The sequence below is a fragment of the Chamaea fasciata genome, unplaced genomic scaffold (assembly GCF_029207755.1).
Source record: "Chamaea fasciata isolate MVZ Bird 193981 ecotype frontalis unplaced genomic scaffold, bChaFas1.0.hap1 SCAF_4, whole genome shotgun sequence".
Lineage (NCBI taxonomy): Eukaryota > Metazoa > Chordata > Aves > Passeriformes > Sylviidae > Chamaea > Chamaea fasciata.
In genome coordinates this window covers 25450112-25594290 of record NW_027094089.1, presented here as the reverse complement: position 1 = coordinate 25594290, position 144179 = coordinate 25450112, and the positions used below count along the sequence as shown (strand labels likewise).

The 144179-nt window shown below is 37.6% G+C and overlaps 1 long non-coding RNA gene across 1 annotated transcript; it reads right to left on the bottom strand.

Moving 5' to 3' along the window:
- Window positions 1–59966: 59966 nt before the first annotated feature.
- LOC136288845 (uncharacterized) lies at window positions 59967–62893 on the bottom strand. The gene is made up of 3 exons (XR_010720601.1): window positions 62814–62893; window positions 62312–62465; window positions 59967–60137 (listed from the first exon to the last, which is right to left on the bottom strand). It is a non-coding gene; the product is annotated as an uncharacterized lncRNA (long non-coding RNA).
- Between the last annotated feature and the right edge of the window lie 81286 nt (window positions 62894–144179).

Here is a 144179-nt window from a genome sequence, read left to right as displayed (position 1 = left end):
TGTAGGAAAGCTTACTTTATTAGGCCAGGGAAATCAGACAGCATTTTGAGATTACTGTACCTCTCATTCATTTAGGGTATGTCATGAGTTCTTCAGCATTCCCATGGGCAAGATGTGCAGACAGACAAAAGTCGCTTCCTTCTTAAGTTCCAATTTTTCTGACATCACTGATAAGAAACATCTTTGAATAAATTCTAAAATCTAGGGCAGATCCTTTTTAGTCCTTCTTTCCACTGAGCAGCCAGAGGAAGAGCTGTGGGCCCATCAGAACGTGCAAGTGGGGAAAACTGAGTACTTGCAAGAGCAATTAAGTGCATGTACAATTATAAATGTGTCTAAAACATAAGACTAGTTTTGCTTTCTTATACTCCCCAGACATTTCAGAGTAAAAGTGTCTCACTCAGTTTGTAACATAACTATTTTTAAATATAATAGTGCAACCTCAGCTACACAGAAAATTGGTTTCTTTCCACTGGCAAGAGACAGAAAGATGAACCTAACATTCAAACATTTGTTTCAAGTGTTTGTCTTAAAGACGGTCATTTAGGAGATAAAAACGTTTAAATTCAGTACTTAGCAGAAATTCCAAACAAACGATGGTCCAAGATCTTGCCACTGTCAACAGCACTTCCAGGGGTGCCTGAAAGAGCTAAAAGAAAAAAAAAAATTCATCTCCCCAGCTGGTAAACCTGGGGTTTCAGCTTTTCAGCTGAGGCTGAGACAGTGCTGCCAAAGACCCACGTGTGACAGAGGGCTCCTGGGGCAGTTGGGCCTTTTGCTTGAAGTAGGAAGGACAAATTGAGGCTATCCTGTCCTAGATATCAGTCTGTTCCAGAACACAGGAAAAATAAGAGTCCAAGGCATGGCTTTTTCACTGCCACAGAGTCTAAACAAGCATCTCTTCACTTGTGTCAACAGAACAAAAATGCCGGACCACATCCCCATCTGGATTACATTTGAAAATTTCTATAAATCAGTGTAAAGATCCTGAATATAATCCAGAACCTTATACACCATCCCCATAATTATACTATTCCAAATATTTTTAAAAAATAAAATTCAGATAGCAAATTCTGACTGTTTCCTGTTAGAAAAAACAGTTACAGTTGCAATAATTCAGGTTAAATGCTAAGTTCTTCAAAAACCTTGTCCGCAACAGACATTTAAAAGAAAAAATTCTATATCACATAAAGAATTTTAGATTATGTGACTTATCAGCTGTATGCATAATAGGATAAACTGTTTCCTTTATTATATATTCATCATTAAAAACATTTTTTCTGTATTTATCTTTTTGCTTTTCCTCCATTTGAAAGGATAAAAATGTAACACAAGAAAAAATCAGCTTTTGGGAACAGCATAGACCTCCCAAGGTATGTATTTTATTCAGAATGTTTTATTGGGGGAAAATATAATGGTAAGAGAAGTTCTAAGAATATCAATGTTGCTTTCAGTGTGACTATAATTGTGCAAATTAATTCAAATATTTCTATATCACAAATAAATATTCTGCTACTTACAAAAATTTAAAAAACCTGATAACAACATTAATGAAATCAGTAAGCACAGGAAACAATAAATTTATTAGGGTATTTCCCAGAGAAACAAGGAGTGTTGGTTTAGTTTTCACTGAAGAATGTAGCTTTGTCTTACAAAAAAAGATTCTCCCACCCAAGGAAAGGATGTCATATGCTTAAGAACAGACATGACATCAAAACTGACTGGAAATTTATTTTCCCACATGTGGAGGAACTGTTCTATTTAGGTTATTGAAAGAGTGAACAGAAGAAGCAAGGCAAAGATATATCTGGTATATTTTTTCACGTTGTACATGTAAATTAAAAATGGGAGAACTAATTTGCAAATGCTTGTAAGCCATATTGCTGTACAGTTTTAAATTGTGTCTGGAAATGAAGCAGTCTGTATGAGTAAAAATTAATAATTTAGTTCACTTCAAAAGCAGATCTCAGTGCTATGTCTGTAGTATTATTTCCAGTTTCCTAACAGTTTCATTATTTTCAAGAGAAAAGGACATCTATTTCACTCATGGCCTTTCTCTCAAGCTGCAAATCAGGTTCTAGCCAAATTCAGCTGTAGGTATGAGCAAGTAAATAAATGAATATAACATTTTGGGTTTTGAGCTGATAGATTTTCTGCAACCTCTACACTCCTGGAAAGATGACTGCAACTAACCTTTATAAACAAGAGACTTCCTTCTCACAGTTCATGCACAGATATTGTTTTATGTTAGCCTTTTCCAGCTGCCTCTATGTAGTGAGTAGCTGCTCTTAACACTTGCTGGAAGTATTCTGGGAGACTGCCAATACCTTCATGCATTTTGAGGGCAGGTTTGCTGAGTGGTGATCACAACTTCCCTGAAATAAGCTTTCCTGTTGGCTGAGCAGTAGAAATGCTACCATTCTAAATGCTGGGCAGCTACATTAATGATTATTTTGCCTTTTCTTATGTTCAGGAGTGGACAATGCTGGATCTTATCTTAAATACTTGCAAATATTATTCCTGACCAGGCTGAGCTTGGAGATCTAATTTAAAATGCCCATCTTCAGGATTCTGTTAAGACACATAAGCTGTTTTCCAGGCTAATCATTTAAGAGATGGCCCATTCATTTATGCCAGAGGCAATTGGTGACACTCATCAGCTCAGGATGCCAGGCTTGGGCAGTTGGCAACACTCCTGACACAACAGCTAAGCATTAGCTGACTTGGGACCTGTGCAAAATGGCCAGGGTTAAGAGATGGCACAACTAGATTAAGGGAAAGACATTCTGCTGAGCTCCTCAGTTCCTTGAATCATTTGATCCTGCTGTAATCTCTGCCTGCAAGAAAGCTGAGCAACAACAGTTGCAGAGCTGGTAAATAGTAGAAGATAGGAAGCAGCAGCAGCTAATGTCCGAGTGTGCAGGCAGCCCAATGCATGCAAAAGGATGGATTAGGCATTTTTTTCTATAGAAGAGTACACTTGGCACCTATCGGTCCTCAAGAGAGCTGAAATGGGATGCCAGCATCATCCTGCAAGCAAGGCATGTGATGGACATGTAGAGTAGGCCCTTCTGCACCCCTGGAGAGAGCCCACAACTGCAGAAGGCCCAGCTTGTGTCTGGGATAGAAGACTGGGTTGCTTCTCCATGGGATGAGCTGAAGAAGACAGACCTAGAGGGGTGTGGCTCAGATCAAGTGGAGACCATTTTTGAATCCTAAGAATTGCTCAAGTTACCAGCTGATAACTGAGCACCACACAGCCACTTAGTCACTTGCTCACCAGTGGGGTAGAGAAGAGAGTAAAAGTGAGAAAACTCATGGGTTTGAGTTTATCATGAGATACAGATAGTTAAATAGGGAAAGAAAAAGTCACACATGGATGCAAAGCAAGGAATTCATTCCCCACTTACCATCAGGATGCAGGTGTTCAGCCATCTCCCAGAACTCAGGGCTCCATCAGGCATAAGGACAACTTGGGAAGACAGATGCCATCACTCCAAATATTCTCCTTCCCTTCCTGCTTCTTCCCCCAGATTTTTATACTGACTGTGATGCCAAATGAGATTAAATATCCCTAATGTCTGTTATCCTGGCTGTGCCCTGATGTCTGTTATCCTGGCTGTGCCCTGTCCCAGGTTCCCATGCAGTCCCAGACTTCTTGCTTCAGGCCCTGACACTGTGTGAGCACTGCTCAGCAGTAACTAAAACATCCCTGTGTTATCAACACCATTTCTAGCACAAATCCAAAACACAGCCCTGTACCAGCTACTGTGAAGAGACTTAACTTTACCGCAGTCAAACCATCACACATGTCCAAAGCAATGAAGAGCTCTGATAGACTTTCCAAAGCAAAAACCAGTGCCTTGTGACTCTCCTTTTCCTTTTTGGTCATAGAACCTGTTCCCAGTATACCATGACCAAGGACCAGCACATACTCCAAGCAACACAGCTTTACTGAAGCTATACACAATCCATTTGAAAGAAATTCACAGCCAGCTCTATCACATTCAGCCACTGATTTAGCATTTGTGACTGAAAATAGCTTTTCAGGAGAGTAGGTTTTGGTTTTTAATTAAAGCAGATTGAAGAAAACACACATTTCCTGGGCATTTCAAAAGCAACTTCATAGAATCACACAAAAGAGTTACTTTTGTGAACACTGGCACCAGTCCTTACTTCTTGGTTTCACTGCTGGGAGAGAAACTCCCAGAGAACCTAAACTTGTTCCAAGAGTAATGCAGAAAATATCTTTAACAACAGACTTGTAAATCAGGATGTTAAAGGTTAGCTTCTGTGTATGGTTTCACATTTAAAGCCAAGTAGGCTGAAGACTACTCACAAAAATGAACTGACTGTCCACCCACATATTCCACCAGGCTTCCACGAAGAGGCTACCTGTCCATGAACACCAGAGTGCAGAGCTGGAGGTAACACGTTCTGCCAACTGACCTGGAACAGTTTCCAAAGGCCTCTGCCTCTCACACCAGCAGAGCATCAGCTGTGCCACAAGTGACCAGAGCTCCGTTCCTCCAAGCCTGAGCCCAGCATAAAGACTTGGTAGCAGAGATGACTGCAAGGCCAGCTGCTGGGGGTGTCAGATGGCTTTCAGTGCTCAAAGCAGGGCCTGAGGTTTGGCCTTGAGGAGCATTGGTGAAGAGTTGAGGAAACTGTTGGGAAAATACATTACAAGTAGCTGTCAGCTTTGCAAAATAATTAACTCATCCCTTACATTTCTAAATACTGTGGGAAGGAAGAAACATGTATTTAACTTTTAAAAGCTTTTCAGTCTTCTGTATTTCAGGCACATAGCATCTTCTAGTGAAGTGCAGGCATGTTTCTGCAAACATTTATAAATGATCATACAAATGACTCACATTTCTTAGTCGTCTTTCAAAGACTTCTAAAGATTGATGGTTAGAAAATCTGCAGCAAAATTCCCAGCTTCTTACCAGTGCATTAAATGTTCAGTTTGAATATTTTTATATGGATATATTAATTGCATTTTCTGAAAAGCACAAAAAAAAAGGTCAGCCATCAAACAGCTCTGGTAACTAAGACAGCTTTCACTTTCACTAGTTCTACTTTATAGTTAGTCAGCTATTTCAGCTCACCAGCACAGGGATGCTTGGCCTTCTCTTGCCTTCACCAGGGCTTCAGTGACCTGACAATCACACAGTCATTCTCTGCAAGGAATGATTCAGGAATGCATTTACACTCACCATCAACAGTATATAATATAGTCACTGAGACAAATTTTCCATGTGTGTTTTAAATAATATTTAAATGAGTTATTTATGGATTACCTTATTTGAAAGGTTCCAGAGACTTTCAGGAAAGAGAATGCTGTGGGTTGGGAATTAAGATTCAAGAGATATATCATTTATGCTTTTGCAAGAGGCTTAGAAATATAAAACCAAGATTTTGAATCTCTTCTAGAGCTATTAAAGAAAAAAGAAATAATCTCACACACAAATTAAATTTAGAACAGAACTAGAATAATTTAAATGGAGATATGAAAACAATGTTTTCAGTATTTGCAGGAGTGTGACCTAAAAAGGACAAACTTTTCCCATTTCTTAATTCTGTTTAGCAGATCTTTCAGAATAATAAATTTGGATGATTATCATGGACACTTTATGAACAGTTGCACATGTGGCTAATGGGGACGGAAAGAAGGAAGCTGGCTATCTAAATACATTCACTCACATGCTAATGTTAGTGTAACTATATCTAAACCTAAAAGCCTAATGCTAAGTCAATGTGAAAATGTTAAAAAGCCATTCTCCAACAGAAAAAACACACAAACACACCCAATCCCAAAACAAATCCCAAAATACCATCCACCAAATAAGAGAAAGGCAAAGTTGCTATAAATCCAACACATGAAATAGCAATTTGTGATATTTGGTGGAATTTAGTAGGTGAGGTCACTGAAAGTCTCCATCTTACCGATAATTATTTTTTAAAGGCAACATACAGTCTCATTGATTTAATGTGCTTATAGCTTCAGGAAGACTGTCTTAAAAGTTTCTACCTTTTCAGATGCATATCATTCCTATCAAAAGTGTCCATAGTACAGAGAAGATTACTGTAAATTACCCTGTACATTCTTACTTTTCCAGATTTTGAATGCTATTTCTGAGGGGACTACACAATGTAAGCATTGATTAACAATGTCATTTTACCTACCACAGAGGCTAAGCATGGATAAGACTACTTGAAAGGAGGAGTAAAGAACACCAGAACAAGCTGACATCACATGTAACAACCTAAATTTTAAGCATCAAACTTTTGTCCAGATGTTAGGAAATGTGGTTAAAACTTTCTGAGGACATATGGTGTAGTAAATTTTAATAAAGCAAATATATAAGCATTTGCAGCTACGATGTAAAATCAAGAAGCAGCAATTTTTTGAATTTTCATCACCATTTTTTTGCTTGGTAGGAAATAAGTGGCTTTCTTATTGGGTGAGGTAGGTGAAATACTGGAATTGTATGTAAGTAGGGGATATGATATTCCAAAAGGTCATATTGTGTTCAGGTTCTGGTTGTCTCTACTTGCAGTCAAAGATCATTGAGGCTTCTTCTTTTGAGGGATGGTTTTAAAATCCTTAGGACTGCAGGTCCAAGAAGCTGGATGAAGAGGTTTCATCTTTCTAAGAGGTGTGAAAATTGCTGTAAAACTTTTGTTCCAGGCTGTACAGAGTAAGTGGGTTGTCCAGTTAGCACTAAGCAAAGATTATCCTAGGTATTTAGTAAAGTCACATCTTTAATATTTTCCTGCTGGTTGGTTGGTTTGTATGGCACCCTCCATAGCATGGAAGCTACCTTGAAACCTCTCAGGAGATATTTTGCCTTTCTCAAACTTCAAACAGTGAGTATTGATTACATCCATACTGGGTTCTAGTGCTCAAAACATGACACTGCAATGTTTACATCTGCAGATTTTAATCTCTTTTTTTGCTCTGGCCCATGACAGTATCTTTGAAAGGCACCCAGGTGGTTCCAGCAATTTTTATTCTTCATATTTTATCATTAGACATCTCAAAATCCTTTGTGCTGTCCACTTCTTTCAATTTTAGATATAGGATATTCTCAAATTATGTAAAACATTAAAAATAAGAGACACAATCTTTCCACATCACTTGGGTCACATATATAAAACATAAAACACATTCTCAATAGTCATATTCCATTTAAAAACAGCAAACAGTTCCTACATTGTAATTCTAACATCAAGGAGAAATCTTATTTACAATCACAAATGATCTCTAAAGTTCCAATTTTATAAAATCACAAAATGGTGACTAATTGGGCAAAATAAAGATTCTTAACATAGCCTGAGCCAATTTGAAACTTCTGTGACGACTGGGCCACTATTCTTCCAAAGTCTTGTTTGTTTTTGGTTGCTAGAGTAAAATATATGTGTCAATAAATAGCCAGATGGATATCAGTGATGAACTGATAATATCAGACCCCATAGCAGTTGACCTTCTCTAAAGGTGTCATGTAGCTATTAAACAGCCTGAGGGAAGGAACAAAATCACTAGTCTGTTGCAAGGTGCAACTCTGTGTGTGGATTCAACATTGTTTATTACCATTTCTTACTTTCTAGCTTTCAAATATAATTTGAGCAACTGCAGATCATTTCTAGAAATGCAAGCATTCCTTAGCCTTAATCCTTAACAATATAAAATATTTTTTTTATGGCCAAAGGCATCCAAATTAAATATTGATTGAGAGAGCCTCTGCTTCATTATTTGTCTAAGTCAGGTAAGATATCACGTGAGAGAAAGATTATTAGCTAAGAATATCAGAGGTTCATGACTAAAAATATGTTTAATGAGTAGACAAATGCGTTATCAGGATTCTCATTCAAAGTAATAGGGACTGAAGAACCTTGCAGATTTGTACCATACAGTAATTTTTAATTGCTGCAGCTTATTCCTAGTACACCAAAAAACTCAACTAGGAGTCTATTTTATATAACAATGCTTGATTTTTTTTTCCTTCTCTTTGTATTATTGTTGAGAATGGTTTTATTGTTTCAGGTGTATTTAAATGCTTCCTGTGTTAAATGTTCCTGTTTAATTTGGATATATTACACATTTTGGTCAATAAATATAAACTTCCTTAGTAATACACACTGTTTCATTAGACACGGTGTCTCCCACAGCTTCATCAGTAATTTCTTGCATTTGCTATTAAATACTTGATAAAACACAGCTTGCAATCACTGTTTAAGAAATTACAAGGACGAGAGACACTAGTTTTGGTTAACCAACGTTGGGTTACAATGAGTTAACTGGGATCATTGTTTCTGGGGCTGTTCATATCCCCAGACTTTTCACAGCCCTGGCAGAGGCTGACTCTGTAATAAGTCTCACGTTACACGTGGATTAGATTTGTAGAAATCCTGTAACTCAATAGGTACCTGCCTATTCTCTGCTGGCGTCAGGCTGCCTGCGCTACTTTGCTCTGTAGACATACCTGGCATTCCACCCGTGCCTCCTCGCTGGCTAAGTGGGCTGGAGCCTGCCTACCAAAACATTGGGGTATTGTTGGGAAGGGGAGACCCCCTTGACAGACGAGCGAAGTGTGAAGTTAGACTTGCAATGCCTTATTACCTTCCTATGAAGTATACACGCCGCTCCTCTAAACTCCCTTTATGCCGCGGCAGTGTGGGAAACGGGATCTGCAGAAGCGTTCGGGAGCAGCAAGGGGGTGGAGATGTGCTGTAGACAAGGACAAAGCCAGCCCTAAGACCTTCCGCCTAGTCACCACCACAATGTTTGTTTACGCTCACTGAGGAAAAAAACCAAAAACATATTTGTCAGTGCATCAAGGATGTGAAATAGCTTGATTTCTGGGAATTGTGCCAGGTATTATAAACCATTTTATTTTAACACTCCATACCATTTGCTTAGCAATTAGTGAGAATTAGGATTTTCAAAACATTTGAATTAGATTACAACACCCCTTTGCAGCGTTTAGGACTTTTAAACTGAAACAGCTATCTCACTAATGAAAACTAAATCATGTGATGTTTAAATAACAAAAGGATAATTCTCAGTTGGTCACTAAGAGTTTATGGTTTGTATCCTGCAAGTCTTTAAATCAATTACAGTGAAGTTCACAATAAAGCTTATAAAAATATTATCAGAACAGAAGATCAGCCAACTTACTAACTTTTCGTTGGGTTTTTTACATATTTGATGGTGAGGTGTGTTTTTTGGTTTTTGGGGTTTTTTGTGGTTTTTGTTGTTGTTGTTGGGGTTTTGGGGTTTTGGGGTTTTTGGTTGGTTTTTTTGGTGGTTTGTTTTTTTGTTTTTGTGGTTTAGGTTTTTTTTTTTTTTTTGGGTGTGAAATTTGAGATCCATAACAACTCTTTCCTCCTCTTTCAGCAGGTCATCATCTCATCCTGGAAGATAATGACAAGACTCCTAGCGACTTCATGCAGATGTGTATGTGATTCTAACCTAATAATAACATTTAACTTTAAATGTTAATAAAATGTATGGCTTATATTAATATCAAAGTGCCCTATTTTTTAAAAAAGAAGAAAAATTTTTGAAAAGGATTGCTATCACAGAGGGTATGGTAGCAATTTATGCACAGAAGTATCTTCTTCAGGGTTTTGGCAAATGCTTATATTTATGTCTTGAAGCTCACAGCTAGAACTTCCGAGTTTAGTGAGATTTTACCTCAGTCATCAGAGAGAATGGTGGAAAGATTTTGGGGGACATTGTTTTGTTTCCTAACGAGCTCCCAAGTATCTTAATTAAGCATTCAAGATGACTGCAGGCTTGTCCTTTCCAAATGCTGCAGTGGAGGTAACTTCTTGCCATCCACCTAGATCCTCCTGTCTTGCCAAGTGTCAGTGAACTGCAATGATTCTGCCTGAGTGATGTGCCCAAACAGCCTCCATGGGACGCAATGACTCTGCAGGAAAAGGGTTTGCAAGGAGTAGCTGCTAGCATCAGACTATCCAAGTGTGTTGCCTGTGCAAATTTTTATCTATGTCCTCTCAGTGCATTTCATTCCCCCCATTCATTTCGAAAAGGAAACCCTTTTGGCTTCACAGTAGAATTTTTTATTTTGTATTTTTACATTTTATATTATTTTATATTATTATTTAAAATGATTGTAAGCCCTGTACCACGTCGACAAGTTATTATCTTAGTAAGGTTAGGTTCAAAGTGAGTTTACCTATGGGATTTTGAAACACATCTTTAGAAATAATGGGAATTATTTGTAATACAAATTAATGTTTATCTCTTAAAATAATTGTATCTCTTATTGCTCACTGTTCACCCAGGAAATCAAACTATAGCATAAAGGCAACATTCAAAAGAAAATAATAACCTTCAGTACCTTTTGTTTCTCTTTTCTTTTTAATTGAGTGCACTATGCCAGAAATAGAGAGAGATCTGGGTGATTTTCTCTCCCCCCCCCCCCCCCCCCCCCGATTTCTGCTGAATCCAAAATATTTCTGTTTTCATGTTCCTTTTATTACAGGGTATAACTTCCTTGTGCTATAACGCATTTAAGACTAGTTGAAGTTGTTGGGGAGTAACGAAATTAAGAAAGCCTGGTTCCTACCGTTTGTCCAACAAACCCCTCCAGTTGCATCCCCAAACCACAGGAGCTCCTTTCTCCCCCCCAGTCCCCCTCGCCTTCACCCACAGGGTACAGCTGGTTCCCCAGCCCTGTTCTGGCTGATCAGTCAGCCAGCACTGCTGTGACATTTGGCAAACAGCCTGCTGCCAAGCACGGGCTGCCCCTCGCTACAAGCGCTGATTGGGATCTTTCCTCTGTTTACATCCATTTTCATGAAATTTACGGACACATATTTTTCTGCTACTCCTGCCTTCTGAATTTTCTTGAATATAGTCACTAACAAAGAAAAAATGTATTATAAGAGGGCAACCAGGAGGCAAACGACACAGCTGTATAAATCAGGTTTCCGAAATCGAACTGAAAACCACATATGTGGTAATGAAGGTCAGGCAGTGGTCTCAGTCTGAACAGTTAACATGAGGGTGTCCAAAAAACGAACAGCTTAAGGAGTTTTTCTTTCTTGTTAGTTCAGTGGCACAATTTTCATGCCAGTTTCCTGCCAAGCAAATTGCAGAGGGCTTGTACAACTGAAAGTGCTTGAGTCTGAGTCTCTGGTGACAAGCTTGCTGCAGCTCCAATCAGGGCTTTATAGCTTCCTAAAAAAAATAACAATGCTGCCAATTGTAACAAATGTGAAGTGTCTTTTTGACATGAAACCACTGCCTATTAAAATGAGCCAAAAATATGACAGTTTCACAGAAGACTCTTTTTTATCAGCTGAACACTTCTCAGCACATCACTTGGGTCAAATTCAAATGTAAAATCATGGTACCTGAAGGAAACAAACTGTCAAGAGTCTTCTATAATACTCACTGAGTCCTCTTCTTTTAAACAAGGCTAGTACTTATGTAGTTTTCTTGACAGTAAAATATAAAGAATCCCAACAATGGCAGGGAATGCAGGATGAAAAGTCCCTTTTTCCATTGCAATATTTCTGCTGAAAAAGCTTTGTTATGGTTTATGAATTCCTTTAAATAAAAGAAGTCTATGAGCAGTATTTTGAATGAAATATTTTTTCAAGGTTGAATGCTAGCTCTAGCCCCACTCAAATAGGAGAAATTACTTCCCAGTGGTATGCCAAATTACTTGTTAACTGTTTCAGCAGCAGGATGCGATGATTCCTTATACTAGGTTTGTTGTAGCTTTGTTAGACACTTTCATGCCTCTAGTTTCTGAAATCTACATTATTGGAAGCAGTTTTCTGTTACTGAATTCAGTTCAAAAGCCAACAATTCAACTAAATTAGTACAGCTGAGTATGTTTTTCAAGCCTAGAGGTACAATTTCCAGATATTCAGTGTTTATTAAGTGTTTGGGTAAAAATAGTTAAAAATAAATATACACGTGAAATTAATTTTTGCCTAGATAACACCTTTGGAAGACTATTATTGAAACTAAGTAGGTAAATTAAAGTGACTTCAGGTTCTGAGTTTCCACAGAAATTGCACAAGAGAATCTAATTCTAGCCATGAATGCTCTAAATTCTGCACTTTTAATGGGTCCTTGTGCATAGGTTGAATTAAACTGCATTAGGTTAGTAACAATAATCTGAAGAGTCCTGTTTAAAAATGTTACAGGTGACTTAATTTCTACAGAAACCTATCTCTTTTTTGATTATCTGGTTTTGTACCTTTACATTACTGGCAATCTGTATGAGCAGCTTGGAGCCACAGTGGTGCCAAGTCTAATGGGACTGAAATTACAGTTCATTAGCTACACATCAGAAATCTCCACCAGAGTCTCATCCTGCATCTTCTTCTCACTTTTAAAGCCCAACTTTATGTTACAAGGTTTACAGTTTGACTTTTCCGGGGGAACTCTAGAGCCACATTTTGGCAGCCTGGGTTGTCTCACTTCTTTGAGACAGGAAAAAAATAGAGCAAATTAGAGCTGATCACCACTCCTTCATTGTGAGCTGCTGCCTCTCAGTCAGTACTGTTATCAGGGAACTGAAGGAAGGATGAAGGAGGGAAAATCCACTCCCCACCCCCCACCCCTTCCACCCTCCCCCCGTCTCCTACCTCTGTTTCCTGAATTCCAGAATCCTTTAAATGAAAAAGAGTCTGACTCAAAATAAGTTATTCTTTAGCTTATGTTTCAACATAGCTTTAGTCTTCGCTCTTTCACAGCAAATGCAACAGATATTGTCAGATTCCATGTTCAGACAAAAAGAAAGTGGTAGCTAGAATTTTTTAAAAATTATTATCTATTAATCACAGTTTACATGACAGGAAAAAATCATTCCCACCCCCTTATTGGAAGACTGAGCACAACCTTTTCTCCTTTTTGAAATTAAATATAAGAGAACCAAGGAAAAACGTGCAAGTGAATCAGGGAAAAAACAATACCGTTTTCCTTAACAGTAACAGTGAGGGTTAGCAGAAGTTTGCAGAGAAAGCCTTTCAGAGAACAGTGATGAGTAAAAACTTCTTTGAAAGATCTGCAATATTACCATGCTTGGGGTCTTTCATGCAAACATTGTCCCACTGAAACTGCATAGACAGCTGTCCTTTCATGTTCTACTACATGTCTTTGACCCTAACATCATGGTTTATTAGCCTAAATTGACATGTTAAATTCAAGAGCTAAACACAACTCTATTGAGTCTGGAGCAATCACTTTATCACAGTTCTTATTTCATTTAGCTTTTGTGGGAGGAAAGAAAGTATTCACATTTTCTAAAAGTTTGAGTTAGTTCATTAGGATGGACAGAGTAACAATTAGGAGAGAGATGAGTGTTGTTAACCACTGAAAGTACCTTTATTTTTAATGGTGAAGCATAGGGTCAGACTGTGAGGTGCAAATATGTGGCATCTTGATTGTTTTTTTCTTTAATCTTCACCCCACCTGTCTTTCAGATTAAGGAACAAATGGAAGATATCAATGACCAAGATGTACAATTCATGTTAAAACCATGACAAAAGCCACTCAATAGTGCAGGTAAATTTATTGATACCTTGCTTTATCCTCTCATATAGATAGTTCTTCAATTACTTATTCTAAGTCTTGATTTTTTTTTCCCTCCATGGAGAATCATTACCTCTAGAGACATCTTAGGGACTCTGTACAGCAGTGCCATCTTTGCTATCAAGTCAGCACTTTCCATTTCCACATCTCTTCAGACAGAATGTCCTGTTTCCTGTGCCTTCTATTTTCTGAAATGGACATGGCATAACACTCTATTACTGATGAATATTTTATTAATAAAATGGAGCTAAAAATGTATTTGTGCTACTCTAGGGCCAAAGAACTATCTCCATTTGTGATTTTATTGTATTGCTGTAACCTCTGGAAGACGTAAGCAGGATTAAAACTTCACCGTTGGCAAAGAACACTGAGATTGTCAGAGTTATTTTCTTCCCCAGGAGCATTAAAAAGATAACCAGGAGAACAGATATGCATAAAGGGTCTTTGTGGCATTACTGGAAAAAAACTTTAAATATGTATAAATAGATAGACAGACAGACATGTGTTCACATTTCCATTTGGATTTTCAGCAATGATTTAGAAAAGAATGGGGAATAACATGAGCAAAGCAGGAAAACCATGAAGAAAAAAAACATAAAAGGGATCATGTTTTAACTCGTTCAAAATTTTATTAGTTTATTACATTATAAACTATTTGCCCTAGACATACTTTATATAATCTCTCATTTAATGTTTTGTGACAGCTTTAATACAACAAAATTAGATATGCTGCTGCAATAGTCCTGACAGCTACCTGGTTTCCATGCATTAACATCATTGGCTTCTTGCCCAATACAAATAAACTTGAAAGGCTTGAGAGCACATCCAGTGAAATCAAGCAGCCTAAAACAAAAAGGCTCAGCACTGCAGAATAAAATATCATATCATATATATATATCATATACATATATATATCCCTTGAAACAAAGACATTTAAAGTCCACCTGCATGGAGGAGTTGGTAATGAAAATTGTAGACAACAATTAGAACTCACACAAACATTTTCTAGTTTTATTATGGAATCGTATTTGCACATCATATTCTACCCTGAGAAGAAGTGCATGTAGCCTTCAAGTCTTACTGTCTCCTGTACTGGAGGATGGACCTCTGAGAGCTGTAGCTGCACTAGTCAAGCAGGAAAGCTACTACTAACAGTTTCACTTGTTGTCAGAGGTTGATGTCTTTTCTTTGATCTGAGTGTTGTGCTTTCATAACTGAGTCCATATAACTGGAAATGAGATGAAGTATTGAAAAGATTTTCCAGTAAAAATTTAGGACGTATTTGATTAATGTTTTGTAGTGACAATGTGAGTCTATATAGAGAAAAGGTTATTAGAAGCTGGAACACTTTAACTTGTTAGAAAAAATATAAAAAGAAAGTAGAAACTAATGTTCAGCTAGCCTCATGTGGGAATACATTCCCTGTCTTCATTTTTCTTCTCCATTAATTAATGAGTATGAAGGATGCATATTCCAGTAGAGTAATCCTCTTTGCCTCTTGAAGCTTTCCTGAAACAATGGAAGGTCTGGCACTAATTGAAAAGCTATGGATCCTGATGGAATGCAACTTCTCTTTAACCTGTTTACTGACTCTGTGGAAAGGGCATAGAGTGCCAATATTGCTAACAGTTTGGAATTTCTGGTCTATAACTTCAACCCATTACCTCTCTTGTTTTTTATCTTTATGGAACCACAAGGCTTTTACAGCATAGAAAAAAAAAAAAAAAAAAAAAAAAAAAAAAAAAAAAAAAAATAAAGGCAATATGCTCCAAACAGGTGGTACTGGCACTAGGAAAAATTGCCTACCCTTTCAAAAATTTTCGCAATTATTCTGATGAAATGGTGATGAAGGGCACTGATCTGAGGTTGGATCATAAAGAACTTCAAGAACAGAGATTCCCATAAGCTGTTTTGTTTTTTCATCAATTTCAAAGTATGTTTATTAATCTTGCCTTCTTTAGTATAAGGATGTAACCTCAGCTACTGGAGAGATAAAATTATAAAATATGTTACCTTGCCCCTTCTCCAAACAAAGCAGTCCTCTATGTCTTTTACTCCCTTGGGTGTTCACATGAGTGAACAAACCAAATGTGGCAGATGTTATTCACATTCCTAATTGCACAACTGGAAGCTGATCTCATTCTATAACAATGTATACAGAGCATTCAAGAAGAATCTGAAGAAAAAAATAAGTGCTCATCAAATAATGTTGCACCAGTTGAGAATTCTTTGATCCCCAAAGCAAGTTGCAGTAGCATCTGGAAAGAAATCTCTCCATTAAAGAGTTTTAGGCTACATCATTCTCTGTTCTTTCCTTCCCTAATGCTTAAAAAGTGCAAAGAGATTCCATTTAGCCAGGAATTATTACTATCCGCTGCTTGAAAATGCCTTGCTACTTGAGTAAGAGCTACATATATGGTTTGTGTTTTATATCAATATCGTATTGCCCTAATGCATCATGTTAAAATGAGATTCTGCTTCCTCAGCTGCTTAAGTGCTTTGCTTCTTTTAATCTAGCAGTTTATATAATATGTTTTCCCTTACATCGGCATATCTGCGTGAGTTCTTTGGTTTATTACAGAGCAGGTTGGGCTGTGTACTCTAGTGGCTCATTTTGGCTTTAAAATTGATGTGTTTTATAGAGGCATGAATAAAGATTTTGCATTTGATTGAATAAATCTCAGAAAGAGTCCAATTCAGGAAACAATATAAGAGCCCAAATCCCATTCAGTTCAGAAAAACTTAAGTACTTTTCTAAAAGGAGTACAGCAAATTGTAGCATGGGTTTAAACCTAAGCACAGTATTAACTGCTTAAAAAAATCTACCTGTTGCTTCAATTTTCTCAAGGGATGTAGCAAATTTTTCAGAGAGAGAAAAAGCTCATTACATGGAATTTTTATTTTTAGAAAGAGATGAAATGCATGAAGTCAGCAAGAACAGTGAGAGATCAGTATTTGCAGAGTATAGGAACATCGGGCCAATTACAGAAAATGGACTTCCATTACTTGGAAATGTTTCTTCCATGCAAAATACTGTTAGTTTGGGTTTGTACACCATTGATTTCCAGAAAACTGAGATTTTGGGTCAGTCAAGATATCTCAGCACAAGCTCAGTTGCGTATTCTCCATTCTCAACCATTACAGTCATGCATAGGTTGTACTTCTTTTTCATAGTCCTTTAACTCAGTAAAATGAAGTTATGAGGAATAGTTTCTCAGTCCATGGAAAAAGGACAACCTACCAATCATTTTCTATGGGGAAAATGTGTGTCTCTCTCCAGTTAACATAAAATAATTGATGTGCAGGAAGCTAAAAATACTCAGGTTTGTGCCCATGCTCTGCCTTTTCAGACAGATATGAAATGTTCTCTTCTCTCTACAGAAAATTGGCCCTGAGTTCATCTTAGCTTTTGTTTTCTCTAAAGTGCTTAATTTTTACTGTGTCAGAACTTTTATCATATCTCATAAATGCATTATGATTGCAATCTCCTTCAGGTAGGAACAGGGCAAAAATGCAAAAACACTCTTACTGTATGTTTCCCATCTTCCAGCCTGTAGTATGAGTTACACCAATGTAAAACCCTGCCCCAACACCCATGCAAAGTCCTTCAACAGTATCTTGAGTTTTTGCTGACTTCTACTCATGTGCATTTATGTGTATACATATACATACTTATATAACAGATACACATATATGTAGTGACTATATACATACGTGTATGTATACATATATGTGTACAGTGTCAGTAAATGACCTTAAATGTTCAATTCAGTGACTTAACTCAGGTTTCTAGTCTCATTTGGAATTCTTGGCATGTTCTGCCTGGTATCCAGGTGCCATTCCATAAGAGCATTTTCTCCACTATGTGCTGTGTCAGATATCCCACTTTCTGCAGACATCTCTGATGCCCTAAATAATTGAATGGCCCTGGCTTCTATGTTTCTGATGCTCACTCTCACCCCAAATGCAATCACAGAGGGGATGTATGTGCTCTATCCCTTCTATCTATTGACTTTCTTCTTCCCTGCTCTATGCAGCTGATGAACAATTAGCCCCCGTCACATGTGACTACACAACTCACTCAGGCTGAAGATCCCAATCTCTCATACCTCTGTCTGGGCCAAAAATCACACCAGTTACTAACTAATGTAACCACAATAAAATGTACAACTTTGAGATAAGGAACAAAAAGATATGCTTAATAAAAAACTATTTTAAAAGCATCAAATAAGGTCCCCAGCTGTCAAAAGGACAACCAAAAGTAGAGAGGATGTATAAGTGGAGTTTCAAAAAGAAATCTGACATGGCTATACAAATTTGGCCTGTGTAGGCTAGAGAGTATTTTAGGCCAGAATCAGTGGGATGTAGAAGCAAGATTGTCCAGAGGGAAAACTGGTCATGAGGAGGGTAAATTAAAAAGGTCTGTGAACTGCAGAAATAGAATATATAATATTTTTTCTTGCAAACTGAATTTTTCCAGCATAAAATATTCTAAAGGTGTCAATCATATATGAGTGAGGGGAACTGAGTGTAGGCACCAAATGAAAGGTGCTGACTTAGAATGCAAACTTTGGATCCCACTTAATTATGTGTGTAATTTACACACTATACTATATTTGGGCATCTATAGACAACATTCATTAGTACACATACACACACACAAATATATATATTAGACCACAGGTATTCTGAAATTATTTTTACATTTAGTCTGTAAGTTTTTCTGTAGTAGAACAGACCTGTATTCTGCTTCAGCCTGAACTCTGACGCTGCTTATGAATTAGTATACGACACAGAGCAAGAAACTCTTCTCCTCACAGCATTCCCACCAACATTATTGCTATCTTTAGCATTATTGTTAGAGAGTATTTTGCACACAATGACACAGCTTGAACCTTGACATTTTTTGGTCTTCTACTTTTCTTCTTTTCCATTTCCTCTTACAAGTAATTCAAGATTGATTTTGAGCAGAGAAAATAACTTAAACACTGAATTTTTATCTTTCTCCACCCCTCCCTTCCACATCTACACTTATTATTGTGGAAAAAACAAGAATAAAACCTTAAACAAACAAACAACGACAGGAAAAAAAAACCCAACAAAAACCCTCAAAACTGAAAAAAAATCAACAAAAAGCATGCCAGCAAATATAAACAATATTCATAGAATAAATTTTTGAATAATTGAAAAAAGGTACCCTGTGACATGATTTAACCATTCTCCTGTACCAGTCCCTAATGTCTAACCTGAATCTTCTCTTTGTGCTTAAAACTGGTATACGTTTCCCTATGTTCTATTTTTCCTGTAGCTGTTTCATATTCTCTGACTGATGTAACTACTTACAGCACAGATTTGTCTCAGGCACCTAAATTATGAATCCCAGTGACTATTTTAAATGAGAAAGTGTCCTGATGCTCAGCTTCTTTGAATGTCCCTTATTGTCATGCTGTCCAGAGCACAGAGACTGACAAAAAGGAAAATAAATCACTCTTGTTACTAAACCTTTGCATTCTAATTAAGCACTTCTTACTGAACATCCATCTTTTGCCTCACACCTGGTCACTAGATGTTTTAAGAGTTTTGCATCAAGAGAAATCCAGTCTGCCCTGCCAGATGTCAGGGCAAGGCCATTTCTGCAGAGATTGCTCCTGTATCTCACAGTCCCCTTCCTCTGCCTGGCAGATGGTTCAGTCATGGGGGTGACAAGGGTGATTTCCCAGTCTGGAAAACTTTTTTTCATTCTCTTCAGTTTCCTGAGGGCAAAAGGCTAAAACAATGGTGAGGTCTTAGTCACTTTAATTGAATTTCATCTGTCTTGAGAAGGTCTTACATTTCTAAGAGATAATTTAAATCTATAATTCTGATGATAAAATTAAATCTATAATTCTGGTTGTCCTTGGCCCATATGCCTAGAAAAACCCTACAAAAGAGCCAGTTTAAAAAAATATAAAAATGCATAATAGAAGTATTAATTAAGACATTGTAGCCCTGACTTCATGTGAAATATTTATGTAGACAAGGGGTGGAATGGACCTATTTTCTTCCAGCTCAGAAAAGAGTAAGTAGTTGCAGTATGCTGGGTGGACTTCTGTTCTCCTTTTTGATCATTGTAGTAAATTCCTGGGGCAATAAACCTCAAGCTATATGGAGAAAGGTCTGTGGTCAAATATGACATAGTCTGTGATATTATAGAGAGCTGGATCATCTGGATTGGTGATTAGAATAAATCCATACTGTTTTCACAAAAAAAAAAAAAATCATATTGAATGAAGTAGACATGATCAAATTATACTCAAACAAATTACCTGAGACACAAATTTTGGTGCAAAAAACCCTACAGACTTTTGGATGGAATAATTTATTCCTCTGAGACAAAGTAATTGCATTGTAAATGCTTGGAATAAAAGAGATAAGAAAGGCAGGTAATAGGAGAAGAGATGTTAAAAGTCATGGATCTGTTGGAGCAAATTCAGAGGACAATTACAAAAATCATCAGAGGACTGGAACATCTTTCCTATGGGTGCAGGCTGAGAGTTGGTTTTGTTCAGCCTGGAGGAGAGAAGGCTCTGGGGAGACTTTATTGCAGACTTTCAATACTTGAAGGAGGTTTATAAGAAATACGGGGATGGAGCTATTAGTGCGGCCTCTAGAGACAAAACAAGGGGAAATTATTTTAAACTAAAAGAGGGCAGATTCCACCCAGATATAAAAAATAATTTTTTAAATGAAGATGGTGGTGAAACACGAGAACAGGTTGCCCAGAGAAGCTGTAGATGCTTCGTCTGTGGAAAAATTCAAGATCAAGGTGGACAAGGCTCTGAGCAACTAGGTGGAAGGTGTCCCTCCCAACTAGAAGGGAGTTGGACTACGTGACCTTTAATGATTGCTTCAAACTCGAAACCTTCCATAATTCTACTCTGGGATTCTGGGTTTTACCTGCATGCCTTCTATCCTCCTACAGCAGCAGCTTAGTTACAAACATAAATGCCTGGCCTTCTGGTGCTGATCTATGTTTTTCATGGTGTAAGCAGAATATATGTAACAGGGTGTGTCTCTGCTTGTTGCATTGGGAGGCTGAGAATGTATCTACAAACTGCCCCTGAAAAGACAGATGAGCTCCCCACACGTATGATGATCCACTTTCTTGTTGATGCTAATCTTACAGAAGGAATCTGAGGATACATCTTGGGTAAACCTAGTAATTCTTCTGTGTAACTGCAGAGCTTGTGTTGACAAAACAACACAAAAATTATTGCGAGCAGAACTGCAAACTGACTCTTTCTGATGGGGCTTAGTATCACTAATTCAGTTAGGGTACACAATGCAGGATGAGTTGTATACGCTTTTCTTTCTGTTTGTCTGTGTATGAAATGGGTAGCAACAACATAGAGCCACCCATCCCTGCCTCTATGCAAACAGCAGGATGGAAGAATGCTTCCCAGTTCCCAGTTCTGGGCTTTCAACATGTCCCCATTCTTTGCATGGACAATGCCTGATGAGTTCTATTCCTTTCTTCTACTGCTGCAAGTCATCATGTTCAAGCCATAAGGGATCCCAGCCAGGGTCCCCACAAGGACAAACCAAACCTGAGGAACTCAGACTGTAAACTGCAACATTAGAGGGTAGCTGCCTGCAAGCATAGACAAAGTTCAGCTAAACTTTACAGAGTGATCAGAGCTATGTAAATAGTAGCTTTCTGCACTGCATAATTTCAATTCCTTTTCTTTTTTGCTTTTGTTAATTCAATCTTTAAACTTTAAACTCTGTGGGGCTTTAATGTTTATTTGGCAAAAAATGAAAAAATAGTTACTTTATTTTCCCTCATTCTGCTTCCAAATTAAAATTAAAACCAGAAGTTATTAATTTTGAAAATCTTGAAGCAAAATGGATATGAAATTTCTCTCTTTCTTGTTCTTGCCTCTACGGGGTCTTTTTTCGCAAAGAATTTCCCTTTAAATTTGTGAAAAGTCCACTGAATCAGGAAACATTAATATTTATTTGAGATGACTGAAGAATACCACTTTGCAAATACGAAATAGCATGTGCAATACTAAATGAATAAGCTACCTGTTCCCTGCTGAAAACAGGCATTGCTGGTGTGAGATCATGCTCCCCCAGGAAGATGTGACTGAAATCTCTGAAGCCCATGAGTCTCCTACCTGGACACTGTGCTCATGCTTTCCAGTTCATGGGATGCAACTGCCTTGTTTCAGATACCTGAGATACTAAAAACAGCTCAGTAACTATGACTAATAACCACAAAGAGCTGATGCCTGAAGTTCAGAGCAAGCCTGTAACCTGGAACATAAGTGTGTTTTAGGGAATGTCATTTAACTGCATGAAATGGACCCAAGTTTGAGAAGATAAGCCTGCTAGAGACAAGTCCAGGAAAAACACAGCATGAGTGTTTGTATATATGCAACATAATGAAACCCCAATTTATATTCCAAAATAACTTTTTTTTTGCTTGCTCCATTAATTGTTCTAATAATCTAAAGTAAATGGTCAAGAATTAAGGGAAGACATTTATGGTCTCATGTTTATAATGGATCCTGTAAATCCAGCATTATCTCCATATTTTTCTAAATGTTTATGTACAAATGATTTTCATTCCAGTAACTTCATCATGCATGAATAAAAATATATGCTTAGTTATCAAAAGATAATTAGGTGAGACGTGTATGTTTTGTCATAATTAATATTCTGTCAATAGGCTAGATAAGAAAGCTCCAAGGGTTAATGCTTTCCTGCTCTGTATCTAACATTGCCAGTGAATTTCTCTAGCTCACTCCATTAATCCAGTCAGCACAATGGATCAGGTTAGAGATGTGTCTCAATAAATCACTCTCAAGTGCTGGGGGTAGGAGTACCTAATTAATCAGCACTGTCATTATGTTTGACTTGTAGCTGCCTTACTGTGTATGGGATGAGGATTCAGTGTATTTAACCTGCACACACTCTTAAACAGATCACCAGTAGTGATGTAAATTTTAACCCTTGTATGGAAAAAAAAACAACCCATGATTCTATAAACGGCAGATGAAATGTTTCTTATTAATAAACTAATCTGCAGGTAATTTATTCTCCTCCCCACATGCCCATACCCCCTTCTTTCCCTAGGGGCCACTAACATCCTGCAGCATTTTATCTCGTTTAACACCAAACTTCTGAAGTTAAACGCAACACTAGAGTTCATCACAATCCCCAGCTGTACCTGATAGCCTTCCCGCTCCCGCTCCCCCATCCATCTCCTCTCCTGTTATTCCCACTGTCCTTTGGTTTTAGACTATTTGTCCCCAGAGGAAGATCCACAGTCCACCCTCACTGCCCTTATGTACAAGAGGCCTGTTGCCTCACTTGCACCAGCAGCCACCACTCTCTATCCCCTCTTACTCCTTAGATTCTTTATTTCACAGGCATGCCTGTGAGCTAAACACATCCTCCCTGGGTCACTCTATTCACTCTCCTCCAGGTTTAGACACCACCTTGTTACCAAAGAAAGATTTTTTTTATTCTATTTTTTTCAAGTTTTGAACTGCAGTGTAGTATTGTTTTTCCAAGTGGAAATTTTTATATATTCCCAATCAAAATATTTGTTCTGATAAGACTCCTTCCTTTCTGAATATGTTGATCTTGACACTTGCCCTTTTTTTCCAGCATTCGGTGCATATTCACCAATGCAATAACGCGTTGGTTTTGCGTTATTTTAAGGTCCAGGTGGTTGCTGCCTCACTTGCCAAAGCGGAAAGAGATTTCCAGAGGCATCAGTTCATCCTGTCCAGAAGAAACATTAGCAGTGGTGTGGTGCAGACCTCAGGGTAAATTCCTGTCCATGTGAATTCTGCTCTACACTGGCACACAAGGCACAGCACGAGGAGCATAGGGCCATAAGAGGAAGACAGTAGAGAAAATGCTGTTTCTGCTGGCCCCTGGCAGCCTGCAGGAGAAGGATGATGGGAATTCAATTAGCCTGTGGTAATAAGGAAACTGAGAAGATGGTCCCTAAAGTAGAAACGGGCTAGGGCATAAAGAAATGCAATAAGAAAACACACACTTGTATCAGTGTTTTAAATTTTGTCCAAACGTGCACTGAGAAAGTCACAAGCAGATCTGTGAATTTACCTCTGCTTACAACACGGAGTTCTTGGATTATTTAATTCTGATGTAAGGAGACAATTCCTGTGGACTTCAGAAGGAATCCATGTGTGAAACCAGCCTAAATTTTTATCCATTTTCTAGACTATAAAAAAAATAAAATCTGCTTTCAAAACACCTACAACTAACAATATTATTTTTAAAGGGATTTATTTTGTATATTTGGCTACATTACCACCTACTTCTGATGTGATGATAAACAGTATTAACTACATCTTATACTAACTCAGTACTTAATATCTTGTCATTGTTGAGATGGAAACACTTATATGACAAAAAAATATAAAACATTCTGAAAGTACAGACCTTAATTTTTTTATACTAGATACAGCAAAATTATACTATGTGACATTAACATTTTTCTGTCTCAGTTTCCCTCTCCTTTAAGAAAAGATGTGTAATCGTTTCACTCTAAGGTGATTTTGAACAATTATTCATTAATGTCTGTGGATACTTCCTGCCAAAGTCTGATCATTGAAGAGATACCTAAGAGGGAATTCCTGCTCTGAACTAGCTGTATGACGAACACTAAATGGCACAATGTGCTGGGTGGTGGGGATAATTCTGACACTACAAACAGGGCCTCCTGCCCATAGCTTGTCTTTTGTGGAAACTGTTTCTTCAATGAACACTGGTATCACACATAAGCTTGTGTTCAGATTGCAGAACTGCTTTAGTTTTTTCCATTTCCTAAGTTTTTAACACTGGATGCAATCACCATAATCTATAGTGTAAGTGGGAAGGGACAAACACGAAGTAATATTGGCATATTATTCATCACTTATTTATAATACGTTTCATGCCACATCAGCTACAACAACCTCCCTACCACACTGCAACAAATGCATCAGCCAGATGTGGGCCACCCTCCAGAGCCCAAGGCCCTGATCCAGCCTCAGCCTCCACCCTCTCTTCCCCATGCTCTGGCAGCAGGGTGCAGGGATGGAGTGCCACCACAGATTGCACAGGCAGAGGGGCAAACCCCAGGAGCAACAGAAGGGCCAGAGCTTCTGGAGGAGCTCACAGGCTCTGTGCAGTAGCTTAGGCTACTGACACTGATGATATTGTGACAATTAGTGGAGTGAGATTAGAACAGAGATGAGGAGAAGATTCATCTGTTACACTATCCATCATCTGTGTGTTGCCCCAGGCAACGTGAGCAAGCTGCTGTTTTCAGAGGAGCTGCCATTTATATGGACCAGCTTCAGCCTTCCCATGGGGCAAAACCACTTCAGTAACTTTTTCCAGTAGGGCTTGGAAAAAAAATTTTTTTTTGCTTTTTTGTGCAGGTAGATCAGCATTCCAGTTGTTAGAGTTTCACTTTCATACAGACGTTCATTTCATATAAATTAGTGTTAACTGTGATAAATTCAAAGTGTCAATTAAAACAAACAAATAATCAAAAATGTTTAATTCCTAACATACTTCAAGCACAAAGACAGTAAACAGTCAAAAAGAAGCTCATCTGTTTCTCCACTCTAATGTCACTTTCATAACACAACCTTTGGTTTTACATTTGGGGTTTTTTTCAGTGAATAGTTGCATCACTTTTTAAATATGTAACAGAGGTATCATTTTACCTCTTAGTCTGGAAGAAGTCTCATTCTCTTATATTTCAGCCTTATATCATCATGAGCCACCAGTTCCCATTTTAATGCCTATGTACAGTTCTTCAGAAAAAAGTAACAGACTTCGTTCATTGCAGATGATATTTATAGATAAATCACTTATTGCATGCACACATATGCGGAATGCCGGGTACAGAGCTCATGTCACGTGTTTTTACATCATTACTGTAGGAGAGTGTTAGTTTCAGGTTCAGTAGGAAATCTCCTTTTTAGTATTAGTTCCCCGTAATACTCAAGAACCAGAACCAGAAACGAGGAGTATTTTCTTTGAATTATTGCCTTCCCTACAGACTTTATTTATAGCTGTGATTCAAAACATAGTCATTGGTTGTAAATATATTGTTCATGAGAGTTGAAATAATGCACACACTTTGCTGAACTAGATCCTTCTAGCAAAGACTGTACATACACATCTCATTTTATACTCCCAATTCTCATTTCCCAGAAAAAATTCCTGATCATTCTTTTCTCCTGATGACTTTTTATGCTTATAGTCCCTTCTGTCTTTGCTTCAGAAGATCTCTCACCCATTCGTAGCATCTAGCTGAGGTCAGTTGCTTCCTGTACATTCTCTTTACCTTTGCACTAACAAATATAAGCAGGTTCATGTGTATTCCAGGAAAAAAAAAAAAAAAATTAAAAAAAAAAAAAAAAAAATTCAACCACTATTTCAGATCCCAGTTTTTCCTGTGCAATCTTTGTGGAAGAGAGTAGAACTTCATTTTTGTTAGTCTGTACGTGGATCTGTCACTAATTTGTAAATGAGTTTTAACTAGAGAGTCAGTTGACGTGTGACTGTAACATGAATTATTCTTCAATAGATTTGCATACCTGGATTGCAGAAGTTTTAAAAATCTCATTTTCACAGTTTGTGTAAGGCTTTTCAGTTCATTCACTAAATACTAGCTTGAGAGGTTATCAGCCACCACCTCCACTGTGCAATGTCTGGTATCACTGCAGAATTCACTTACTAATTCACTTAGATTAGATAGCATTAAAATTGTGGGTTTAGCAGAGGGAACTGTGTTTTAAAGGCAAAAACATGCAGCTTAACTTGAATATAGCTGACTGGCAGAAGATTGGTGTAAGCTAAGGGATCAGTATGTCTTCTAATAAAATACTACCACCAAAAGACAAACAGAAAAGGCACTTTCTGACAAGGCCAGGTAATTTTCTTTCTTACGATATGGTAAATCTCAAGGAACTCCAATACAATTAAATACCTTAGACTTACACTACCCATTACTATTTCTTTCCTAGTTCTAGATGTCACATCTGCCCTATAAACAGTTCTCCTAATCATCTTCCACTTTAAGTTCACCAAGAGAGAAAGAGAAATCTTGCATAAACTTTTCTGCTATAATAAAATCATACAGCCTGCTGAGTTGGAAGGCACCCATCAAGATCATTGAGTGCAACTCCCGGCATACACAAGAAACAGGAGTCACACCATGTGCCTGAGAGGATTGTCCAAATCCTTCCTGAACTTTGCCAGGCTTGGAGCTGTGACCACTTCTCTGGGGAGCCTGTTCCAGTGCCCAAACATCCCCTGGGTGAAGAAGTTTTTTGTAATATCCAACCTAAGTCTCCACTGACACAGCTTCAGGGTATTTGACACAGCTTCACCCTTGGGTGCTGTAAGTGGTCAACACAGAGCAGAGATCAGTGCCTGCCCCTCCTCTTCATCCCACAAGGAAGTTGTGACTGCAGTAAGGTGTCCCCTCAGTCTCCTACTGGCTGAACAGAACAAGTGCCCTCAGCTGCTCTCATAAGGCTTCCCCTCAAGGCCCTCCACAATCCTCATGGCCCTCCTTTGGACACTCCCTAATAGCTTCATTTCTCTCTTACACTGTGGCACCCAAAGCTGTCCCCAGCCCTGGAGTTGAGACTGCCCCAGCCCAGAGCAGAGCAGGACAATCCCCTCCCTCGCCTGACTGGCTGTGCTGTCCCTGATGCCCCCAGGACACGCTTGGCCCTCCTGGCTGCCAGGGCACTGCTGGCTCATGTTCAGCTTGCCATGGCCCAGGACCCCAGGGCCCTTTCCACGGCACTGCTCTCCAGCCTCTCATTCCCCAGCCTGTACATCCAGGGCTGCCCCAACCCAGGTGCAGGATCTGACACTTTCCCTCGTTAAAGTTCATATGGTTGGTGATTGCCCATCTGTCTAGTTTATTGAGGTCTCTCTGCAGGGATTCTCTGCTCTTGAGGGATTTGACAGCTCCTCCCAATTCAGTGTCTAATCACACCAAGAAAAGGCAATATCTGAGCTAAATACCCACTGATTTTCAATCCTGAAAAACTGGTGCCCATAGAAAGGAAAGCTGTCAGGCAATAGGAAACAGAGGCAACATTCTCAGTTCCATGCTCAATAAAATGTCAAAATTGTATATATTTTCTAAATTTTATTTTTGATTTAATAACTGTAGAAAAGGGAATCTGTTCTAGGAGCATTTATCTAATTCATGTCTTTTGGCGTATATTATTTTTACCTGATATAATCCTTAAGAAAAGCATTTAAATGGGTGTTTGTCACCTTGGTGTCTTCTGCCACCAGTTAAATGATCCAAAGTCAAACTCATAACTCAGTGAATGTTAAAGAACATCTGTTAAAATGTTTCACATTATTTGACACACACTAAATAAAAAAAATCCAAACTTTTTTTTACATTATTTCTATTCAAACTAAAGAACTTTCAAAATGCCATGAAGATAGACATTAGGATAACAAGTTGCTAGTTAATTCAAACAATGCACATTAGGTCATGGAGACTGACTGACCTGAAAGCTATTACACTGAGAAAAAGAAACAAGATGCTTCCCAGATACCAAACTCAATGGTATTTATTCCACCTACTTATTATGTGTGAGGAGGTTCATTCCATATGCATATCAAATCTGGTTTTAGAGCCACAATAAGGTTAACCTAGAAGATGCCACAGAATTTACTTTAGTTGGGATCATTGTTATGTTCCAAAATATGTTATCATAATGTAGATATAAAGTGTTAGTCCAAACACCAGAAAGATATGCAAGCATTTTTTCACTTGTGAAAACACAAACTAAGATGGGAGAAAGGGTATAAAACTTTTAAAATTTTATCTGTAATACAAAGAAAAGTTACCAAAGCTTGGCAGCTTGGAAGTTCAAATTCAGTTCTGTTGCAACAGCTGGGCAACAAGAGAAATTTCCTTCCTTCCTTCCTTCCTTCCTTCCTTCCTTCCTTCCTTCCTTCCTTCCTTCCTTCCTTCCTTCCTTCCTTCCTTCCTTCCTTCCTTCCTTCCTTCCTTCCTTCCTTCCTTCCTTCCTTCCTTCCTTCCTTCCTTCCTTCCTTCCTTCCTTCCTTCCTTCCTTCCTTCCTTCCTTCCTTCCTTCCTTCCTTCCTTCCTTCCTTCCTTTCCTTCCTTTCCTTCCTTCCTTCCTCTCTCACTCTTTCATTCTTGCTCTCTCTTCCTTTCTCTTTCTCTCTTTACTTCTTTCTCCTTTCCATCCTAACAAGAATAATTTGATTGTTAACATTACATAACTGATGTATTTGAGTCCTAAATACACATAGCAAACTCACAACCACATTCTAACCAAAAACCAGTTTAAACCCATGAAATACTGCAGCTCAGTAATAAGACACAGAGGGAATGCCTTTCGTTCCAGCTTTATTTTTTATACTCTTTACAGCTGTTCCACTTATAAACAAGAAATTCAGTACATAAACAGAGACTAAACATAATAGAATGACAAATTAGTTCTCTCAGGACTGATGATGTTTATTTTTCTTATTAATTTTTATTAGTGTTGAATATTGCATGTTTAATCCACACTGAAAGAACTATGTAAAGTGGCTGGCCTCAACCATTTATCTGGCAAAAATTGTTCAACATATAGAGCCCACAGAAAACCTTAATTTGCTAATAATTCTCAGTGAAAAGGCGAGGAAAAGAAGAGATGCAAGTCCAGCTTTAATTTATTGAATTGCGTCTGGAACAAAACTCTTTCATATTCAAGCTAATTGCGGGGAAAACAGTCTATTTCAGTCTTTAAAATCTGGTGTCTTCATTTTCCAAATATTTATTTGTACTGCACATGAGAGGCTTTATGAAATAAAGTGTTCTAAAAGCTGTAGGAGACATTCAGGCTGAACAGTAGTTTACTCATAATTTACAGACTTGTAGTACTTAATATATAATGCAATAATCTATGCTGTGCCATTTGTCATTTGGACTAGGCCACAGATTATTGCTTAGGGCAGTGCATCTGTGCACAGATCAGGCAGGAAATGGCCTAAAATCTTGAACAGCTGAGCATGATGTCTCAGTGTAGTTGCAAAATTCAACCTCTGCTCCAGAGGTCACTGCATGCTTCAGTCATGACAGCCCAAATTGTTAAGCATGTGACTAATATGCATACAGAACACAGGCTGCCTAGTGTCTGCTGCAAGCTTGATGGCTGGTTAGTGGCTAGTCTTAATCTTATGTGACAATCCTGTGTAGGAAGTGCCGGGTGGGTGACTAAATGGAGCATATTGATGTCCCACTGGGTGTAGCCCCTGTTGTTTTGACAAATTCTCCTTAGCATTTATCAATCAGGCCTACAATGGGGAGTGTGCTGAATATCTAATTCAGACATGCTAGTCAGGACTAATAGAGCAAGATAGCATGTTATTCAATTTGTACTTGTTAGTGATGTCCCACTGTCACTGGGCAATTTACCTTCACACTTCACAAATGAAAAGAGAAATTTGCTGGGCTTCAAACACTTACATGAGTTACAAGCAAAATTTTAATTAGCATGTCATTACAGCAATAATTTATTGCTTCTTTCTAGTGTCCTAGCACCCAGATTGCACTTTTCCTTTTTTTTTTTCTCCCTTTAAGGAAAAATGTGCTTTAAAATTTATGGGGCAGAGACTTGAAATAAAAATACAAACCAACCCTGCAGCAATTGAAAAAGTGCATGGTAAGACACATATGAAAAAGCATTATTTTTTTAAACCTAAAAGGGATTTATACATTTATCACTTAAAGGAGCCTTTTGAGCTCTCCCCTTACCAAGTATTAAGGGATTCCATAAATTGTGTCATTTAAAACTCTTATTTTAATTAATTTATAACTACTTGAAAGAGGAAATTTTGTGTATTTCTAAATGAAGTATAAAGAAAGTTGGGAAAAGACAAGAAAGGATGTGTGTCATGTAGAAAATAGCAAATCAAACCCATATTTTTATTATATCTAAATAAATATCAGTAGTGAATTTTCAGTGAACACTCATGCCAGTAACTAAATAAAACCTAATTTTGGTAAATAAAGGATTTTGTAAATAGAGGTAAACTCATTCTATAGTTGAAGTCAATGAAAAGAACAGATTAGTCTCTAGAAGTGTTCGGGAAGTTCAGAGCATCTTATATTGCCATTGAAGTTGAAAAGGGCCTGGTCTGCATTTTGAAAAGCTAGTTCCTGTAGCCTTTGATGGCATTTTATTTATTTGTATCTCTTGGTTCACATACTTATTTTTCTAAATTACAATCCACAATTGATAGAACACAAAGATGCTCGGTGCTTTAAGAGAATTAGAGGACAAAATGCAAGCAATCTGCATGAAGCAGAGGGGAGTTCAGGGACACTTTAAATTCCTCAGACAAAAAGCAGTGTGAATTAGGGTGGATGCCATGCTCAATTTTGCAGGATGCAGGGCAGCTCTTCAAATGCCATCTCACTGCCTCTGTGGCACATTGCTCAGAATCACAGACACAATCTCATGAGTTATCTCAAAGCAGATTCTCTAATAAACTGATGAATAAGCAATCAAAAGAAATGTGAGCAAACAGATCACATTGGGAGGTTTCTAGAGATGGCTGCACATGATAAGACACTCTTCCAGATTCTCAGTGAAGCAAAATTAATTTAGTCCCAGGACATCAGTGATGTCAGATATTAAAGGGGATTTTCTTATTATTGTTTTATACAAGCACACTATGGAAATAAATATGCAAACAGAATATTGATTAAGAAGGGCTTGCAAAATCAAGACTACTGTTTGGTATGTAGGAACACATTAGAGGAAAGTTAATGAATAGGAGAGTTTAAATAGCCCAGGAAATGTAAATTTCTGCTGCTAGAGGTTATGGTTTTTCATTGCTTTTAACACCCTGAAAGAAAACAGTCTGATTTCACAAAGAGCTCATAAAATTTAAGGGGAACTTTTGCCTTGAGTTATTTCTGTCAGTGACAATTCTTTTCCCCTTTGGCAGGTCCTTTCAGAGTACCAATATATTTTGGCGTCAGTTTTGGTCTCATTTAAATTGGCTCAAAGGCAAAATTCTGCTGTAGAGTCTGACTGAAACTCATGTGGAAACAGTGGAACTTGACTTACAGATGCTACTCATGGATCAAAATCCCATGGCTCCAGGGGAAGCAGAATGCTGCAGATGGCAGAGATACCAAGCCATTGGTCATGGCTGCTTGAGCATGAGATGACTCCTACAAGCACCTCCTGGACTCCTGTAGCAGCAATGAAATGCCAGGAAAGACCTTGCAAAACAGACAAAAGCCTGACTATTTTATTTCCATGCCCTAGTGCTGATTCTGCGTCAGCTGAGAGGGGAACAAAGGCAGGCAGACTGTGAAGTGTTGTATCGATATCCTCAACATGGGGCAATTTAAGGCCTTGAGAACCCACCAGTAAATTATAACCATGACCACAGCAAAAACTGGGGTGGCTACCACTTTTTGATACTTTGATAGCTCTTCCCTCACTGGCAAGGGGTTTTTTCTTATCTCTTGACATATCCGGACATTTCAGAATGCAAATACTATACGCAATTTATATGCAGAGGTAGTCAAAAAATGCAGGTTTTCTCAGGTTTTCTTGGGCAATTTTCCTTTTTTAAATTTTTTTTTCTACTTACTGTATAACTCACAAAGAAAGGAAAACTGTCGATATGCTTATAACCTTATTTTCTATTGTCTTTCCTCTGTCTGCCTCTGTTCCCACTCCCAGTGTGTCTGTGCCCGTTGTCCACAGAGTGAGTACTCTGCTTCTCTGGTCTTCATGTGTTTCCCAAAGATTTACTGCTCTAGAAGACTCCCAGACACAACCCTTGCCAGGATGATATTTATTATTATTAGGTAGTAATTTATATATTTTAGAAGTCAGCATTTTTTCTGTACTATTCCATTGTTCTTCCTTTTTTATTTTTTTTTTTTTAATAGTGGAACACCAAGCCCTAATCCAAGCATTTAACTATATGATTACTCTTAAGCATATTCTCTTTTCCTATGCATTTTGTTAAAGTGTCCTCCTCCTTATTCAGAAACATTTGCACAATTCCAATATATTTTGTGGCTTTTCATTCAAATCTGCATATAGGTTGCTATAAGCACAATTTTCCCTGCAAGTAGTGAGGGAAAGTAGGTTGTCTCTACCTATGCTACCAGGGTTCTGAAAATTATTTCCAATTGTAATAGATAGCTGTAGATCTCAATAGAGGAAAGATAGTTTCTTCAGAAAGAATCTTTTCACTGAATGGAGTGCTAAGAACTCTGTTTAAGGGAGAGTACACTGTCAAGGGCTTAAATACGCAAAATGCAGTACTTTGGATCCTAGTGTTGTGCATTTGATGAGATGATATTTAAAGCATTAATCACAGAACAAATTAAACCAGTGACCTCACCAGTGATTCAGCACTGTTTAGTGATAATTTTCTAGTATCTGAAAACATTTCCTGGAACTGTTTAATTTACTGAAATTGCTGCCCTCTTCCTACACTAGGTACTTGATATTGTTCTTAGCAGTGCACAAAATCTAGAAGAAAAGCAACTCAAAACAATTTGCCCTGTCATGTAAGTTAAGAGCAAAGGTTCTGATACAGGATAAGACGTAACACAAAAGAAGTCATGGGCAACAAGAGGGGAAGACTGTAATTCTACTGACAATGTTATTCATGAAGGTAAAGCCAGTCATTATGAGTCACTTTCTTAATATGCAGTGTTTCTTCTGATGGATTATATATTACTTTAATAGCATCCACCTTCAGCATTTCTTAAGAAATTTAGTCTAATTCCTTTAATGGCTTTCCACAACAGCAATGTGAATGGTCATCTAGTAGTTTTGAAAGAAGTTTATTTAGCTTGTTAAATAAATTAAATCAATATCCAAAAATTGGGAACCCTGCACTTTCCTTAAACTCCATTTTATTTATGATATAATTAGAAGACTGTAGATTTTTCCTCATCATCATTAGACATACTTATACTCCACATTCAGATCTTCATCTGAATTAACTACTACCCAGAGCAATGGACTTCTTGTTACTCACCAAAAACTTTCAGACTTGCTCATTTTTTCCAAGTGAAGATGTGCATCTTTAACATACCAGTTTATGGATACCATGCAGGTATATTGCATTAAGGCACATTCGAGACCTAGAACAGTAAAACAGAAGAAAAAAAAGGCCAAAATACGTAGCAAGATTTGGGAGAAACATTTATGAAATATTTTATTACAGCTCTAGGTAACCCTTCATTTTTTTCTACCATGTATATTTTTCATAGAAAAACCTTAATTTGAAACTGGAGGACATTATTATGAAATTAAATATTAAAACTCTTGGTGTTCTAACAGAACATATAACAACAAGATGTACATAAATATGAGGGGTTTTAATCTTCATAAAATCATTCAGAAGCTGGCTTTCATTTCATTAGTTTTCACATGTTCTTGATAGTCTCCTCTCTTTTTCTAAACATTTGATTGAGTTTAACTAATAGATGAGCTAAAAATGTGGAAGGATTCACCAAAACTGGGATCTATCTAACTAAGAAATAACATTAAATTGAATTCAAGGCACTAGGCAATGAAAAAAACAAAAACAAAAACAAACAAAACAAAACAAAGAAAAAAACCAGCAAACCAAACCAAATCAAATCAGAAAAAAAAACCTATTGACTTACTTTTTCTTGGTTTTCCCATTGAATGTTTTTCCCTCTACCCAGATGAAAAAACATTCATTTTAGCTTCAGGTTAAATCCAACTCTGTAAAAAACTGCTGTCTTTATGACTTCTCAGTTTCTCTACATGACATCTTAATATCTCAATACTTCCCACACTAAAAGCATTTCTTTATACTGGGCTTAACTTCTTCAAACCCAGATACTTCTACTGTCTAAAAAAAAAAAAAAATGGAAAAAAGAAAAAGAAAACAAGCAAGAGAAATTGAGGTATTCTGACAATTCCTAAACTGACAAGTTTAGTCACTGAAAATAAAAACAAATTTCTCAATATTAAACTAAGGATATGTACCCTGGTCCAGAAAGATGAACCCAGACAAAATATTTCTGCTAGGAAACATGTTGAAAAGAGCTAACAGCAACTTTTCTTATTACTTCCTCTATAGCACCATCATTAGATTATCTACTTCATATGTTTGTCGTTTCAAATGTGCAAGTATTCATATGAAAAGCAGTCAGAGTCACTCCAGATTAATAAGGACCATCTCTGTGTTCTGTGATGACTTCAGACTGCCCAGTGTAGTGACGGTCTGTTTGCATTTAATCAGGGAGTTCTGGGTGCCCTCAGGGATGCCGTGTTCAATACCTTCCTGCCTGTTCTTGTGTACACTCCTTCTACCTCTTCTTTTTCCTCTTCTTTCTTTAGTCCTAAGTGCCTACCTGCAAAGAGAGGACTTTTGGATACCGCAGCTGCTGTGGCTGATTTCCTCAGCAGAAGAACAAGTGAGTATTAGGCAACAAGAGCAGTAAGAACCTCCAACAAGAAAATACCAGAAAGCATGTATCTTACCATTTGCATAGAATGCCTTTCCAAAGTCTTGTCTCACAGACTTCCTGAGCCACTAGTACTGGTTTTGTGTTTAAAAATTTATTTATTTATTTATTTATATGATTTTCCAATAGCTTCACTCTTTAATTGGCTTTTAAAGAGAAGACATATCTTTTTCTGCATGTCTCATTCTCAGTTAATATTGAGTCTGGTCAGAGATATAGAGGATATCAGAAAAAGCTTTTATAGGTATTAGGATCAGGGGAAAGACAATGGAAAATGCTACCCACTCCAGAAGGAAACCAGAGACCTGGTAACCCCACAGACTTACAAAGAAAAGGCTGAGGTTCTCAATAGCTTCAGTGCCTCAGACAGCAAGTACTCCAGCCATGTCACACAAGTCGAGAAAGGCAAAAGCAGAATGAGGATCTCATTCCCACTAAGCCCACTGTAGGAGATAATCAGGGCCAAGGTGGTCTAAGGAACCTCCATGTTCACAAGTCCATGGGAACTGATAAGGTTCATGTGTGGATCCTGAAGGAGCTGGCAAATGAAGCTACTATCCACTCTCCATATTTTTAAAATCATGGCAGTCTGGTGAAGTCCTTCGTGACCACAAAAAGAGAAATACAGACCCCATTCTTAAAAAATGGGATGCAAAAGACTGAAGGAACTACAGACTAGTCAGTCTCTCCCCCGTGCCAGGAAAGGTCATGGAGCGGGTTCTCCTGGAAACTATGCTAAGGCACATGGAAAAACAAAGATGTGATTGGGTGACAACCAAAATGGCTTTATTAAGGGCAAAGCATGTCTGGCAAATTTGGTGGTCTTCTATGACAGGGTTACAGCTTCGGCAGAATTCATGAGTAAATTTTCACTTCATTACTTAGTGGGGTTGAGAAACAACCACCTCTACTTTATAAGAGAAGGAAGGCATGATGGAGGAAAAGGGATTTATGCCCTCTTTCAGCTGCTTATCTTCTCAAAAGAAAGGAGAGAAAAGCTCATTGTCGATACCAAGAGAGTAAGAAATCATTCTAAATTCACCTTTAGAGAGATTTTATTTAGGTACAACTTCACTTTATGCAAAAGATAAAGATAAAAAAGATAAAAAGGTTTCCACATGGAAGCGAACTTTCTCAATAGTTCTGGACTCTTGTTTTTTCACTTTATTATTTTATGACTTTTCCCAATAAACTTTCCTATGATGTGTGAAAAAAGGAGCTTTCTAGCACCCTATGATGCCAGGGAATCATATCTCAGACTGCACATGATTTCATAGTACCACAACAGTGGAAGTTCCAGATGCCACATTATTTAGGGATTTTCACCAACACTGTGCTTTACAAAGGCACTTCCAGGCAAATCAAATATCATAGGAAACTAAACTGAAACAATCAAAATGTGAAAAAGAAGGAAGTGAATGTCAGGGTAGAAGGATAATTGAGAGATTACACTAGAATAATTTGCATTTTAAAGTGGACTGAGTTGTGCTGTAGACTAGATAAGATTCATATGTAAGTCTTATTTGAATTAAATCAATTGGCACATCCTTACATCTAAGTAAATAAGCACAAGTAATTACTGTGAGTGTTTAGGGATTGGGAATATAATAGAAGCTTTTTGCATTAGTCCATCCTTCATATCTATCTGTGATTTTTGACATAAGGTGTATTGTAATTGTTTGCAATTTTTTAGAAAGTAAGCATTTGTGAGATTTAGCAGTTCACTGTGATCAAGAACATGTGATTTTTATGTGAAAAAATTATACTCATATACATGAATTGTCTGGTTCAGAGGTAGTGCTGGGAATTATATGCATAAATGCCTGTAATAACCAAATCAGTCACCTATAATTTGAGAAATGATATAGTAGAATGGAAACGAGGCGGGAAGTTATCAGCACAGTCCTTCTTTTTCACTGACTTCCTTGAAGACCTGGGTTAAAAACTCAAGTATTGATATTTGAATAATGTTAAATTGCTCTCTGTACAGTCTGATTACCGAGCTTATCTTATATGATTTAAGAATTTATAAAGTAAATGAATACATTTTCTTCATGGGGAGGCCAAAATCGGAATCTGAAAGTTTCATGGCAGTCACCATTGGAGAGGAAGCATTAACTTCATTCTAATGCTGAGACCCATGTGAGCCTTCACCCATGTAAAATTAGATATTAAATACTTGGCTGTAGCTCTTTCCCAGTAATTATCTCTTCATGCTTTGTGAAAAACTAACTCCAGCTCTTCCTTCAGGAGCTCTTTTCTATAATAAAAGTTATATTATTGGATGAAGAACTAAAAATACTGTTATGCAGTCTCTGTCTGTGGTATTCTCATGCGACTAGGAGATCCCAAGTGAAACTGAATGGGTGGTATTTTCCAGACTATTTATCCCTCTTCCTAACTAACTCAGATAAGCTTTTCAGCAATCTTCTCAAGGTCTTCCTCAAATCTTCGAGACTAATGAGAGAAAATTACCAAAACAACAATCCATTTGTGGAAAATGTTAGTCAGAAAAGTATCAGATTCAAGATATAAATTGTTCACAGTCATGACAAGCTCTTTTAATGACTGTAGGGAAGATATTATGAAGGTCTTTCATGGTCAGGTTGTTTCAGTGCTGAGGCTGATACATCAGCAACTGATACCTATTTGCCATGCAGACTAGTGAGTAACTTGGCACTACTGCCCTTTCTCTGACTTTTGTTCTGTGGAAAAAGGAGAGGGAAGAGATATCAATGAATATTTATCCCAGTCTAACAAAGATATGTTTATCTATTACTGTGATGGAATCCACACACACTTGAGCAAAGATAGGATTTTATAACTGATTTCACACCACCAGTGTTTGAAGTAAAAGGTATTATAAAAAGGTAAAAGATACATTTCACTGTAGCACATTATATTTTTATTGATTTCAGCTTCCAGCAAAAACTAATTGAGTCTTTATAAATCAAAATTTTAAAAAAGCTCAATCTCCCTTCTGCCTGTTCTGTGCTTCTTGGAACCGTATTGCCAATGTGATTTCAATTTGCATTTGTGTCTCTGTATGCAGAAAGCTTGGTCCTTTGCAGCTGCTTCCCTGAGACACAGATTTTTATGCATTTGAATCTGTTTTAAATGTCTTTAAGGACATGGTTGATGTCTTGTTGAAAAGCTAGAAATGATACTTTCTTAAATGTTTGGTCAGAATTGTGGAACAGTGACTGAAGGCAAAGGAGATGATTTCATCACACTGAACTTCAGGACCATCACACTTATGTAACTCGAGATCAAAAGACATCTTGTTATCTCAATTTCATAATTCATACAAATTTACTAAATAGTAGCAACAGCTTGCTGTATAATTTTAAAAACACTTTTTTTTTTGAAAATTTGCAGTTCACTCACATATTGATCATGAATTCAGGGGCTATACTGCAACATAAGCAAAGTTGAAATATATTCAAGCTTACTGCTATTGAGAGGTCACTTGATGTACAATTTTAAAAAAAAAGCGAAAAAAAAAACCAACCACAAAAACCCAAACCAAACCAAAACCAAACAAAACAAAGCAAAACAAAAACAACACCAAAAAAACCCCCCCAAAAAACCCCACCTTCTAAAGAAAGGACAGCAATATCCAGGCCTTCATGGTTTGTAATTTTAAAACTATTAAATACATTTACTTATTTTTCCTCTCTTTACTCATCTCTCTATTTGTTTCTTGTTTAAAATATGTCTGGGATGTCTGCCTGACCTTCTTTCAAAATTAAATGTGTGGGTATATCTTTGATTTTAAAATTGTAGACAACTTCTTTTGTTTTGCTACTTTAGTATTAATCGAAATACTTTTTTGTGTTTTTCTTGAAGTGTAGCCTGTACATCTGCAGTGCAAATGTGAATGATGAAATAAAGGCAATTTTCTTCTAGTGCATGCCTTTTCCTAAAAAAAATCCCCAAACAAAACAAAACAAACCCCTCCCCCATAAAAAAACCCACCCAACTCTATACAAGATACAAGACAAATGACACAAAAGTGAAAGGGCACTGATACAAACTGGATAGGCTTACAACATAATTGAATTAAGTCCTGTGTGCCACATATGATCACAAAGCAGGGCCATGTCTTGAGCACTCTGAATGTAGGGAGGCTGCCAGTCAATAAAAAGACCCTTTAAACTGTTTAAATGCATCATGAGCATGTGCAGAACACTCCTAGCTAACAGGTGGCTGAATAAAACTCAGCTGGTGTTGCACAGGGCTATAGCATTGACCTTCTTTAGGATAATTTCAGCCCTCTTAAAAAAAAAAACAAAACAAAAAAACCCCCCAAAAAACCAAAACAAAACAAAAAAAACAACTGCTACTGTACTTGGTGTAGTAGAAACAATTTAAGGATGAATAATTTCTTTTAGCCCCTTGAGGCACCGGTGGCTCGCTCCCGCTCTCTGCTCTCTCTCCCTTTCTGTGTCTCTCAAGTGAATTAACATAAAGGAACAGTGACAACAGCAAGCTGAAAAGCGTAGCTGGTGGGAGGATTAAGTATATCATTGAAAGGAATTATGTTGTAAATGACTGGGAGGGGTAGGGGCTTCTGTTCCTTGGTCCCATCTGGTCTTTAAAGAATACCTTGTTGTAATTACCCCCAGATGGCTTTGTGCTACACTGGGTCTGGACAGCCAGGTGCCACTGTACCCTGCTGGGTGTGATATTCATTGCTACATGCAGTGACAAAAATGGACTTCATTGCAACCTAATTTCTTCCAGGGTATTACACAAATATGGAATGAATGTAGCCTATCAAACAAGAGCTTAGTGTGCCAGGAGCTGAAACTGTCAAATGTAAGACAAGACTGTCTCGTTGTTTCACTTTTAACAATTGTCTGGAAATGTGGAAATATCAACAATTTACAGTGTTTGTCTGCTAATAAATATATATTATATCATGTTATCTATTTTTCCAGAAGCTGAAATGCTCAAATTACCCTAAGGCAATTGCTGGAAATGGTAGAATAACAAACGCCTCTTACAAAGTCAATTTTTCGACAAGATTTGCTGTAGGCTAAGTTTGGGCCCAATCCTGGAAGACGTCGGTACAGAAAATTCTCTTCACTCCCAGCCTCAGGCCTGTGCTTCTATCCCAGATGAAAAATTTTCTGCTTTCTTTCATCTCTTTTTATTGACATTGCTTCCTTTACCTCATGTAGTAATTCCAGGCAATTTTACTTCCAAAATCATACCAGTGTTATATTTTCAAGTCCTCCAAGAAAAAGAGGTTACAAAGCTGTTTTAAAAGAATCATTATTACTAAACAAAACAATGCCTTTTGCCACAAAACTGGAAACAGAAGACAAGTTGGAGGAAAAATACAAACACAGGATTCAAAATCATGTCTTGCTGTGGAACAATTAACTGTACTTCTTTCCTCACTGAAAATGCACGAAGATGCCACAAAGAGTAAACCTCTTCCCAGCTCATCTGCTTTCCTGCTTTGCCACACACCTGCCCACATCCCCCATGTCTGTACAAGTCCATGTATGCAGCTTCTTCATCATGTTTTGTTTGGCTCATGCACAATTCCCTATTCTCCAGCTACACTGCCAGTGGCATCGCTGAATGACCAAGGTGTGGAATGGCTCTCCCAGCAATGCTTGGTCACTACAATGCCAATAATAGCACCAGCTTTTTTTTTCTGAGGTCTGAAGGGAATGAAATGGTGATTGCCTGCTTCTTTCGTCTCTATTTAGCCTAACAATGCCAAGATTGTCCGTCCCCAGCCTTTCCACCATGTTGCATAATCAGAGGAGATATAACTCTGTGGCAGCTGGTTTCCTACCACAAGTTACATCCATGCTCAATAGATATTAGTAACTTGTGAAAAAGATGCTCTTTACATCTTTAATCTACCTGTGAAAATGTGTAAACAGAATTGTGACTGAGTCACTAGGCTGCTTCATTACTTTCATCTGATTAGTAATGTAATTCTGAGAGAAGTGCCTGGTTGGTTTTTGTTCTGACTCTTTTATTCTGTCCCGACAATGCACATTTTAAAACAGTAATATTTTCTGAGAAGAAAAAGGAGTCTTAAAGTACAGAAAAATCAAACTTTCAAAACATAATGACATAGTAGTTTGGGACCTTTAAAATTGTGTCCAATTAAAACCTATATCAAAATATAACTACTTTATTTTCAATCACCAGCTAAATTTTCAAGTCTGGGAATTCTTAGCAGATAATTATGGTCTCCCATTTTTGTAATTCAACCTTCTTCTTTTTCTACAGGGAACCATTGATTTTAGTAATTGCTAGTTACTCAGACATCAAATCAGTCATATCAAAAATAAAATTTCTCTGCAAGGTAAAATAGAATTTTCACCCATTCTCTGTGACTTGGACAATGTAATTTTATGAAATATCCCTGATCAGCTCTTATTCACCTTTTCCAGGAACTTGAAACTCATCTATAAAGCCTCCATGTCATCTTCCATCACCGTTAAGGATACTTTCAAAAGAAATAAAAGTGTTGTCCCAGAAACAAGTGCATTAGTCAATCCAATTGTTTACTATGAAAAATGATGGGACAAATTTTGACATTTGAGACAAGGTCAGACTTACACTTAGTACTGTGTAGTGGCAAGCTTCAACATGTTAATCAAGAGAGTAAGACACTTTCTCTGTTTCTCAGTCCCTCCCTCCCCATCTCTCTTTCTTCTACTTCTTTTTGTTTGCAAATATATTTATATAACTGAGGGAGAATACCCCATATATTAGGCAACTATGATTACAATATTGTAGTGGTTTAGATTAGGGTTTCTTGGCCAACACACTATTTATGTGGTGGTTACAGTGTTCACTGAATTTTGTTTGCCAGCTAAGAGATAGGATTTTGGAAGAAAAAGGCAAAACAGGCTTAACTTAAACATAAAACAGATAGGTTTTATTAACCTACACTAATGAAAAAGACAAACAGAAATTGAGACATTTAAACACCTTCCCCCCCCACCTCAAACTGTTTACTTTCCCACTCAACACAGAGAGACAACTATGATTTTTAGTCACTTACTACTACTTAAACACAATTTTGCATCACTATGGGAGAGTAACTTCTCTAGAGTTTATGGAGAACACACCAGAAAAGGTCTGGCGGCTCTTAATGTTACAAATCTGCAACTGCCTGGAATTTTTTCAGATTCTGTACAATCCTACCTATATAACAGTTTCCCAAGATACTTATGGGCCTCCACATGTTTGGGGTATCATTTTAAGAATGCTTTTTTAGTATAAAACAAGGATTCTCTTCTTCTATCTCTAAAAACGTCTCTAACTCAAAAGAAATAGAGACCTCCTTTTAGCCCAGGAGCCGGGGCATCACTTCCTCCCTGGAATCATCTTCAACTCAAAAGCTGAGACCTCCTTATTTTTTATCCCAGGAGCCAGGGACATACTCTATTCAAATAGATCTCATTTATACCAGTACACACAACCCTTTGACTAGAACTTGCATTCCCCCAAACAGCATTATGATATTACAAGAAATAGTCTATTTCTCCATAATTCACACCTAGAGAAGTCCAGTCAGAAATGCTCTCTTCTTCTATGCCTTCTTCCAATAATCTGTATCAGTGCTTTTTGACTTTGTCTCAATGCTGTTTCTCTACATTTCAAATCACTCTGTCTTCCATGGAGGAGGGAAAGGCTTAATGTCTTTGCCCAGAGTCTTTTCTTCCTCCTCTCCAACTGACTCCCGGAACTTCAAGGTCGCACGTGATTGGGATTGGGGGGGGGGGGGTGTCATACTCAGGCACGTTGACGGACGACCCTCCTCCACCCCTGGTCAAATCCCTAAAGCAACTCGAACTTGCATCAGCTCCCTGGAGCTCCGGAGAAAGATTCTCAAGATTTTCTCCTCCTTCGGACTAGAGGCTCTGCAGCCAAGCCAAAAACACGGCCGCCTCGGCCCCTGGCGCAGGGCCAGCGCTGCCGGTCTGCAGTCCGTCTCCTCTCCCCATGGGAGGAGCCGGGGGAGAGAGAGAACACTGCCAGCCCAGGCAGCTCGCCCATTGCCAGCGCCCACCCCCCACGCTCCCGAGGCCGGGCCTGGCCCCGGGGGCCTAGCACCAGCTTCTGACTTACGAAGGCATGTTAGCTCCTTGACAACCGGAAAAGGAAAAAGGGCCGAGTTACCTGAGACCTTTGATTTAAGTCTGGGCTCTCCAGAGGCATAGCCAACACTCCTATTTGTCAGCTAAGTTGTCAATCTATGCTATAACTTCCTTAGGAAAACAAAGGGAAAAAACCCCACACCCTTTACATTCAAGTTAAACCACCACAAATATCCACTCTGCTAAAATTGTAAAAGTTATAGTTTGTATGTTTTTCAAAAGCTAAGGCAAATCTAAGAAATTTATTAAAGTCAGTTTATTTTTGTAGAAGAAAGTGATACATGCCTTAATGAAAATGAGCTACATAAGAGTCTGACGTAGTTTTGAAAATTAATTTTAGTCCACATAAACTTCACTATGTGCATGATTTCCAATACATGAATATAACTTAACTACATTGAAATGAGAAAAATTATCAGTTCTGGATTCGAGAGTGTTATTATATAATAGGAGTTACTAATTGGAAAAATGAAGCTCCCAAATCCTCTGTTCTGCCATCAATGAGACCCATCCAAAAAGAAGAACTATCTGAAGTTTGCATATGAAATACAAGGTCCAGTTTGAACTTAAGCTTTGCTTTGTCACCGCTGCCACCTCCATATTTCAAGTGTCTCCCATAAAAACAAAAACCTTGACAAGACTCCATCAAACTGCAAACCTCTCAGTTTCTGCCTTCAAACCTACTTCTCTTGGTGAAGAAATCTGATGAAATATTACTGCTTCATGTCCCACTGTAGAAACTGTGTGCAAGTGAAGAAAAAAAAGAACACTCCCAGTGCATTATTAAAAGTATTTCGCCTGTCCACCTTCTTCACATATGGGGGGGTTTTGGACTGGGAAGATCTGGTAGAAAAACTCGTTGCTCCGCTGGCTTGTATTTTGTGAAATTAATTATAAATAAAGAAATTAAAGAAATATTGGCAGTAAAATTTTCATGTGTATGATTTAATGACATCTGTCAACCTAACTATTAAGCTTCACTTAGTATTAGTCTTAAGTGATTATGTATTTGTAAGCAAAGTTTACAGACTATGATTAATGATTATTTTCTGACTGTAGAACATTAATGCAGTCCCTCAAGTAGGTATGTTCATCCAGGAGACTGAATGTTTACAGGCAAAGTAGGATCACAGAGCACAGGAGATGACATATTTATTGATGAATGCACTGTTTTGTCAATAACGCTGAAGTGAAGCTGTGTCATATTGAACCATTTAACCAGAAAGATCTTGTGTGGTGAGTTTGCAGAATTTGCAGTCTTGTTTTTGTTTCATTTTGTTTTGTGGTGTTTCATATTTGAGAAAACAAAAATTATTCTGAAGGTAGACAGTAGTGATAATTCTTGTTGAGCATTTATCAATCTTCTGGGTGTTTCTGCTAACCAGGTTCTGATCCTGATTTACAATCTACCATTACAGAATGCACACTCAGAGTTAGTATGGCTTTAGTGTTGGGTATTACCTTTCACATTGCATGGAGGCTCTGCATGCACCCAAGTAGAAACAGAGCATGACAATAACTTGTCACTTACTAATAATGTGTCATTTTCTGAAAACAGACAAGCAAGACATTCTTGTCACCCCTCTGCATTTTGGACAAGACTGAAATTCCTGAGAAACCTCTTTGGTTTAGGCCCAAATGGAGAAATTAAAGCAGCCCAGGTGAAAACACATGAGCAAAGACATGATAATGAGGAAGAAAAAAGCATGTAGCGCTCAGAACTGTATGTAGCGCTCAGAACTGTATATGAACACATATATATTTATACACTTATACACAGAGAAGAACTGTGAGTCACATGAGAATGCAGTGCCACGATTTTGGCTGAAAATATTTGTAATCTCTTAATTCACTGACATTGTATGGAAGAAGCTCTCTTTCTTTGCTGAGTTGTATGGCTTCTGAAAAGTATCTTTCTCTAATTGTGAGAGTTTTAGGGTAAACCAATATTTATTGGAAATAATTTTTTTGTAACAAGGCCTGATCTTAGTTCTTGTATTGGTTATCTTGAGTCACAGTGCAGCATTGACATGAAGTTTTAAGAGCAACAGCAGAAATGGAAAACCACCTCTGACAAAACAGCATGGCCTTAATAAGAAAAATATGATGCATTTTCAAGCTGGTGAGTAGAGTGCAAATTTTCAGTATTTGCTAAGCTGAAAGCCTTATTATTTCATGGTTGGAATTTACAGGTAATCAAAAATGGCTACATCCTAATGTCGGGGATCTTCCACTCAAATTTCAGCTTTCAAACAGTCTTAAAATCAAGCCAGACCTCAAACCTCTAAAAGCTGAGCCTTCTTCTGCACATTGACATATCTTTTTAATTACTATTAGCCTGAATCCCTAGACTTTACAGAGATTTATGACACTTTATGGTATGGAGTCTTACAGTGTGCTGTAGCTACCACAGGCAGAGTATGAGCCACAGCAGGAAACATGCAGGTGGGTGTAGAGCTCTGCTGACCCTGCCATGAAAACAGCATTTGCCAGTGTTACAGTGCTTTTAAGGTGGCCATAGGGATGTGGCACAGGTTGTTGTCACCAGCTGTCTGTTTGTAGAGAGACAAGCAAGAGCTAGGCTTGGTCTGGGATGGTGAGTGTGGGAGCTGGGCTGAGGCTGGAGAGAGGGTAAGGATGTGAGCAGCAGTGGGTTGTGGGATGTGGAACAGAGAGGGTGAAAGGGTGACCTGGCAGTGAGACTCCTGGGAAGGCGGGGGGTGGCAAACACTGGCAGTTGCCTTCACTTCTGCACAGCCACCAGTCACTGCCTCCAGTCAGCATCAACCCTTGGTCTTGTAGTTGTATGCTGTGCATTTGAGACAGCGTCTAACTCTAAATTCAGGTGACCCTTCTTGTAGATTTCAGTGACAAGACAGCCCCGCTCTGATGACATTGGGACGATGTGTTTTTATGCTGTGACTTTCATATTTTCTTTATATTTTCCTTTTTTGATAAAAACATCTAAATTTTCACTTATGTGGTAGAAATGCTATGATCCAATATTACAACTAATGTGCTATAAAAACTTATATTTTGTTGTATTAGCCCCCTCTTGAAAGTTATGTACTAAATTAACAATATTTTTTTAATGTAATATTTCCCTCCAGGCCTCAGTTCTAAAGTGATCAGCATAAGTGTTTACTCTGCCTCTTTGAACTTTGACTACAAATCAAAGGTGGCAGGTGGATGGGAAGTTAAATTCTAAACTCTTCTGGAGTACATGATGAGGGTTGCAACTACAAAAGCAATTTTCTTCAGGGAGTAAGAGAAAAACCTTATTGTTTGCAGATATAATGAGTACTCAATGCAACTCTTAATGTATTTCTTCAGTTGGTAGATTATTCAGTAAAAATCTTGTAAGGAATGAGGTAGTTCTTCATTTTCTACTTCTCAGTTATTTGCAGTTACATAGTGAACAATATAGTTCTAAGGCAGCATCTTGAAAATGGAGCATATTACAATAGATATTGTGTAGAAATCTACAGCCACAGTATCAGGTACGTCATGACAGTCACCCCTTTCTTTAACATCTAAACTAAACAATACATTTTTATAAGCTAAATTATGCTTTATGTAAAGAATAAATAATTTGGAAGGCCCAGACAAATCATGAAAATGTAATTGTGACCAAGACAATACTGTTATTGTTAACAGAAATTTGAGTCAATAATATTATTTTCTTCATATGTGAAAACTGATTTTATTTTTGAAGAAAACACTGAAAGACAAGACAAAAAATGAAGTGCCCACTATACAGAATTTTCTAATAAAGAAGAAAAAGAAATATTTTTGGGGCATGCAGGCTTACATACTCCTACATTAGCATTTACACAATTCTGCAATTCAAATTTCAATTTCTGTGAAATTATTTATTTCATCTCCATGTTGCGGAGATACTGGTCACAATTGATTTCCCTGTTGTGGCCTACATTCCACTATATGTCCAGTCATGGAAAAAAAAAAAAAAAAAAAAAGGAGAATGTTTTAAAGAGCAATAGAAAAAAAAGGTTTTCTATTTTTTTTTTCACATACTGATACCCCACCTATCTACCTTGCTATTTGATTAGTCCTTTAGATAACACAATTCTCTTAGGCTATAAATACCAATATGTTGAAACAAATCTTCAATTTAAGGTTTGCAAAGGTAGAGTAGATAAGGTACAGCTAAAACCATATAAATTAATTTTCAATAATTTATCCTCAAGTACTCTAACTGAGGAGTTTGTGTGGACCTATGCAAGGGCAGGGCACAGACATAAACAGAATCTTGTAGATAGATGGCAATTCCAATCTATTTATGGCCACAGTCAGAACAGGTCTTCACTCAAACCTCTTCTCAGAACTCTACAATTCGAAGGATGAGCGGATATTATTCCCTGGCATTTCATTCTTCTCTAATTTTTTATTTTATTTCACCTCATACTTAATCCTTCAAATGCAAAACCCTAATAACTTGTCAGTGTAGCAAAATTGCGAATTATATTGAGAATGGGTGGCAAAGCATGTTGCCCATCTAGTCTGTAATCAAATATGTCCCTAGGTCTAATCAGCAAGAGGACCGACAATGCTTGTGCACATCTTTACATGATATTCTCAGTGTCAGCTGAACCAAGGAAAAGACTATGTGGAGATTCACTCCTCTGAGGCCTGCTGCAGTATTGATTCTTTATTAAGGTACTTGGTAGCAAAAAGAAATTCAGCATGATTATTCAAACATGCTCCTGAAAACACTATGAAACACCATTTGCTTGACAATACCTTCTCAGGCAAATTTTAATGCACACTTCAGAAAATAGTTCAGAAATAATTTTGAGGCAGACAATTGACTAAAGAGTCAAAAAAGTCATATCCTTGTTGAACAGCACTACAAAGCATTTTGAAAATTTCTTATTCAGCTTCTCCTTGGATATTGATTATTTTCTATCTAACAGGAAAGAAAGAAAATGCAATTACAGCAGCACTGTTCATGCTGCTACTGCACATAGAGGTCTATCAGGTTTTCCAGTATTAACCCCTATTGTCACCGGCTTCTAAAATCAGCAGTAGTCTGGCACCCATGAACTCAGCTCTACTTCAGTGTCTGAATCTTGACAAAGACTATATATTTATAACACTTGGGGCCATATTCTCTTCACAAATATCCTCCTATAAATCTGAACTCATATCATAGTACCTGAGTACAATCTTTAACATTCTACTTTCTACCATCCTATAGGAATGATCCTGTTAAAAAATAATGCATGAAATTGTCATTTCTAGTCTCCTAATATAGACTTATTAACTGGAGATTTCAGGGAGGAAGAGTGTTAAAATGCCCCCCTTATTATAATTATGATTGATTATGTTTATACCCATTAGGGTAAACATAATGCACTTCAAAAATGTCTTGATAATTATCATGTCTGTAAGTACATCAGAGGAGTTTTCATGATTCAAAAAAATTGATAGGCATTTTCGTACTGCATCATCACATAGAAAAGGGCTGAGTTCTCTAAATCCTCATTTCTTTATCTGCCAGATAATTGCTCAAATGACAGTGAGGGGCTAGCTCTTGTGCTGAGGCACTGGTGATATATGGAGTGGATGGAACATTAGCAACATATGGTATGGTTTCAGAGGAGGTGTATTTAGTTTCATTTTTCTAATTAGGAAATTATATTTTGAGGTCTAGAAACTCCCATTTTAGATAATATTACACTCTTAGGTAAACTGCCTAGAGAAAGCCATTTCAATGTTACGTGTGACAAAGCTGAACTGACTGTTGGATTCCTTATTCAGTTGTCTACAGTTATCTATCTATTCCTTATTCAGTTATCTATCTGTTTTTTTCTGACCATGAAAGTCAAAAGTTATAGTCAAATTATCGTCAAGAATTCTGACTAAGAATCTTTTCTGAGTGTGAAAAGTTAAATTTTAAATTAGCTTAGTGCTACTTAAAAAGTAGAGGATCAAGATACCCCCCATCCCTTTGAATAAGGATCTAAACCTGGAGGATAACACTTTAAAAGTTACTTAGTTTTGTTTTAGTTTTTATTTAAGTGCACAGAAAATTAAACTGACCTTCATAAGAGTTTAAGAGGCTCTTCACTTAGTAGTTTTTAGGGCTTTGAAAAGGAAATCAGTGGAAGAAAACACATTCTGCTATACCATAATATTAGACAACATACTTCAGGTTTTCCTGTCCTGCCTCAGTTAAATATCAGAAATAATGAGAAATGAATCCTAATAACAGGTTGACTATTTTGAGACTTTAAAAATGGGTTTATGTAGTATTTTTAGATTAGATTCCAGAAAATTATCTTGGAAACTTTCTGAGGATCAGTCATGATTACAGAAAAACATAGAGGCGGGACTGAAATGAAGAGCAGATTTAAGAGTCATTAGTTTGGAAAAATGTCCGTGCACACTTCAGAAATGGCACCTCTGCTGAAAACAGTCCTACAATACATCATTGCACTACAAACTGAAAAAGAAAAGCAACTCACAGACAACTTCTGAGAGCTAATGCAGCCAGATGTTTCAGTCTAATTTTGTTGAATTAAGGAAAGAAAAAGCAGACTTTATGACAGCCATTAATAAAATCTATTGCCATAGAAATGAATCACAAGTGAGATTTGAAATACCACCTATTTTCAAATTACATATGTATTATTCAAAGCATTTAAAGCATATTAAGTGACCTATAAGGCCCTATTTTTTTCTTTCCTGCCCTCTCAGGTACAGGTCTGAAATTAGCATCAGAGGGCTCATTTTAAAGTAATACACATGATAATACTCCTTTCACTCATATTAATGCCACTATGAAAAGGATTCAGTTAAGAGTGGGTTAACCACAGTTAGTGGGTTAAAGTGTACAGAGAATGGGCTAAAGTGTACTGAACCAAGTTTATTGAGAGAGACGTGACAGTGCTGTGTCTTGTGGAGTACTGTGTTGTGGAGGGATGTTGCTGTCTCTCTAGGTGATAGAGGAGTCGGTGACAAAATGGGGTAGTGACCCACTCAGAGATGTCCAACATATGCTGGCACAGATGCTACCAGACGTCTCCCACAGGGAAGGAGACAGGGAGTGATTATTGAATATTAGGGAAATTTGTACCAGAGAGGATTAAAGCTTCTTTCTTTTCTTTTCCTGTTTTGGGGGAGGGGATGAGGAAGGAGAGGGATCATTTCACTGCCCTGCTCTAGTGAAGAACAAAAGATAAGCAGCTGAAGTTCAACTTCATGAGCTGCCCCCCTCTTGATATATGTAAAGCCACATGTTCAAGCAACAGTAGATTAACGTAGAGATCTTTCATCTCTGGAGATAAGAGTTTAAATCTAGGTCAGATCCCATTCTGAGATGAAATATAAAAATGCCCATGCTATTTCTTGCTTCTAAAAGAGAATAAAATAATTCTCTGGCAGATTTTGTATTTTATTTGGAAATTAGTTGGCTTCAGCAGTTTTAAAGCTCATGTAGATGTTAAATGAATATATTATTAGTGAATTTGTTGGGCATCTGTTTTTTTTTTTGTTGCCCCTATTAATTGGGTGCATATAGCAAGTTCAGCATTCAGATACACACAGACCTCTAAAAGAACAAAGAAACAATGGGCCAAATTTTTGACTGAGTGAAATTGCCCATAGGGGAATCGCTGATAGCTCAGAGCAGAACCAAGTATATGTGTAAATAATTAATAAAAACCCACATGTGCTAGTTTTTTGATGCGTTGCATTTTGATGCATTGTGGAGTACATACACCAGGATTCACAGAATACGTGACTGAACTTATTAGAGTGAAGTAGAATATAATGCAACTTTCTGCATCAAAGCTGCTCATTGGTTAAAATTATTGAAATGAATAAAAATGTCTGAATAATAAATATTATCGCTACATACTGAGCTATGAATTTTACCAAAGTAGAAGCAAACTTGACAGTCTTTCTTTTTACTGGTTTATCTTTCTGACTATGATATTTCCTAGTAATGTTTGTGCACACAAATGAAGTTTTTCCAAATACAATTCAGTATTTCATGGAACTTTCCATTTTCCCTTGTAGTTTGTGGCCTTTAAGAGAAATGGACATAGATATGAACGTAGGCAAGAAGGTGCAAGGCTAAACCTTTCTATCTGCCTCATGTATCCAGAAGACAAGCACCTGCTTAGTGGAAAGGAAGAGTGCTGGCAGCTGTACTTTCCCCATTAAGTTTTTGAAAACTTCTTTCCCAAGAGAGCAAGGAGTGAACAGATATCTACAGGGAGATTTCATTTTCAGAGATGTAATTTCAAAACTGATGTTGAAGAAAGTGTTTGCCTACAGAAATTCTACCTAAAAGTTGCACACCGGTGTTTGGATTTATAATTGACATTCATGCACTCAATTCCTATATGATAGCAAATCTTCCTGAGGTGTCCAACAATCTCATGACTGAGAACTGCTTGGCATGCAGACATTATTTTTTCCAAGAAAATAATTTTTAAGAAAGAATTTTTTATAAGAAGGGTGGACTAAAGTATGCTAACTATCTCACTAGCTCACATCTCTCCATGCTTTATCTTTCAGACAATTATTTTGCTTATGCATTCCTCTCAAGTGTTAATTTCCATGAAGATGTGTTTTTCTGAAAAGAGACTTCAGGATTGGGACCAATAGAGTTGTTTAAAATACCAAATCTAGACCTCATCTACATGTCATGTTTTGTCTGTGTATGGTCTATGGCATTAGCTGTATGTGCTATTGTTATAGATCCTAAAAATAAATTTTTCAAGTGTTTCTTAGGGAGGAAAATATTGTTTCATTTTATCCCTGAACACCTTTGTCTTGATAAGCAACAAACTCTGGCATCAGAACATAAGGTCAATGTAAGTTTGTAAAAATTATTTTTGGGCCTACACACAGGATTACTGTACTTACAGTCATGCATGTCTCACAAGCATGACACCAACGAAAAAAATCTTTGGACATACTAACAGGTTTCTTGCCTTTTTTTCTTATTTTTTTTTTCCTACTTTAGAAGTGTCACCTTCTTACTCTAGTGTACTTCAATTGCCCCAGCTATAGCAGTCTTCACCATGTGACTGCTCTTCTTCTGAATCTCTGATCAAGCTCTTTGGTGTTTTCAGACAGCAAATAGATACCAGGCACAAAGACATTGCCATAGAAAAAAAATTTTGAATACAATTCAGACTAACAGTTTCCCTGTTAGTTTCCTGATGAAATATTTTGAGGGAAAGTACTGTGATAAATTTTAAGTTCTGTGAAAAAATGAAGTGGATTTTAGCTAAAATTTTAATGTCTTCTGTGCAAAGTATTCCCAATAATGATTAATATGCTTCTGGAGGTATTTATGGCACTTCAAACATAATTTTGTTCCTAGAAGTTTAACGAACGAGGATTAGACTTTTTGCACCTTAGTTCAGAAATCTGGATGGATAAATCATTTTTGCGTGACTAAGGGAAGTAATACTGGCTGCCTAATTGTACATTAAAGTCAAAAACACTTGAATAAAAGGAATGGGGCTCTGCCTGAAGACAGTAGCTAAAACTCAGGAGTACATATATTCATTTTCTTAAAGCAAGCTTTCAAAAATGAGCTTCTTTATAGTCCTAGTTTTATTTATATCATTCCAGGTTTTATAACATTTTCTCTGGTAGGAGGGAATGTAATAACGCAAGACTAATTCAATGAGATAAGTTGATGGGGGTTGTGAGATGGTTTGGCACACAGCATAAAAATGGATGTAAGAAAATATGCAGCTAAATCAGTGCCAGAAAATTATGCCATCTGAAGAGTGAAAGCCACATAGTCAGCTACATAGCAGTATGACTTTGATATAACCCTAAAGGCAGTTCTACACCCGCAAGCAGTCAGCACTGAACACAGCCACATTGCTGGCAGTGACTCCACACAAAGGACTAGCCACAGGCCATGATGCCATTGCAGGAAGAATATATATTTCAACATTTGACATCTTGCTCTAACAGCTGCCAAGTTTAGCTCTAGCTATTGACCTGATTGCTCAAGGACAGAGAGGAAGAAGAAAAGAAGCAATATAGGCAAGTGATAGGCAGAGATTTAAAGATCAGAATCATACGTGTAGATATATGAACAGACACACTGCCCACAGGCATGGAAGATCATCTTCTGGGAAATAAAAACTGTATAATTATATAAACAAATACAATGACATTTAAAGATATTTAACATAGTGGAGATGAATGAAAGAAAATTAAAAATTTGGAAAGTACTTGGTCATTTGTTGTATTCTACAAGTTTTCAATGTTGCATGCTTAAAAATACTATCGAAAGAGATTCTGTATTAGAAAAATTTCAAAGGGGAAAATCATGCTCACACGGCTGATGAGAAGTTTGCACCATTTCACCGCCAAAATCTGTTCAGTTTGAAAGGTAAAGAATTAAAAGCTGTTAATTTCCAGTGGGCTTCCCACATCTTACAATCAGAATCTCTGATTTATCATAACCTTCACTGATACTGTCCCTGTTCACAACTTTCTTTTTCCTCCTCTTCTGCTGTTGTGCTCAGCAATGAAATCTCCATGGCAAGGACAGTCATCTACTCCAGGGCAGATTTATCAGGAAAGCTAATGGGGTTGTCATGTCCCCTTAAATACCCATTAACGCTTCCTCCTGTGATGCATATCACATGTCACAACAAAAGCCTAACCGAACAGGTCCCCTTTGCCACTGCCAGACCACTGAAGCAAAATGCAATTTGTTTATTTTTTGGGTCAAGTTGTTAATGAAACTATTCATATTTCTTTGAGAGTAAACACAAGAATTTTATTTGCTATTTATTTGTAAAACCAATTATCAGAATGGGCTACCACTCCTGTCCTAAAATTGTGTTTAAGGGCACAGAGAAGAAAAGACTCATATATTTGTTATTTCCTTTTAAAAAGAAACAAGGCTCTGTAGCTCCCCAGTGATAGATGCTCTAGTGCTTTGTGGTCTACAGCTGAACTGTAGAGCTAAGAAGGTGTTATAAATGGAAACTGTGAATGCTTTAGATGAAAGATAAAGACTAAAGCTTTTAATTCCCTGTTCTTGATACTATCCCTGTCCAAATTATGCTGGTATTTTTCCCAATAACAGAAACATGTAATTATTTTTCTAATACAATAGTTCAATTTTAGTTCTAAAACTGAAAAGGAGAAAGGTTTAGGAAACTATGTTAATATTATACACTTCAAAATACTCTTAAAAGTGTAGGGTTTTTTCCTTCAATATTTCCTTGAAAGCCCTTTTGAAAATATATATGTATTCTGAAAAATGTATTTTTTCCTTTTGCACTTAAGAGGTGAATTTATGCATTTGGCTCTACATTTTAAAGGGGTTTTTACGATTATTTGAACTGTGAAAAGTGGTAGGTAGAAATCTGTGTTCATGTGTCCCAATACCTTGTGCAATTCTTATGAGTTCTGTGTGTTCTGGCATATTACTTCATGAAAAGTAATTACTGACTTTCCAGATGAGTCACACTTTGACAGCTACTTTAAAAGTGCATTCTCTCCAATTTGGGTAAAGCAAACGGGCAAACAATGAATAACATAGGAAATGTACAAATAGCTATAGCAATTCAGCATCACAAGTCACTTGTGAAATCTGCAATATGTGAGGAGATTAGTAAGCAAATATAAGAACAATTCAGTACAAAAGGCAGCCTGAAGTTTCAAAGGTAGCATGCAAGAAATGTTGATTTGTTTATTTTCCCTGAAACCTGTCTCAAGGTTATTTATTTTTATATTTATTTGTTTGTTTGCTTATTTATTTATTTATTTATTGCATCTTTTGAGGGCATGAAAACAAATCTTTGATTTCTTTCTCTCTTATGATTCTTTAAGATATAATGAACATGAAGCCTGTTGCATTTTTTTTCACATGTTGATGGGAGAGGAGGGTGCAGACAGGGTTTGCCAGAAATTGAGAGAAAGATTTTGTGAAGGGAGAATGTTTTTTTTTTTTCATTTCATCCGTTAAATAATATTTAATTTGACCAGACAGGCTTACCTGAAATCTTCTTCTTTACATTCATCTTCAGTTTTGCAATTTTCTTCCAACACTTTGTTCACAGAAGGATTTTTATTGATGTCCCCTTCAAGTGCTATTACCCATGAGAGGAGCCTGATGGGCTGCTTGGCACAGGTACAGTACAAACTAGTGCAAATTCAGCCAGCCAAATGGCATGGGATTTATTCAGTGTAGGACAAATATTGCATGTTGACTCCAGACATTTCTTGGTGGAGCTCAACCATTTCTCTAGAATGGTAGAGATTTTCTCATTTTATTATAGGGTAGACCAATAATGTCAGAAATATAGTCTTGCAACCAATATCCAAGCTGGTCTGATGCAATAAGGTAATGACAAGGATGCAACTGAAGCATAAGTGAAAAAAACAGCCAAGAGTCCTTGAGTAAACTAAGGAAATCACCACTGTTTCCTTTCCTTACTATATGTCATTCTATTCCATCTTTTCATTGTACCTAAATCTCGCACCCAGTGATTGGCAGAAGGGACTAAACACTATCTTTTTTAAGATGCTTTGACCGTACATCTTCCTGCTTTCATCTGTCCAGCCCGAGGCTTTCATCTGCATGCTCTGGTGAAGCACACTGGGTCTACTGTCAATTAGAAAATTAGATTTTGCCATCCTCCTAGACAGACACATAATTCACCAGAGTTTAGTGCTTCTGCCATGTGGATTCCTGCCAGCTGAGGAGCTGGTTCTAGAGGTACAACAAGAGGTACACCAGTTCTTGAGTGTTTGTTTTTTAAATATTGGATTATGTTTACTTGTTTCTATTGGTAGAGGCCAACATCTCACTGGCTACACACCGTGTCAATTGGTTGAGATTCTTGGATTAGAATAAAACAAGCATCATAATTCATTTACTGAAGCTGTAGGAAAAACTCTTGCAAGTGAGAGATTTAAGCTGGAGTGATTTCTCTTCTTCTTTTGGAGGCATGTTGCTGAAGGTAAACTGTGATATGCTTAGAAGAGGTAAATGGGAGTGCAATATAAACATACAGATAGGCAATTGTAGTAATATACAGTAGATGAGGCAAACAGTAAGCACAAAGAATGAACATACATGTATGGGTGAGTGGCACACCATATTGCATTTATCTGTATCTGAAATAAAATATTTCACTTTTCCTGCATTGAATCCTTCTATCTTTACTTTGATGAAGCACTCTCTGAGGTCAATTACTATTCTAAAAGAAGAAAAGCTCCAAAATATTGTCTATGTTTGCTTGGCAGAAGTTAAAAATTTGTGTTCATGTGGTAGGTTTAGTCAATGCATAGTGGGCTGATTCTGATTTCAAGCAAACACAAATTGAAACTAACTGTCCTGAAATGAGTGGAGCTGCTGAGCAGTGAAACTCCTGTTAAATAACAGTAAAACATACAGATGAATTTTTAACCAGGCAGATTTCCTCTTTTTTTTACTCTGAAGCACAGAAGAATAGACACTGAGAGCCACCCAGGAAGTAATATGTGAAATGGAAAAGACTAGGATCAGTTGAGTTATAGGAGCAGAAGTTGATATCTATGCCATTAAACATATCTGTGCCTAAGAATACTCACAGGCACAGGAATCCAGCAGTACCTGTGCCAGCAATGTGTTGCAAAGGTCCCTCTTTTGGCCAGTGGCAACAAGGCCAACAGTCCCCTGATACAGAAAAAAATGGCCTCACAACTTTCCCAGAGGACAGTTTGGATGTTGCCTTTCTAGTCTGATGAACAGGAGTATTGAACCTTTGATTTGCTATTCCACATCAACTGGAATTATTTTCAGAAAAAAGTTTCTGGATGTTTTTAAGCTAATAGTGTTGCTCTATCCTTCTTTGTTGAACATATCTAGCTACTGTATTTTATGCCTTTAAGAAGAATTTCAGACATTTTTAAAAAAGAAGGACTAGGCATTAATCATTTTTACACACACCACATAGGAAATATTTACCACAAACAGAAGCCCTTAACATAATCTTTAAAACAATGAAATTTAGTAAAGACGTTGCCTCTTCCTCCAGAGCCTAATGTTGTCTCTTTGAATTACTGCTTTCTTTTGCTCCTAAAATTTGTTGGAAAATGCAAGACTGGTGCTCCTTTTGCACCTAGATGACTTGATTTGCTAGAAAGAACTCACACCTCTGCATCTCAAAAAGAGAGAACCAAATGGGAGTCACAGGGATTTCTGGCTTAGTCTTCTGGATGATTGCATATTTAGTCCCACCTCACAGGCAGAAGACATGACACTGTCCTGTCTGAAGGAGGAAGCAGAGTTTGGAATGATATAATTTGCCAGAGACAGAGCTAATTTTTTTTTTTTTTTTTTACTGGTGTAAATTCATATCTTAAAAAAAAAAATCGAGGCTTTAGTGCTCTGGAGGAGGGTGAGCTCAGGAGGATGCACAAGCATAGGACAAATATCAGGCAATATCCTGGTAGCCATATAGTTTTAGGAGACTAGCAGTGCAGGTTAGCACCAGTTACAGTGAGAGATAGTACAGTTAGAAATAATAATGGAAGAATTTGGAACAACAAACCTGGAAATCAGGATAGCACCAATTCCCCTGAGAGCATAACCCACTGGAGGCAAATTTTAAGGAAGACAGTTAACCAGTGTGCAAAGGAGAGGTGGTAGCCAGTCCCTTATCAGCTTTATTCAATGAAGTGTGTGCTAGAGTGTGTGGCTAGAAGGAAGTGACGCCAGGGAAAAACCCTCCTCCTTTTTCTATTTTACTTCCCTTCTTCCGGCTCCTTGCAGCCGCCAGTACCAAACCTGTCATGTGGTGAGTCTGAGAGTGAGCTGCAGTCACATCAGCAAACCAAGAATATTAAAAATAATTACTAATTTTCACCAATAGGGGTTTTATTTAAGACACATACTAGTCATCTAGCATTTTATATACCAAACTGGAGGATTATTATATTTGTTTTAGTTGACTGTCAAAAGGGGAAGAGAAGAAACACCCTAAATGCATGAAAGAGGTTTCCATTGGCAAGATGCATCCATTTCTGCTCCTGATATGAAGTTATGCTGCAGCGTATTAACCTAAACTCTTTCAATATAATTGTCAAGCACTGCAGGCTTTTTATCGTAGAAGGAAGAATACTAATAGATGTCAGAGAAGGGCTGTACATAGCAACAGTCTTCTGTCTTCATGTCTTGGAGTTGTAATGCAACTCATTGCTCTGCAAACATGGGCTTCATAAAGATTGTATGCATATGGATACTGTGATAAGATTTAGGGTAGTTCTTGCTTCATACAAATTTGTATTATATTTACCTTGGGACAGAGTTCTCTGTCTCAGTGAAATGTGACATGTTTCCCAATGTTCTCTCAGTGGGGATCAGAGTTGGTAAAAAAGGTAAAAGTTTTTATGGGCCACTGGTGTCGCACCCAGTGTGTCACCCTCTGCTTTGTGGGCTTTGCAGAAGGGGGTTGGGTCTGATAATCTTGGGCTAGATAAAACTGCTATAGGAATTGGAACAGCTAGTGTAATTTTGCCTCTGTTATCAGGCTGAGTTGTCTGAAGTAGCCTGAATTTCTTACACAATATGCTTTATCCCTTGTGTTTATACAGTATTTCTATTTGAGAGAACAAGGTTTATGTGTTGAAAAATGCTGGAGTGCGGCAGAGGTCAAATGTACGTACTGTACAGCAAACACCACAAGTAATTTGTGCACTTGTATTTTTGGAAAATGTTTCTTTGTGAGTTACAGTAAAGTGCTTTCTGAAGCTGGGAATGTCTCAATTTTTATTGACTTAAGTTTGCTTTCAGCTTGAAAACTTAAAATTCAAAGATTAGGTTTAGAAAGTGAGTTCGAGTAGTTGTTTTCAGGTTTGTTAGTATGAGAAAGAAGATATGGAATATCTGAGTCTTTATTTTTTATTAAAGAGAAAACATCATACATTCAGAACAAAAAGAAATCATGTAAAATACAAGAATTAGGCCTTATTATGACATAATTATATCTTTAAAACTATGAAAAGGGAAAGCTATAGTGCCTACATGTACCTGGATATAGTAATATATAAGTATCAGTTATGAGATAAATAGTTGTCATCCTCATTCATGTATGTTTCCTAAGGGCTGAAATGTAAATCTGTTACATAGATTCTTCCAGAATAAAAGAAATTATGTTGATAAAGGTGTAAACTTTAAAGGTGTAAATTTAAAATTACAGTGACTCTGAAATCAATAATTCTTGCAGAGGTAGAGAAATATAGACAGAAATATTCTTTACAAATGCAATTCAATTAAGCCTGTAGTTCCTCTATGAATACATAATGATTTTGAACAAGTATAATTCCTGCAGATAAACTTTCAGGTACAGATTAAGCTGCTCTTTATAATTTTTTTTATAACAATGCCACATACAGAAATGTATTTTTCTTTGTTTAGTATGATAAATATCAGCATAAATTCATTTAAATTTCACAGCATAAACCCTTAGAAATTAAGTAAATGTGACTACAGTACTTGGATGTAAAATACTTGGATGCTGCTGCAAGATTCTTCATACCAAGAAATAGAACTAAGACATACATTTTTAATATGCTGAGCAATTTCATCTTTTTTAAAAGAAAGAATAAACAGATGTAACACAGCATTCATGGCTAGAGCAGTGTTTAATTCTACACTCTGATGTTGGACTCATGTAGGGATTTCAGCAGTTTGAAGGACAAATTCACACAAGAAAATCTCTGTTCCTCTGATCCAGCTGTATTGTAATTTTACATTGGTATTCTTGCATTTCTGCATGTTTAGATTTTTCCTCTCCTGTCCAAGGATGACTTTCCTAACATTATGTTTTTAAATCTGACAAGGTCATACAAGCTAAAAAAAAAAGAAGAAGAAGAAGGGTCATCAAAAGGGGAAAAATAACAGAACTACAGTGAAATGGCTCTCTGTTGGCCTTTGTATCGATTCAGAGTGTGTCAAAAGGGTCTTTTGTCGTGCCCCTACCACCGCATACTAATTTGCTAGATCAAGTCTGTCAGAATATCGACTGGAAGTAAAGAACTACAGTGGCAGCTTTTGTGTTTCATACAGCAGGGAGCCTGTGTGTGAAACAGGATTATCAGAGGGTCATGAAGAGAGTCAAGGGATGTCCATCACTTCCCTTCTGGTAATGTAATGGGGCGGGTGCCTGGATGTGATTAAGATGTAGGACACAGGAGGCATAGCAGTGAACAAATCAGACACACACACACACATGCAAATCAGGTTGGCTGCTGTTAACCACATATTTTTAATGAAAAATCCAGAGACAGACCAAATAAAGATCTAAATAGCTGCATTCTGATTAAATATCAAACCATTTATTCAATGTCAGATGCCTGCTTCCTTGTGTCTCTGTGTAGAAAATGTACAACACATACAAGAAAGTGTTTAATTCTTTTTTTTTTCTTTTCTTTTCTTTTTTTTTTTTTTTAATTTTCTTTTCACTGCGATGCTCCAATCTACAAGTATTTTTCCTACCCTTTTTTTTTTTTTCTTTCCAATGTTGTATATAGCATTCCTGGATGATTACAGCAAACATCCAGGGGACATACAAAGATAAAATGGTGCTTTGTGCTATGGCTATGCTTGTATGCCACATTCAGACAGGATGCTCATCACTCTGCTGTGGGTTTAGCCTTGACTTAGATGTCATTGTCATTCTAATATAACATGAGCAAAATATCTTTCTAGAAATCAAGAAAAAAATAGAAGTATTTGTAGTGCCTGAACAATACGTAGGCTTGGTAAGTGCCTCTTTTTAAAATTGTGGCAGGGAATGTCTGCTTCCTGGAGATTCAGGCTGCATCTCTGTAGCTTATGTGAGAGCTGTAAGGAGCTTTCTGGCACACACTGACATGATTTGAAATCCCTGTCATCTGTACAATCCATTTTTCCTGAGCTTTTTTTCCTAATCTTTAATCCTTTATTTCTGAAAATTTGGCACTAAGTAGGAAAACAATATAAGATGCCAAAACAACAATGGCTTTTACTTATGTGCTTTTTAAGGCCTGATCCAAACCTCATGGACCAGGGGAGGAATCTGGACAAGGATTTTGCAGCAGTCTATATATTCCTTAGACCAGCAATAGCTGTCTCAGTCAGCTTATCTATGAAACACCAAAACTTGGAAAAGTCTTAAATCTATTTCTTGTTCCCCTATTTACTGCCAGGCAAGACTAAGGCAGTGTCAAGAGTTCCATTGAGGAAACAATTTTTTTTCCTCTTTTTCTTTTCCTCTCCCTTTCCCTTTTCCTTTTTCAAGGAGCAAGAAAAGTTTGTAAGTTTTTATAAGGGAAATGTTGCTCTGGATGCATAGATAGTATTCTGTTTCTTTTGAAGGCAAAGCAAAGTTCTTGTGGACTGTAATGTAAGTAAAGTAGCACCCTGTTTTGCATGTAACTATTTCATCTCCTCTAAAAATGGGATAATTTCCTGAAAGCTGTACAAATGGTATCCTCCTCAGAGTCGAAAAGGTTTCTCAAAGGTAGCCAAACACTGCTCTGCCTGAGTTGGCTAGTAAAACATGTCTAAAGTAAGGTCTTGTGGGTGTAGGCATACCTAGAAATAATGATTTTGATTTGGTATTTCTTACTGCAGTTAAGAACCAGTGGGCAGACACTAAGTAGCAACTGCACACAGAGGAAAGGGAATTGCACAAGTCCATAAATAGTGGGCTTTAATTTGTTTTCAATGTCTTTATTGACTAAGGTTGGTGCTGTGCAATATTCATTGCAATAGGAGCTCATGGCAGGATGAAGGAATACTTATTAGAAAATACTTTTTCTGGGCATATCTCGGGTGGAAGCAACTCCTGTCATAGTTATCAACTTCGTGGAACTTCAAGGACAGAAGCATGTCATAAAGCATGAATACATGAAAGGAAGAGGTGAGCCCTGGGGGCTTGTCTGACAGGAAAGTCTGACTCATTTTTTTCAAGATATGTCATGTGCCCATGCTCTGCCACTGGAAACTATCCTTATTCCTGCTGACCAATATTTTCCACTTACCCATTGACCAGGAGTTTTAAGGTTTAGTTCAGAGTCAGAGATCAAGCCTGAAGAAGGCAGAATGGCAAGAGGAATATTATTCTGAAAAATACAACTTTGCCATGGGTTTTTTCTAAATCTCAGAACTTCTTTTCAGGGACTGAAACACACGATCCTGAAATGACAAAATGAACAGAAATTAACAGAGGCTGCATATTTAAAAAATACTCTCTAGGTGCTTTAAGAAGGGAGAGCTACAGAAAATATGTAAGACATATTTTTATTTCTAGTTCCTCATGACAAATGGCAGTGTAACTATAATATGAGGGTTATAAGACAATTGTGCAGAGGAAACATCACACAGTGTCTTCTTAATACTCTTCCAAGTCTCCAAAGATATATGTCACATCCAAGGGGGACCAGAAAGTGAAAACCAGTAGGATTTCTTATCAGAATGACACAACTTTCAAGTAGTTCTGTGGAAATCGTGGTAAGTGTGGAAGTGGAAAGTACTAGTACTTACAGCAGTGTTTATCTGAGAAGGTGTAGCAATTCTTAGAAGCCTGATGACTTTCATCTTTTGAGGGTAGAGAAGATGTCAGGGTGGGAAAGGATCATGACACATTACTGACTGCCAAGGATGTCTGATATGAAGGTCAAGAAGTGACCTGATGCAATTGCATGCTTGGTATTGTGTCCTTCTGTGTCACCCAGTGAAATCTGAAATGCAAGCCAAATATATCTGAAAAGCAAAAGAAATATCTTTTTACAAAATGAGGAAGTGCAGTACAAACACATAACCAAGAAAAAAAATTCTTTACAGTGTCAAATTCTTCTTTATTTACAATGTCTTAATTTTTGTCATATTACAATACAATTTTTTCCTTCTATCTTTTTGCAATCTCTTAAGACTCAGAATCAAAAGCTGGAAAAACCATAACACTGAGTGTGAAATTTCACAATAATTTTTTACTCTTAAGACTGTCCACCCTACCTAAGCCCTGGACTGGAGCCTATCCCATGTCACCAAAGATAGTTACAAAATACCCACAAGGAAAAAGTGCCCTGCACTAATAGTCAGGATTTTTTCCCTTTGTCTGCACCCAGCACTGCAGAATGCCGGCAAAAAGTTAAAAATAAACCTAGACAGTGCTCAGAGAGATGGTACAATGTGACCCATCTGCCTGATCAATGGTTACTGGAAGTGATATGCCTTAGAACTGAGCCTGCAGCATAGTTTTCTTTTTTACCACACAACCATCCCTACACATGTTCATTTAGGCTTAAAGCAAAGGAGCTAACTTCTGTTTACTGGCTGAACTCCAAGGCAAATAATTGTGTTCTGCTTACTTAAAAGTCCCCATTACTTCTACATGTACATGATATCTAACAATTTCCTATTGCTACATAACATATGTTTTTAGGCAATTTTTACTCACTTCTACAGGTTTCTTTACTTCTATATGTGTTCATATATAGACACATATTTATATTCCAAAGGGCACACTTGTTAAGCAATCCTCACTTATCCTTTACATATTTCACAAGTGTCTTAGGATTCTGACAAATGTCTTTTAATTGTATTCATATACTTATTCTATTTTATTTCAGTCATTACAGAACAAGATGCAAACAGTTTTAATGGTACTTGATAATTCTTCTTCTACCCCTTTCATAGTTTTGGACACCAAAGTTTCTGCATGCTAGTAAAAGAGAACACTAGTTGCATTTTGGTTTACTTTTCCTTGGCAAATTCTGACTGATGTATAAGTATTTGGTAAACTGAAAGAGAGAAAATTAAAGTCCTTATTTTTGGGTAATTTCTGAATCAATGCAAAGTTCTCCCATGACAGGGAAGGGACTGCAGAAGTTTAGTTCCTTAATCTGATTCGTAAAGTGTTAATAACATGTTTCAATTCTCCACTTCATCAAGAATCTTTAATGGGAATGTGAAGTGCCCCCACTCTTGGAAGGACTAGAACTTTTGGGCAGTTATCTCTGCCTCAAGAAGAACAACAGAGACTTGCCAACAACAGATGACTACTCAGAGCTCATAATAAACTGCTCTGAATGGACCATAATTTGAGGTCTTTGAAGATTTTAAGGTGAAACAGATCAGAACAATCTGCTTTTCTTAAATTCTAAAGCCCTTGACCTGTGACAAAATGATGAACAAATCCTTTTAGTTTTCCTCAGGGTAAAGTCAATGATTTTTTATGTTGACATATAAAGTAAAGCATCTTAATGTCTTAACCTAAGTATATTTAAACACTGTTTGTAATACATCTAATTATCTAAATAAGATAAAGTATTTTCACAGAACTTTTAGTTCCTCTGAACTTTATTGCTTCTCTTCCAGATTAGTCAAGAGGAAATGGTATCAGAGAACAGGAGATGGCCACAGTGCTGTGCTTTGAGTCCATATATTCACATTGTGCCTGCTTGGATATCCACAGGGACATATTTTGGGACCTGAATGAACTGTGATGATTTGAAGACCAGCATTTGGACCACATAATTGTCACCACAAATTTCTATTTTAGATCAGCACACAGTAGTCTAAATGTAATAGAAGACCCTTACTTCAGATGAGGGATGGACTGGTATATTGTTGAGCAATCCAGCAATAACAGAACATGGCAATGTCACGCACAGCCCAGAGAAGGGTAACAAGGCTGTTGAAGGGTCCAGACCACAAGCCTTATGATTTGCAGGTGATGGAACTGGGAATGTTTAAACACCATAAAATGAGGCTGAGGGGGAACTTACTGCTCTCTGAAACTGTCAGAAAGGCTGTAGTAAGATAAGGGGTCACTCTCTTCTCCCATGTAACAAGAAACAGGACAAAAGAAAACAGCCTCAAGTTTTGCCAAGGGAGGTGTAGATTAGATATAGGAAAAATGTCTTCACTGAGAAAGGGGTCAAACAATGGAACAGGTTGCTCAGGGAAGTGGTCAAATCACCATACCTGTAAATACCTGTAAATACTTGGCGGTATTTAAAAGACTTGTAGATGTGGCACTAGGAACATGGTTAATGGTGAACACAGCAGTGCTGGTTTAGTATTTGGCCATTTGGACTCAATTATCTCAGGGAACTTTTTCAGCCTTAATGACTTGATGCAATGGTTATTGCTGCCACAGTGCAAAAAGACTGAATAGCACAAATATACTGGTAGATGTGTAATAGGTAATACAAAGTTACTGTGGTTATATTGAGCTCTTTGCTACTATATTGTAACTGTATGTTTTCTTTGAAATACACATGCTCTGCACCCTTTCCTGTTACTTTAACTTCTGACTTTCTTTTGATAGAGTTGGATCTAGGCTACTGAGGAAAGGGGTACATGCTTATGACTAGATTCTCAGATCTGTCATAGATCTCTATTTAGTACTAAGAGTAGTAATAGTAGCTGTGTTTCTAGAGGCATCAGCTGTACCACAAGAAGCAGTACTAGTATAACATTACAGAGGGCAAACAAAACCAATGAATTGTGTGATTGCAGAACATAAAACTACTTCTTGGTCCACTTATATTCTAGGACAGGAGATAAGGAGGCAGCAAAGTTAATAACCTAGACTGCTAACCTAGCCCAGAGTCCAGTACTGTGATCTGCAGTTGCGTACAGAAAAGTAATTTAAGGTCCTCTGTGCTGGGAGTCATGCAGCTGAACTTCACAAAGTGTTGCCTCTGTAGCCTCTAAAAGCCACAGGTGAGAAGATGTTGCAGAGGGATACTGGCCTCAGAGGGGAGCTACAAAAAAATGAAGTAATTCCTTAGAAGCAGTCAGAAGAGTCAGAAGAGTCAGAAGGAGACCGAATCTTAAATCCCACTACTCTCCAGGATTTAGTCCCCCTAACTATGAAATTCAACCTCACAATCTGTTTTATCTCACAGGCTCAAGACTGGTGAGGACAGTTTAAAGGTATGAGGGGCATGCGTCTATTCCTTTATTTCTTTATTCCTTGTAGAGATTGGACCCTTCCTACATCACCCTTGCAAACAAACAAACAAAAACCCAAAGAAAGAAAAGAAGGGTCATTCCACTCTTGATAACTATTATTTAAGTAACCTACAGCTCAGAAAGTCCTTCTCCGCAGCCCAAACAAATTAAAACTCACATCATCCACTTCCTGGTTTGAGGGTGCTGGAACCATTAACTAACCCTGATAAAATTCTTGGAAGAAAAATACTCACCAAGTGACATGCTGAAGTACTCTTGGAACCCCAAAATGCTACTTCTCTGTTACCCATTGGAAACAACCATCAATAATCAAGAAGTGCTCTTAATGGCTTTCATAGACTACAGTCTTTCAGCAATACTTCAATAAATGTTAAAATTGCTTCAAGCAATGTTTCAATAAATTTTAATAATCATCTCACTTTGCTTACAAGCATCCATATAACACCTACAAGTACACACAATTGGCTACTGAATTATTTTCAATTTCCACATTTTCCATTATTCCAATTATTTTCAATACTCATCTACACACCTGTTTATCTCTTCATTCATCCATCCATCCTTGCTTTGATATAGGTGGCATTACTATAGCACTCAAAGACTTTTCAGACCTTTCTGTGGATTTTCTAGCCAGTATTCAGAACAGGCAAGCAGTCTTATCGACATTTTACAGTGTCACAGAAGTTGCATAAGTGACTGAAGAAGAAAATTCTCTTATCCAAATTGTAATGGAAATCTATTGTAGAAAACAGTTTCTTCCACTTATTTAATGTATTATTCCAAAACTGGTGATAAAAAATTTCCTTAGATCTCTTTTTTGATCCTTGTGGACTTTTATTTTTCAAGCTAGTTAGTGGTCAGGCCTACCATGACCATTGCTTTCTGATATCACATTCACAGGCATCCTGAATCAACACCTCTTCCTTGTTCTAAATTAGAAACTTGGAAAGAATTCCTCTGGAGGCATTTATTCCAGGACAATCTGGTTTCTGCTTTGAAAAATTCTATTATGGGTCACTTCTGTTTCTGTTCTGACTGAAAATGTCTGAATTCTTTAAACAGTTTTTATAACGAAAGTCAAATTTCACTTCAAGTAGTAATGTCACCTGATGTCAACTTTTATTTGTCTGCTCTTCTGTATAACTCTGCTTTGAAACATTCTCCTTAATTAACAATGTAATCCTTTGTTCTGAGATGATTTGTATCTTCTTGAAACATCAAAATTACTTCTTCCTACAATGATAGTGTTTTAGATACTTTTCTATCCTTATGATTTTTATGTCAAGTCTACTAGTTAATTGACACAATTTTTAAATCTGTCACCTTGGATTTTCCCTCTCCAAATACCTTCAGTGAAGCTGCAATGGCTCTACCATTACACTCCAGACCTTCTGCATCTCCCTTAAGTTTATAAGATGAAAAGAGCTGTCAAATTACATTACTCCCACATCCAATCTCTCACTTCACTTGCCTGGATGACCATAATAACTACATCATAGAAGTAATCCTTGCACTTCTGGACTTTGATAACTGGGGAGGCTTATTCACTTTCTGCTCAGGTGCAATCTTTGTCATGTACAATAACAAGCTAGAGATGAACTATAGCAGAATGAGAAAAATACTAAGAACATCAGCTGAGACTGTTCTTGTGCAGAAACTAACACTTCTACTAAAACACTGAGAAGATCAAGACATCTCTTAAGACAGAGTCTTCATTTACAAGTCCAAATTTAGTCTTCACCAACTAGACAAGCTCTCATTTTCTCTTTCTCTTAGGACAATTTCACTAACAACCAAACAAATGCTACATTGTATGGAAGGAAATAAATATGAATCCAAGACAGAAACAGTTATTAATCTCCAGAAACAGATTTTTTTTCTAGTGAAAAATGTTTAGATTACACTCCCTTAAAAATTATGGCCTATTTTTATTATTGATTTGGTCTGAAACTTAGTTTCCAGTCCAATTAGTTCAAGATTTTGGCACAAGTAGTTATATTTTTTGAATATGTCTTGGTAATATAACAGTTGGATTTATTAACAGTTTTATGATAACATGTAGAGAAAAGTAAGAAAAATAATAAAGATTATTTATTCTTTAAAAATATTAGAAAATGAGAAAAAATTCAGAAAAACCTAGCAATTTTGGGGAGGCAGGATGCTGATACTATGGTTTCAAAGTCAGGACTAAGCAGTCTTAAATAGTATTATTTTTTGTGTGTGGGCACTGTTTACCTCACAATATCTGAATCATATATAACATGAATTTTGGGACCAGAATTAAGCAAACAGCAAACTTATACCTTTTTAAGATTAAAGTTCTCAGATTTCCAGTTTTAAAAGGTCAACTGAATTTCAAACATTTCTGTCAAGAAAAGTTTGTGTAAGCTAGGCAACAAAATATGCATGAATGAAAGGAGTGATACTTGCTAAAGATACAAAAATACCATGCATGAAAAACAGTTGCACATAATAAAAGATAAACACTACTTTTTCCACATCTCCTAAAAAAAAAATCTTTAAACAATTGTATGTATAGGAAAACTAAGAACAAGAGAACCTTTTTATATTTGCAAAGCTGTAGCATCAAGAAATACAGTGAACAATATGCCCTGTGATAGTGAGCCTTTTAGAGAGAGAAAAACTACAGCCCAGTAAATTTGGCAGTAGCTTGATATTTTATGAAATTTACATTGGAACATCCTGGCACAAATATATCCCGAGTAGTCTGGCAAAAATCTGCTAGCACAACCTGAGATAGTTTAAGTTTGTGCGCTATTTTCAAGTTCATGAAACCATACAAGTTTTTTATTAAGTACGGGATCTGGTCCAGTAAAAAAAAAATAAAAAATTAAGCATTAACTATCATGAATTATAAGAAATAAGCCTCTTTAAAATGAAAAAGACCATGGAAATTAACAAAGGAAAGAAACCAAGGTTTTGAAAGAGGATGTAAAAGGCAAATCATCCTTTGCTCTAAGGAACACAGTGGTTTATGTGACTTCTTTTCCACTGAAGCAGCAGTAAATTGAAGGAATCGCGTGTTCTTATTTTTTCACATTATAAGAAATAAGCTAGTGATCCAGTTCATCATTCTATATTGTGGATATTTAAAAAAAAAAAAAAACGACAATGCCTCAATTCTCAAAGTTTTTTGTTCAAATATTCTAAAGCTTTTTTAAAGACCAAGCCGCTGATGGGCTTTGTGATTTCTAGGCTATTATTTGTCAATGAGAGCGCAGTAGTAAAGTGTACACATGCACACACAAAATCATATATACCCACAGTCTGGGGTTGTTTTTTTCTTTTCAGAAAATGGTAAAAATACATATTTTAATCCATCAAAATTCAACCATCCTCAATTGTAAGTGAACATCTGCTTTCATCTGGGAAACATTTTAAACTTCTTGACAGTTAAAAGAACTATAATCCCTAGAGACAAACGTTTTTCTTTTCAGAGAAAATTCGTATCATGGATGGCATTATGGTAGGAAGCTGCAGTATGCTGTATGCAGCTGTAAGTGAATACACAGCATAGTTATCTCCATAGTTTCATTGGAACTTCAGCATTTGAGTCAATAGGAAAAAAAAGCTGAAAATTAATTAAAAATGTCAGTTGGGTGTCTATAGAGTCTCTAGTCAGATTATTAGCAGTATTTCTTAAACTATAAAAGAGTAAAGTCAACTCCTTTTTTTAGTGGATTTTCATGTTATAATCCTTGTTTAATAATGAAGTCAGCTTTCCCGGCTACGACAGGTTAGATAAGATCAACTTATCAGTGCAACTTACAAAACCAGGAAGATGTAAAATATTCTACCTAGGTTTTCAGCCGCTCTAAAAACTGTGGTTTTTAATCTGTAGATTGCAATATACTCTTAGTATATCACTTGAGTTACATTTTGTATTGTATTTTGAGCAGAAACAGGATATAAGGTGTGGGTTCACTCTTGCTCAGGCACCAGGACCATGATCTTTTGTTCTTTCCAAGAACACAGTAAGTGTTCACCACAATTCTAGGAACCAGGAGCTCTCTCTGCCTCTGTCAACAAGTCCCAGCTCATCTTTAATGTTGTCTTCAAATTATGTTTTCCTTTTGTTCTATAATACTGGAGTTCAAACTGCAGTGAAATTCTGTTGCCACAATACAGAGTGAAAATATTTTAATAATTTTTCACGTGCTGCGAGGTAGGATGTAAGCACAACAGCACTGAGTTAAATAAATGGCATTGCTTCATCGGCCTAAGTGATCACTAGCAAAAGAAGGATTAAAGTAATACAATAATGAGGTTTCTTTGTATAAGTTCCTATAGACAAGATCCTTAGTGGATGAGTTGCTGAACCTTTTCAAAGGTGTTCAGTACCTCCATTTTTTATTGAATTTAATAAGAAGAGGGCTTGTTCAAATTCTACCAGTGTCTCATGTATCTTATGAATAGTGCTAGCATATATGAGGATTATTGAATTGCAATTAATTTAATTTATCTAAAATGTGTGGTAAATCAGGGTAGTTATCTCCACAAGGCAAAAAAAAAAAATTAAAAAGTTCTCTGGAACAGGTATATAAAAATGTTGCATGTCGAATATCTCCATGCCTTATTATCTTTATTAGTAATTATTATCCTTGGTAACAATGATCACCCTTGAAATAGTCTCTGTATGTGTAAGTATATTGGTGAGTGACCAAATTCAAATGAAATATGAGTCATACAAATCTGCTGAGGTGCTGTGATATTGTTGACAAAAGGATCCTAGTAAAGATGTTGAGACTTTGACATTAAACACTTACCAAACAGCTCTTGCAGTTTAGGATGCCACTTCCTCCAGCTTATCTGTCATGTGCCTTCCAGGAATTACTCCACACCACAGCTGCCAAAATGGGACCTGAGCACTTTAGTGCAATGTCTACCAGGCTGGACCTGACAGTCATAATAGTTAGTTAAACCAAGAAGCAACTGAGAACTGTCAACACATTTCATTTTATTAAATGATTTTGTTGTTGAGTACATGATAATTAGCTACTGGTTCCTTTCGATATCTGAATTATAAGGTAACAAATTTCATCTCACAACTTGGATGACTAAGAAAGTACGGGTTGAGAGTTATCAGTTGAGTTCCACTTAAAACTGTCTTGAGTTGCTGGGTTATGTTAGATGCTTTTCTCACAGCCCTAGACAGTCAAAGTTTTTTACCTTACCTGAAATATAGAAACATATTTGGCAAGTTAGCAACTACAGTTAATGATTCTGCATTGGCAGTATGATGAATTTTCCAGTTTTGTCAGAATTCTTTACTTTTCTTCCTGCCTTCTTAAGTGTTTCAAACAATCCCCTTGGTGTCACAGAGAATATTTCTCCTGGGTTTTCTGTTCTTCCATTGCCATATGTCCATAACAAATTGTTTTACATGGGCAATTGCATCTTACAAAGCAAGAATGTACAAGAACAGTTTTAAAGCAGATAATTACCTGAATTTCCTGCAATTTCTCCTCCTTCTTTCAACGCCTATTTTTTTTACTTGTTCATGTGAATGAAAAATTCAGAAATTATTCTTCATATAATTGTTTCTAACTTTGGCTTGTCATTATAACATTATATTCTATAATTTATTTTAAAGATTAAATTTCTGCTAGTTTCTGCAATTTTCTCCTTGAAGTATACACACAAATAATTCTCATTAAGGGAAAAATGCAAATGTCAGAATGAGAGAAATGTCTCTCTCCTCATACGTTTTTTCTGACATGAATTGCAGGAAATACAGTTTACTGTGTTTTGCAAAACTCAAGGCTGCATACTGGGCATAGCTATTAATGAAAGACAGTTACAGTGCAGACTGAGTGGCAAGACCATGATAAGTGTAAGCGTAGATACCAGACAAATGCAAGAAGGTTGTATTTGCAGCTTGTTAGTCTTGACTATCAAGAGTTTTGTGAATGAAATTAGCCTGCTTCACTCTCTGCATCATTGTAAAAACATGTGCAAGAGAGCCCAGGTTTCATGTGTGGCAGATCATTTGGTGTCTGTCTGAACTACAGTTCCCTTCTTTGCCATCTTGCTGACTCGCCCCAAGCAGCATCAGGAAGCTGGAGGATAAGGAAAGGTGCCTGCTGAGCCAGCTCAACATGCACACATACCTGCACCCTCAGCAGGAATAAATAAAAAATTGCATCAAATTAAAAACAGTCCTAGAAAAAGACATCAAAATTATCCAGAACTAGCCAAATAAGCAGCATGTTCCCCATAGCTGTAGAACAGTCTTGTACACTTATTTTTTCTAATGGAGAGTGTTCATCTTCCACACAAGTAGTAAGTGATCAAAAAGCTCCATTAATCATAGACATGTTTCTGCCAAGTACTCCACCTTTCATTCATTCTTGCCTTTAGTTCAGTGCTTTATCAAAACCATCCATCACAGGAGTAATATTCTTGAAAATAATATTTACCATATATATTATAATGTAATTTTTTTTCTTCTTTTTTAAAAACAGAAGATATGTCTTTTTTAAAAACAGAAGATATGCCCACCAGAAACTATTTGAAATCTCTGGACATTATCCTCTATTCATAATTCTCTCAATCTGGCCACTGCTGTGAAAGATAATGAAAAGTATTTTTATAAATACGTCAACAATCCAAGCAGGGCGAAGGAAAATCTCCATCCTTTAGTGGATGTAGTGGGGAACTTCATCACTAAGGATGAGGAACAGACTGAGGTACTTGATGCCTTCGTTTCCTCAGTCTTTAACAGAAAGATTGATGATCATCTGGGAAACCAGCCCCCTAAAGTCTTTGACAGGGATGGGGAGCAGAACAGACCCCTGTAACCCAGGAGGAAGCAGTCAGTGACCTGCTGTTCCACTCAGACACCCACAAGTCAGTGGGACCAGATGGGATTCACCCAAGGGTACTGAGGAAACTGGCAGAAGAGTTTGCCGAGGCTCTCTTTATCTTTTGTCATCAGTCCAATCTAACTAGGGAGGTTGTCAATGACATACCCACCCAGAAGAAGGGACTGAAAGAGGATCTGGGGAGCTACAGGTCTGTCAGCCTGACCTCAGTGCCAAAGAATATTATGGAAAAGATCATCTTGAGCATGATTGCAAAGCACACACAGGACAACCAAAGGATCAGGCAAAGCCACTACAGGCTGAGGAAAGGCAAGTTCTGTCTGACCAACCTAATCTCCTTTTATGACCAGATGACCCATCTGGTGGATGAGAGGAGGACCCTGGATGTCATCTACTTGCACTTCTCTAAAGCTTCTGATGCTGTTTCTCATATCATTCATCTGGAAAAAATGGCAGCCCAAGGCTTGGACAGATGCACTTTTTGCTGGGCAAAAGAGCTGCCTGGACGGCAGTGCCCAGAGAGTGATGGTGAACAGTGCCACGTCTAGCTGGGGCCAGGCACCAGTGGGGCTCGGCAGGGCTCAGTGTTGGGAGCAGTCATGTTTAACATCTTTATTGATGATCTGGATGACGGCATCAAGGGCATCCTCATTCAGTTTGCAAATGACACTAAATTAGGTGGGAGTGTTGGTCTACTGGAAGGCAGGAATGCTCTGCAGAGGGATCTGGACAGGCTGGATCATGGGCTGAGGCCAATGGTGTGAGGTTCAACAAGGCCCTGTGCTGGGTCCTGTCCTTGCATCACAGCAGCCCCAGGCAGGGCCACAGGCTGGGACAGAGTGGCTGGAAAGGACCTGGGGGTGCTGGTGACAGTGACTGAACATGAGCCAGGGTGTGCCCAGGTGGCCAAGAAGGCCAATGGCATCCTGGCCTGGATCAGCAATGGTGTGGCCAGCAGGAGCAGGGCAGGGATTGTCCCCCTGTGCTGGGCACTGGTGAGGCCTCCTGTCAAATCCTGTGTCCAGTTTCAGGTTCTTCACTTGAAGAAAGACACTGAGGTGCTGGAGCAAGCCCAGAGAAGGACAAGGGAGCTGGTGGAGGGTCTGGAACACCAGTCCTGTGAGGAGCAGCTGAGGGAGCTGTGGTTGTTTAGGCCGGAGAAAAGGAGTCTCAGGGGAGAACCTTATCGCTCCCTACAACTGCCTGCACAACAGGATGTGGCCATGTGAGGGTTGGCACCTCATCTCTCAGGTTGCATCTCTCTCTCTAGGACAAAGGGAATTGGCCTCAAGGTGTGCCAGAGGAGATTCAGGTTGACATCAGGAAGAATTTCTTCACGGAAAGGGTTGTCAGACATTGGAACAGACTGTCCAGGAAATGATGGAATAACCATCTCTGGAGTTGTTTAAGAAACTTGTGGCAGTTACTGCCATGATCTGGTTGACATGGTAATGATTGGCCAAAAGTTGGAGTCAATAATCTCAGAGGTCTTTTCCAAACTAAATGATTCTGTGATCTTCTGGTTCTGTGATTCTTCCCACTTCCCTAGATTACTCAAGTGTAACAATGCCTATAAAAAAAAAGTACCTGTCCTGTTCATGTAAAATTATCCAATGTTTTTTCCACTCAATTAAGATCATTTCTGTATGTTATATGTAGTGATATTTGTAATTTTGTCTCTTGAACTGAAATGGCACATCTGATAAAAAAGAGATGATCTATGGATTGAAATATGGATTTACCACCTGCAGCCCAGTTTCCAATTGGATAACAGAAACCACAGGGGAATACGTTTAGCACTATACTTCTCCATCTCATTCCATAAGTCATGATTTGACACTACACCAAACAAGACCACAGTATTCTACACTTCACCGTACTCCATCAGACCACACTAGAACACACTACATGGCACAATATATCACTTTGCTTCACTAACACCACCCTGTGCTACACCAGACCATACTATGCTACACCATACTGCACTACAGCATGCTAGACTATGCTACAAAGCCCTTGACTTTTCCTCACTAACTTGTTTTGCCAAAACTACGTGGTCCAGTGGCTGCACAAGGCAGTGGTAACAATATCTGCGTTTGCATGGCACATGGAGTACTCCATCACGCACTGATCTCCCAGCCATAGCAGTACCCCAGCACTGGCGGACTCCAGCAGGTCACACAGCCAAGCTGCACTACGCAGTGTGGGCTAGCTGATAGCCTTACAATCTCCAGATGCAAAGTAGCATACTCAGTATATAGTGATGCACCCAGTCCTTATAGTTAGACAAGCTATAGTAGTTCTTGTTTTGTTTTTAGGTAGACAGATGATAGATAGATAGATAGATAGATAGATAGATAGATAGATAGATAGATAGACAGAAAGATAGATAGATAGATAGATAGATAGATAGATAGATAGATAGATAGATAGATAGATAGATATTTAATCTAGTTCTGCCTTGACACCAGGAAAAGCCATAAGATGCAAAGGTCTCATAGCACTGCTTATTGCTTACTTACTTTAATGTTACCTATACAGCATCTCAGACTCAACTGAACAGGAACCAGCTGTGCTGGAGCATAGTGATAACTTGGCCCTCAGTAGTTCCCTGTGGAGCACTGAGCCATTGATGTACTCCCAATCAATTCCTACACAGTCACAGTTCAGTGAGCTATTTAAAGAAAAAGATGACTGTGTAAAGCAAGAGGGATAATCAAAGGGAGGAATATATTGAGAAATAAAGAACTAAAAGTAAGGCAAAACCTTAAGTACTGGATATAGACCTGGCACAGAGAAGAGAGGAAAGAAGAGGAAAGGAAGAAAAAGGTATGAAAGATACAAATCTCTGTAGTGGAACTCCTCAGACAAATGAGAGAGAGATTCACATAAGCATCACTATTTGGTATTTCTAATGTTTTTAATGTGGAAAAGCACTTAAATTCTTTCTCTTCCTATGCACACGAGCAAAACTTAAATCACTGGGATAAGCCAAGTGCTCAGGAAAACCATTCAAAAAATATACAATATGTTTCTGTGATTAAAATAATATATAGCTAATCTTTTCAGTGAGAATTTCTGCTTTTAACTTAATGACTATATATATGTAGGGTGGTGATGATTGAGTTTAAATAACTCAGTCAGTCAAATGAAACACAACATGCCAGGGATATTCAGATAGAATATTAATAAAATCTCTGTTAATTGTTCCTATTTCTTAACTGTAAGAATTAATTTCTTGTCCTTGGACTATTTTTATAATATTTCTTAAGCATATATTTTTACAGAAACAAATATAACAATTTTGAAAACATATATATCAGTAGAATTTTTTCTATTCTCTTAATACCATTTCCATGGATAATTAAAAAGGCAAAACAATGCTTTTTTGATCAAAAGTCAGTGACTGAAAATAAAAATTTATATTTAAAATAAAAATGGAAATAATTTTAAATTTTCCTCACATAAACTAAAATTTATTTTCTTTTAGTAAAATTATTCATGGGATAAGTTTGTGGTCTTCTTTGCATCCCCCCCGATACTGTCACTTGCAAATGTTTGATTTAACTAGCTGCAATATTAGAAATCCAAGCAGTCTAGAAACTTCCTCTAAGTAAGCCAGTGAAGAGTTGCTTTCAGGAGCTGCTCTTACACATCACAGTTAAATTCTAGCTCCCCAGTTCCAAAATGTAATCACACAAAATATATACTTTTTTTGACACACACAAAAAAAAAAAAAAAAAAAAAAAAGCACAAAGAGTTGAAGATGGAAAGGAAAAAAAAAATCAGGGTTGTAGTTGAACTGAACATATCTTAAATATCCAAACATTTTTGAACTGCTTCCTAAAACGTCCAAATGGTAACACCCACAAGCCACAGCCTTTTAAAAACATTTGGGTTTCAGTTTGAAGAGGTTCTGATCGCAGTGCTTCAAAAAAAAAAAAAAAAAAGAGGCAAGATAATGGCCCCTAATACTGCTGTTTATGAGAAAAAAAAACATTCTCTTCCAGAAAAATGTAGTTTAACAGAATCCATTCTATATACGTTAAAATAGAGCCAAAGTTCAATTTAAAGTGCTGTTGCACACTTTAACAAAGCTCTTGACTTCAGAATTTTTTCTCAGCTGGGCTTACAAATCCTGTATCTGTTGACCTTCAGAACAGGGTACAAGACCATTTATTCTCTCAGCTTTTTGCTTTTGTGAATGTCTGAACAAGGTGAGGAAAGAGGAAAGAAGAATTGTCTTGGGAAGTCACTGGAATTTAAGCCAGATGATGTGGACAAGAAAATTTATCTGAAATGGCTGGAGAAAGACAGATAAACAGAGTGCAGTTAGTCAAATGCAATTAGCAAGACTACAATTTTTTTCTGCTTCTCACCGGTACATAACAAGCACAAAAACCCAATAGTATCTTTATTTGAAAGAAACAAATTTCCATTTCTGATACAATTGGGATTTATAGTCTTCAGCTTCTGTAACTGATTTGAATTGCTGCTCATGAAGTGAAATAATTGTAATACATTTGGTAAAACATTAACCATTACAAATTGATTGACCCAGTATCTTGCTAATACAGACAAAACACCATGACTGAAGCTTTCAGTAAAAGTATCAATTAGGATTTCCTAGCTTAAGTCGACTCCTGCAAAACCTCAGGAGAATATTCTTTACCTAATATTATAGGGCTACATCATAATAATGATTCTGATTTTTAATTATCTTTAAACTAAGTAATTAATACCACAATATTACTTCTAGAATACTGGAGTCATATGTAAAGTCAAGGACAATTTTCTGACAGGCTTTTGCTTGACTGTGGCTACTGTTTGAAAGCATCACAGACTTCTATATTGTGTTCAACTATGTCAAGTAGTAGTTAAAAATATTTTAAACTGCTTTTGTATCTATTAAAATAGAATTTAAAATGGAATATTATGCATCAGAATATTGTCTGATATGAAGACTGACTGAGAAATATTTTATTGTCTTAAATTACAACAGCATTTTCACATCTGTCATTTGACTCTAGCTGTTTCGTGTGATTCTTCCTGAAGGCTTTGATTTGTGATTCAAAATAAAATCAAGCTTCTTATGCAGCACATATTTCAAAAAACCCGTTTCTTGTTACCCTTTGGTTTTCAGAAGATATTGTGAGTTGTCACAGCTAGAACTTCACATATTTAAACTCCATTTTAAAATGCAGACATGTCTTACACATGCTTGACCTATAAGGGAACAGCAGTAGAAATTGTTCCAAGGCAGTGCCATGTCTTGAGAAAGTACAAACAATTAAGTAAGAAAAAGAGAAGTAATATGAATTAGTAGTATTGCGGTTCTTTCATTGACATCATAAATGGCTCCTCTGAATGTTTTGGTGTTGTTTTGACATAGAAATCTTGCTACACATTGTCACACTTTTCTATTTGCAGTTGTTTTGTGTAGTATCCTCTGTGTGCCACATCATGGTAAAAGGTTGGTTGACATTATAAAAGCTAAAATTTTATATCATCTCTTGTGCCTACTTGTCCATTATCCATTAGGACCTGACCATACACATACTTGACAGTATGAATGATCTGTCTTTTCTTTGAGAATGTTTCACATACGTAAATTCAAGTGACTGAGGACTGAAAGCTGAGCTTGTATTAATGAAGAAAAGAAAAAAATGTTTCAAATTTTTTTAATCATCTAAATGATCTAAGTAAATTGTGTCTCATTTGTGGTGTAAATTAGCTTTTAATCTGAAAACATTTCTACATGAGGAATTCATTTTCTTACCTACATGTTGTATGTAACAACACCATTCTTCTGAATTTTTGAAGAGGCAATGATAATTTGTCAAAGTCTTGGTATTCATTTTCCTTAAAACATTAAAACTTTGGAGGCAGATTTACCAGGGAATTAAGTGGATGATTACATGCAAATTTGTACGTTTTCCTACAAAAACTGATACTTTCATGGATGCACATCCCCTGTTTAGAGCAGTACTAGATTACTGCCTGATACTTCACTGTTTATGGTGATGGAGAGCGGTTTATGTAGCCTAATGGATTTCCAAATATTAGTAAAGCAATTGCCGTGGAGACGCACAAACTTTTCTTGAAAAGAGCCGTCTGGAGGTCCAGACTCCTTTGTGGAGTAGGACTGCAATAATTTTCTCCATATGAATCTCAAAAAAACTTGAGATTCTTCATTATTTTCTGAAATATTATTCTTCATTATTCTAAGGAGACTTCATTATTTTCCTAGGTAGATTTCTTAGTGAAAAATCCACCATTGCTCATTCTTCTTACTGTTTTCCTCTAGAAGAAGAGCTTGGTTCTGTCACTGAGAACTTTTTGAGTAACAGTAAAATGCTATTAGCTGTCTCCTCAGTCTTCTCTTCACCAGACTATCAAGTCCAGTGACCTAAACCCCTTCCTCTACAGGCCTTTAGCTACACTGACTGCTCTCTGCTGGATTTTTTCCATTTTTCAAAACACTTCTTGAACCAGTAGTCCCAAAAGTGGACTCATTATTCCAGGAATGGCCTCACTGATAGTGAACACAGACCAACACCTGCCTTCATTCTGATACCTACACTCCTCCTAATAAAGTCCAATGTCCAGTTTCATTTATCTATGCAATTTGCATAGATTACCATGCAAATCCTTCTTGTTCTACTGTAGCTGAGGATAAAGATCCAAATAACTCACAAATTTTTCTGGAATCTGTTCTGTAGACCTTCTCTAAATGAACCAACTAAATAACACACCTTACCATCCCTCACCATGAAAAGTATGAAAGATAGAGTTTTATTCATAAGTTGTGTTAAAATAATAGTCCGATAAAGCTGAAGTCCAAGGGGACTACTACATCATTTGGACTGACCTCCAGTATGTCAGAGGCTAATAATTTTCACTCAGTGATATACTCTGGGCACTATCACAGGAGTGTCCTTTTTAACAGGGCTGCTCCCTTGCAAGTGGTTGATGAAGGTAAAAACAAGCCATACTTCCACTCAAAAAGAGGAGAGAGGAAAAAAAGAAAGAAAATAAAAAAGAAGAATAGTACATCACTTGCAAAATGAGGCCTTACAAGCAGACAGTAAAAACTCCTGCTAAAATGAACTCAGAGACCTTTTCCATTTCTGACTCCTCCTTTGAGGAAAGAAGATCCAATCTGCCTCAGAGATGATTAAAGAGAGACACATGATGACAGAATACTGAAAAAAAAGAAACTGAGAGAGGCAAGCTCAGCTGACAGCCAGAGAATGAAAAAGGAGCAATTATCCCTGTTTGCTGTGATACTAGGTATGAGCCAAAAAATTTTTATTCCGCTGAAGCATAATTTCTAATTACAATGAACAATTGCTTACATAAGTGGAAAAGAAATGAAGGAATAGTGTGTTATTTCACTAAAAATTACGCAAGAAAACAGGGTCAAATATCAAGGTAAAATTCTACTGATAAGTAAACCAAAATATGGAGTATTTCTAGAAACACCATTTTTTCTTGTTGTTACTCGACTAACATTATTTTATTTCCAGAAATAGCAATGCTTCATCATCACCATATGAGAGAATACCCTTGGGAAAAGGCTAATTGTAGAACTACAGAATGTCACAAGTTCATAGGGAAGACAGTAGCTGGACTCAGGCAAATTTCTAATAAAATCTCATACTTAACTTTTAAAATAACTTACATCCATCTAAACTGAAGCACCATTTCACTCAAAAGATGAAAAACCACACCGGATAGACCATCAGAGACAACAAGGTCAAAGTTAGAAGTTTCTTTTTCCAGTGTTATTTTGTGAAATAAATTTTCATAATCGTCTTAGATTACTAAATTTAATATAAACACTCCTCCCCCATATTTCAGTTGTGTCATACCTGAAGACCTGTATCAGCTTTATATTTTTAGTTGCTTCAAAACAAATCCTGTAACAGTTAGGACCTGAACTGAGTATCCAAGATGTTCTTACATTCAGAACATTTTACAAACAGTAAACCATACTAAAAGGTCGTGATCTTTTAAGAGATTTCAGTTTTTCTAAACAATTGTGTTTGTTCACAGAATATTCTTTTTTTTCCATGTCTTAAATATAAATATATTTGCCAGAGCATGTGTCTGTTTATTTTCAGATGCACATTGTTTTAGCTGTGGAATAATAAAATGACTAGATGCACTTAGTATCTTTTCCATGCAGAAACAGGTTAGTCTGGCTTTTCTAAGAAACTGGCAGTCCTCACCACCAGTCTAGGTACTGCTTTGATTTTCAGTAGTGCACAGCTGCCTTTGAAAGTGAATTTGATGGAACATGACAGGTATGAAAACATGAAGGAAAAGGTTCCAATGGTTGTTTTCTGAAATTTTAAAGTTTAAAAGACAGAAGGAGAGAGAAGTCTGTGATTCAATCCTGACAGAGGCTGGATGTTATATCCCATGACTGTACAGCCTCACATGAAAGTGGCTAATGACAAGTATTGGATTCCTTGGTGACCCCTGTTAATTAAATTATATACTAAAACCAAGTAAAACCACTTTGTCTTATAAAACAAGAGTTACAGACATATAAAGAGGTGGTGAACCTCCCTGAGTGTTTTGAACTTAGAAAAACCAATTTAGAGGTCAGAAGAATGAGTATATGTCATAGGACTCCTTGAAGACTGGACTGGAGGATTCTGTGTCCAACAAAATGAGATCATAAATACTTGAATGCCGTTATGACTCAAAGAAGAATGAGTAAAAAAATGCAGGTATGTATTGCATATAAAATCATTGATAATCTGCATATCTAAACAAACTATAAGGTTCAGAGTCTGAGCTTTTCACATTGTGTATATGGGTTTATGTCTAAGACACACTTCTATTATACAGGTAACTAGAGAGAAGAGTAAGGAGAAAGATGGACCCTCTAGGTTTGAACAAGAAAATGAACGTGCTATTTTTCTCCTTCTACTACCTGTATTTGTCTCATCTGGTCAGCGCCTTTTTAACAGGTATTAAAAGTGATTTTAATGGAATAGACTGAAAGGGTGATCTACTTCTTTGTTACAATGATTGGTAAAACATGGAATTTCCAAACTTCTCTGGACTGTAGATTTAGATGATATGCTGTGTCTCTATTTAACTGTACATAATGGCTTGAAAGCTGATAATGACTGATGGCTGGTAATAGCATCAGAAAATGTGTTCTGGTGGTCACAATCAGCCTGGAAATCTTTCTGCATGAACCATGCTAACAAGGATGAACTTGAGTAGTGATGGTTTCCATATTTAGTGCTGTCAGCTTAAACAAACAAACAATGCTCCAGCAACAGCTTCACACACAGATTTTCATAGTGTAAATAATATCACAGGTTTGTTTCAGAGCTTTGTTCCTAAAGCAGTGATTTGTAGGTTTTCAAAACTGAAAATTTTTACACAATAAATGCTAAAGTGGTATGTCAAACCAAATGCTTAAAAATATATTAGCATATATGCTTAATGCTGGTTGAGATCTGTTTCAGACAAGAATGCATCAACTTTTAAGTGTTGTGTGTAAATCTTAAAGTAAAAAACAAAGCTTTTATCCACCTCATTGTCAGTTTGCTATGTTACTTCCAGAAACACATATAAAATCTTTTGGGTCCTGACTAGTTTTTGAAGATTCCTTTTTTCTTTGAACACTTGTAAAAAAATTAAAGAAATTAACATCTTTCCCTTTCTCTAGACATGAAATTTTGTCTTTCATTCCCTAATTAATACAAAAAGTGTAAAAAAAAATACTTACCTATCCCTTCCACTAAATCACCTGATAGACAAGCACTTCAGAGGCAATTAAAAGACCAGTAGTTAGGCCATTTCTCAGGGCTTATGTGTTATGATATGAAGTGGATAATCAAAATTAAATATAATTTGAAATCTGGAAGCGTGGACAAAGAGCAGTTATGATCCAGAAACCTTTCTAGCTTTGAAAGTAATTGTTCCCCAGCTTTGTCTTAGTCTCACTGGAAGCAATATTTTAACATCCCAGAACCCAGAAATGGTTGATTCTTAGTCGGAACTAGACCACCAGTAACAATGCTTATGAACCATGATTGAATTTTGCGAAAAATCAGTGAACACGTGATGAGGGCAGGCTATTATTGGCTCTCCTTTATTTAATTTATTCTTGCACAGGAAGATTTCTAATAACTTTTCCATTTACATCTTTACAATGAACAACAATTCTTAGCCTTGAGTATACAAACCCATAAAACCTGCAAAATCAAACCAGAACACAGCAGTATGTTTTATGTATGACAAAGATATTTTTGGCCAAGCATGTAGTTTCACACCTTTCCCCATATTTTTTTTTACTCCTTCTCTATCTCTGCACAGTGGCATTCATGAGGACTAATTCACTTGACAATATAGAAGGAGACAAACAAAAATGGTCATTTTAACATTCTAGCAATTCCCCCAAAGTATTTCTGAGAGAATCACAATAATGTATGGCATTACATATACAAAATACATGATTGTATGGGGTGCTAGAAAGGTTTTCCTGGCATGTGTATGTACTGACCTACATAATTCATGAATGGGGAAGAATAGGGCCATTATATGCAGCAAAATGAAGACAGCATTGAATAATACCAAACTTCATAAGATGTCTGTAGCAGGCTTAGCTTTTGAGTGAATCAAATAGATTTTATTCAAAGCTTAGAAAATACAAGGTCAAACTGTTTATTAAAATGGAGATATAATAAATAGATAGATTCATGCCCCGTACTGAAATTCATGCAAACTTCATTGGGTTAAGTGGTAGGTCCAGCTGTGTGAAAAATATCAGCATTTGGCCCCTTGCCACAAGTCATTTTAGTAACGTCTCTATTATTTTTCCAAAGGCTGCCAGGGCAGTTCACAATGCAGAACAAAATGATCCACCTCTTCCACTTCATGTTGCGCACCAGATGTTGATACTTTTGCAGACACTAAGTGCCCTTTATATCCTCCATAAGGATATAGTTTCACAGCAATGTGGCCCTTAGTGATCTTTCCTGTTGTGCATCTATTTATTCCAGATAATGTCTAAAGAATCAAACTTTCTAATTTACTTCTTAGATAACAAATTGCTGTACTTTGGTGCCTGCAGCTGAAGAGTCTGCCTCTGTGAAGGCATTTATAATATGTTAGTAAAAACCTAAGTCAATTGCTCTGTTTGAAAAACCAGTGTACAGGTGTGTTTCTCCTTTGAAAAACCAGGGTCCAGATGTATTTCTCCTCAGTGTGCCTTTGCATTCTAGCAGAAAAAAAGTGGCTATTTAAGGATGGTTTGGGTAACAATCATGCTATTTTAGTTGTCATCCCAAAATATTTTTCTGTCAACAGGTAGGGTCTCAGTCAGCAGCAAATAATAAACTATATCAAATTAGCCTGTTCAGCAGTTTGAATTATGCTTAACTTTACTGTACAGTCTTTTGTAGTGGGTTTATACAAATCACAACAGCCACATGCTAGACTGAAAAAGTTAAACTGACACTACAGATAGTAGGAAGTCTTACACTCTGTATAAACAGGGACTTATTTAATAACTGCTTAAGTACCATGGAGCAGTGTGCTAGGAAGAGAAACATTTACGTTAATACAGGAAGGAAAAAGCCTTATGCTAAATAAAAGCTAGTCTCCAAATAAAACAGTGAATTTAAAGTGAAATTCAGAAAGAAAGATTAAATGGGTCTTAAATGGATTAAATGGATCTCCAAAGAGCCAAGCAAAAGGTTTGGTTTTAAGAGCATCTTTGGTTAGGATGCTCTTCTAAAACCTTTCATTAAAACACAAAAAATGTTGTTTCCAGACTGATATTAAAAGAAACCTTCTGATCTAATCTTTGTTTATATTATATGCAATATGCCTTTACCTTCACTTATTTACTTTCTTAAAATATATAGTCTTCATGCCTTGAGAGGCTACCTAGAACAGAGGCTAGACAGTGTTAAAGGAATAAAGTAGGTATTTATTGAAAAAGCCTTCAAAGGATACACCTTGGGCAGGACAAGAGCCTGGCTGAGGCTACACCCAAGATGGACAACGGGTCTCAAGTTTTTATGCTTTTATAAGTTTTGGTCCATTATTGGAGTTAATTGTCCAGTTACAGCTTCAGGTTATGTAGTCCCATCCTCACAGTTTGCTCACCTCAGTTTGCTGTTGTTTATACTTTTTGAGCCTGAAGCTGCAGTGGTGTCCTTGGTTTTTGGGCTGGAATAGGATTGTTCTGTCTGACTAAACTGCACAGAGAACTTGATGGCACTTTATATGAAGTTCAGACTTATATACTAATGCAGTACAGAATCTGGAAAATATGAAGGCTAAAACTTAAGGCATCATTCTGAATATGACAAATGAGTCAAATGTGCTCAGGTTTTGCTTTGTCAACCCCACTTCAAGGTAACAGAATAGCAGTTATCAGCTAGCATTCCTTGACTTAAATGCAGTAAATTCAAATGCTGGCACAGCTGAGACACCATAACAAGTGCCCCAGCTCCTCTGTCTGTCCTCTGCTCTAGGACAGTGAGAACTTCCTTGAGGTGCGTGGGTCAAACGCAGGGAAAGTACGTACCAAAGTTAATAAACAAAAGGCAGAAACATATTGAGAAGACAATTGGTGAAATAATGGCTTTCTGACATGCAGTAAGATACTGGGATACATGACTGAACTACAGGAGTCATAGGAAGAATATCGCAGTAACAGTCCTTGTGAATTTTCTCCCCCACTCTTTCTAAGCAAAGTAGGTTTTATTTTTCTAATAATCTGATCAATGCTGATATAAAAACTTCAGAAACCAATGGATGATTCTCCCCTAATGAATGATTTTCACATAAAATCCTTATCATCAAAAGTGGAAAAATGTATGCAAGAAAATTAGAAAGAAGCCATCTTTACGGGCAAGATCTGAAGGATCTGTTTTTTATTCTAATGTTCTACTATTCAATGACACAGAACTAAATTCTCTTTTATGGAAATGAACCCATAGGAGAAAACCATATATTATGAATCTAAAAACATCAAATAGAGAGGTTTTGTTATGGCAATGAAGGCAAAAATTTCCAGTTAATATTTGTCTAAATTAACATTCATCTACCAGACAGTTCTCAAAGTGTTCTCAGAAGATCAGCAATTCTTCATAGCAATGTCAAAATCATCTTGAAGAAGTAAGAAATTTTTTTGGAAATATAGATCTTAGCTCATAGATACGTGAACAAGGCATGCTTCAGATTGCTGATAACAAGAGACCCCAGCTTGTAGATATACTACTCTTCCTAGCTTTAGCAAAGGGACAGCTAAGTGCAGTCTCTAATGAGACTGCACTTAAGAAAATAATAAGTTCCTGTAAATAAATAAAGTACATGGCCCTGAAAGTAAAATGGTACCTTGTGTTAATTAAAGAAATTCTCTATTATCACTCAGCTGCATGGAGAGGTTTTTTTATAGTGGTAGGGTCAGAAGATCCAGCATTCCAAAGGTGATACATCCGTGGAAGCCTTTCAAGCATTCAGACAAAGCATGGAACAAGTCTTCTAACATGACCATAAGTCTATTTTCTTTCTATCCCTAACTTGTTTTGTTTATTATAAGAGCAGGTGTGTTATAGCAATTAGAGCTTCTGATGCAACCTTATCTCAGAGAAGTAGTAAATAGAGCAAGTATGCTATTAATTCGAAGATATTTTTTCTCTCTTAGAAGGGTCATCTGGTAACTCAAAGGAAAATGTAGCTGAATACTTATATGTTTCTCTGAACAGAGTGACAGAACTAGTGCCAACCTTTTGGAAGTATTACTGTTATAGTAAGTCGGTTTTCTGTACCTTTGTTTCTTTTGTGGGTCTGGAAGAGTATTTTAACATTTCACCATATATACAGTGTATTATGTGTCAAGGAACTAGTGGATATAACTAAACGGTTTGAGCTCATTTTGTTTTTCATAAGGAAGATAGTTTTGCTGTGATGCTGGTTCCTTTCACACAGATTTACTACTACGTTATTTTATTCTCCTTTTACCTTGAAACAAAACCTTAATTTCATATCTCAGTGCAAATTAATTCCTTGGCATCACTAGCCTAGAAAGCCCTCTGGGGCCAGCTATTTTCAGTGCTGCCATTTTACAAGCACTGCAATCACAGATATATTACTAGGTAAACTGATAAATTGTAGTAGCTTTAAGATTGAATATTTTTTACTCTTTACATGGCACATATGTTTTGCACAAATATTGTCTCATCTTTCTTTGTTTCTAGTCTTCATCATTATAGAAGGGATTAATTAATGGCTTGATTGATTACGTTAATTCACAGCAATTCTTTTTACTGATAGCAATATTTTTTGTCTACTGTCTTGCCAGGATCAGCAAAACAGCACTATAAAAAGTAGGAATCCTGGCAGGAACTCCATTTCTGTGATAATTCCTGGAATATCCCTGTGTGTCTTTGTCTTTATTTTAGTGCAGGTGCTAGAGCTGTAAAATAACAAAAACTTTTTGTCTGGAATGGACCTTGGGAGGGCATCTTGTACAACCTGCAGCCTAAAACATGGTCAATACTGAGTTCAGGCCAGAATGTTGAGGGCTTTTTATATAGTCCAGACTTAAAATTTTCAAGAATGGAAGTTCCCCAGCCACTCTGGAGACCTTGTTCCAAGATATAAGATGGTAGGCCATGAATGTGATTCTCTGTGGGGGATTTGACTGGAGAATATAAAATCATTCATTCAGGCTTGATTTCCTGGCACTAGGAAATCTCCTTTCCAGCAGACTAAGGCCAGCAGTTGATACTGATGTATTTCTTGGTACTGAGTTCTGCAGGGCTGGGGGGCTCCATCACTAGGACTATACTAATTTTCTCCAACAAATTTCCATCAGGGCTAAAGGTAACAGGAAACATATTTCTTTGCTTTCCCTCCAGGATTTTTATTCTTACTGAAAGTAATTACAAGCAACACTATCTAAACAGTTCCCCTGCTCTGCAAGGCTATATAGTCCTAGAATTTATTTGGAGTAGATGTATTCCTCTGTGTTTCTCTGAAATATGTCTGTGTGGCATAGGACGGTAAGAATGCCACAAGCAGAGTTTGTGTCTAATAACTAGGTGATATTGCTAACCTGAGTTTTCATTTTACTACGGGCAGAATGCAATATGTCTGGAGATTACCTTGCTTGGAAACAAAGTAAAAAAAATATGAACTTTAGGAGCTGTTTCTCTAATAGTGATTTATTTTACGTAGCACTAGGAATTAACTAAGTGGTTTGACTGATGAACATGTCCATCCTGAGCTCCACCTATATCAAGTGAAAACACCGCTACAAAATTGTTCAGATTTATGTAGGCATAGAAATTACCTTTGGAAGGTAAGGGTGATTATTGTTCAAAACTAGGAAAACCTGTTAAGGGCCATGAAAGAACACTGCAATTTAAACAGTTTTTCCCTTTTGCCATCAGGTCAAGAGCTGCCCTCTGTGTTGCACCAGCAGTGTTGGAGTTGATGATGCATCATTTTTCAAGAGAAAGTTGCTTTTTGGAAGATGTATTCTTCAAGGAACTCAGCCTCTAAGTTCAGGTCAAATTTTCCTGAAATACTAGGTGCTCAGAGAAGTACAGATGGCTGATTTTTTGGAACAAAATGTTTGACATCAGTGCAGTAAATAAACACGACAATTTTATTTGAGCTGATCCAAAACAATTTTTTTTTAATTTGTTCATGAAGAAAATTGTCAAAACCAAGTCTAAACTGCAAGTTGAATAAAAATGATCGATTTGTTTAGACATCTGATTCAGCAAGCCTTCAGCCTAGATTTTGGAGCACAGTTATGTTGTAATCACTAATAGTTGTTATAAATCAGACCTGAGGCCTTACTTAGTAAATCTCAGGTTGCCTACACAGAAAAACAAGACTATACCCAGCAGCCATGTGTGACCACGCATCTGCTTTATCCACAGGATATCTGTGTGTCAGAAATAGCAACTGGCTGTAGTTATGCAGGGGAGTGTTTCCATCAAAGGCTCTTCTCTCTCTGCTTCTTCTGAATCCTTTAAACATAGCTTCCAACCTGCACAGCAGCAAGCACTATTTCGCTTACAAGCTCAAGGCAGCAGCTCTATTTGACTTACAACCACCTTTTTTCCTCAGCAGATTGACATGTAGAATATAGGTGAAAAGTAGCAGTCAGTATACTAAAACAGGAAATTTGAAATTTCAGATCATCATGTACCTCAGGATCTGAACACCACCTCCCATATCAAGAAAAAAAGGCTCCTTCTTGACATGTCATTGATGAAAATAAGCATAACAGGTATGTATGTATTTTTAAAGAGCCACACCCCCATCCCTTTCCCAGAAAATTAAAATCCAGCTAATCAAAACATTTTAGTGAGCAGCCAGTTTACACGCTGAAGAAGGGTGTTTTACCAGTATTATTAAACTGGTAAATAGAATAGAAGGAATAGGATAGGATAGGATAGGATAGGATAGGATAGGATAGGATAGGATAGGATAGGGTGAATATTGGTGTCCCTGATGATTTTTGTTTCATGCCATGGGAATTATCAGGAACATATTTGAACATCAATAACCAAAAAATCCTCAAGGATAAAAAAAAAATCATATATGTCCAAATATCTGGTACCTCCTCTGGGAGGTAAAATAATTTTTTTTTTCATTCACACATTTCATTTCATTTCATTTCATTTCATTTCATTTCATTTCATTTCATTTCATTCCTTTATGATTTTGTGTCCTTAATAACCAAAGCAATGCAATTTAATTTCTTGTTCCTTTCTATATCTAGATAAATTAAGTAGTTTTTATTTTTCTCATAAATATATAAATTCCCATATTGAAATAGGCACTAAAGAGGGGAATATTCTCGATTTAACTGGAATAAAAAATAAATCTCTTTCTCTTTGCAGCAAAAAAAAAGCAAACCAACCAAACAAACAAACAAAGTTCAACCCAGTAAAATCCCTTTCTCTAACAATGGTGCACTGATGCACTTCTGGTTTTCTGTATTGTGATCCTCCTGAAAATAGAAACTTTATGTTTAATTGATTTATTTGTAATGATTCTGGCTTAAGGAAGAGACTCTTTGAAGCTGATTGATTACTGCAACAAGCTTAAGTTTCATACCACAATAAACCTTTTTGTACTAATAAACAGTGGGACAATAAAGCTCTGGGGCATGGTGTTTCCCTTCACATTAAAGTGAGGATTTGCAACATAAGTATGTGAGGGACATAGTTTATGTGCTCCCAAGAAGCAGACATAATGAACTATTTCTTTTAATGGCAGATTATCCCTGTTTCTATTTCCTGGAGTGAAGACCTCGCAAATTGATGTATCTGTCCTCTGAGGTTTTCAGAGAGGCATTATGGCATTTTAAAATATTAATATGAGAGTACATTTAGCTGAAAGTAGCTAGCCTGGTAGTCTCTTGTGGCTGCCATACAGGTCACCAGAGACCTCCTGTCTCTCAAGGCAAATGATTTACTCTAAGTGTATCATTAAGATATACTTTTTTTGAATTTATGATAGTGCTTTCTTACAAAGTTATACCTTTTCTATAAAAATTTAAGCATTTTTATGCTATTTTCTCCCTTCACTCACTGTTCCTTAAAAACCTGGTCAGTGTCACAGGCAAATTGAAAGTGCCGCTCCCTGCACTGCAGTAGTGGGTCTGTGTTGAACACTGATTAGCTAGGACTGGATGTCACATCTTGTTATAACTTTACATAGCTGAAAAATTTCCTAGGAGATTTGAAAAGAACTGCAATTATTCCTCCAATGGAAGGACAAAAAAAAAAAAAAAAAAAAAAAAAGAAAAAGGGAAAGAGAGACGAAGAGAGAAAAAGAAAGAGCAAGAGAGGAAGAGAGAGAACAAGAGACAAAGACACAGTGAGAGAAAAAGAATGAGAGAATGAGAGAATGAGAGAAAGAAAGAGAGAAAGAAAGAGAGAAAGAAAGAGAGAAAGAAAGAGAGAAGAGAGAAAAAAAGAGAGAAAGAAAGAGAGAAAGAAAGAGAGAAAGAAAGAGAGAAAGAAAGAGAAAGAAAGAAAGAAAGAAAGAAAGAAAGAAAGAAAGAAAGAAAGAAAGAAAGAAAGAAAGAAAGAAAGAAAGAAAGAGAGAAAGAGAGAGAGAAAGAAAGAAAGAAGGAATCTCAAATGCAACAAATTTCTAGATAAAATAAATGGAAAACTTCTAATTAAAGACATAGCAACAGATCCGCCAAAAATGTTTCCTTTTATGGGAAATCTAATACTTAATATATGGTTGCCTATTCCACATTTTCTTCTACATGATATATGATATCAAGGATGAGTCTGTAACCTTCAGAACTTCTAGAGGAGTATTATCTGCTCAGCTTGGTGTTATTAAAAGAAGTCAGGAAAGCAGACAGATGTCATTTCTATTTGCTGAAATTGTATTTGATTTTGTACTTTCCCATTCATGTATCAACACACAAAAATTTTGTCTTTTCATATGTTTCAGAATGTGATTCTTCCCACGTATCTGTTCTTAGGAAATCCTGGATATGGTTAAGAAGATGAAGGCTTCACAAAGAGCCTTCATTACTTCAATGAAAAGTAATCTAAGGCTAGCTAAAATCAGTGTTAAACCCTGCAAGTGAGGATCATGACTCATAATATTAGAGATTAATTTAAATATTGGTCTTTATTTTCTGTCTTGATTTATTTAAGCCTAAACTGGTCAAAGTAACATACTATTATAATGTAATGCTGAAATGTATTTTTTCTATACTTGTAGTACTACATTTGAAGCATATCTGGTAGATTTCTTCTCTGTGTTGTTGGTCTATTTTGGTTTAGTCATCTACAGAAGGAGAAAAATAGAGAGTTTATATCTGAATTTGTTCCAAAACTGAAGCCTCAGAGAGAAGAGCATAGTACTTGAATATACAATGCATTTCCAAGAAAATCATCAAAATACAAATTAAATAATAATTTTAAATCCTTCAGTTCTAGTATAGTTCAAACCATGTTTGCAACCTGGGACAGACACTGAAGTTTTTGAAAAAGAGCATATCTCCCACAACTTTATGTCAGCTGATGCTTTAGTCCCAGGTATGTGTGCCAGTGTTATTGCCCATGTCTTTAAGCACTAGTATCCTCTTCACCATGTGTAGCAGAGAGCAGCAGATGGGCATGTGCTAAAGGCAGAAGACCCTGGGGTGTCTGCATGCAGGAAAAATGTGTCCATGTGGCTTCATAGCCAGACATTAGATAGCTGCCACCTGCTCCTCCACACCACTACAAGGGTTATCCCTGTGCTGCAGAGCAGGATGGAGAGGGAGGCGGGGAATAGGTACAGCCAGCCATCCTAGATGATGTGCTCTCCTCCCAAAGATGTGGGATTTTAGATAGCTGTACAGCCAAAGCCAAAAGGCAACATCAATTTAAAATCCCTTGAACAGCTCTGGGGAGCTTGCTATGGGCACAGCTGTTGCCACAGGACTGCCCCTCTTGGGGTACCCAGGGCAAGGGTGGCACAGCACAGGCAGCCTGAGCCCCACAGAGTGGCAGCATGTGGGTCTATGTGCTGATTTTCTGCCGGTTTTCCCAGCTGTAAAACCCACCTGTGCTTGGCTCTATGCACTTTCTTCCCTGTACATAAGGCAGATTGCATTGCACTTCACATCTGCAGAGGAAAGCTGAATAAACTTTTAGAACTGCCCATTTCGAGCTCCAAGGCATGGTCAATGTTAATTTCAAGTTAATCTACAAAAGTTATTTCCAGTCTTCAGTTACCAGCTGTACATTCATCTGTATAAGCAATATGATACAATTTGAAAATTGAAAATAATTGACTTGGGAATTCATTTCTTTTAGTACTTTTAGCTATCAATTTTTACATGGTATCAAAATTCTTACCAAAAAGTGGAGCTAACATCTAAAATATTATGTCCACAGACTGAAGAGAAAAAAAAGAACAGATATTTTAAAAACAGACTTTTGGCCCAATTTTAAATTTTTGAGGCTTTTTTATTTTTTAGAGGAATTGAATGATATTTTTTTACTTTTGGTTTCACATTATTTTGACCCTTCTTGCTTGCAAAGAAACAAAGATTTTCCATTTTTTGTGTGTCAAAACATATCAAAGAAAGAAAAACTCTTCACAGAAATAGAGAGTGGAAGATAGAAGAAAAAGACAAGGAAAATAAGAAGTGCAATAATCCTCAAAGGTTGAAATACTGCTTAATGATAGAAACTAAACTATTCATGCATTCAATATTTTTATAGAAGTTATCAAATAAAGCAAAAATTATGAACTCTCTGGACTTAAACAGAATGATTTGCCAGTTTTCTAATTTTTGAGCAATTCCATTGATAAAAACATATTTCAGATGGCTAAGTAGCATTTTAGATATGTGCTTTATAAGTGCCTTTAGAAAAACTGTAAGAGACAGAGCATTTCATTTTTGATATTGTTTTATACATAGTTTCATTTGCCTAGACACATCTGTATTTCTGTGTTAATTCAAATGGTTGGAAAAGACCAGCAAGGACCATAAATGTAATAAAAAGTCCTGAATAATATAGACAGCCCTACCCTTTCATTTACCCTTATTCTGTTTTTTTCTGAAACTGTTCTGAGAATGGTGTTATTAAATGCATCTTAACCAGCATAATTCTATTTTCTATTACTAGAGAATTCACATTACAGAAAGTGTAAAGACTGCTGGGTAGACTTGTGGTTCTTTTCCTCCACTTTTTATGTACATACTTTGTTTTTTTTCATGGCAGCCTATTCCAAATCCAGCTAATGACATATGTATATATATAGGTTTTATAAATAAGGGTAAAAAATCTGATTATGTTGTTACTGCCCAGCAAATCACAAAATGGTTCTGTTGCCAAACACTACAAATAATTTCTCTTTCTGTATTTCGGGTGTGTCAATTGAGAATACAAACACTCACATTTAATTTCACATTTGAATTGGAGAAGGAAGTGGACAGCTTAAGCAGCCCCCTTAAATGTGATATGGGAAAAAGTAACAGTGATAGCTCCTGTAATGATGAGTGGTCCACTTGCAGAACAGATAATACAGGGATCTTGTCAACTGTAGCCTGTGGGACAGCAACTTCAGAGCACAGCCAGCCTCTTCTTGTTGTAGTGAGGGAGCACTCTTATCTCCTGCCCATCGAGTGTTTAGAGTGCATACTAAGTGACATTGAAAGGCTTTATATCAGCAATCAGGTAAAAAAAAAGTTAAGCACTTTACTTTCCTAATAATTAATCTAAAATGCATCTTTAAATTTAACTGCAGCCAAAAGATTGAATGTTATCTTGAAGAAAGAAAAAAAAAAGTAAAACTGACAAGGGCAATGAGAACTAAAGAGACTATAAAAACTTGGTTTTGTTTTTTTATTTGCCTCATACTTTCAAAATATTGGCAACAAAGATGCTTCTGTCTGAAGATAGTGGTTTTTCCTCAAGTAATCTATTTAATATTCAAGAAAAATTAAATAATTTTTCATTCATTTACAAGGGAAGTTATGCCCATGTGCATATAAAAACTTTTTGTTTTTCATTAAATCTTTGTTAGTGATTTTTGTCTATCAAAGGAATAGGCGTGTTCAATACCTGTATGCAAGATTGTTCCTTCAATATCAGTCTTGTCTTGAATCCACATTTGTAAGTCTACTATTGATTTAGCCCATAAAAGATGGCACTATTGCAGAGCTGTGGCTGCTTCTTAGCATTCCTCAGGTGGAGCAGCCAGCTTCTTCTAGAATTTCAGGGATCTCTGCATGTTCACCTTAGAGCTAACCCTGCTCTATAGAGATCAGGTTTAGTCTGTACTTACAGACTTGAACTATTATAACGGAAATATTGTATGTTTGACAAGCCATCTTGAGATCATTCTTGCATTATTGGTCAGGGTTCCATCAGTGGCAGTGAGAATAACTACTCTATTGGAATAGTAAGAGCCCATAAATCTCCAGAGTGGTTCCAATATTCAAGTGGTTTAGGGCTGGATTCATCACCTAGTTTTAGTTACCTTAAGCTGATATAATCAGTATAAAACATCTGTTCATGCTCTTTCATAGTCAGTGAGGGCACTCAAGCATCTGAAGGGCAATCTATCCATGTAACTTTGACACTGATATTACAAAAGATGAAACTGTCCAGGCATATCCATGTGATTTCTTTGGTGACTGTAGAAGAAAGCAGAACTACCTTAGAACAACTTGCAAGAACTGAAGTAGGATGAAGCTGAGTCTTGCCTATCATAAAGACATTTTTTGACCATAAACACTTTTGGATTCTCATGAGCTTGTTTCAACTGCCGGTTTTACCTTCCTTAAAGAAAATCCGTGGGGAATATAAACCAAGACTACATGTTGAAGTGAGACTGCCATTGACTTTAACAAAGAGGAATATGTCTGTATAAGTTCTACTGGTGCAAAAATTAAACAGTTAATTTTTTTAAAATAACATATTTAAATATCCTTTAAGGATAAGGAGATACTAAATGCGTGGCCTATGAGACAGTGATGTACCTATTTTTAAAGTTGTAACTGGTCCATGTAAAAAATTCTCAAATACTTGGTCTATTACTACAAATATATCAATCAAAATCTGCTCCAGATGTAGTTGTGGTCAGTACAATTTTTCTTATTTTGCTCCAAAACACAAAAGAAGAATGAGTAAATCTCAATATTATGCACATACATAGTGTCCCTTTGTGCAAAAGGAAATTTCTCAATATAGCTAGAGTTCTTATTTATAATATAAGGACTTTTCTCATTATCTATTTAAAATTAAGTTCTAATGTTATGAGATACTTAAAATTTTGATATGGATTTATTGAATTCAGGATCCATCGCACTTAAGCACTTGACATATCTCTTCTATGCAAATTATCTGAGAGGAACATAAGTCATTTTTAATAAATGTGGGGAAAGGGTCTGAGGTGAAATGAGGTTGGTGGTTGGGGCTCAGATTCTAATAAGATAAATTGAGGCTACTCACTCAGCTAACACTCAGTGCAGTTGTCAGCACTCCTGGTTTTAAAAAGGAAAGATCGAAGAAAAGATTTAAAGATGAATGAGCCATGTGGGCTAAAACCTCCTCTCCTTTCAGTAGGTAGTGATTCTGCAGGGTCAAAGTTGAGGAGTGATGGGAAGAGTATTAAGAAATCTAGCAATTTAGAATGGAGATATATTCTCACAGACATGAATTACATCTTCAGAAGGTATAAATTTGGATTCAGTGGGGCTGCTTTTTTCAGGACGTTAGCAGAGAAAGTGGCCTGATCCTTGAACCGAAGTCTGGATTTTCAAGTTTCCAATAAGTTTCCAAATTTTGGTGGAGAGCAATTAAATTGTGCAGTCCTGTAACCCATTCTCATACAGTCCTCCACATCACTTCAGAGAGTTACATACACGAAAGCACCATAAAACAGGATCTTAAATTTTCAGATTGCATATTTGATAAATTACACCACTGAAACCATAGTGTTAATTCTCTACAGTGATGTTTACAGAGTAGCTGGTATAACATGTATAGAGCACTGTAAATAGGTCAGGTTTTATTGTTTATTTTAACAAATGGATAGGGTTGCATTAGCATTGCAGAAAATGTATAAATATTGATTTGAAAACCTGGTGTGCACAATAGAAGAGCAACCCTTGTAACCCTTTTAGAGAAACCCAGCCATAAATAAAGTTCATCTCCATTTCTCAACAAAACAATTAATACATTATTCATCCCAAAAGTATTATCATGCCTATTGCTACCAATGACAACTGAAAGTATTCTAACACTGCTAACACTTTTCTGTGAAGACTATATTTATTTGTATATCTGAAGAAGGGACATAATGGTATGTACTGCTACAGCATTTTATTTGTGGTGGGATCTATAAGGGTAACTTTTAATAGCTCTGCATGGGCTGAGTGCTAAAGGATGCAGCTGACAAATGTTTGTATTATACTGACCATGTGAAAACAAAATCAATAAATGCATTTTTGGAACTAGAGGAAACAGTTATGTGTTGTCGTCGATCATGTCTTGTTCATTTACTTTATATCTTCCTGTATGCAAAAAGCACTGTACAAAAATATTAATGGTATACAGCTGTATGTAACTACGAAATTTTTTTAGTAAACTTTATTTTAGGATGATATTAACTGGTTGACTACAGCACATACATATTCACAATAACCAAAACTATCGAAAAGTTTAGGAGACTAATTTCATTTAGATGGACACCAGACATTACCTAAGCCTTCTGCTCTGGGAATTGGGTTTGAAATCTCACAAGTAGAACTTCTAGTTATATTGCCAGTACTTTCCTGGTCTCCTGGACTGAAAACAAGTAAGAAGTAACTAGCATCTCATTATTATGCAGTGTGAATAAAAGAGGGAAAGGGTACAGGAAATTTTTTCAAACCTCATTCCCAGCCATGAGATGGATCCAAACATAAGTTTTTTAGGTCCATCTCAGGTACCTGTCATATCACAACCGGAGGGAGAACAATGAAGAGGAGAGCAACCACATTAGTAAATCCCTAGGGCCAGCTACTGGCTTCTACATATGGATGGCAACTTGTGTTGGTTGGAAGAAAATAAAACAACAGAGAGATATGAAAAGATAAATATCAGATTCAGCTAGGGCTAAAAGCAAATCACTGTAATTATTGGATGTCCTAGCATCATTTGCCATAGCTTTGATACCATTTTGAAAATAGTAAACTATTTTTGAAAATAAATATTTTGATACCATTTGAAAACAGTAAATTTTGATGCCAAAAGTCCTACTAAAAGTCCACCCAAAAGACAAATTTCTTCACTGAAAGGCTTTTTTGTTTTACTGAAAAATATTAGCAAAACAATTATTTTGAAAAGCCTTTTTGGCGTTGTTGAACAAAGGCTTTGGTACCAGATTGTATTTTATCTTCTGTTCATTTTATGACTAAAAGTTCACGTGCAGACTGAATAAATCAGAATTTGCTTTTCAGCCATCATAAAACAGAAGAGAACCACATTTGCTGTTCAGTGAACCTCAAAGTGTCAAACTGGCTATAAGAGGAGGATTTTCTCTGCATTCACCAAACTCTAAAAAGCTGTATGCTCTGTTTTAATGGATATTTTTCATACTTTCATACCATACACAAAAAATGGGAACACATGTATAAAGGACAGACAATTCCCTTGTAAAATCTGTAAATTTAATAAAACAAGTCCCATTTTGACATATTTAGGGTGAGGAGATGTTGGGACACTTTTTTGCAAGCACATACAAAAAAATCTCACATTCTCAATAACTAAATAAATAAGTAAAAATTATGCACTAACAAGAGAATTTGATAAAGTTACAGGTTTAGATTAAATCTCATGAAGTTTTAGCATAATTGAAGCATTGAAATATTGACACAGAAATGTGCATTAATGTTTGGAAATGAATCTTGACTTTATCCTTCTCAGCTTATATCTTGAGAAGATATCCTTAAAAATAGTATGTACTAAAAAAGTAGTTGGATTGCAACCCTTTCATTTATTTAGAAAAAAAACTATTAGATTTGGTTTGATTTTATGGAGGTCTACAAACCTTAAGATTGAAGAAGAATTGGACAAGAATTGGACTGTTTCTATAGAGCAAATTGTGTGAATATTTGAAATATAGCTGTCTGGCATCTGAGATGATTCCAAGCATAAGATAACAAAATTTCAGTGACATGTTTAAATTTTCATTTTATTTGAAGAATCTAAAGAAGACTTTTCCTGGATGAGAGCTTCTTTCAGAGAAATACCTGAATTCTCACCACAAATTCTACTTCTTGGTTTTGGAAGAGTTCTTCTAGATATATTTCCAAATGAAAATTATATAAATAAAACACAATACCATTTTTATCACCACCAGGTGGTCTTTCCTATAAAAAGCGCTCTGTTCATTACCAGTACTGTTCCCCTCCTTTCAAATTGATTTTTAAATGTTTCAAACTTCTGCTAAAGCAATATCATTTTCCCTGAGATGATGTACCTTCAGTCTTCTGATCTATACTGCATAAATAGTGATATGAGAGATAAACAGCTTTAAAAACTGTATTCTTTCCCTACCAGAACAGCAATTATTGCTCACATTGTTCCGCAGCCTCATATATAGATCAGTTCAGTGATTTGATGTTCTCAGTCCTTGTGATGTTGGTGTAGCAGGAAATTCAGTGCTCTAAAAACCCAGTTCAGGCAACCTGATTTCCTAGATAAATTACAGTACATGTGTTCTCCATCTAAGCATAAACAAGATTTTTACTTTTTGTGAAGCAGTGACTGGATAGTCCCCTTGTCCTTCAGAAAGGCATAGAAGTATGATTCCTCCGTTCCCATTCCAGAAACCATTGCTGGATTTCTCTATGGCAAAAATTTCAAAGTACTGCATTTATTTTCCCCTAAACACTTTATTTATCTGAAATTTCACTGGAATTCTAATACACAAATTTTTAGAAAGAAGCCAAATATTCAGAATTGCTCTTTCTTTCTTGTAAGATTTTCATACTGAACACATCAAAATGTCCTGCAAGTCATTACAGCTTAATCTTCTGTTTGAGTAATATTCACAGTTTGCAACAGAAAAAAAAAGTTATCCTCTTCCTACTTTGATAAGAAATATTAATTTGACATTATTCTAAAATTCAACCTAGAAGTGAAAAAAAAACCTGAGGAAACATATAACTAAAACAAAGATATAATCTCATGTTTCAAGTCTGTCAGGTATGGAAAAGACTCTCTAGAGATATGATTTAAATGATCTAAATCTCATCTAGAGAGAATATAGGAATATTATACCACAGTGAATGATGCAAAGAGAGAGATAAATGACATTATAGGTCTTCCCATCTAAAATTTCTGTTCCTTTAAATGGACAATTCAATTCAACCATTTCTGTGAGAGCTTTTCAGGATTAACATAAAAATTTGTCCTCATATTTGATTCTGGCCATTCACAATGAAAACAGGATACCATTAGAAAATATACAGGCAGTTTCTGTGAAGCTATTGTGGTGGACATGACACAAAAAACAAACAAACAAACAAACAAACAAACAAACAAACAAACAAACAAAAAACACAAAAAAAACCACACAAAAAAACCCCTTAACCTGTAAGGTTAAGCTAAAACTTAAACTAAAAGTTTACTGGAAATTTCAGATGAAAATGTTTCTTATACAACACATCGCAGTGTCTGAACTAAATGTGAATACTGCAATAAGTTTGTATCAAATTACTGGACAGCAGCTTTTCAGGTACAATGAAGTCTCATGGAGTGATCGGAATTGTTGGAATTTTTATAGTCAAAGGAAATATCTGCATGTGTGTGTGCATAGTTCTACTATTACATTTATTACAATAGTTACTTCTTACATGACTGTGTTCACCTCTGTCAATATGCTTATGATTTTTGTCAGTAGTCTATCTTCTCCCAAGCAGGAAAGGGAATAAGAAAACCAAAATATTCTGAAATTATAATCATTAAAAATATCACACCAAACCATTGAACATTAAGGATTATTAATATGGTTGATTTAGGGTTCCAGTTCAGTAGGTTTTTACTTAGCAGATTGCAGAAGACATATTTAAATATTAAGTTTCTTCTTCAAAAAATAACTTAAATGGGATTCTAAGAAACAGATGATTTCAGTATCATTTGAAATCTGTGTTACCTAATACTCAGATTCACCATATAAGGATAACTAATACAAATTTATGTCATTATTTTAAAAATTCTTGTATAGGTACTATATCTCCTGTATAGATATCACATAAAGGGAACATATGTACTCTTAGGGATAGATTTTATTTTTAATATTTTTTATCTCTGAACAGTTTCTGAGTTTGCACTGACTGCATTCTTTCATAATTGAAAGGTTCCTAAAGATTTATCTTGTCGCCTTCAATCTTCCTTTTGGAAGCATTACCATCATAATTTAAAAGAACATTTCCTCAGTGATTTTCTCTAGCAAGAGCCTGTGTGCATGTCAAATCAAGTATGTCAAAGCAGGTTTCCATAGGATAAATTTCAGTCATTTTCAGCATATCCAAAAAGGTGCTCATACAGACTTTGTTATTACTAATGCACTTCAATAATGAAAACAGAGATATGGCCATAAAGATTTCTTACATGCCTTGCAAAACATAAACGAGAGGATGGAGCACTAGTTCCTTCATCTACTGAGAATAAACAGAAAACAGTAGTGGGTGCAATGACTACATACTGATTTAGAAAACAACATTAATAACTTATATGCATAAACCTTTGCATAAATAAACAAATGAGTCACAAAAGAGTGGATGGCTGTATTTAGAAGACAAGGAAGTTATTGCTGTGTTGGGGAAGACTTGGGTGAAAACATTAATTCAGACCTGCTTCAGCTAAAGCCAACAGGAGTTTCACTTCTGGCTTTCAGACTGAATTTCAAACTATCCTGTAGCCGAAAAACATAAATGAAGAAAATGGAAATGGGTTAATGGGACAAATACATATGAACAAATTTAATAAAATAATTCCAAAATTTAGCATAAACCATTTTAATTTTAGCTGGAACTCTAATGGTGTTCGAATATACATTCATGAAGGAAAATCATTTTTACATTTTACAACAAGCCATTACATTGCAAAGAGAGTAATGCAGACACCATTTCTTTGTGAATTCCTGATGCTTTGCTGCAGTACACTGGAAGTATTTTAGACTAGGTTTCCTAAATCATGAATATTCCATGCAGGAGTCAGTATGACACAACACCTCACTTCATATTCTGAAACAAAATTTAAAATTATCATAAACTGAAAATGGGTTGCATATACTTGAAATTGTTGAGAAACAGTAGTTAAAAAGAATTAGCTGAAGGGCCTTATATTTACGTAGTAAGTTAAATGTGTGATGAGGGAGGAACTTCCCAGCTGTTTCTGTTTCACAGAGTGAATATTGAATAATCTGACTTTTCTTTGTTTGGATCATGAAGTTTGAATAATTAAACAATAGGTCGTCTGAGCTCTGTTGTGTCATCAACTAATTACTACATTTATGCTTGTCAATAGCAAACCCACAGTAGTATTTTAAATTCCATTTATTGTGCTTTAGCTTAATGCTTACTGTTACTTTTCCTCCACATTTTTTCCCATCATGAAAATTAACCCACATATATCTTTCTGGAAAGAAAATAAACAGCTCCCTTGCCAAGCCTTTCATTACACTGTTGCTTTCCGTCATGAATTGTGGTCTAACAGTAGCCTAGTAAAAAGCCAGGGCCTTTGAAGTGTTGTGCTAATTTGATTAATACGTAGTTACATCCTGTTATGATGCACTTTGCCTTATGCATTTTAAATGGAAAATGCAGAGTGGATTACATTGGTGTTAAAAACACAGCACACTGAATGAACAGCATTTAAAGTGGTCTATAATAACGAGAACTGCAACCACTTTAAACATGTAAAAGGCTATTGCTTGCAAGTTAATGACAATTGTACCAAAATATGTGATTTTATAACAATTAAAAGGTCAATATAAATACTAGTGAGATTCACACAGCTGCAGTGGGAAATAGCTGATTTAAATTCCTTGAATAAAACAAAAAAAAAATATTCAGAAAATTTCTATGAACTGTATGTCCTTCTATTCATTCCCATAAATACTTTGGGACTTGAAGTCATGGTCAATTCACCTTCAGTCCTAACAGAAAAGAACTTTATGTGCTTTTCCCTGTTTAAATGAAAAGTTAAATTCAGCTTCTGTGTTCGTTCATAATCATTTTCTGCCTCCTAACAGGAAACACTATTACACTGCACTATTGCACGCATTAGGTTTGTTTTTTTTATTTATCTTTTCAATAAATTAAATATGTTGCATCATCATAATACCTTGAGATACCAATAATCAACTCAGAATAAGAAATAGATTTAATTTCAAGTCTACTGACAGCTAAAGATGTGAGCAAATCTAACTTTGTGCTTTAAGTGTGCATCAATAGGCCTTAAAGAGTTATATTATTTTTGCACCTACTAAATTTTCCAACAACTTAGTACAGTAAACTTGTTTTCAGAGCCCAGGGGAAGCACCTCATCAGAATACTGCCCTTTTATCTACTTCTGCTAAAACAGATAAAACATCAAGAATCAATGATTACCCCAAAAACCTAAGCATACTTTTAAAAATTACAGATATTAATTATGATGTGCACAGGACCTGCATTATCTTTCACTTTTTACAGCTCTGCTTGAATGAGAAAGGTGTCATTCTATTAATTCATTGTGTTTCCATATATTTCAGCCTTTGATGTCATTGTATTTCTTGTTGAATCTTCAAAGCTAATCTGACACCTCTTTTTTATATAAATATTTTAGCTGAAAAAAAGACATGTTGCGGAATATAGCATCCTTGTTATTGAAGAAGGAGTCCAGCAAAAGACAAAGAATTGGATTAAAAAACATTAAATCACTGAGCAGTAAAATAAAATGTGAGCTTATTTCTGCCTATTGTATGGATTTGTTGGCAAATTCAAGGTGGCAGACACTTGTTATTCCATCTACCTCTCTCCAGGGAGAGACAGCATGTCTGCATGTGTTTCTAATTTATTTTTAAACAGTTTAATTAATGCTTCTTACCTATTCATTTGAAAAAACATAGTCGTAACATTTAATTTGTATTCCTGAAATCCAGTTGAATTGTTTTCTTTACTCAGTACAGACATCTCTATTCAGTTTTTATTTAGTCAGTAAATAATGCTGTCAAAACTTTTTGCTTAGAAGGTTTTCATATGTTTGCAGTTTTCTTAAGGTTTAATCTATCTTTCACTAGGCAACTGTTATACTGTTAACTGTTACTTAATCTCAGAAGAAATATTTGCCATCTTGTTTTAAATATTTTCTGGATTTTCTATTTTTTCCAGTGTTCCTTAGTAATGTATCATGCAATGGTTATGGAAACCATCTATGAAGCTGACTGAGAGAACAACAGAAAAGATTTATAATTCCAATTTTTTGTATAATGAAACCCTAATCTGATCAGACTGCAATACCTGCAGTAAAAATGCAGTGAATCAGCTGCAAGACCTTTCCCTTTGCCTACATGGGTTATTGGACCAGAATCAGATAGTACTGTAGTCTCCTTTCCTGGAATTTCCAATATGCATTTCATTGGAAGTGTACATGGAAAAAAACCCTTACCTATCTTCTAAAAAATCTTGGATACAGTTCTACACCAATAAACTGAAATTTGTCCTTTTTTTCTGGATTTAATTGTCAGTACTTTACAAATTTACAAATTATGTAATGCCCTTGTATAATGATACTTTTGAGATTTCTTTTACACCTCATGAGGTTTTATAAGATAAGTCTCACTAGTATACATCACAGATATTCTGGCAACACAGGTAAGTCTTTATATCATCATCAGCCAGTAACATCGCCTAAAACTAGCAAATGTCTACTGAAAATAATGTGGCTGTCTCAGATTCCAGTCTTTAATGAATAACTTTAAAGATAAATATTAAGTGTTGGCTCTGGTCCACAGTATGAATGAACAGAACACTTTTATAACAGCTTAATATAGTATATAAAATTGTAAACCGTGACCAATGCATTTTACAATTTAACTGAAATTTTAATTTCCCATACGATTTTTGGAAAACATTTCAAGAAAGTCAATAGGCAAAATAATTCTCAGTAGATTAACTGTATTTTTAATTGTGATTATCTCCAGCAGAGAGATATGAACAGCAAAAATTTATTCTTTTATACATTCAAAATTTTATAAAACCATTTTATCTTACCAGAAGTCACACTGATTTCTGACCTTGAATGAAAGAACACAATGAGCTTAATGTGACTGATAACCTGGAAAAAGATTCCCCTCCTCATACCCTCCTGTCTTCAAAAAAGATTCAGAATTTGCCTGAAGAAATAGAGTTGAACTTGGAAACCATCCCAAATATTCAAAAATCATCACTAATAACCTTGACAATATGAATTAAAGGAGAATGTCATCTTATTGGTCAATGGAATTGCTTGGAGAGTGATTTCACCTGAAAACTACGAATATTTCCCCAGAAAACACTAGGTGTATTCTTTATTATGTGCATTATAAGTCTGAATGTCACAATAACATCAGGATCACATGTTATTTTAAGGACATTTGGAAGCACACAGAGAATAGAACAGTAATACTTCTTGGCTCTTAATCACATTCAATATATAACTCCCACCAAAGTTTTCAATTTTGCTGAGGTTCTGAAAGAATTAAATATGAGGTGGATCACAACATTTTACATATCATCAGTGGATGCATTGCAGTTGTTTACATCTCAGAATTTCTCCCACCGAAGCCTTTACAAGCTCTTGCCACTAATGCTTCTTCAATATTTGACCAGGGAAGATCTTTTGGAGAAAAATGTGAAGTTCATTCTGAGAACAAATTTACTGTAACCAGATAAGATCTTTAAGACAATTAGTAATCCTTCATAATCAAAGAGAGTGTGATTCTTTCATAATAGAACATTTATTCTGAACTATTGAAATACAAGTGCAAACAGTACACAGTTGAATTACTCTCATTAAGGATTTATAATCTCAACCAGATCTGTCACAATATTACCCATACATCTGAAAAGAAACTAAATCAAACCTTCATAAACTGAAGACTGCATACCTGATACATCCGATGCATGGCTTATTTTGTCTGTAATTGAGTTAGACCCTACTGCTTATATCCAGACTAAGAGATTTTTGCATTCACTTTGAGTTGTGCTGCTTCAGTAAAGCTCTCCAGAAGTGTTGCAAAGCTGTGAAACAGAAGTCTTATCTGTTTCTTCAATGATTTGGGTTGGCAGTTCCCTGTATGAAATGCTCATTACCAAGTAATACAGCTAATCAAGGATTTCCAACAGAAAGCACTAGAAAGGTAGGCATGAAGATGAAAGTATTTTCAAACCCAAACAGCGGAAGGGACTGACTTTTTTTTAAAAATATATACATGAGCTATAAGTGAGTATGAAAATTGGTCCTGAACTCTTTCTGATTATTTAAATAGATAGTTTAATACTGAATGTTTTTTTATTCCTGTCACTACAAATATAAGCTTAATAATATTTATCACTTGCATTGTTAAAAGGGAGAGTATAAAAGAACAAAGAACCAATCCTTCCCCTTTTTTACTTTATAAGAATATTTGAAGAAATATATTGAAATCCATATTTATTGCACATGGGGGAAACAGTGAAAAGGGATAAAGAAAATACAGAGAAAATATGTTCTTTTCTTCACTTTTCAATAGTAAGACCAACTGGGTTTTGAGTACTAAGCTGGACGACAGGTACAGGGAGCAAATGAAGTCCCATAATCCAAGACTACCAAGTCAGTGACATCCTACACCACCTAGACACACCCGGATCTATGGGGCCAAATGGGATGGATCCCCTCAAGTGTACTGAAGGAGCTGATGGAGGTTCTCACTGAGGCACTTCCCATCATTTATCAGCAGTCCTGGTTAACTGGAGAGCTCCAGTTGACCAGAGGTTGGCAAATGTGACTCCCATCTACTAGATGGGCAAGAAGGGGAATAAGAAAACCACAAGCCTGTCAGCCTGACCCTGGAACTGGACCAAAGCTATGGAGAGGTCATCTTGAGTGCCATCACATGACTCATGCAACATACCCAGAGGATCAGGCCCAGCCAGAGGAGTTTATGAAAGGCAGCTCCTGCTTGGCTAACCTAATCTCCCTCTATGACAGCCTGACCAACTGTGTGTACAAGGAAAAAGCTGTAAATATTGACTGCCTGGACATTTGTCAAGTCTCCAACAATGTTTCCACAGCTTTTTCCTGGAGAAACTGCCTGCTTATGGACAGAAACTTTTCATTTGGTTAAAAACTGGATGGATGGCTGGGCCCAGAAAGTGGTGAATGAGGATAAATCCAGTTGGTGGCTAGTCACAAGTGGAGTTCTCCAGGGATCAGTATTGGGGACAGTCCTGTCTAATATCTTTATTGATGAGCTGGATGAGGGGATCAAGGGCACCCTCAGTCAGTTTGCGGATGACATCAAGCAGGCTGGGAGTGTTGATCTTCTGGAGGGCAGGAAGGCTCTGCAGAGGGATCTGGACAGGCTGGATCATGGGCTGAGGCCAATGGTGTGAGGTTCGACAAAGCCCAGTGCCGGGTCCTGCCCTTGGGTCACAACAGCCCCAGGCAGGGCCACAGGCTGGGACAGAGTGGCGGGAAAGGACCTGGGGGTGCTGGTGACAGTGACTGAACATGAGCCAGGGCGTGCCCAGGGGGCCAAGAAAGCCAACGGCATCCTGGCCTGGATCAGCAATGGTGTGGCCAGCAGGAGCAGGGCAGGGATTGTCCCCCTGTGCTGGGCACTGGTGAGGCCACACCTCGAGTGATGTGTCCAGTTCTGGGCCCTCACTGCAAGAAAGACACTGAGGTGCTGGAGTGAGTCCAGAGAAGGGGAATGGAGCTGGGGAAAGGTCTGCAGCAGCAGTCCCGTGAGTGAGTAAGAGAGCTGAAGTTGTTAAGCCAGAAGAAAAGGAGTATATAGAGAGAGAACTTTTAGTTCTCCAGAACTAGCTGAAAAGATGTTGCAATGAGGTAGGGTTTTCGTCTCTTGTCCCAGAAAACAAGTTGTGCCAGAGGAGATTCAGACTGGATGTTAGAGGAAATTTCTTCATGGAAATTTTAACAGGCTGCCCAATGAAGTGGTTGAGTCTCCATCCCTAGAGGTACTTAAAAGATATGTAGACATGGCACTTCGTGACATGGTTTAATGTTGAACTTGGCAGTGTTAGGTCAATAATTGGATTAGATGACTATAGATGTCTTTTCCAATCTAAATGGTTCTGTGATTCTATGAATGTACATAGTTCTTTATCAGCCGATAGTAGTATTATTCTGCAGCTGTTTCCTGGACTCAATCTAGTCTCAGGACTTCCATTGCCTGGTACCAGTAGAGGAAACATAACCTTACCTCTGAACTACCCCAGTATCAGCTAAGATATTCAGAAGTGGCACGATGACACAGAATTTAAAAACAAACAGAAAAGATTTTGAGACTCAGTTATGTGTTTTTGGTGCCTGCATTTCTTGGTTTGGTTCAAATACCAAAAAAATACAAGTCTTTTATCCTTACATTTTACAGATGAGTATCTATAAAGCATTAGACACACACTGTTTACTTCCAATTCACAAAAAATACAGGAAAGCTTTATGCTGGAAGTAAATTCAAACACAAGGACTTAAGTAATCAAGTGTTTTAAATCACTCTGATTAATCACTAGAATATTTTAAAGGATCTGGTTTCAGCACATTTTGCAGACAAAATGTCTTTTACTCAAACTAACTTCTTTCTCTCTGGTCTGTGTGTAATTCATGAACCTTTAAACATTATGGGATTATAGAGAGCTAAGCTGACATTTTTACTTTCACTTAGCAGCCTGAATAATTGGTACACTCCAAGCATTTTAAATACTGAAATAATCATTGCTTTGAATTCATCTTGTGATGTCATAGCAGCTGATGATTGACATAATTAATTTCAAGAATATGAAAGCTTGAAAAGAATGTTAGACATATCTTATGCTTAATTCAAAACAATTAAATGATCTATAACTAGCAGTATATTCTGATGTTAACTTTAATGAAATGCTTTTTAAATGCATAACGTAATATTATTGGCTTTCCACTTCAGGGCAAGAAGATAATTCATTAAGTTTTTTAGTGTGTTTTTGTCAGAATCAGAAAGAAATGTATAGGAAAAATTTCAGGTTTACTTAATATCTTGAATAAATTGGAAGTTCAGCAATGAAAATTAAAAATTTTACTTTAAGTGTTGAAAACTGCCACAAGTTGCCCTGGAAGCCAGTCACAATCAAGTAACAAACAACTGCAGCATATGTCAACTGAAATTTAATGGGAAAACTCAGCTGGCAATTCTTTCCTAAGAGATGTTGGAGTGGAGGACACATGGCCCCCCAGCAAACAATCAGCACACAATGTAGATCTTGATCTCACAGTTCAGAAAAGCACACAAGGCTATGCCTTGAGGGACTAGATCAGATCTGTCACAAGCTACAAAATTTCTGGAATTTGGAGTACTACTACCACTTCTCTGCTAAGAGACACTTCCTCTGATTAATGGAATTTGGAAAGATTTAATATCTATGTTCAATAGACATTGAATAGAAGGAGAAGACATTCATCAAAACAGAAAATCAAACATTGAGTATTGTCTTTGGTTCTTCCTAAGTAAGCTCTGAAATGTTGCTGCCAGTTGAGATATCAGCAAGACAGAAATTAAGGACAAAGGTAATTTTTATCTTAATTTTTTTTCTATATTAGCTTGTACAGAGCTATGATTTTAATGTTGGAATGAGTATTCCGCATATTGGGCTGACTTTATTATCATTAAGCAGCTCTCAGACAGAGTTGAGGCCTTCTGTTCCTCATCCCCTCTCACTACTGAGTAGGATGGGGATGCCCAAGAACTTTGCAGGGAGCACAGTCAGGATAGCTGACCCTAGCTGACCACAAGGACATTGTATACCATGTGATGCCATGCTTGGTACATAAAGCTGAAGGAAGGAGGAGAAAGCATGGGACAATCAGAGAGACCACTGCCACTTGTGATGAAGTCCTGAGAATGGCTGACACCTCCCTGCCCATGGGAAGCAGTAAATTAATCCCTTGTTTTGCTCTGCGTGTGTTCACAACTTTTGCTGTTCCCATTAAATTGCCTGTATCTCAACCTATGAGTTTTCTCAAATTTACTCTTCTGATTCTCTTCCCATCTGCTGTGGGAAAACAAATGAGTGGCTGTGTGTTGTCAGCTTGGGTTAAACCATGGCACCCATGGAGGATGGGTGGATGGAAATACCTATTCATAGATACCAAGACGGTTATTGAATACCAGCACATTGGGATAAGAGGAAAGAAGTCTCATTTTCCTTCTGAAAAAAAAAACTTAATTCTTTTAGGAGAAAAAAAGTGGCTTAAAAAAGAAAGAGTAATAGAAGCTGCTTTTCCTAGCCACAGACCACACAAAGATTGTGTTTGTATGCCAAAAAAAAAAAAAAAAAAAAAAAAAAAAAAAGATACTTCTTTTGGACTGATTTCCATCTGCTGTTGCCGGTCAGTGTTCTCTTCTGGTCATTCAGATGAGTGTCAGATGAGTGTCAGAAACAGCAACAGGGAGAGATTTCACTTGGTGTGGAATTTTTTTGAAAGGAAGGCAGAAATAAGGACAGACTGCTTTGTCTTAGTAGTCTTCCACTAGATGAGGGTCCATAGCTCATAAATCCTCAGGAGTTTCTCTTTCACCTCCAAATTCAGGTACATTCTTGATCTTTCTATTGACAGTTCATTTCTCCTCTCTGGATTTTGTGGGTTTGTATATTAGTGTTGGGGTTCTATATGGTTACAAAAAATGTAAAACTTTAGTGGTAAAATATTTAGGATTGCAAAGTCAAAAATCTTGTCAAAAATGGAATGCAGATAAGAGATCACTGACAATGCATAAACAGTATCAGTAGACATTGATCAGATCTGATAACTGCTTCAAGATGAACCTCACTGAAAATAGAAAAGGCATAGTATGAATTTCTGTTTTATATTACAGTAATAAGAAAATACTCTTTATATTACAGTAGCACCAAACATTCAGGAGAAAGGCTGACATATTCTTGCTTTGAATACACTATAATCACTGACCACAGAAAGTATTTGCTTGGAAAATAGCTTGCTCTGTTTTCCTAACTCAGAGGAAATATCCTTTACCTATTAATTTATAAGATACGTAAGGATAAAACAAAATCAATTGGTTAAGTTTTTGAAGCCACCAAAAGTGATTGTCTTCAGTTTGATTATGGATTACGCAGGACACAGATTTGGGAAATACATATGGCCACACAACTGCCAAGCAATGATCATGATACAAGCATGATTAAGCTGGAGTTCCAAGTAAACCATGGCAGTGACAAAAACTCCCCTGATAGCAGTCTATAAACAAGACAAGTTGTCTACTGCAGAGGAGGAGGTTTTACATTTTCTAAAATAAGTGAACAAAGATTTCCATATGAATAATTACCACAAGGCTCACTGGTGTTTATGCAAAAAAAAAAAAAAAAAATCATTAAAAAATGCCTGTCACCTAGCATGACGAAAGGCAATATGAAAATGGAATTAGCCATAAATGTAATTCTATCACAGCTTCTAAGAACAAAAGTACTGAATTATTTTTAATGTGCAATTGTTTTGTTGATAGTTTTAATTGCTAAGGAACTCAGAGATCTGCAAGATGGCTTTTGCAGAAGGAATAGTGTGGTATTTCATTAACTAAACCAACAAATTCAAGAGTTGTTCCACAAGATTCACTTACAGCTAAAATGACCTATATTATTTTTTTCTATATTCCATCAGTGTATTCTTTCTTCCTATAAGTGGAGAAACAATTAAAGAATTGATTGAAAGGGACATATTTATTTCCTGTCATCACTGATGCTTGAAAAGCTACACAAAAATATTGATGGAATTTCTTTGATACTAGACAGAGAAAAGGGAACCAATTATTATTTTTTCATTATTTTTTCGTTATTTTAAAAACATGAAATGGCATTAAAAGTATTTTCAAATGCAAAATGTATATTAAAAATGAAAATATTAAAAGTTGTCATTCACAAATTATACTGTCAACTTTACCAGGTAGATTTAAAAAAAAAATGGATAATGAAAATTACTTCCTGGTAATTGTTCAATTATTGCATTCTTTCTATTTAAAATATTTTGTTTATTTTAATTTCAAGTCCCTTTTTCCCATCTGTCAAGATAATTTCAAAGTATTAGAGGACATATCTTTATGTCCACCTTAAATAAATTAAAATTCTAGAGATACAGAACCCAAAAGTTATTGATATCCATATCTTTCAATTAAAACAGAAACAGAGAAACAAACTTCAACATGTTTTCAAACACACAAAAAATTATTTTAGTATTTTATCTTAATAGTGGCCTATTGAAATAGCTTAATACTTTAAGGGTGAGTACTAAGGCACTTCTCACAGATAAATATGGCATCTCTCTCAGTAAAAAGGGGGTTTTTTTATGACACAGTCTTAAAATTAGAATAGTCTGATCTGGTGTGTGATTAAATTTATAACATAATGCATTTTGTGGAAGGATAAATTATTGATGACACTATCCTTAGTCATAAATGTAAATCTATTCCAAAAAATACATCACAGCAAAGCTGAAAAATGGAATGAAAGTTCAGTTTTATTTATTACCTCTCATTTACTTTAGAATTATTTTCCATCAAATAAATTACTGAAGGCAAATACTGCTGCTTCATCTAAAAGAATCCAGACTTTCCAGAAAACAGTAACATTAATGAAGACTTGGAACATGAAAAAAAAAAAACTGGATGAAGATTGAGGAATTTTAAGATGAATATAACATATTGTTAAATTCTATGGACTATTTGACCTTTCTTCCACCAATGAGTATGATGTGAATATGTGCTATGATGCCTTGTCATGCTGCAGTTCTAGAGGTGTTTTAAAACTTATGAAGTGCGTTATGTACACTTTAGATTCATCAATATAAATAAAGTAGGTATTTTCCCTTAGCAGACATATTAGGATAGGTCAGAGAAATCTGATAAGTACCAAATTGATTGTGAATTCTAAAGCAAATTTGGTTCTTATTTAAGAAGTAAATTATTTCATTTACTCCTTTCTGGGGGAAAAACAAAACAAAACAAAACAAAACAAAACAAAACAAAAAAACCACAAAAAAAAAAAAAAAAAAAAAAAAAAAAAAAAAAAAAAACAGACCTAAACTTAATTATATAGTATCTACTCAGTGCTGTGGTATCTCACATCTGGATTGTACATTCAAAGATGGTAGAAATTTACTTTTAGGATATAAATACATGAAATTTTGTTAGCATGACCTTTGAAGTATTGTGCCTGTGTCATCCTTCTGATGAAAGAATAGCTGCTTGGCATTTTTCTATTTCCATTCACAGTGTGCATGAAAAATAACACGAAAACAATTAATAATAATTAGATTTTATAAACAACTTAATTAACTGATTTGTCTTTTAGAGTCAGCATGAACAGCAATCTTTCCTACAACCCTATGAGTGGAATATCTATTTTTGCTGCCTTTTATGAAAAATTAGATAGCCAAGTAGCAACCTTACTCCAGTATGAATTATTTGCAGTTTTGCTGCAAAATAACAAGAGCTTGCAACAAAGCAATACAAACACAGCATGAGATTTTATGAGTGCTGAATCTTGATGGAGGGGAATAAACAAGTCGTGAAAAATGTCCCAAAGGACTGAATGTTTTTCAGTGGGGTTTTTCCCAAATGTGGAATGAAATCCTAAAGCATTTGTTTCTAAAATCTCTGCTATAAACTCTCCCTTCCCTATAATCTCGTCAGCTCTGGGGCAACAGAATCTCTAAGGTCAGCCTTTCTGTTAACTACAACGCTTATATTTCTCCTCTGTTTCTTGGCAGTAGAAAGGAATGGATGATTTATTTTTAGTGAGTTGCTCAACCCAGCACAAGGAACTCGGTAAGTGACTTCTTTTTTTTTTTTAACTGTCAGGATTGCCAGCAATAACACTGCTCACAGTAGTATTAACTGCATCTATAAACCCCAGTACCACTTCTCTTGGCTCAGACACAGTCATATGTTCTTCAAATTTCTTTCTGATATTTCAGGCTCTCTTTTCCACAGCATGATGAGTAATGTGTGAGATAAACTGGCATATGTTATGAGACCAGCACAGCATGCATGGGTGAATTAGCTGATTATCAGTATAAATGACAAAAAAGTTTTCTGACCCATAACATATGTTTGGGTGAGAGGACAAAGATGTAAGAGAAAGCAGTAATGACATGATACTGCTACTCCATCTTGAAACAGATGTTTCTTTTAATCAAACAAGAATAGTAACCACAAAAAAAAAAAAAAAAAAAAAAAAAAAAAAAAAAAAGTGTTTAGAGTTCACTATTTTTTCCTCAAAAAAAATAAAAAGTTTCTTTGGGAAATGAAAATATTTTAAAGAAGTCTCTCCTCTGTTCCCACGCTGAGCAATTTAATTTTTCACTCTACCTTAAGTGGAATTTATTTGGTTAAATCTGCCCAGCACTGACTGAAGAATTGATACTATATTGGTCATATCAGAAGTCTCTCTTTTCATGAATAAATCTTCAAATACAAAATAAAAATCTGTAAAATCAAAAGCAATATTAAAGTAGAATACAGAGAATTATGTGCTGTTTGCTTTAAGCAATAATACAGAAGGGATGCCATTAAAAAGTTTTGTGAGCATACAGATGATTTTTAACACTCAGTTGTCTAAAATAGTAGTCCATAAAAAGGAAATAGAAAGTAAGCTATGTTGTCTATGGAAATCACTCTTTAAGAGGTTCTTTCAATTACAATGTATTGAAGCATGTCTGCAAATGCTGACTGCAGTACTAAGTTCATTTTAAGACATGAAAGCTGGAAGTGTAGATCCCAGGCAGAGGAGAGTGGCAACGCCATTTGTTAAATCATCAGGAAGACACCTTTGTGCTTTCTTTCTTTCTGTCTTGCACATTTCACGAAGTTGCACATAAACAGTTGGAAAATTCTTTGATTATCATTACTCCAACCATCTCAAAATAATCTTTTGTTACATTCCCTTTATGGGGCAAGATGGAAATCAAGCTCCTGTTCCCCTGGGCTGCCCTGGCTGTGAGGAAGTTGTTTGGGGGAGATGCCACAGTGCAGGGCCACAGCAACCTCCCTCTGCAGGTGGGGTGGGTCACAGCCCACAGAGCCTGTCTGCCTATCAGGGTTAGCTGGGCTTGGATGGAAATGTAACTGCTTCGGGGAGATGTGCAACACCAAGTTCCCCCACCCTCCCTCTGCTACTCTGCTCTGCCCTCGTGCCATCCTTAGTTTCCTACTTGAGCTAGGAGTCGCTGGGATGAACTCTTCAGGGTCCTGCATGCTTACACCTCAGCAGCTGCTCTTCTGCACTCTGGCAATACTGAGTGCACAAGCAGAGGTGTCCTCTTGGCGTGGCCACTGTGACAGGACTAGACACCTCTGAAAGCAGCACCCTGTGCTCAGTGGGACCCCTCTGACCCTTCCTGGGCTGGGGGTCCCTCTGATCACACCCGTGGAGCCACAGCTGTGCACCAAGGCAGGCAGAGGCTGTGCACAGAGTGAGGCTCTGTGAAAGGTGAGGAAGGTGATGTTTCACTGGGGGCAGAGTTTCCAGTGAGCAGTTCTTGGACTTGCTTATTGGCAGATATTTGCTGAGTCCACGTGGGATTTCTGACATTTCTTCATTTCCTCCCACCAGGTCTGAGGTTCAAGTAAATAAATAAACTCTAAATGACAAGGAGAAAGGCCAGGAGAGGGTTCCAGCTGTCATCATGAAAATCCAGAGTCCTTTTGACTGCAGCTATATTCCATTTATATTAACAAATTAAAACACAAAGTCACATTTGTGCAAAAAAACCTAAAGAGCTGCTGTGACAGAAAATTATTCACAAAATAATCATTGTGTTATAGTCTTTCCTTATGTATTTACAGTATAAGCTCAGTAAAGTGATTCTTTTATACGATAAAAAGAGAATTTTTCAAAAAATTTTATGGCACCAATGAAAGGTAAAAAAGAAGGTACATACCTGTCAGCAGATATAACTCCATCACTTCCCAGTCTCATTGAAAAGCGAGGCAATCTATTCATACATTAATTATTTATATTGAAAGACTCTATCATGTACAAACAAATCTTTTGTAATAAACTAGGATGAAAAATGTTATTGATATTTTGGCATCACAAAAACTTGCCTATCTCCAATATTACTGACACAAGGAGTGCAAACAAACTTCAGCTGGCAGACCTTAATGAGCCAGACAAGGTCTGATTCTGATTCAGGCTAACTAGCTTCAACCTTATGTTTAGAAAAATAACTCTCCGGTTACCTGGACAGTAAAATTTGGTAATACATATGCAGCAAATTAAGGTTATTCATTTTGATATTCCGGTCAATTCAATATCCCCATGTAGTCATATTTTTTAAATATGTGCTGTGCTACTACATCAAAGAATTTTAAAATCAGAATTTTTTCATCCAGAAAGATACTTCTTGTGAAATACTTCATTTTCTGGATATTCCTGTTGGAAACATAAGCCAAGAAAGAGCAGCTTCCTATTTAAATTGTTGTTGTCAGACTTCAGAGTCAATACCCAAAAATAAATAGTGGAGAATTAATTAATCCAGTTCACATCTCATAACTTCTGCTTTCAGCTTTGAGGTCTCAAATGCAGGTTCTTCATGACCATTCCTGTGGGCTCCCATGTGGACAAGAGTTCACCCTCTGTTTTTGTTTCAGGCATGGTGATAAGCAACAGACAGTTTAGGTAACCTGCCATTTGCAGTCTTGATCTAAGTGGAGCCCAATTCTTCCTCTGGAGCTTTAATGCTTATTTACATTAAGGTACTTTTTGTGAAAAAGAATATCTTGAGTAGGGCAAATATGTTTAATGTTTACTGCATTTATTACATAGTAATTATTCCCCTTAAAAAAATATTTACCTCAATCTGAAAGCCCTCCTCATTTTAAAATAACACTAAGCTAGTTTACATAGAGACTTTACAATCACATTATTTTTCAATAACTTATTTTCATTGATCGGTCTAACAGTTTGACATGTTATTTATGGGCTACTGTGATGAATCACATCCGTTTCCAAGGTAAAGTAAGCAAAATCTCTGTTTATAGGATTAAAGTTGAAGGTCAAACTTTGATTATATTTTCTGTTCTACTGCAGCAATATAAAGCAAGGCCTTTAGACTTCAGAATTGGCAACCAGTCATATGAGATGCTTTTATACTTAAAAATTGACCACAAATTTTGATTAAATCATAATTAACATCTGAGAGGCAGGAAACCTAGCAGATAACTGCAATAGACTCTTAAAAGAATTTATTTTGTGCTTTGAATGTACATTTTAATTTTTTTACTTTGAAAAGAGGATTTATTTATTTTTAATCCTTTTTAAGAAAACAGTTTATATCTACTAGATCGTGAGAGCAGGGAAAACACTAACCTTCAATGCTTAGAGTGTCTCGTGGTATTTATCTAACTCCATTGGCCCATTGTTGTTGAACTTCTACTAGTGTATATTTATCAGTTGACCATTGGCAGGTGCAAGTGAAATTTGCTTTGTCCAGAAATCAATGTATAAACAACATTTAACCTCCTTTTTTAGCAACACATTGTTAAAGTTTGAGTTGGGTTCTCAGAGCTGCTGAAGCACTGGCAGCCTTAAATTGTAGAGGATGTTGTTGTGCAATAATTACCCAGATACCCTCTAGCCTAAAACAATGCCCAGCATGCTCACAGAGCCAAAGGGAGAGGGCATAGATGATGGAAATATTTGTATTGAAAGATAAACACGTGCTGATGAGAATCCCACCCAAAATATCTCTAATAAATTATTTCACAAAGGAACATGAAAGGGAAGATGGTGAAGTACACGGTCTCAGTGAGCAGTGGAAAGGTCGCTTAGGAGGCATCTTGTGATACGAAACTAGTATTGTTGCATTTAGATTAGAGAGACTGACCTTGCCTCATCACCCAGCTTTATAAAACTGTCTCTATGCTGTATGTATTTTTTGTCTTGGAAGGTTTTATGTCAAATCTTTTGTTACCATGTATATTGTTGTGCCAAGACTTTGCAAATCCTATCTTGTGACTGGAGCTATCTTTTAGGTCACGATTAGGGAACATTCTTGGTACATGTGGTGGAAACAGACATGATCCTCCCTTCAAACTAAACTCTTCTCTAGAGAGGTCTGAATTGTGCTTGAAGATTACTGCACAGGGAGGTTCTGCTATGGGCAGACTCTGTCTTTTTTAAGCAAGGGGAAGAAGAATCCTTTCACACAAGGACATCCCCATGATTTTCTGGTGCTAGGTCTGTCCAGGGACCTGTCCCAGAACTAAAAGTAAACCAGTAGAACTTAGGAAGAATAGATTAGTACAGAAAGACAGAAACATGAACCATGCTGTGGCACCATGAGGAAGGAGGTGGTACCAGATATGAGTGAAAATCACTGTACGTTACTGTTATTGGCATAAATCTAGAAATCTCTCTGCTCCTACTTCTGGAACCCATGTTTGCCCTTTTTAGCTCTCCTGTATTGAGGTATGGATGAGGATGAGCTGAAAGCATAAGGAATTCTGTCAGAGCTGACTGCCTTCAGCAGGTCAAGACTGGATGCAGAGCTCACATAGAGTCCCAGAGAGTTGATTAGTGACACAGTTTTTCATTGCTTTGGAGACTAAAAACATGCCTTTGAGAACAGGCTTGAGCCTGAGCAAAAGGAAATACATAAACACTCCAGCCCAGGAAAAGCCTCAGGAAGCACAGACTCTGGAAGACTTTAGCTCAGAAACAATTAGTGCTATACCCCATACCTACAAACTGCTACATACCCCCATGCCATTCCACTTGCTGAAATGGCAATTGCACAAAAAAAAAGACAGAATAAATGTTATACTTGTTTCCTTCCCTGATTACTTGCAGGCTTAGAAAGGGGAAAACTTACACCCCATATTGAAGCCAAAAGTGAGGGGTTTTGATAAGGGAACAGCTGATCCCCACAGAACTACTGAAAACAACCCAGTGGATGCCTCCTACCATCAGCTATGCACTGGTTTAGCAAGGCTTGGCCCAAAGTCTGTGCAGCTTGAACAAGAGCAAAAGTGGAGCCCCTACTCCTTTTTGTTCTCAGGGAGAGAGATGGATGTCACACACAACCTTGTGTGTGAAGACAGCTGAAGAAAATTTTGCGTTCCCTTCAGCAGTTCAGTCTTTATCTATGGGCTTCTGCACCCACACCAATTAAATTATTCCATCTTTAGCACTAAAGAATTTGTCTTGTAAAATAGGTGTTCAGCTTTGAAGTTTAGTGCAATTGAAATCAAATACTGCTAATTAGGAATGCAGTGAATCAGTTATTACTCAAATGCATTCTGTAAATGATTTGGGACTACTCTCATGAGCAAGAATTTTTAGGACTGGACTCCATACTCATTAAGGGAGAGCCTGTTTTTACTGCTAACTTGCAACCAGCAGATGGATCACAACAGGATCCTTACACAGCATAAAGGTGAGCAAATATATAATGTCTTATAGGATCAGAATCCTCCCAAACACTTGTACTTCACTCATTTCTACTAACAAGGATTAAGCTGTGCAGTTTTCTTGTGTGCTGTGACTTTTGACAGCAATAAAATGTTCCCTATTGCCATATGACACAGTCAGGTCCAGATGTGCTATTTTGGTTTGAGATGGTTAAACTTTTTTTGTTTCTATGGAGATTATCTACTGAATGGTTTACTTACCCCCTCAAAGCTGTCATCGCATACTGTTTAATTTATAGAGCTGGTCCAAATCTCTGTGGAAAAAAAGTCACCAATATTTCTCACAACTTTCTTTGATTTATTTTTCAGTGTCAACCAAGACATAACATTTATTATGATTCACCTTAGCATGATGACATTTCATTATTCTTACTGAAGATGTTCCTGAAAAAAAAGAGATCAAAATCTCCTTAGCCTCCTGGATATCACATAATAAATGAGGGGGTCTGCTTTTCTTCAGTGCCTCAATAAGAAGAAGTGTTTATGTTTCAGGACCAAGCCCCCACAGAATATTTACAAAATTTGTTGCAAGGTGTTGAGACGTAAATCTGAAGTTCAAAACCTACATCAAACACAAATGAAGACCTATAAAATTTAGTAAAACAAAAAGTCAGAAGAAAAAATTTAAATATTTCTAAGAATTACTGAAATCCTTAAGTGTTTTCCCCATAAATATATAAATAACACATAAAATTCATTTTATCAAATGGAGTTTGGTGTTAATATCTTAAATATTATAAATTAATAAAATTACAGTATGTTAAAATTAAAAAGCCAAACATTCATGAGTTGCTTTGGATAGCCAGCCAAAGCCCATTACACTCTTCCTTGAGCAAGAAAGAGAGAAAGACTTAAAATAGCAGCTGCTTTACATAAGAAATTGTTATCAGAAGCTAAAACTCTTAATTGAAAGTTACTTTTAATTTCATTATGGTAAATGAACATGAATTTATTTTATTAAGGTGAAAAATATCTTCCAGAAATCTCATGGAAAACAACCCAGAGTAGGACATGATTAAAAATAAGAATAGCCAGATGATCTTGACCATAGTTCCTTAGAAAACAGGATCACCCTCATGATTGCTTAGTAACACTTGTTTTATCACATTCCATTATCTAGATGGCATGCTAGAATTTTATTGCTTCTGAAAGATTAAGAAAACTGTCCTGATGTACCTATATATAACTGATGTTTGTCAAAGCATTCATAATTACTTTTCAGTATATTTTTGTATCATTGGCATTAAGAAATTTATATTTAAATTTATACTGGAACAGAATTAATCTCATATTATATTAAGCACTGTATGCAGAAGGAAGCAGAATCTTCAAGGCATTTCTATTCTGAGTCTCAGACCACTTCTCAAGTCACACAAAGGCAGATGTCACAGGAGTCATATAAAGGTCCCTACCCTGATAGTAGCTTTGAGGACAGCCTTTGTGGGAGCAGACGTTGAAAGATCGTGTGTTTTTAAAATGTGTAGCCTAGCTTGAATGCTTCACGAGCAGTTATACAATATAAAGTTCTTATAAAATAGTTTGTGGTGGCTGAGGAAATGTATTCTATGAAACAAACATTTCATTGCTGCAATCAAGTTTATGCATCAGTGTGAGGTGTCAGTGAATCACACAGCTCAGAAGAATAAAACTGTTTCATTTTCTCACCTGTATGTTTTCTTAGTCAACCCTGCATCTGAAAATGTCCTTCCTTGCTTCTATCCAGAGTCATACTCCTCTGTCATTCTCCCATCTGGCCATGGAATACCAAATGACTACTTATTCCCTTGGATTTTAAACTAGGGCCAGGAATCTTGCTACCTATGTCCTCACAGTGGTGGCTATTCAGTGACTTTATGCAACTGAATTAATGTCATAAATGAAGGGTATTTTTTACTAGGTGATTTTTAGCCATGCTGTTCCCTGTTTCAGCTGCCAGTGTATTACACTAACACACAGGTCAGCACAGAGCAGAGGAGAGGTGCAACGGTGGGAATAAAAAGCTGGAAGAATGGATGGGCAAGAACTTTTCATGACAGCAGCAGCTTCAGTTTGCATCCTATTACAGGCTCATTCAATCTTCCTCAAACAGTCTTTTGCTCAGGTCTGTATACCTCCAGCTGTGGCTTCTATTGTCTACAACTGTTTCACAACTAGACACTTAATTGTGCCTTTCATTTCACCAGAAGGAAAGAGTTTTAACACATCTGTTGGTCTTAACATGTTCTGCAGTTTGCCCACAGTTGAAAGGTTCACATGGTGTCTGTCTTAATCATTGCTGGGCAGAAATGGAAAAGCTCTACAGTGAATAGAGAAGTTGTTTTTAATTAAAGAAATAAGTATTTCACTGCCTCAGCTGATCTGAAGGATTTTTATCAGGAGACAACATTGAACACATCCCTCTTCTGCTTCCTAAGTCAAGGCTGGAGTCACAAAATGGGAACTGTACATTCTGCACACCAGGACAGCACAGGTAAGAACAGTGAAGCCCTGGAAACATCAGTTATCTGGGGTAGATGGAAGGTGGTAGGTCAGTCTTGTAGCACAGATGGATTAGGAAGGTTACAACAATCCAGGAAGAAAGGAAAACAATAGAGGATCCAAAGGCTACAGTTAGACCTTGGAAGTGAAAAACTGAAACAGGTCAAGGAGTTCAAACTGTGGAGCACTGATGGCAAAAGGAAGAAGTGATGACTGTGTGAAGGCAGGTGGTAGAAGGACTGGTGCGTGGGTGACACTGGAGCCCCTCCCCACAACCTGGGACCAAGCAGCCAAGCTCTGCAGTACTGGAGCCAAGGGGTTCCCCCTGCACAGTGCCACTGCTCCTGCCACAGGGCTGGCTCACTCTCTGAGCTCTCTGGCTCTTAGAACATATATCTCTGCACCTGACTCCCTTGTGCAGTGCAGATTGGCTCTAAGACTCTTTTACGTCACTGTGGGAGTGAAATGCAAATAAATCCAGATTAAGGCTTTTTCCTACAGCCAGTGTGGGATAAAGCTTTGCTTTCCCTGATATGCATACACTCACGCACCACATATGCACACACCAGCTTGAGTTACCCTCTTTTTACAGATTCAAGGCCAGCCTTAGACAAGTAACCCTGTTGTAAGCATATATGCCTCATCATTCTGTCTCTGATTAACACTGCATGCAACCTTTTCTGTGATTTATGACATAGTTGAATTTGGCCTACAAATGTCATTAGCATCAGGTTAATTTTTTTAAGTCCACATTTGTCCAAAGATCTTTGGTAACAGCATAAATCTTTGCCAAAGTTTAATGCTAATCTCCTGAATTTTGAAAGCACAACAGGCAAAGTCAATCCCTGAATACATCTGAGACACAAGCATTCAAGATACAAACATTTGCAGGAAACAACAAACAAAACCCTGCTATTTCTACAAATAATAGCACTAGTGCTGAACAGAGAACAATTTTAGAGAACAAAAATGTAGTGAGATTAAAAATATTCCTGATTAAATGGGACTTTTTGTTTTGCCAAATGCCTGGGCTGTTGTTAGAAACAGATAATTCCCTTCAGTTTTGTGGGTCGAAATTTGTGGGAATGAAACCAGCAGAAAGTGTAGGACATGATTTTTGCAATGGGTGGCCAAGCAGTTACTTATATGGAGTGCTGCCACAATGAAGACTTGGTTTCTATTTGCTGATGAGTGAATTCCAAACTGAGGGAGGCATGGGAAAGTTGCAATGATCTCACTTGGGTGCCCCTCGTTCTCCTGCCAAAACTCAGGAAACTCAGGAATACCTAAAACACAATTTATTTAAAAACAAGTTCTTCCTTTTAGCACAGCTCATGATGTTCCAAATGAATGGCTGTGTCCTACTGCTAAGTGTGAGGTCACATCACCTAGTGATTCTTTCCCCATTTAGAAAGACAGTGAAATTAAAAATGCATTTAGACCAATGCATAAAAAACCAGACCTATTTCCAAAATTACACTGCAAAAATTAAGAGTTTAATTGCTCAGCAAAACAAGCTTCTCACTCTTCTATTTATTTCTCTTTTTAGTTGATGAAGATACAATCTCCTGCAAGCATTCAAAATAATATATTCAAACAGTGAAACCAGGATCCAGGAAACAGAACTGAAAAGCTGTCCCTGGTGACAAGTAATAATAAGAAGGTAAGAGGAGTTCAGACAAGACAGAAAAGATCATGTTTTCAGCTAATACGAACATCACAAAGTATTGCTGCACTTTTTCACTAAGTAAATAATAAAAATCTTTGCTTTCATACTGTTCCACATGGCCTGCCTAATAGGGGATGGAGGGACACTGCCTAGCATCCTGGAAAATTCCTCTAGGCTCAGGGCAGTCCTCCAGTTGCACCATGCCAGAATCTGTGAGAAATGCCCACTCACTCCCTGATTTAACAGGAATCCAAACCCCAGCCAAGCCTTCTTCTCACCTCTGTGCGTGGCACAAGATGCACTAATTCCTAAGCACCCAGGCTCAAACATTGTGGCGGCAGTTGAACAGCCCAAATCATAAATTATCCCTGTGCAATGGCTGGTGAAATAGGGCTTGAGTCTCACATCATTTACACAGCAGACTTGCACCAGTAGAACTGCATGGATTTTTACTGAAGTATATTCAGTTCACTTCAGTGTAAGGAAGAAGCAGCTTTACTCAGTTATTTTGCAAGTTAGGGGGTTGCCCTAGCAGAGCAATATGAGTAAGGGTGCATCAGCTACCTGAGAGTGCCTTGCCTACAGCAATGCTAAACACTACCCCTGTCATCTGCTTTGTATTCTTCCTAAATCTTCAAATCATATTTTAAAAAGAATACAAAAGTGTGCCACTAAGAATCCATCTTCATTAGCTGGCCAGTCCTGTTCTAACACACTCCAGTCACAATTATCAACACATTATACCTTGTGGGGTATAAAGACAGTACTGTTGAGTTCTACCTGGTTTGTTTATAGGCAACCAAATGTAGGTGTTGTTAATACCCCTCCATCTCGGTCCTTCACTCTCCCCTCCTGGCACTAGTAGAGTTACTGGCATGATGTGTTGGCACAATTGGCTGTATAAGCAATATTTGCTGCGAAGCAGTTCAAAGGACATTTGTGGTGGGCCTGTGTGTGCAAGGATTGATACACAGAGGAGACTGAAAGATGATCCTGTAGGAGTAAGAATGTGGACCACATCACTTCTTGAATCTGTACTCTTTCTTTTCTATGTTGAGATCTTCTTAGATCTCCCAGTCCCTCTGTTCCTTGGTATAGCTGGCCATGGTAGCCTGGGGAATACATAAATATTTAAGGGACAAGAGGGAATGGTGTGACAAAGAATTGCCTCTTCCAAAGAACTACTGGAAAATACTGCTTGTTAAAAAAAAAAAAAAAAAAAAAAAAAAAAAAAGTGTCAAATTCCCCTGCCTTCTTTCTGATCCATATTTTTCATCATATCCTTTTTTCCTGTAAGACATACTTTTCTCTCTGTCTTTTCTCTTACATTTGTCTATTTTTTTTCCTAAGCTTTACCTCAGACATTTTATCTAATCTGTGACATTTTAGCTAGTACTACTGCACTTAAAGCTCAGGTGCAGTGGTGTTCTTAGCACCAGAGTCACAAGCAAACAAACCAAAACAGGAGATAGGGTCTCCTGCTTACAAAAGAAACACTAAGCAAGGACAAGCATTCTGGTTCCTGGTTGGAGTGGTGTTTGGCTCTCCAGGGTTTGGCGTCTGACACAATCAGCAGGAACAGCTGTAATAATGTCCAAAAGACAATCTGCCAATTAATTATTCTCTAAAAGCCACTCCACTTGTCCATGACTACTCTGGAATTTGTGTACTATATCATGCTGGTCTTCAGCTAATAGGAGCAAAAAGACCTCTTCTTCCAAGATGAGGAAATTCATGTAAGTAGAGGATCCTGGCTTGGTCCCATCTGCAGACAATTGCATGTAGATATTCGCTGAGTTGGTAACTTAACCATTATAGAGTAATGGTTTGTGCTGATATTTTGATATTCATTTTATCAGCCCCAGAGTTTCCAGTACAAGACATGTGCCATTCTGAAGTGTCAGGGATGTAAGGAGGAATTTGAACACCTCACAAAAGAGCTTTAAAATGGGTATTTTTCCACATCAGAGTGGGTGCACTTTGGAATCTACTGCATGCTCATATGGAATGTCTTCGATGTATTTTTCAAAAAGTGTACTGTATAAATAAAACCTACTAAAAATAATGAATAATACTAGAAATAAAATGCTTGCTGCCCACTGCAGGGGAAAATCCAGCATTGTATTAAATAGTAGATGTGTCTGTTTTTTACAATTTTCTTTCTATAAATTGAATCTGTTACAAAATTAATTTTATTTCAATATTTTTATGGTAAAAAAATTCCAGTGAAATATTAAGAACTGCTAAAATGGAGGAACTCTATTTAGGGCACCTCATTTAATCTATAAATATAATTCATGTGAAGTTTGGGGATCTAGAAAACAGAATTCAAGACCATTTTTTCACTACAGAAGCACAAATTAGTGCCAAAATTCTCTAGTGTTTTGATCTGCACGTGCACATAGTAGAGAGATGCTATGATCACCAAACTATCGCTGTCTCCTACTGGCCAGCCTTTGAATATAACTAACAACCACCTAGCATAAACCCCTCTGTTTTGGAACAAAGAATGACCTGGATGATGCAAGCTATTTGTTTTATTAGGAACATCAGAGAATTGATATGAAAATAGTAACTCAAGAGTATGTGACTTGAAAGAAACACAACTTTGCAATCAACAGAGATACCAGAACAAAATGAGCATAGAGCCTGAGGGTAGGATAGAATTTGTTCTTCTAAGACTATTTGGATTCCCACGTTAAGTTTATAAACTTTTGTTCTGAAAATAATTGGTGAAGATTATGGAAAATAAGGATTGTTAGAAGTGGGGAACGTTTTTTGTTTCCTTGTTTAAATGACAAAGGTTCAGAGATGAATGGGTGACAAAACAAGACTTCATACAGGCCTCATTATACACCTACTTCAATGGTGGTATCTCCTAATTCTAATATCAGCTCTTTGCCTCAACTATATTTAATTTAGAAACTGATGCAGAATAGATTGTTACCATTAAAATTTTGGACTTTTTAATTTATAGAAGATTTGGTATCTGATATGTAGACATGAAAGATCAGTAAAATTTGCTCACCTGTTCAAGAAAGGTTTATAAGAAGAAAGACTTTAATGTCCAGTCAAAAAATTCCCAGCCAGTGTAACAACAACAACAACAACAAAAAAAAAAAAAACCAAACAAAAAACCCCCAAAAAAACAAAACCACAAACCAAACCAAAAAAAAAAAAAAAAAAAAAAAAAAAAAAAAAAAAGCCCCCAAAAAACCCCACCCCACCTGTGTAGCTTCTCAGATATTATACTGATGTGCAACAAATCATGAAACTGCTGCACAATACTCTGATGTGTGCATTGTGTGTGAATGAGCGACAGAGAGACTTTTTGGCCTTTGCCATGTTACTCCCACAGTGTTACAAGGGGGATATTCAGGAGCTGTTAGATGTTATCTCCCTGCAAGATGACTGTCACGTAGAAATGTGAACGTTACAAATTCACTGCTGTGAATTTTAAGCAGGGCATCAATTTTCTGTAATTCATGAGTTGGATGCTAGTCAGCCTTTGAGTCATGCTTCGGGTAGCTCCTACCGGGTGGTTAAACAGCTTGTGAAGAGTCAGGCACAAGGCTGAACCTGATAGTACTCGAGAGCCCCACGGCAGCCCCTGGCAGCGTCCCTGGCAGAGCTGCCGACAGTGACACTCCTCTGCAGCCGGCTGAACTCCAGCTGCAGTGTTGTTTTCAGCTGGGCTGAGGCATGTTGTAATGCCTGGAGGTACAAACTGCAGGCATTTTCCCCGCACTGGAGAACCAGAGAGATGCACTTTACTTTGAAGGCTACAGTCACAGTTAAACAAGGATTGTAAAGGCATATGGTGTGTGTGGGCAGGAGATATTTGCTTAAGGTACAAGGAGTTCATGAGTGTATGTTTCTGTGTAACTTGTCTGCCATTAATCAAGGAAAGCTTTTCAATTAGTCGACCTGATAACCAAACTAGAGGGAAAATACCTATTAACCCACCCAAAAGCAGAGTGCATCCTGGCACGGCGGCTCCGGTAGCTGCCCACCCGCCCAGCGAGGGGAACCCGGTGCTGTATGACTGCCGGGTGCAGCCGGCCGCCCCTTCCACCGAAGTTATAACCCATTGATGCGTTTTGCTTCGGGCTCAGAGGCGTGCGTGGATGTGATGTCTAAAATTATGCAGACTGGGCTTTTTTTTTTTTTTTTTTTTTTTTTTTTTTTTTTTTTTTTTAATACTAGTTTAAATGACTGGTACAATGGGTAGGAGGGAACAATAGGACTTTGCGGAGCGAGGTGATATGCAGCGGAATAGGATTAAGGAGGACAATAATTATATGGAAGAATCTTGTTTCCTAACCTCCTACGTGATGAGGTGTAAAGCGTAATTGTAAATTACAATTAGCCGGAGAATAAAGGTTTCCTCGGGAGCGGGGTGGAATTTCATCGCGGTGTATTGATGAATATTAAACCCGAGCGGCTTGATCGCCACCGCCGGGCTACGGCTCTGCCCCTCAGGAGTGGTTTTGCGGAGGGTCTGAGCCACGGCTGCCGGGGGCGGCGGGCAGAGGGAGAGCAGCGCCAGGCTCGGGGCCGCACAGGACGCGCAGGGCGCGGAGCGGAGCCGTTCCCGGCGCGGCGGCGGCCCGGGCTCAGGCTGGGCGGCTGGCAGGAGAGGGGCAGCGTCTAATCGGATTGGGTAGACTCCCGTAATCCCAGCCCGATCGGCGGTGGTGTCTCTCTCTCTCCAATATCACTAATGTCACTTCTATTAGCTGCATTAGACAGATGTTCAAAAGCTCCCTCTCGCTCGCTCGCTAAATCTGATCCCCCTGTAATACTTTCACTGGTATTAAATCCACATGCACCCACATGCATTCCCTCCCCCCGCCACCCCTCCTCTCCCCAACCCCGTCATCCCTTTTACTTTCCTGAGTGGACCCTGGCTCCGTTTGATCGTCTTTTCCAGGGCAAAAAGAGATCCTCTGACGAACAGACAATGGGATTGCCCTCCCTCCCCATATGGTAGTCTCTCACTGAACCCTGTTTCCTCCACAACAACAACAACAAAAGTAACAAGAGCAAGCAAACATACAGTCCAGCCAAAGTAATACTGCCTGGGATGTCACTACCGCTGGCTACTCAGAGGATTTGATTCCACGTTCATAAAAGAGAGAACTGTGAGACTTACCTCTTCGATGCAGGGTTACAATTATTGTTGGGATGCTCTAGATCTCCCTATATAAATGTATAGATGGATAAACAGGCACACAATTGTTTAGATAGATCAGATACATATTTTCGGCAGGTGCGTCTTCCCAGTTTGTTTATCCGGACTGACACGTCTTTCCTCTAACTCTTCTTTTAAAGAGTTAGGGAACACCCAGCCGAACGGACTTTTAACATCTTTCTCTTGCTCTAGATCAGTGTTCCTTGACTCTCTTTCCTGCTTCACTTCTACTGCTCTTACTTTTTGCAGTCCTTTTTTGTTGTACTCGCCTTTCCCTCTTACAGGGTCACAGTACCCTTTGTAACTTGTGTTTGTTCCACACACACCCCCTCCAGGTGTCCTTTTGTTGTTTTCTCCGACTAACCCGCAGAAATGAAACACATATGCAACTCTGTCTCCTTGCATTTTCAGATGTTTCTCTCACTATTGTCTGCTACAGCTCATTGAAAGTGCAAAGTGAAAACAGATGTATAAAAGATAAAAAATATACACATACACGCACCAAGTCCATGGAGCAGAGAATAAATCTGGTAAATCCCAACAGAGAGAAAGAGGCAGGGAAAAGGAAGGAAGGAAGGAAGGAAGGAAGGAAGGAAGGAAGGAAGGAAGGAAGGAAGGAAGGAAGGAAGGAAGGAAGGAAGGAAGGAAGGAAGGAAGGAAGGAAGGAAGGAAGGAAGGAAGGAAGGAAGGAAGGAAGGAAGGAAGGAAGGAAGGAAGGAAGGAAGGAAGGAAGGAAGGAAGGGAGGGAGGGAGGGAGAAAGAGAGAGAGAGAGAGAGAAAGAAAGAGAAAGAGAGAAAGAGAGAAAGAGAGAGAGAGAGAGAGAGAGAAAGAGAGAGAGAGAGAGAGAGAGAGAGAGAGAAAGAGAAAAAGAGAAGAAAGAAAGAAAAGAAAGAAAAGAAAGAAAAGAAAGAAAGAAAGAAAGAAAGAAAGAAAGAAAGAAAGAAAGAAAGAAAGAAAGAAAGAAAGAAAGAAAGAAAGAAAGAAAGAAAGAAAGAAAGAAAGAAAGAAAGAAAGAAAGAAAGAAAGAAAGAAAGAAAGAAAGAAAGAAAGAACCTCAGGTTCTTAATTAGCACAACGGGGCATTTTCATGAGATTTGATCATTTCCCTCTGCCTGGACAAGAAGAAATCAATGAGGTAGGAATCTATAAATCAGTCAGCATGTCAGGACAAATCAAAATAATGCTTCTATTATTTCAATCAATAAACCATTTTTTATACCTAACATCTGATCTACACAGTGTTTGTGTTGGAAATTTGCAGATCCGCTTTGCACAAAAACAAACTATTAACAGACGTGTCAATCACATTTTTAACTGTTTGAAATGGCCGGAGATTACAGAGCGGGGCTGCCTGAAAAATTCCGGGAGAAGCACAAGTGCGCGGAGGGGCGGATCGCGATGAAAACACTTCCGAAAGTTTGTCGCTTCTTTATTGTTTGCCCTCCCTTTCCCCCCCGCTCCTACCTCAGCCCTGAGCTTTGCGACCGGCTGAGCGGAGAGGGCCAGGTGGGGAGGAGGAGAGGTGTGTGGGGAGTCGGGCAGAGCAGGCAGGACACCACCGGGTTCGCGTCCCGCGGCGCCCCAGAGCCTGCAGGGGTCTGGCCGTGCAGAGCCGGGTCTGCGGCGCGTCCCACAGGTGCAGTCGCCAGCAATCCCCAAGCCAGCAGCCTCGAGCCCCGGGGAGCCATGAGGCTCTTGGCTGCCAGAGGGAAGAGCAGCCTCATGCTCCCTGGCCCACTCCCTTCGGGCCAGGTCTGCTCAGCGACTCTGCCGCTACCTGTCTGGAAACCCCTCCAGCCCCAGACAAGGATGGGAAAGGTGCCAGAAGGGTTTCCTCTACATCTTGCTGTACAGTGCTTCGCCTTGCTTGTTTGCAAATCCACCAAATAATTCATGCCAAACAACCATTTAGAAACCATTTTCTTTGTTTCTTTGAAACCCTACTGTACAGCTCCATCTGCCTGATATAAATGAATAATCCTTCTTGATACCATTCCTAATCCATTTCTTTACAGTCGAATTGGAAAGGGGGGTGGAGGGTGGGATTAATCATCTTTAAAAATGGAAACACCCAAACAGTCACAGATCCGGTGTATTTATTGCTTCAAATTAAACAGATGTACCCTCACCCAGCCCCCTCCCTTGTGGTTGGATTTAGGACAAACAGGGGCATTTCTCAGAACCAAAAAAGCCCGTGCAAAATTCTTTGGAGTTCAGAGCCTGGATTCTTTTTTCCAGGGCTAAGTAGCATCAGGCATTACTCATATGTCTCGATCAATCCTTCATTAGATAAGAGGAGAAGGAAGACGAAAAGGAAAAGCGAGGAGGAGATTTTGGCCCTGAGGGAGGGGGCTAGTCCCGCACTGCCCTGGATGTCCATCCTTGCAGCTCTTCACTTCCCTCCCCAGCCCGGTCCTTTACTGTTTGTTCCGTGTCGCCGCATTACAGTGGGCACGGGGCGATCATTTCCAAATCACTGTTTGTTTGGGAGGGAGAGAAGAGTAGAGAGAGAGGGGGAGAGCGAGTAGCAACTGGAAAGGTTACAGATTATGTTGGTTTGTGTTGATTTGGTTTTGGGGTTTTTATACCCCAGGAATGATGAACAGGGCGGGGAGGGGTTAATGGATTCTCTTTTCCTTCCTTTTCATTTATTCTTTCTCAAAGTACTAATATTTTTTCGCCATAAGGATGACTTGTGTGCACCCCTGACAAGGCATCTCGGAACAAAGAACGTTTGCACCTCTTGGACAATCAGCGCCTGCTCACGCCAAGCACCTTTGCTTTGCCCCTAGCCCAACGCACCTCGGGTTTTGTTTTTCTTCTCTTCTAATTTTTTTAAACTTAAATTTCAGAATCAAATTTCTAAATTCCCTCCTAGCTATTTTCATGTATGCTCTGCTTCCCGTCTTCCCTCTCATTTCCAAATCAGACGAAGCCTGCCTATCTTCCTGGGCTGGCTGGTGTCGGGAGATTAGGGTATTATTAGAAAGCCATATTCCCACGGAAAAAAAAAAAAAAAAAAAAAAAAAAAAAAAAAAAAAAAAAAAAAAAAAAAAAACACCACAAGATAAAGGGAAGAATCTCAGGATTTAACGCAAAACGTTGAGGAAATCGGTGGACACCGGCGGGCAGCCCTGGCCGGCGCACGGTGACCTCGGCCCCCGCGGGCGGCCGCTGCTGCGGGGGCCCCGCTGCCCCCCAGCCGCCGCTCACAGCCGCCCCCAGTCCCGCTACCACGGGGCTACCACGCACCCTGCTCGAGCGGGGCTGGGGGGCGGGAATGGCGAGCACTCCCCGCGCCTGTGGCCGTGGGCTTCCTCCTTCGTGCCCGTGCCCACCGCCCGTGCGCTTGGGCAGCGCAGATTTAGGTCCTTTCCTTGACACAGCGACAAAGGGGGACACAGAAGACGGACAGCAGATGCTTACTTTTTTTAAAACTCCGAGATGGTACAAGTACATTCTCGGCCGAAGAGAATCAGCTATAATTAATGGATTAAGTTGTTGCCGTTGTTATTGTTATTGTTGTTGTTGTTATCGGAGTGGCTGCCCGGTTCCGAGACGAGACCTAAACATTTTTTTCAGTTTCATAATTTCAAACCGAGTTAAGTGCTGGATCATCAGTTTTTCCTTTTGTCTGCCCTGGTTGTAAATAATGGCTTTGAGATTAGCTAATTATGGCGCATTAATCACTGATAGAGAGGAAATAAATCAAACCCGGGTTCGAATTTTCAAACTCACTAGTAGAGAGGTGCATAGCAACTCTATCTGCAGCAGATAGGTGCTGTTTAAATTACTGAGGCTATAGAGTAAACCACATCCACGTCACTTTAAATAATGAAGATTTTATTTAAACATACCAGTTGTGCCATTAAGTGGAGGTTTGGGGAAATTTTTTCGGTCTGGTTTTGTAAAAAAGTGCTGCAGTCTGAAGCCAGCAACGATGACATGTCTTATTAGCAAACTTCTTGTAATAAAAGCAGAATATAGAGGAGACAAACAGAAAGATGTGTGAGAGACAGAAGGAGAGATGCAAATGAAAGTCCTGTCAGAAAGACCCCTTATTATTTTTCCTGTTATTAGCTTTCACAGAACTCGGTATTATGTATGTATATAACATATATATTTAGAGAAACTAACGCTTATGTCAATTACCGCATTTTTAAGAATTCCACTAGCCCTCACATCCTCCAGTCCTACCCACAGCACAGCGGTTTTTGTAGTCATGTCCTCTCAGTATTTTGAAACATTTATCTTTCGGGGGTGGGAGTTAGATAAGTACATGCCAGAAAGCAAGCCACCTTCTAGGGGAAGAAACCATGTAGGTCTTCAGATAAAGTAGAGTCTGCAGACAAATATTCGGAGCCCCAGCCAGAACACCTACAAACTCCCCACAGACACAGGCACACACACACATGCACACACGCACTCCACACCAAAAAGCACTTCTCCACCTGGAAAAGAGGCAGAGACCGCCCCCGCCCCGGCTCTCCCCACCCCGCAACCCGCCATCCCCTTGCCCTCCGTCCCCGCGCCCTCGCCCGCCCCGGGCCGTACCTTCGCCGGGCTCTGCTGCCGCTCTCTGCGGGTCTCCGGCCCCGGGGCTGCCCGAAAAGTGGGGCCCCGAGAGCCTCCGCATCCCAGCCACCGCTGCCACGCGCAGGTGGCCAAAGCTCCGAGAACCGAACCCACCGGATGACACCACCTCCCCCTGCCTTTCAGTCAAGAACCTTGTAATTAATTTCAAGTTACTGCGCGTACCGACCGTATCATTAAAAACAGTCTGGGGAACGGCGTCAGACCCGGGGAGCGGGGGATGGGGGAGTGCGATTTGCATACAGCTTTGTCTTTACCGCGGGTCGCACCGCTAATTGCACCAAACTACCTAGCGCCTCGGCCTCCCCAGACAGCTCCGGGCCGGCGGCCCCCGCCGCGGAGCACCCCGAAGCCAGGCCGTACCGCGGCGGCCGCGCTGCCCCGCGGGCGGAGCACCGTGCCCGGCGCGGACGGCGGCGGAGCAGCAGCGCGGCCCCGCGGCGGCGGCGGGCACAGCCCGCGGCTTGGCCCGGCCCGGCCCGGCACATCCCGTCCCGTGGGGTCCTGCTGCCACCTGGCGGGCCGCCACCCACCGCCACCGAGCCCCCCGGCCCGCGGCCGGGCAGGACGAGCGCCCGTCCCGCTGCCCCCGGGCGGCACGGCAGGGGGTGACGGGCGCTCCTGCTGCCGTCCCCGGCCCGGCCCTAACCCCCGGCGTGACTTTACCGGGCTGTCGCAGGGCTCTTGAAGTCAGTCTGGCTCTTTAGAGAAGGTCCTTCCAGGAGGTCCTGTGCAGTGGTGTAAACAAAAGAGAGGGACCGAGGGATAAAGCGACAGCCTCCGTTTCAGGAGGTGTAGTGCGCGTTCTTTTCTTCTGCCTCCGTTTCGGTGACCAGAATTGCCATATCATGCCTTTATCCAAGGCTGCATCCACATGGAGCCTTTATCCAAGGCTGAATTTTCTCCTTCATGGCTTTGGAGAAACGCACAGCATCTCGTTATGAAATACGACTGTGATGAGGGCCCGAGATCAACAGGGGGACAAGAGCAGGGGAAGCATCACCCCTACTGCCCCAGCCCCCATACAGTTCTCTCTTGAATCATCTGGTGTATGATGATTGCAGAGTAAGAGGACTTAGAAGACATGAATTTTCAGTAGCATAGTCCTTCTTTAGAAATTTTTCTTAAGTCTTGTGCTAAATGGGTTGAGATTATCTTCAGTGTTACTAGTATCTGAAATGAACAAAATACAGTTTTTCTTTTAAAGAAACAACCTTCTGCATACCTTCAGTATTTGTACTAGTCTGAGATTAGTTAATTCTGTTTCTTACCTCTTTCCCTGAGCTGGCCCTTGCAGAAGAACCAGTTGTAGACCATAACCAAGCCAGGAGGTCTGTGGACGTGTTCATCTGACTCTGTTGTGTTGAATGAGTACCAGGATAGAATTCCTCAGCAATTAACAATCCAGAACCTGAACACAAGCCCACTTTATGAGCCATTTAAGCTAATAAGGAGTCACTGGTCATTTCCAGCAGGGCCCAAGATGGGTATCTGGTAAATTACTCTGTTTAAACTACAGCTCACCTGCCAGACACATTGCCAGGCAGCTGTGCAGTACCTGCTGGTGACCAGGTCTCAGTGGGTCCCAGATCACAAGTGGTTGCCTAAGGACATCTGCAGCACAAGCTTGTGATCGTTTTGCCTAATTATTAGTTTGATATGTTTCGTTGTCATTACCTTGGTATAATCCACTCTGAGAAGATTTTTTTCTATGGCAGAACAAAATCCATAATTCTTACTTCCATTCTGTGTAACAACCAGTTCTAACTGATGGTATATTTGAAGTACTCACTAGCCACAAATCCATTATATGTATCCAGTGGACTTTAAATTTAGTCCAAGCCTTCCTCTGCCAGGTAGATACATTTGTGTCCTTTCATTAACTCCTTGCTAAAAATCTTAGATGATGGATTCTTACATGAATAGGGACAAAGCATGCTCATAACATTTATATTTATTTCCAGATACTATTAGAAATCCATGGGTCACAGGGACTTATGGATCAAATATTCTTACATTGAAGTACTGCAAAATTTGTGACTGACGTGTAAATTGCACACAGAGCCATACTGCCTGTCAATAGGGTACCAAGATGAATGCAAATGACATTCTGTGCTTCAAAGACTGATAGCTCTTGTACCCATTCTGTTACATCCCTCATTATCCCTTTTTAAATGAAGAATTTTACTGACCCCAGAAATCCCACACAGATTCTTTCCACAGGCAAGACAAGGATCTCAGCTGACCAAACAATGAGGTGAATGTTTTCTTCATTATTACTGCAGAAGTCTAGGAAATGTTGAATGTGTTCCTTGATTCTTAGAATGTATCATGGCAGGAATTGCTCCTAATCATGTTTAAATTGGAGTAATTTATTAGGCTCACTGGGGACTAGGAACTGGGAAGTCAATGGCACTAGGGCCATTGCCCCTGCTTCAGAACGTGGCTGTATGAACTAGAAACAACTGTAAGAAAATTAATTAGCTACAGAAATTTCACTTGTCATTTCCCAGCAATCAAATGAAATGTAAAACAGACCACTATTTTTTTTTATTTCCATCACTACTTCTTCTTTTCCTTCTATGGAAACTGCTGGAAAAGAAATTAAACTATGAAACTATTTGTATGATCATTTCATCAGTTCCCTAGGAGAAAAAGAAACAAAATTATATATAACATATATATGCCTATTACATATATATGCATATATATTGCATCTATATAAAATTTGTGTGTAAATGTATAGAAGTTATATAGTATATTAATCAGTTTAGGCTATGGGTAAGATGTTAATTAGAGTGATTATTAACTATTAGATATTACAATGGAGGCAAAATTAATAATATTTACAGTAAAAGCTATTGATGCCACATCTACCACAACTACAACAGAAATAATATTTTTTTTTCTATGCTTTGCATCATATATCTTTGGTTAATTCATTAATTCACAAATTAAATATTAATAAAATTTCTAAAAACACCTCTCAGATGTATCAGTAATAACCAATAATATGTCTTTTTCCTTTCATATCTATTGTAATCTGAAATACCCCACAAATTCAGCAGCTGGAGGACTGATGTTTTATATGCCATTGTAGCAGAAATTAATTCAGCCAACACACCTGCTTAACTCAAGTGCAAGCTTGTGCCTCACCTGCTCTTTTCACACTTTGATTGCCCTGTATCACTGACATTTTCACTCTGCAACATTTGTCTTTTAGCCACTAATTTTTATCAAGATATCTCAAAAATCCACTAAGGCATTAGCATTTTCAGCATTACCTCTGTGTCCCTAGGGCTTAGTTACACCTTGTGCTCTGTGGCAGAAAAGGCTATTACATCATTTACTTTTATCCCTGCTCTTTTTTTATCCTGGGAAAGAGGGCTGTGGGAGGATCCTCACAGGGGCTCCTACCCCCTTTCCATTGCTGCCTCGTCAGTTCTACTCCTGAGACAATTCCCTGAACAAGATTTAGAGAGACCAGATCATGAAGAGCCAACCTTTCCACAGGTGGGGGCAGGAGCTAAGTGCAGCAGGCTAACCTGTGCTGAACAGGGAGGAAGTGACAAGAGCATTCTTGTAATGGAGAGACTGAGAAGGATGTGGTTTCATAAAAGTCAAGAGTGCTTGGGGTCAGTTAGAAAGAATCAGTGTGCACACAAGCCCAGAGTATCTGCTCTCCATGAAATATGCAAAGATGAGGAGAAAAGAAAAAGACTTCCTTTAACAAGAAGAAAAGTTATTCTGCATAAAATACAAAACCTCAGCTTAATACATGCCTGTGTCTACATTTGTATCTACAGACATTGTGGACATTTCAATACATTATAAAGTTTCTGAGGCAAGTGCCACCTGTGTTTGTGCAGGCTTGGAGCCTGCCTGGGGACTGTAGGAGGTAACACAACAGGTGTTACCTGTTACCTTCAGGATTCAGGACACAAGACTAAATATCCCACAAAGCTGTGAAGGTCTTAGGCCTCATGCATAGCATCACAACAACATGAATACCTTCCTTGAGAATCACTTGATTACCTGTAATTGATTCTCATAATTGACATATGAAGTCTCTTGTATCTTCATGGGCTTTTTTGTGCTTTCCCTTTTTTGACAGTGTTGGGGCAGATCTCAGCATTTCTTGCAATTCCAGGTCTAGAGTTGGTAACTTAGGAGAATTGTGAAGTGAGGAGTTACAGAAGACAGTAGGGATTCCTGTCATGTGGCATTTGCTCAGGTACAGTATTTCTAGAGATATAAAAATTATGTCATAAAAACTCTACTTTTAGCTTCCTTATGTAGTTTAGATAGGCAAAACCAAAATCAGTGCATTGTCCATATGAATAAATAACAAAACAAAGCAAAACAAAACCAAAACAAAAAATAATCAGATTACAGTCCTCTTAAGAAGTCTAAATGTTCCTGCTTTATTACTGTAAGCACAGTGACATATTTCTCAACCAACAGGATAAGTGAGACACAGGTAGAATAAAATGAGAAAAAACAACAATAGATTTAATATTTTGTTGTCTGGATGTTTCCAAGAGAATCAATTATATACCTTTAAATTTGCAAGTAAGTTAAATCCTTAATTGCTGCACTTGCTTGTCATGGAGATTAGTGCTGTATCAAAAGAGTAGATGTGCAAAGCAGGAAGCCCATGGTACCTCCACTGACTGTAGCTTATTCACAGATTGTCTTAACACTGGATTACCTGTGAGGTAAGTCTTGGTTTGTTTTATGCATATCTGAGCAGGACCTTGTGAAACCCAAGAGAAAATTCAATTACTGCAAATTTTTCTCTAGGGAGGAAGACAGGGGAGAGCTGACAGCACCACTGCTGAGTAAGTAATAATGTCTGTGCTTTGGTCACAATTACAGACAGACCAGTGGCTAAAATTGCACAGGACACTCTGACTGTCCTAGTGTTGGTCCACAGGAGGTTTTTCATCTTGTGCTGAATTTCTCACAGTCCAGCATTTGCAGAGAGCTGCTTTAAGGCCAGATAAGTCCTCACCTCACAAGAAGTACATAAAAACAGCAGACCTAGTGAAACTCCCACAAAGTGTAAAAAACTATGCCTAAATACAGTTTTCTATTCATCAGCCTTAAATGTGGGGTAATCATTAAGACTGCCTGTTAAAGCTGTTTAGTGCAGCATGGTTATGGTGTAAAAAACCCCTCACAATTTCTTCTTAGTAACTCTTCCAACGAATACAAATTGATTCCATATGTTGCATTTCCAAGCAACCATCTTCCTGGAAGCAAAAGAGTTGTTCCTTTGACTAAATGTGCATTTCAAGGTAAATTACTATTGAATCCTTGAAGAAAGTAACCAAAAGGGCTGCAACATGGTATATCTGAGCATAAAACACTCCAGTACTCTTGTACTGTATCAATTCAAGTCAAAGTCTAGGCAGGACATAAAAAAGCACCAACAGGAGAAGGCAGTGCTCTAGAATCAGTCCCCAAACAGAGTTTGGTCTATGGAGAACACTGAGACGAAGCAACATCTTTAACGGCAACATGTTAAAACATTCAAAAACTGTGAAGTACCATATATATCCTAGATAAAAGGTTTTTCTGAATACAAACAGAAGATTATTGTAAAAGTTTTTCCACAGGATCAAACCAGCTGTGAGTGGTAAATAGCTAATAAGCTCTGTTAAGAAGTGACGTATGTTGGGCAACCTCCAGAATATCTGAAAGAACTGAAAACCACATCACCATTTCTGACATTAATAGAAATATAAACAGTTAGAGTGCTTTCTTTCTGCTTTCCTAGATGTTTGCATTCTGACTCAGCCTAAAAGCCAACTCAGTCTCCCTTACACCTTAAGACTTCATGCAGACAGTATCAACATTATCTTCTCCAGACAAACAGCCACCATTGAAACATAATTGAATTCTAGTTACTTTCTCTTAAGAATCTGTCTCACCAATGAGAATCCTAAGAACATCTTCTTTAGTATTTCTTTTGTCCCTTTTGAAGTACAAAGGGATGTTCTCACACAAAGTGGTGTTCTGAGAAATTGCAGAATAAATAACATGTGGGTTAGTGTTTTAGCTTGTGACCATCCCAGAGCTGAGTGCTGAAGCCTTTGAGTCAGACATAAAACACCCCTGATATCAGCACTTCACTTTGATCCTCCACCCATCTGCTTGGCATGTGTGAGGCTCGTTACAAGGCACCTAGTGTTCCTGGCTTTGGCATGAGACCAAGCTGGTCTGAATTGACAAGACTGGCAGACTTTAGGACATGTGAAGAAACAGAGAGTGTGAGATTTAGTCTCCTAAACCTGAGGATCAGGATCACTTTCCCTTGTGACTTTCCCAAGGTTAAAAAGGAGGTAGGTAAGGAAAAAGGGAACTGAGCCCTGGCAGTACAGCCCTGGCCAGCTGAGGGGAGAACATGGAAACAGGCAGCCTGCAAGGACAATGGGGAAAAAATTAAACCTGTGTCTCTGCTGAAGGCAGAGTAAACAACAACCTGGAATAAAGTCAGTAACAGTCACGGAGAGTGCCAGGGTTTGGCTGGAAGCAGAACCATGTTTCTCTTTTCCTTGTTGTTTGGTGCCAGTCTGGAAGTCCCCCTCCTGTATACCAAATCTCTTTAATAGGATTGTACCCTATTAAATATCTCAATAGGGTTGCACCACCCTATCCCTCCATCTCTGATTCACCTTGCCTGGCCAATGAGATCAACTGAAATTAATTTTCCTGTCTGCTTGCACTGCAACGGAATCTTAATTCTGAGTGACACATAACTTCCCTGCACAGGAATTCTGAAGATCTGATCCAGGCAGTGAATTGCTGCCCCAATTCTTTCTAGATCTTTTTGTGAGGTAAAAGAAAGAGAACACCAACATTAATAAAATAGCAATTATGTCTAAAATTCTAGTGTTTTCTAAATCATATTATTCTCAGAATCATTTGTAAACACTAGACTGTATAATTCATAAAAATCAACAGCTAATCCATAATATATTTTTGCCATAATAAAATGCCTAAAGTTATTCTCTGTCAAAAGCTACAAATTTTTTGTTAGTAACAGATACTTTCTCTATTTCTCACCAAAATTCTGGCATCTTCCACCTTTTGGCACTAGATTTTCTCTTTCATAATATTTTTATATGCGACAGATGGTAAAAGAGGCGGCTGAGTTTCAGGCTTTGAAGCACCAATGGGCCACCTGCAATGAGACGATTACTTGTGCTGGTTTCAGCTGGGATGGAGTTAGTTTCCTTCCCAGTGGCTGGCATGAGGGTGTGTTTCGGATTTGTGCTGAATACAGGATTGATAATACAGAGATGTTTTTGTTATTGATGAGCAGGGCTTATAAAGAACTAAGGCCTTTTCAGCTGCTTGTACTGCCATGGTGGTGAGGGGACTCAAGGTGCCTGGGAGGACACACAGCCAGAACAGGTGACCCCAACTGACCACAGGGATATTCCAAAGATCTGATATGGTGCTCTGTATTTAAAGTGGTGGGAAAAAAGTAGAAAGGAGGTGACATTTGGAGTGTTGGAGTTTGTCTAGCTGAGTTACATGTGATGAGGCCCAACTCTCCTGAAGATGGCTGAATGCCCACCCAAACATGGGAAGTGGTGAATCAATTCCTTGCTTTGCTTTGCTTGTGTGTGCAGCTTTTTGCCAGCTATTAAACTGTCTTTAGATGTAACCATGAGTTTTCCAGCTTTCAACCCTCTGATTCTCTCCTCCATCCCACTGGTGGGGGAGTGAGTGAGCGGCTGTGTGGGCCTTGGTTGCTGGCTGGGGGTAAACCACACCACCTGTCAAACAGTTGACAATTTTTCATGCTTCATTGGGAATTTTATAAATGTGAAGAAGGCAAAAAGGGACCTGGGTAGAATCAGAAATTGATCCAAGCACTGAAACTTTTCCTATCCCAACACATTGCAGAGAACTCTGGACAATTTTTGTTTTGTTTTTGGAGGGTTTTATCCTTTGTATGTTTTGAAGACCAAGCTATAAACCTCAAAACAAGATTCTTCTCTGGATATGAGCCATGAGGAGCCTCAATCAGGATATTTCGTTCTAGGTTTTGGGTCATCCAATTACAACATTCTTGAGGCTGTTCAAAGCAACACAACCTCCAAACCTCCCATTAACAGTAATTTTCACAAGTGGGATAGGCACCTGCTTAAGAGATGCTGGTTACATCCACTGTGTCCAAAATTTTCCACTGCTAACAGTTTTTTATTATCTGCTAAGGAGTGATGTTGGCAGCATTTTCTTTTTATGTCACTAGAAGAGTAGTAGTAATGATTTAAAAGCCAGGAGTTTTGAATTATTGCTTAAGGTTCTTGATTAGCTAGGTACTGTAGTCTCCTTACATTTGTCTACAAGAAGAGATGCATTTATGGGAAGTTTTCCGGATGTCTCTTCATTAAAGTGAAGAGGTCACATTTTATTTGCTGCTAAACAAAACAGTACATTACATTGCAGATTATTGTACCTAAGTGTGTGTGCTTGAATGATACTTCACAGAAAGCAAATCAAGTACAGAACTATTTTTTTTTTCTTCTTGAGAGCCATCTTGGCTCAGAAAATACCTTTTCTCTCCAAATGGTAAAGGATTTGTGAAAAGCTACTAATCTTGCCTTCTCTGTACCATAATTTCAGATGCTTTCTGTGGATAAATCAAAGGATAACAGGAGAAATTTTGCCTAGCAAAGGCCTGGAAACAAATTTCTGCTGGATTGGAGTTTTACAGGAGACATATTTGCTCTTGTAATGTTTGACTTTCATGTGTGTATCTGCCTCTTGAGTTCAACAGCTGCAGCTGTGTGTCTAGAATACAATTACACAGTCTAAAATCTGTGACCTAAAGACTGATTCACACTTCAGAAGTTAAAAAACTGAATTGTCTCCTTTGACATGCAAAAAAGTTATACATGGGCCTCCCTCATCCTGTCCTTTAGGAATATTAGATGGTATAGCTTCACTATGCATAAATAATTAAAGACTGCAGGACAGGCAGTAATCAGAAAAACTCCTGAACTGCAAGAGGACTGGTACCCTGACCCAAAGGAACAGATGGAATAGCCTAATGAAACAGTAATTGCGCTGGTTTGAAAGTAAACCAGTGGGAGAAATATTTTTATTACCTTGCGAGAGATTTCAGGTCAGAGTTACAATTTAATGGAAAGATTACAATAAATGCACTCCACAGATGGGATCAACTTTTCTCCAGATCTTCTCAATGGCCTCCTAAGCCAGGGATTCCTGAGGGCTGGCCACATCAGTGAAGCAAAATGAGTGTTCAGTCTTCTCTGAAACCTCTGCTCTTTTCAGTAGCAGGCCCCTATTTTACATAGTATTCCTTTGGTTATTGGTGTATTTGAAGAAACCCTTGCCCTCTCTCAAAAGCTAAAAAATACAGGTCTTTCTCTTTGCAACAGCTTTTCTGTAAGTTTCTTGATTTCTACTTATGTGCCTCTTTGGCAAAACAACATGAAAGGAAATAGACATGCTGGTTAATCAAAAAAGTTTTGCTTTTTAGGCTAGGCTTATATGCCAAAAGTAAGAGAAAGGACCAGAGGGCTGGAGAGAGTACATTAAACATTCAACCAATATCTTCTGTATTATGAATAATTTCCTCAGTCATATTGCATCTGGGATACTATTTAATTTAATGTCAATTCAAGATGCAGCAATGCTTACAGTCATGAATGAGATTTCCAGCTCACTAACACTGGAAAGTTCTAGCTCCTGACAGATTTGTGTGTAGCATATTAGAGAGATTTCTCTATGGTCTCTGCCTTATTATCAATATCAGAGTCATGGGGTTCCTGTAATTCTGCCCACTTGCTAATATTATTTAACCTGAAAATAACTGAATACATAATGTGATTCATGGCAATTTTTCCAGAGCTGTAATTGGTTTTGAGGTGTTTTTGGTGGCCATACAAACATACCAAGTCAATTGAAATGGTAGCAAGGTGCAGGATCGCTAGTGACATGGGTTTTGCCTTCCAAAACCAGCTGCCAGTTTGGTACTCTTAGGACTGCTAATGTGCAATTCAAGGCTAAAGCTGAGCTGCTTGGTATGGTGGAACTTCAAAATCCTTTGAAAAATCACTTATGAAACCATAGCTTTTGTGAGTTTCGTTATTTTGGGGACTTAAAATGTCATACTACAGAGGACTATAGGCACTTTTTCATATTGAGATCTTCTGTTATGTATGCAACTGGAAATTTAGCAGCTACTAAGGTTCAGAGTACATCCAGTTAACTTCAATAATGGGTACCTGAAAATAACCACTACCTGTATCATGCACTATAGTTCTGATGTGCCTAATCACAACACTCCTTGTTTCTTCTTTCTTTTCTGTTCTTTCTGGCATGCACCTTCCCCCGCATGTGAAGTTCACTCTGCAGTCTCGTATTTCAATTTTCCCGGTTTAAGGAAATGTCATGTCGTGTTGGAGCCCAAGAATAGAAGGTGCTCATCAGTCAACATTTTTTTAGCGTGCTAATCATCACCGTAGTGTGCTGATTTGGTACTCTGGATTTTGACCACTGCCTTGGTCAATCACTGAGCAGTTCTATTCATCATCTACCTATTCTTATGGATTTGTTTCCATCATGGCCACCTAGATTAAAAGTAAGGCAAAAGAGGACTAAAGTCATCAAAATTTCTTTCTTTAATGAAAAGTATTCTATACAACCTGAATTTAATAAATGCAGAAAATAACCGACATTAAAAAAGAGCACGCGTTTCCCCCCAAAACATTATCCGGATTATGAATAAATATATAGTATGAATAGATGATGTAATCTGATTTTATAAAATAGAAGATTTTTTTTTCTAAAAAAAGAATCCCTATTTATTAGAAAGAATGCTTCTCTTTCTTCAAAGGCATTAATGGATGGAAAATTTGTATTTTTT